This window comes from Lycium ferocissimum, chromosome 7 (genome assembly GCF_029784015.1).
Source record: "Lycium ferocissimum isolate CSIRO_LF1 chromosome 7, AGI_CSIRO_Lferr_CH_V1, whole genome shotgun sequence".
Classification (NCBI taxonomy): Eukaryota; Viridiplantae; Streptophyta; class Magnoliopsida; order Solanales; family Solanaceae; genus Lycium; species Lycium ferocissimum.
The window spans coordinates 26,837,791-26,981,969 of NC_081348.1; the positions used below are offsets into that span (position 1 = coordinate 26,837,791).

Genomic DNA, 144,179 nt, shown 5'->3' on the forward strand with positions numbered 1-144,179 from the left:
GTCGAAGAAGTATTGGAGAGAGGTGACTAGATAGGATATGGCGCAGTTCTAGCTTACCAAGGACATGACCTTAGATAGGAGGTTATGGAGGATACGGATTAGGATAGAAGGCTAGCAGGTAGTTGAGCGTTGTCTTACTTAGTCATAGCAGTATTTTTATAATTTGTTTGTCCTTCGATTTCTACTACTATTTGTTATTTTTTGTACTTGATTATCGTATTATTTTGTGGTAGTTACTGCTTTTTTGGTTTTCAGCCAACTTTTTTTTTCATGCTTTTTATAGTATTTTTCCATATCTTTTATATTGCTTTGAACTGCTTGTCCTTATTATGCCTAGGGACTACTGGAAACAGCCTCCTTACCTCCCAAGGTAGGGGTAAGATCTGCGTCCACTCTATCCTTCCCAGACCCCACTATGTGGGATTTCACTGGGTATGTTATTGTTGTTGTAGTGCGTTTTAAAGTGTGAGTCTGAATATATTGATCTGACCAATAAATTTTGAACGCCAAATAATTCGTATAAAAAAAGGTCGACTAATGGTACTAATTTTGTCCAACCACAAGGAAAATCTTGAATATTACTCCCTCCGTCTCAAAATATTTATCGTCCTTACTAAAAATATTTGTCTCAAAATATTTGTCGTTTTATTTAACCAAGACAAAATTAAGTAACTTTTTTCCATTTTACCCTTGTATTAATTAGCAACATTTAAGAGGTTCTCACTACTAATGGAGTAGATATTTATTGAGAAGAGATTACATGAAATATATTAAGAGGGTAAAATAGTCAAAATGCTACCCTTATAAATGCTCTCTTAAAAAGCTTGCAAATGAAAAATGTGACAAATATTTTGAGACGGGGGAGTAAAATTAAATATTAGGTTGGCGTGTGTCCTAACTAACCATATTGAAAGTTTGGAGTCTTGACATTTTCTCTCTAAATATTTGGTTTTATGCTTATATTTGAAATTTCTTGTTTACATGCATTTCACTTTCACGACCCAAAAACTCCGGAAAGTTCTGTTTCAACTAGATTTTCATTTGCGTGGAGACAAGGATGTATAAACAATTGCTTATGACATGTATGGTCATGAGTTCAAGGCTGGTACAAAAAAAGAAAAAAGTATGGTAGTTCTTATTATAGTCAGTTTGGTCAAATTTCTAGGAAACTTAAAGTGTTTGTTTTTAAAAAAAAAATATATTTATTTTAGAAAGCTAATGTATTTGGTCAAACTTTTGGAAAAAAATAATTTTGAGTAATAGTACAAGGGAAAAACTTGAAGAATAATTGCTCTTACCAAAGCAAAAACGTAAGTTGTTTTTAATTGTTCAAGACAAAATTACTTTTACAAAAAAAAAAAAAATGTAGTACTTACAAACTATTTCCATGGTTTGGGCAATAAATTACCTCATGCATTGTCAATAACAGAAACAGCATTATGACCAGTCTAACACACACACTCCCTCTCTCTCCTTTTATGACTTAATTTTCTTGTATTTTAATTAAAATAAATTTAAAATTTTAATCAAAATCTTCCCCAATGATCATTTCATATAATTTAAATTTTTATATTTTTTTGTTCATAATGTAACGCTCAAAAATATTTTTGGAAAGATTGCTCAGAAAATATATTAGCATACACAAACTGATTTATAGCTATCATATGAACCATTTAGCATACACAGACTGATTTTTAGCATACACAGACTGATTTATAGCCTGTCATATGAATCATTACTCCTTCCGTCTTAAATTATCTATCGTGGCTACTAAAAATAGTTATCTTAAATTATCAGTCATGGTTATTAAAAATAATCGTCCCAAATAGAAAATTTGAGAGAGAGAATATCTTTAGACTCTGATCTTGAAAATTGTGCTATTGTGCTCACCCATGAACAAAAGGGAGATTTGGAGATTTTCACTTGCTTTATTTTGATTATATATCTTTCTACACTAGTATTATCTTTTGCTAGCATTATTTAATTGTTATTATCAACAATCTCTCTCTCTCTATATATATAATATACATAGATATATATATACACACACACATGCCCGGTGATGTAGCATTTCTACAGCCATTATTAGCATTTCTCTTTTTTTATTAGAATTTTGGCTTTTTTCAATATTAAAAAGATAAAGAAGTGTCCCATCTGAAAAAAAAATCAAACCTCACTTCCTTTTTTGACAATGTGAAACCGCACCTTCCTCTTAATTACGGCCTCTTTTATCTTTTCCTATAGTTTTCGTTTTTTTCTAATTCTCACCGGTGAATAATCAAATTAAAACACACCGCTTGCAAAACTAAAAATTAAACTGCTTGCAAAATTAAAATATACCGCTTAGTTATTCACATAGAGGTTGACCGCTTTGTTTTGATTGCGGCACCCCTTATTGCGGGAGTTTCTGAAAGCATCGTGACAACAAATTGCGGGGTTCTAGAAACCTACAATACACAAAAATAATCCCCGCTTTTTAGGCCTTTTTTTGTAGTGAATAGGGATCAATTTCTATTTAATGCTTTTCTTTTAGTGTTGCACCCATATTCAAGAAATAAATCCACTTATGTTTCTCCCTATTTATTAGGGGGCTCGTATCCAAACTAAAATGTGCAAAGTTTAATTTTATAACCCGGCCCAAAGGCTAACACAAAAAAGAAGACAAAAATGGATGCAATATTATAGGGAACAAAACTTCTCTCTCTTGTTAACCTTTTTGACATTTTTTCTAAATTTGTCAGTGCATCTAATATAAGTGTTTTGATCGCCTCCATTCCCTTGCTTTTTGTTAATATACATTTTTGTCTGCAGAACTTCAATCACATCTTGCAAAATAGTAATATGATGACTCAACATGTCTGCAGATTCCTTGTCTTAAAATCCAGTAAAAGAGATTCTCTTCGAGCCAAATTTTGATCAGACACAAAGTTCATAACACCACCGGCAACAGGGTGAGTTCCCTGATCAGTGTCTGTATCAGCACTAAACTTTGATTAGTCTCTAGTGCTGATAGAGAGACTAATCAGGGAATTGACCTTGTTGTTGGTGGTATTATGAATTTTGAGTCTGGTCAAAATTTGGCTTGAAGAGAATCTTTTTTACGAGATTTGAAAATGAGGAATATGCAGAAATGTTGACTCACATATTACTAATTAGGAGGTGGCATGCATGTCCTCACCGATGATCGTCGCACATTTGATGGAGAGGGTGGCGGAGCGGAAAAATGGTGAGGCATAGGGCGGAGGGAAGGTGAGTAAAAAAGAAGTGTTTGAGAGGTGGGGAAAGGGGGTGTATTTTGGTGTTTGCCGATTAAAAGAAAGGTATTTGGGACCTATCTTTTAACTCTTTGATTAGAAGAAAGGAACTGGAGAAAAAAGTAGGATATTGCTAAATGAAAAACTACTACAATGGAAAACTTGGGAAATGTGTCTACTTTATATAGTGTAAAGATTTTTATATTACTAATAAAATTTTAATTATTATAGTAAGTTATATACTTTACTTTCCAAGTTCCCGAATTATGATTATTTAAATATTTATTTTTATCGTAAGTAATTTAATTTGATATTGTAAAATACAAGGAAAGAATATGATGAGATTGACAGACGTCATTCTTGAACAAGGATTTTAAGTCCAAATCAGAAGAACAAAAAGATTTCTAGTAAAAAAGTGTTTTCTCTTTAATAAGACCTAAATCGAATCACAATAAAGTGAAAATATGCATTTATGTCTTAAATTTGGATATTGTTTCATATAAGTAACTTACGACCTCTGCAAGTGAGTAATTTTGAAAAATCGGACTTCATTTAATATCTTTTTATAAAAGTATCCTCGACTTAAAATTTGTGAGAGAAAGCATTTTGAGCTAATTGTGCATTATGTTTATACACAATCGAATACTTAGGTAATTTTTTTTTGGTAGTGAAAATTCTCAATTTCTCATCTTCAAAGATTAAACAAATAATTTTAATGAAAATATTTTTATTTGTGATTTAAATATTTAATCAATTATTGATTCAATTTACATGCATAACGTGAAAATATATTTTATCCAATAAAGTTATAAACGCATTATTTCATCAGTTACTCAAGTATTTCACAGATCACTTAACTGGTACAAAAACTCATCCTAATTTTATGCTTTGTTAAGAAATTATCACAAAAGAAAGAGGAAAAGAGAAACACGTGGTGCCTTACTAATTTTCCTTTTTGCTTTTATTTTCACTTTAATTTCTTAGCATCTAGTCCTCTACAACTGAAGGCTAGTTTCATATTGTATTGTTAATTTTTATGATGAATACATTATTTGACCAGATTTTATTCGTTGCATAATGTCACGCATCAACAAAATAAATTTATAATATTATTTAAAAAAGTAGAATACAAAGTAAGGTATTATAAGAAAATGTATGATAAAGGATAAACTTGTTATAAAATAATATTAAAAGTACACGACACAAGAGATATAGCCAAAGATGTTGGGAGAGAGAGATATATTTTATTGCTCGCCTCAATTCATCAAATGGACCTCCTATTTATAGGAGGAAAATGGTGGCTAAAAACATGATAATAACTTGAAGGTCATGTAATGAACTTGGTGGCTAAGTAATTTCCTTGGTGACCAAGTATTCATGGTTTTCAAGTATATTAAATGGATATCCATCACTAATATTTACAACACTCCCCCTTGGATGTCGATTAATAGATGATGTGCCTCGTTAAAACCTTATTAGGAAAAATCCTGTGGGAAAAAGTCCTAATGAAGGAACAAGAGTACACATATCTAGTAATACGCTTTGAGAGTTGCCTCATTAAAAACCTCACCAAGAAAACCCAATGGGACAAAACTTTGCTTAAGAGAAAAAGAGTACAACACGTATTTCACTCCCCCTGACGAAGACCAAAATTCAGATGTCGGAGTCTTCACATTCCAATCTTGAATATCATCTTATTAAGAGTTGAAGTTGGCAAAGATTTAGTGAACAAATCTGCACGATTGTCACTCGAACGGATTTGTTGCACATCAATATCACCATTCTTGAAGATAATATACTCCAATCTTATATACCAACTTATCACATCTTGAGGTTGGCAGGGGATTTGTGATCAGATCTGTCAAATGATCATTTGACGAAGCGGTTGATGATGTCGCATCTTCATTCCTTGATAGAGTTGCATCGTCGCCATATATTGTTGCGATCACGCTAAGTACATTCTTGACTTACTTTTATAAACTATCGATGTTATCATTCTATGGTTTGCAGTATAATAACATGGTTTGACGTAATCCTTCATGTAAAGAGATAACATATTTGGACATGTCGATCATATGAATGTATATCCAAAACACTTGACTTTTAGGATAAACAAATTCATGCCATACTTTCGATGCAATTGATCTTATTTCAATATCTCCATATAGGTTTATATCATGCTCGTAGTTATAGCAAGATAATAAACATGAAAGATTTGACGGCCAATTCAATTTCTTATTTCAACCTTTCGGATAATGTACTACGCAAAAACTCTTGAAGGCTCGATGATATTGAAGCCAGATCAAATAATATTTGGATCAAAACACTAAACTATCTTAAAATGTCGATATCCTAAACTATACGAACCCATTACACACCTTAACATCTTAAAAGTGAATTTATCCAAAACACTTGCAAAAATAAAAAAATAATTAATAAATGTTGGCGCGTTTTATAAAAAATTATTTTTTTATTCCATTTTTTATTAAATAAATATTTTGTTATTCATGCCATCCTACTCCCTTTCTTATTGCATAACCATCATTGTTTCCAATGAGCTTCAATATTTTCCGGTGAACTTTCATTTTTTCCGATCTTCTTCATTTTTTCAATTTGCATCTAATCCCTATAAATAATAATGAGCTTAATATTTTAGTTTCATTTCAAATTTGCTCGTAATTATATAAAATAAAATGGGAAATATTAAGAAATTTGCATCAAATAAAATTGTTAAACAATAAGAGATATGGTAAAATTTGGCACGACATTACCTTCAAACGGTTTTTAACACAATGTTTTCAAATGGCATGAAGAAATTTTCGAAGACACTTCTTTCAACGAAGAAATTAATGTACTACTTCAAAAAAACTCTTCAAGGTGGAGCTCGAGGAAGAGGAGTGGGGGGGGGGGGGAGGGTGGGGGGAATTTGTGGGGGTTAATTTTTTTATTTTCAAGCCATCATGGTGGTGAAATGGGTGGTGGCAAATTTGGTGGTGGCGGATATGGTTGTGGTGAAATTGGTGGTGTGGGTGGTGGGTTTTGTAATATATAGAAGAAAAGGAAAAGAAAATAGTGCAAATTAAAAAGAAAAAAAGAAAAAGTACCGAAAAAATAAAATTTATATTTTTTTTTTTTTCCACGTGGCGACGTACGTGCACGCGTGTGGGACACCACACGCTATGAAAGTGGTATAAGACAAGGAATTAAATTCACTTTTAAAGACCATTTTTGATATCGGCCAGTTTAGGGGTGTTTTGATGTATTTTGCCTAATATGAAAGGTTCTGATTATCATAAAGAGACAAGGATAAACAAGACCATTTTTTTCCACAATGAATATTTTATTAAGGCGATTTCGGTACATCAACCTTGGATTCATTTAATCCGTTTAAGGATTATAAACCAGTTTCCCAAGAATTTGTATATGCTTCGGGCATTTTGAATCCTTCAAAAAATTCATATAAATTTTGTCAAGTAAGCCATATGTAATAACTCTATCATTATAAATTGTGACGGACTACGGATGTCCAATCCTTAGAAGATGCATCATTTATAAATTATTTACAAATAAGTCAAAGACGTAAGAGACGTAGAATTTGACATCTTATACTATATTGCGCGCTATATAGTATCGAAGATATCCCGATATATCGTTTTTGTATCGATTTTACGCAATTCGACATAACTTACCGAAATCTCATCACTTCATTATTTTTCGCTTCATAAGGTTTGTGAAGTGTTATGTAATACTTCTCAAGAAAGATGCATCCATTTCACATTTGCTCCTCCCTTTTCAAGGATTATTATATTCAAACCGATTGATCCTACTCGGTCAACATCGGGGACTGGGAGCTGCCGATGAAATATGAAATAGACAAATGCTTCCAAAGATTTGGGTGCCGATAGTACTTCACAACCTCACGTTTATTCCTTATGACATATCACCATTTTCTTTGGGAAAATCCATCTGTGTGCATCATGGTATATCCATTAATCATATACCGCACATCAAATCTATAAAGATGAAATATCTAGCCCCCCGACCCCGAACCAAATACGAGGGGATAATTTATCAAAATTTATTTGTAAGGTCGTTGTGCGTAATATATCATATCTCAGACCAACATCTGAAGCTCTGTTCTTATAAGCAATGGTTTAGTTATATCATGGAGGCATCTAATACCAAACTAGCTTAGATATAAACCAGCATTATGAAGATGAATTTTCTTGATTACATGTTCTAAAAATTGTGCTTCCATTCCGTTATAATCTATTTTAACCCAAGCTAAAGTAAGGACAACGCGAAATTCCTATTCGTTTTATTTTAAAGGCCACCTAATTAATTTAAGGTGAATTGCACCTAATTATTAAATTAAGGTAAAACTAACCTCCGTTAATATGCTTAACCGTATATGATTCTAGTGAAGGGTCTATATTATCCAAGTTAGGCACATCCATTAACTCATACTTTCGGACTTAAGATAAGTTAAAATAAAGCCAAATGAATGTGAAAATTTACTTAAAACATGAGTAGCTACCTTAAGCGATTGAGAAGAATGTGACTGTTGATTAAAGACTCAAAACCGCATGGCAAAATGACTTTGAAACTTTCAAGATTAACGGAAAAATAATAAGTTTAATACTTGACTTTAAAACATGGTTTACAACACTTGAAATGTAAGTCATTTGGTTCGGTCAACACAACCAAATAGTCCAGAAAATGCCTTTTAGCCAATTCAAAAATATTTGTTTTGCTTCTACTAAAGGTTTTGCTATTTAAAACTCTTAACTCGAGGCAAAGTACGACGCAACCAAATGAAGATTTCCCGATGCCCATATGTTAGTCCTAGGCTTGGTTCAAACACATAACCACAGTTAGGAAATTAAAGACCAATGCTAGTCACAAACAAGCTATCAGTTTATAAGAACAATAATTTAACCCCATCCCAACACTTTTAGTATTACTCCATTGTCCTTGTATAAACAAGAACGGGAACTCAAAATGGTACGGTTTGACAAAGAATGAGACGCCCATCCCCTGAGGTTCGTAGTGGTGAGTCTTAATTAAGACTCCATTTTAGCTCCCATGTGTACATGTAAAGAGACAAAGAAAAAGGAAAAAGGAATTAGAGAAATAATTTAATTCTCAAACATAAGAAAGCATTGAACTACGGCAATTTTGAATCAATATGAATTCTTAACTACGACATATGTATACTAACAGCGAGTACAGATGGGAGAAGAAACAAACATTAAGGCCATTTAAACATCTAAGTAACACATACTACTCTTGAAGATTTTCACACATAAATATGATTTTAACATGTAGAAAAAATATTTTGAAAGACTTGATTTCTAATAACATTTGCATCTACCAAGTACACATAATCTCTAAACCATAATGTCTACAATGACAAATTTTAAAACACGCTTTATAGTAAACTTTAAGCATGGGATCATATTTTATGTTTAAATAAAGTCGGGGGTCAATAAAGAAGCATCACAAATGTACACTAGACTTCATTTAGCATTTTAACTTGACATTCAAAACGTACAGGATATAACAAAGTTATACTAGCCATATTTTACATAGATATAGGCTTGATATTATTAGAATAATGCTTCTTAACAATACACCTCAAATAGGGGAACTAAGAATTAAAATAAATATCAAGGCAGGACCTCATTTAGATAAATACATCAAAATAAATTCCTAATACCATGACATCTAAAAAAATGACAGAAACACTCAGGAATTTCGTAGCTTACAGGTACATATTCAACTAAAAGGTATTTATAAACTAAACATGGTACTAATAAAAGAGAAATACAAGGCTGAATCAATCGGATTTAACACCTAAGATTCGGATTAGTAAAAACGATTTTGATAACATCCACAGACATAAAAGTGTTTAAGTAGTGGCTTCTTCACAAAATTATCACGAACTTGATTCATACTTCCCACTTTAGAAAACAGAAACTTCATTTAACCAAACTAACTGCTAATCACATTTTTAGATACTTGCTTCATAACATTTTGTTTATCTACAAATGACAACCATTGCATTCTTAAACAACACAGCAATTTCAAATAAAAGAGAGAAATAAAAAATAAAAATAAAAAAGACTAGATTTACCTTCCACGTGGGCAGTGACTGGGGCTTTGAGGTCCAAAATCCACTACTCCTCCACTTAACAAAATGAGAAAACTAGGACTTGAAAAAGAACTGAAGTTGACAGACAAAGGGTTTGAGGGATTTTTACGGCTACGCCAAACTTTTTCCTTTTCGGCTGGGGTATTAAGAGGAGTATTTATAGGCAAACATTAGGTTTTCGAATCTGAAATTTTAACACCACAAAGAGGTCACGAGCTTCCGATTCTGGCTCCAAAAGAGCCGTTTAAAAAAACCAATCTCTGAAAAATGCACGCTCTTCAAAAGTTTTTTTTGGCTTTTAGTTTGACCAAATCTTGTGACAGAGATGAGAGAGGAAGAATTTCACAAAAATGGAGCTGCAAGCTCTGGTCTAGGAGTGAGAGATTTGTTTTTGTTCATAAGGGGAAAGGGATGGGGGGTGGCTGCTGGAAAGGATAAAAAAAATTTGAACCTTTACTTGTTTCTAGGTTTTTGTTTTGCTGAAGAGAAAAAAAAAGTGTTTAAGAGGGCTTTTGTTTTGGGCTGGCTCAGAATTAATTTGGGTCAAGTTAATTGTCAAATGGGCTGAACATTAAAATTGGCTGAAATGTACACTTTTCCTCCCTCATCATTGGGCTTCCTCATCATATAAATATCATAATTATCATACACACTATATAACCAAATATAAATATTATACTCTAAAGCAATCATATAAAATATTAATGAAGTGATAGTAAAGTCAATTATAATGGTATTAATTAGCATAATGACTGTTATAGTAGTAATAATACCAAAAATAATACTAACATATAGTGGACGATAATTAATATAACTATACTAATAGTAATACTATTGTTTTGTTATTAATAAGAGTAATGATAATATTACTACCAATATAATAGTAGTAGTAAAATAGTAATAATCATAATAGGTAAAATATATTATTAATGACTAGGAATCTTAAAGAAATTAATTGGAGGAAAAGCGGGACAAAATTGGGTGTGAACTCAAATGAGCAAGCAATTTCGTAAATGTCAAAACTGCAGGTTGACAATAAATGCACATGTGATTGTCTCATCGATGCATCTATTTAGGACATCACATTGCTGGTGAACGGGCCCACATTCACCTATTATATTTTTCAAAATTTAGGGGATTCAATCCCAACATTAGCTGGTGTAATAAACTTATCATGAGAATAAGCAACATAAAAGAAATTTTGAAAAATCTTCTAGTTTTTCAATATATTTCGAATACTTGATTAGCACATCAGATTTAAATTAGGACAGCCAAAATTGTCTGGTCAACTGATAAAATTATCTGTAGCCGTAGACTTCAAGTTTACCATGACGAGTGCTATTTATTTTAATAAACTTCTAGTTTACTATTACATGAGATTGTATGTCAATAAACTTCTGGTTTATCGTAGTATGTGATCTCATTATGCTCGGGTAACATTTCACATGTGTATTTCTTACCCGTAGTAACTTGAAGATATTTAATATTCCAATCATTTGTAGTCTCAATATGATAACTATTTCTATTGTTAGTAAACTTCAGGTCTACTTCAGTGTTCCAATCGTACCAATTATGATCTAAGATTAATGGTATTATCATATATAACATCTTCAAGAGACTTCAATGTATTTATCATAATCAAATATTATTTGGACATTGCTAGTGTCATGATACTTGTAAATAAAATAATTAGCTCTTCTGGAGCCTTCGATCATTAATTTCTATTATCAAATATTTCTTAAATACTTTTGGTACCATGAAAGCAAATTTCGACACTACTGGTGTCACGAAATAAACATTGAATTCTAAACTTCAATATTTCAAACATCTCCTTCAGGGAGATTCATCATTAACTGAATATTTTGTATCTAAGCGTCAACCACATAATAATCACCTCCTTCGTAAAGAGATACATTAATTGTTATTTCCTTCAAGGAAATCAATAACAACTAACCATAATGTGTCAATGTGGTTATAGTAGAAACATTCTATTTTGCTTTCTTTTTTCTTAAAAAGATACTTTGATATGTTTCGACGTACGACAGGTACGTGTAGCAATGTCTGAATTTCATACCACAAAAAAATAACATGTACATTCCTTGTATTTTATCCCTTCAAGAGATAGGTAGTGGTATTTGTTCATTCACTTCCGGGAATGATACTTGATTATTTAAATATGCTTGAAATACGACATTCATCAATAGCTAGTTATTTTGCTCAAACACAAAAAGACATGGCTTCAAAATATTTCTCAGATATTTTACTAATTCTTTCTGCTTCAAGAGTAATGTTTCAGAGTTTTACTACTTCAAGAGTAAAGTTTCAAGTTTTACCACTTGGGGAGTAAAGTTTAAAGGTTTACTACTTCGGGAGTAAATTTCAACGTCTTACTGCTTCAGGAGTGAATTTAAAAATATTTACTAATTTAGGAGTAAATTTCAGAATTCTACTACTTCGGGAGTAAATTTTAGAGTTGTACTATTTCGGGAGTAGAATTAGAAGCCTTACTACTTCAGGAGTAAAATTCATAGTCTTACTACTTCTGGAGTAGAATTTAGAGTCTTACTATTTTGTAAGTAGAGCTCAATGTTCTACTACTTTGGGAGTAGAGTTCAAAGTTTGCTTCTCGAGGAGCAAATTTATGAGTTTAGTACAATATTCAGAATATTTCTTCTTAATTATTCTACCTCTTCTGACTTCTGGAGATGAATCATGATATTTTCACAATCAAATGCACGTTTATATTTATAGGCTTTACTACATATTATCACATTTACTTCAAGGAATGGATCTATATTTATAGCTTATATCAAAAGTTCTCATTCTTCATAAACGGAACACAATCATCTGAACATGCAAGCCTTAAGCATATCAAATTGTGATAGCTTGGAATTTCTTTTAAGATATTGCTACTCCAGGAGCAAATCAAGGCAGACATATTTAGTCCCAACAACAAGCCCATAAAACTATTACCACTTCTGGTGGTTGTAAATTTATTATGAACTCTGCTGGAGTTCAAGAAGAGTCATTAATTCATCTTACATAAAGCGCTTATCATGATGATAAAAATATCAAACCAAGAGCAACCAAAAAATCTCGGATTTCTTACCTGCAATATTGGCCACCTCGATCTAAATACCTTGGATGGTAATCTTGTGACCATACAACTCTCAAGCCCACTTAAATCCTTTGAAAGTAACCAAAATTTGCTTCTTTCTGAAATTGCTTTGAGAATTATAATCTCACCTTTGCTGCGGCAGATATATCAAAGATTCGAACCATTTTGCTATACACATGATCAAGATAGCAGAGTCTCGTGCTGATAACGTGTTATAAAATAATATTAAAAATACACGACACAAGAGATATAGCCAAAGATGTTGGGAGAGAGAGATATATATATTTTATTACTCACCTCAATTCATCAAATGGACCTCCTATTTATAGGAGGAAAATGGTGGCCAAAAGCATGATAATAGCTTGAAGGCTATTTAATGAACTTGGTGGCCAAGTAATTTCCTTGGTGACCAAGTATTCATGGTTTTCAAGTATATTAAATGGATATCCATCACTAATATTTATAACAAAACTATGATTATTAAATAATAAGTAAAATCAAAACGAAAAACAAATAACTTAAGGGCACGACCACCATAGTTTGTTCAAGACAAAGTTACTCTTACAAAAAAAAAAAATGTACTTACAAACTATCTCCATAGTTTGGACAATAAATTACCTCATGCATTGTCAATAACAGAAACATAACTATGACCCAAGTCTAACACACACACACACACACTCTCTCTCTCTGTTTTATGAGTTTATTTTCGTGTATTTTAATTAAAATAAATTTATAATTTTAATCAAAGTCTTTCCCAGTGATCATTTCATATAATTTAAATTTTTATATGTTTCTGTTCATAATCAAGGGCGGATTTAAAAAGGACAAGGGTGTTCACCCAAACACCCTCTGCAAAAAATTACGGTGTATATATAGGGTAAATTTTCTGTATTTATGTGCATATATTAACTTTTGAACACCCTGAATAAATTATATTTAGCTTCTTCTTTTTTCCTAACCCCCTGAATGAAAATTCTGGATCTACCATTGTTCATAATGCAACGCTCAAAAATACTTTTGGAAAGATTGCTCAGAAATATATTAGCATACACAGACTGATTTGTAGCTATCATATAAATCATTACTCCCTTTGTCTCAAATTATCTACCGTGATTACTAAAAATAATTGTCTCAAATTATGTGTCATGGTTACTAAAAATAGTTGGCTCAAAAAAGCGACAGATATCCGAGACGGAGGGAGTATCTTTAATCTTGGAAATTGTGCTATTGTGCTCACCCAAGAACAAAAGGGAGATCTAGAGATTCTGACTTACTTTATTCTGTGTCTATATATATATATATATATAGTGCCCAAACTGTGTGATATTTTAACTAAAGAAATATAATTTGTGTTAGTACAAGTGGCATAACAACAACCATATACCATTGTAGTCCCACAAGTGGATAGTTATATGAAAGTAAAATTTTCATTCCACTCCTTTAATATTTTAACTTCCATTTTGATGAAATTATTTAATTCAAATCAAATTTGGAACCGAAATTTGACATTATAACTTATGTATCCTAATTTTAAAGTTATTTAGTTCTAAATAAATAATCTATACATAGTTAATGAACTTTTTAAGACAAATACATAATTTAACTTATGAGCGGATGGAGGTCGCTCCTCTCTTAATTAGGGATTAGGGGTTCGAACATGGATATGGAAAAAAATCTTTATAGGCGCGATGCGGTGCGAATTATCTGGATTAATTGGGCTCAAATGCGGATATCGAGCACCAATCGAGAAAATCAAAGAACGTGAAAAATGAGGTAGGATCGATAGCTTTTGAAAAGTAGACTTTAAAAACAAAAACAAAAAAATTGACTTAAATAAATAAGATTAGGACCTAAAAGTAATTAATTAAAAAGTTTTAAAAAAATTGAAAATTATATACAAAAGTCCCCGAGTGTGTGAAAAGTAGACTTTAAAAACAAAAAACAAAAAAAATTGACTTAAATAAATAAGATTAGGACATAAAAGTAATTAATTAAAAAGTTTTTAAAAAATTGGGAAATTATTGTGAGGACTACAAAAGTCCTCACATATATATATATATATATATATATATATATATATATATATATATATATATTGTGTGTGTGTGTCGGTGATGTGGCATCAGTAGGTATTAGCATTTATCTTTTTATTAGAATTTTCCTTTTTCCAATTTTAAAGAGACAAACCTCACTTTCTTTTTTCACAATGTAAAACACCACCTTCCTCTTAACCACGGCTTCTTTTATCATTTCCTACATTTTTTTTTTGGTATTTTCCTCTAATTATCACCGGTGAATAATCAAAATACACTGCTTGCAAAACTAAAATACACTGCTTGTGAAATTAAAATATACCGCTTATTTATCACATAGAGGTTGACCGGTTAGTTTGAGGGAAGACTACGGTAAAAGGATGCCTGTCTGTTGATGGCTAGCTCGTAGATGCAAATATTGAACCTAGGTTTGTTGATGGATTTGGTCTTGTCGAACAGGTCCTTCGAACACAAAAGCCCGCTAGCCGAGCTGAACCGGTTAGTGATGAAGCAATTCCCACAAACTCAGAACAAAAGGATGTACTTGCTCCCTTCGCCAGCCATTACCGCTCATCCACCACTTTGTATGTTGAAATCCTATCTTTGTCTTTCTCGGCTATCTTTTGCGTGTTATTCCTTACGCCCTGAGAAAGAACCTCCACTTGGATTCATTTCAAGTCTCAAGTTCTTATTTATAATTCTCGTGTATGAAGTTTGAACGAGAGCTTTGATGCAATTCAAATTGAGAAGCAATAGTGACCGCATAATAAATGTCCGGAGGACAGAACAAAATCTTGAATTCCCGAGTTTCCTTGCGGCACCCCTTATTGTGGGAGCTTCTGAAACCGCCATGACAACAAATTGCGGGGGTTCTTGACCCTTGCAATATGAAAAAGTAACCCCCCGCTATTTTTTGTAATGAATATGAATCAATTTTCATTTAATGTTTTTTTTTTTTTTTAGTGGTGCATCCATATTAAAAAAAAAAAAAAAAAAGCAGCTTAAATCCGCTTATGTTTCTCCCTATTCAATTGGGAGCTTGTATCCAAAAATGAAATAAATTATGGACAAAGGACAATATGTGATAAACAATATGTGAAATAGGAAGTGCAAATAATATTACAATAAGCTGGGCAAATTAAAATAGTTTTTTTCTTTTGAGTGTATCGTGAATTCGTCATCGTGTAACTTACGACAATTATTAATAATATTTTGCTTTGTGCAAATTTATTTGAGTCCTTTGTTTCTTTATTCTCCTCGATAGCTTATCCTTTATACAATTTTATTTTAACTATTTATCGTTAATATTATAATGATTTTCTGGTAACATGGTTTTTATTGGGTTTTCTCTTCTTTTGCCTTTAGGTCAAGATTTATCTTGCTGCCCTACGTATTTTCACAAGCACCTTTCGTGGCTAACAACAATGCAGCTCCATAGATATCTTTTCTCTAATGTGCACTTTTCTTACAGATAGTCTCTGATCTTAATTGTACCATTTCTTTTGTCAGATTGATTGTACTAAGTATATTCGAGCCAAGCTAGAAATTAACACTTCTTCAATACCAACATTGAACAAGTGCTATTTATTCTTTCTATTTTTCTTGTAGTAGGTGGACATGATCCGGTTGAGATTTGAAAAAAAAAAAAAATAGAAGTTGAAATTGAAATTAAAAATGTGTTTAAACATAAAACTAAATTTGAAATTTCTGAGTGAAACTTGAAAACTCCTAAAAATTATTTTTCAAACTTAAAATTCCATGTATCAAGTTTCAAGTTGAAATAATAGTCCAATTTAAGAAACATACAATTATTTGATAACTCTAATCTCTATATATTATTTCAAATTTTGGGACCAAAATCTATGGACAGAGAGGGTCGTTACATTGAACAAGTGCAATCATCAAAATACATCTTCATGTACACTCTTATCACCGAATCATAGTATTTAATTAATGCAATCCGCACTCAGATATTTAAAAATTATTTTATCGACATGTGATCTCGCCAACAGGTAATGGCAACTGCGCAACGAATGACTCCCAATTATTTTTTCCATTTGGACTTCTAGTTTGTTTTGGAAAAAATATGCGAAGCCCAAATAAACTAAAAGTAAAATGTGCAAAGTTTAATGAGAAAATTATTGTGACATCCCAGCTTAGGAAAAAAGTCCCACATCGGCATAACACAGGAGAGGTGCTAGGTATATAAGTAATCATGCCTTACCTCCTAGTGACGCGTTTTAAAGCCGTGCGGGCCTAGGCCCAAAGCGGACAATATCACTAGTGGGTTGGGCTATTACAGATGGTATCAGAGCCACTCCTGTGTCAGCCTTGTCGATGGTGGGCCAGAGTTCAACTGAGTTTAGGCAAATCTCGGGTAGGCGGGGCAAACCTCAGTGCTGAGTCTAGAAAAATCCCATGCGGTGGGGCAAACCTCAGCGAGGACGCTGAGTCCATAAGAGGGGGTGTATGTGACACCCCATCTTAGGAAGAAAGTCCCACTTCGTACATGTCATCAACCCCGATCTCTCTTTAACCATTTTCTCTGCTTCATCTCTCTCTTTCTCCTCTCTCCCTCGTCTCTTTCTTTCTCTCCTTTTTCTTTCTCACCATAAGATCAAGTCTCTCTACGTTTTTTTTTTTACTGTCGATGGCCGGAATTCACAACTGACGTTTAAATATTGTACTATATGTTTCTTTTTTTCTATATATATATATATTGGAAGACATCTTAGATACTTGGGCGTTCATCTCTGTTTCTTTTTGGCATATGATTGTTAATTCATATTTGTAGCTATTAACTTCTTCTTCTTTTTTCTTTTTAATTTCAGCGAATAGCGATAAAAGAACATCAATTAATTGAATATTTTTCTGTAGAACGGGAAAACCTTTTCAATTTCACGTAATCATTTACCAATTATTTTAGATCTGGAAATCTATCTTAGGAAATAGATTGATGACAATTGAAATTGGTTCGAACCGATTCAAACAACTCGATAAATTGATGAAGATCACTTGGTTCACCATTAAGATCACTTGGTTCACCATTAATTTTATGTCAAACATAGTTATACATTGTTATTCATGATTATACAAAACATATACATAAGGGTGTATATGAAATGAATAATAATATATACAAGTGCATATACACACCATTTACATCATGTTATACATTGTCATTCGTGATTATACAAAATATATACATAATTCATACATTGCATATACAATGTATATATAATATATAAGGATGTATATGAAATGTATGAATGTGTATATGCACTATTATGTATCATATTATACAGATTTCAAAAATGAAAAATAAAAGAATGAATAGAGATCCATGGTAGCTCGAGAAAGAAGTTAAAAAAATAATATTAAAATAGATTTGGCTTCATTAAACTCGATATAAACATATATTGACTATTCTAGATGTAAAATTTTATTGGGTTATGGACATTGCAAACTGTTTGCTCTGAATGTACATATGTGTAAATATCCCAAGTTTAATTTGATAACCCAGCCCAAAGGCTAACACAAAAAAGATGCTATATTATAGGGAACAACTTTTCACTTTCTTATTAACCTTTCAAACATTTTTTCTAAATTTGTAAGTGCATCTAATGTAAATGTTTTATATTGATCGCCTCCGTTCCCTTGCTTTTTGTTAATATACATTTTTGTATGCAGAACTTCAATCACATCTTGCAAAATAGTAATATGATGAGTCAACATGTCTCTAATTTCCTTATTTCTAGATCCAGTAAAAAAGATTCTCTTCGAGCCAAATTTTGATTAGCCCCAAAGTTCATAACGCCACCAGCAACAAGTTCAGTTCGTCGATCAGTCTCTGTGTCAGCACCATAGACTAATCAAAGTTTGGTGCTGACATAGAGACTGATCAGGGAACTGAACTTGTTTGGGTGACGTTATGAACTTTGAGGCTAATCAAAATTTGTCTCGAAGAGAATTTTTTTTTTTTTACTGGATCTGAAAATAAGAAAATTGCAAACATGTTGACTCATCATATTACTAACCAGGAGGCTCGTACGTTGGCGCATGTGTTCTCATCGATGATCGTCTCCCATTTGTCGGAGGGTGTGGCAGAGCGAAAAAATGGTAAGGCATAGGACGGAGGGAAGGTGGTTGAAAGGCAGTGATTGGGAGGTGGAAAATAAGAGTGTATTATGGTGTTTGCGGATTAGAAAAAAGACATTTGAGACCTGTCTTCTAACTCTTTGGTTAGAAGAAAGGAACTGGAGAAAAAAGTCGAATACTGCTATAGGAAAAACTACTGCAATAGAAAACTTGGGAACTATGTCTACTTTATATAGTGTAAATAATTTCTATATAACTAAAAAGGATTTAATTATTATAGTAAGTTGTTTACCTTACTTTCCAAGTTCCCGAATTATGATTATTTAAATAACATCGTAAGTAATTTAATTTGATATTATAAAAGTATAAGGAAAGAATATGATGAGATTAATAGCCTTCATCAATGATTTTTAAACAAAGATTTCAAATCCGAATCACGAAAAGATTTTTAGTAAAATAGTGTTTTCCCTTTAATATGACCTGAATTGAACCACAATAAAGTGAAAACATGCACTTATATCTTAAATCTAGATACTGCTTTATATAAGTAACTTACGACCTCTGCAAGTGAGTAATTATGAAAACTAGACTTTATTTTAATATTTTTTTAATTAAAAGTATCTTTGACTTAAAATTTATGAGAGAAAACATTTTGAGCTAATTGTACATTTTTTTATACACAACGAAATATTTAAACCGATTTTTTGGTAATGAAAATTCTCAATTTCTCATCTTCATTGATTAAACAAATAATTCTAATGAAAATATTTTATTTGCGATTTAAATATTTAATCAATTATAGATTCCGTTTATATGCATAACGTGAAAATATATTTTATCCAATAAAGTTATAAAAGCATTATTACATCAATTTACTCAAGTCTTTCACAGATCACTTAACTAGTATTAAAACTCTCCTAATTTTATGCTCTGTCAAGAAATTATACATGAGAAGAAGGAAAAGAGAAACATGAGCCTTACTAATTTTATTTATTTATTTTTATTTTCACTTTAATTTCTTAGCATCCAGTCTCCAAAACTGAAGGTTGTTACACAGTTTCATATTGTATTACTCCTATATTGTGTTGTTAATTATTATGAGGTATATTCGTGCATTTCATTCAGATGAGTTGAACAATTCATCTGATTGTTTACATTTGGCAATTGTCTGCTCCTGGATTAAACATAAGAGCTCAATTGTGTCTTTCTTTGAATTGGTTCATTTGTTAGTGTCCACTTGAATACATTATTTGAATAGATTGTATTTGTTACATAACGTCACATATCAACAAAATAAACTTATAATAATATTAAAAAAATTAAACTATAGTGTAAAGTTATAATTAAAAAAAAAGGTAAAGTAAAAGATAAATTATGATTATTAAATAATAAGTAAGCTCAAAATGAAAAAAGAAAACTTAATGACGCGACCACCAAATTCATCAGTACATAAAATAGTAAGTACTCTTCCTCTGTATCAATTTATGTGATACACTTTCATGTTTAATCTTTCTAAAAAAAGAATGATACATTTTATTATGTAGAAATAATTTAATTTTAAACTTTCCCTTTTACCCTGAATGAAATGATTTACGTACCACACAAATATCTATGACTTGTTTTACACCACAAATTTCAAAATTCTGTCTTTCTTTTTTAAACTCCGTACATAGTCAAACTATAAACACATAAATCGGGACGGAGAGAGTACTTCCATTGTTACATAAGGATATGATATATTAAAGTAAGATCACTAAAGGATGCGGTGCAGCGGATTTCCCTTAACCAGAGGTTTGGGTTCGAGCCTTGAGTATGAAAAATTCTTGGTAGAGAGCACTTTCCTCCAAATGAAGCCTACGTGGCGCGAATCTGCATATAGTTGACAGCTTCAATGCGGATACCGAACACCGAGTGCAAAACCCAAAAAAAAAAAAATGGTTAACAATCAAAATAAATATCACAATACATTTATAATAACAATACAATTATGTTTTTTTTCCCCCACATACAATTGTATTTAAAATTAGAAAAACAGAAAAGGGCCAAATAAACCACCTTACTATTGAAAAAGGGTCAAATATACCCTTCGTAATACTATTGGATCAAATATACCCCTCCTTCATTAAAATTATCCAAGGTGCACATCTTTATCATACGTGGTACTGATATTTAATGAGGTGGATGTCACATAACATTACCACCTCATCACCCTTAACCCATTTTGCTCCTCCCCACTTCCACCACTAAATTCATTATTGTTCTCTCTCAGCTTTAGTCACCATTGAAGAATAATATAGTGCCAATGTTGACAGAGAGGAAGGAAATTTTATAGCCTGTTTGGCCAAGCTTATTTTTTCCCCAAAAGTACTTATTTTTTTTAATAAGTGCTTATTTTAAAAAAAGTGAGGTGTTTGACCAAGCTTTTGAGAGAAAATAAGTTCTTTTGAGGAGTAACAGAAGCAGTTTTTCAGAAGCTAAAAAAATAGCTTTTATCCAAAAATATTTTTTTGAAAAGTACTTTTGAGAAAAATACACTTAGAAGCACTTTTTAAAAGCTTATCCAAACACTAATTGCTGCACTTTTTAAATTAGTTGGCTAAACACAAAATATTTTTAAAAAATATTTTTTTAAAAAATATTTTTTAAAATAAGCTATTTTTATAAGCTTGGCCAAACAGGCTACTTACAGGGCATATATTTATTCTAATAGTATAACGGGTATATTTGAACGGAGGGGCATGTATTACCCTTTTCCAATACGTAAGAAAAATATGGTTAGATTTGTTTCCCTTAATTTTTGGCAGCCGAAATTATCTTAAAATGGCACATCTATTAAGAGCAGCGGTGATGTGGGCGCCGGTAAGTGTGGGTAACGGATTAACTTCAAAAGTAGAGTCAATAAGAGCAGTGGAGGAAATCCCCCCAAATGCAGTACGAAGAAAGATGGATACAACGTGGAGAGGAGGTTTCAGTCTTGGTGTGGATTTGGGCCTTGCTCGAACTGGCCTTGCCCTTAGTAAAGGCTTCAATTTTCGACCCTTAACGGTAACACCCAAATTTCATCCCCCAAACTTTGATACACGTACAAACTGAAACAACTTTGGACTTTTTTAGGTATTGGAGTTGAGAGGACAGAAACTTGAACTTCGAATCATTGATATTGCCCTAAAACAGGTACTCCCCTTTGTTTAACTCTTTATTTCCATTTTAGTTAAACACTCTACCCTCCTCACACCTCAATCACACTGGGTTGTTGTTATTGTTATCGAATACAAGAGTAATTTTGCTAGTTTTAAATATTTAGCTGTTTTTTTTGGCTATAAACTTTGTGCCCAATCAAATACCGCTAAACAAATTGGATTATTTTACTGGCTATGTTGATATTTTCAGACACAGCCTTTTAATGTTGAAAGCAGAAGTTTAAATTTTTATGGCAATTTATCAATTGGGTATTGATAATATGTGTGATTTTCTGAATATGGTTTTGTTTTTCTTTCATTTTACTTTTAGTTAAGAATTAAACTGATATCCCAGCATTTGGAAGTTTTTATGAGTGTGGTTTTGGTGGGAAGTGTTAAGAATTCATCACCAACTTAATGAATATCTAAGATATTTTTTGAAGAATCTAGAACAATTAAGGAGTTGTAGAGAATAGGGAGAAGCACTCTAGAATGATAATTCTAGAGTGATTCTAGAAAAAAATATTTAGGAATATTCTAGAAAAAGTTGTAAATATCTCTCTCACTAGATCATTCCATCTCCACCTATAAATAGAGGTGGTCATTTGAGTTGTAAGCAAGAGAAAGCAAGAAAGTTACAAGTGATAAGTGAGAAGTGTGAGAACTAGTAAGAAATAGTAGAGAGAAACAAAGAGAGTTGCTAGAGTGAGTGCAAGAAAAAAATTAGTGTAAGAAATTGTAAGACCGAAGCTGGTCCTTACTTTGAAATAATAAAATTCAAGTTGTGCCCGACTATTGTGCCCGACGATACTCAAAAGGAAGTTAGGAAGTGGATGAGTTTATAATTGGACTGATATCCCAACATTTTACATTTTAGCTTTTACTAGTATATGTACCTGCGCGATGCGCGGATTGTTTCATATAAAAAAAATATAAGATGTGTGAACTAAAGTAAAGAACCTAAAGCACTTCTTATTGAACAATATTTGCTACAGCAAAATTATTCATGATCTTTAAGACTACAAAATTAATATTTGCGAAAAGCTTGATTTTATCCACTAAAGAAAAACAAATACTAAAGTGTAGAAATTCACCAACAAATCATTTTCACTTCAAACTTCATCCTTCATGTTGAACAGGATTCTAAGTAGTTGCAATTGGATTATTCTTTTCACACCAACTCACATGAACTTGTCTGCTTTCTCTGCCTTGACTATTATTCCAGAAAGTTAACTATCTATCATAAGTAAATTTTCCCATGGATGATCATGGGCGGAGCCACCTTAGGCGAAGGGTGGTTAGGTGCACAACTTTGACGGAAAATTATGCGGTGTACAGAGGTTAAATGTTAGCTATTATGAGTATATGTATTTAATTTTGCACACCCTTAATACAAGTGAAAAAAATTTGCACATCCTTCACCAAATTTCTGGCTCCGCCACTGTGGATGATAGATGTGCATGGTGCAACAATAATTATCAACATGACCAAGCAAACTCTTTACTTACTAAAGAGCAAGCTTACATAAATTATTGAAGAAGCCAATTTAAAAGTTACGTAGGAACAATTACGGACAGCTCTTTTCCCTTACAATTATACTTAAGAATTTTCTTACACAACAAACAGCAGCATCTGGTTATGCACTTCATTATCCCTTCTTTTCATATCAAAGAGTTGGACAAGCATGGATCCCTTCTCTTTTATTTTTGTAATTAGAATGCTTGCCATTGAACATCCTTACTGCAAGGATGTAACTATTATCAACCAAAGTGATAAAAAGAACATGGTTATGCACTTCATGAGAACTGCAGTAATATTGTTGCCTTTCATAGACAGTGGCTGAAAGGGAGAAACTTGTTTCTAGAACGAAGTTTCCCAAGTCTAATTCCAGAATAAGAGAACAAAACTCATTTAAAAAAAAAAATAAATCAGAAAATAGGATATGTACGACAGAGAAGAAAGCTGAGAAAATTCGCACTGGTTATTTTTCTTAATTGGATGTCATAATGTCAATGAATTTTACACAGAAAATACTTTCTCACTCTGTACAACACAAGTTTGTTGTATATAGCTAAGAAAAGTTTATAAAGTTGAGCTATTTGTTTAAGAGTCTTACCAGCAGTCTTTTGAAGTGAAAAGGGACAAAGCTCATATAACACAGGCATCTTAATTTAAAGTTTAAATGTCAGAAAAGATCAGGATTTTCCTTCATTAAGGATTTACTGAAGTTTCTCTAGTGGTTACATGCACGTTGTAGTTATTTTTTCAATACCTGAGGAAGAACTAAAAACAGTTGTGAAAGTTAATTCCGAGTTGCATCACCAACTACATCCTCAACTCCATTAGGAATAACTTTAACATTAGTTTTTAGACCTGCAACTAAAATCCCAAGTCAGAGTTGGTGATATCTTTATGATGAATTCATATAGAAAATAATAACATATGGTAGTTGTGGCATCAGCTGCAATTGCATCTTCCACTATAATTTACCCTTAGGTCTTAATTGGAATCATAGCATTATTTCTGTAGCTAATGAAGAAACACATACACCAAAGAAAAAGAAAAAAGAGAGAGAGAGAGAGAGAGAGAGAAGAGAATAAATCCAAATAGAAAATCAGATCACAGATTGGGGAGGTTATGGAGGACTCAGATTAGGGTAGAAGGCTAGTAGGTAGTCGCAGTTTTGATATATAGTCTATTGTCATTTGATGCTTGCTACTATGTGTTGTTTCTTGTACTTCAATTATCTTATTTATCTGTGGTAGCTACTGCTTCCTTTTCTCAGACTGCTCTATCATGACTTGTTCGCTTTCTTTAGTTTCATTTTCATTTTGCTTTGAACTGCTTGTGCTTATCTGACCTTTTCTTATGTTTTCTCTTGAGCCGAGGGTCTTCCGGAAACAGCCTCCCTATCTTCCGAGATAGGGGTAAGGTCTGCGTACACTTTACCCTCCCCAGACCCCACATTGTGGGATTTCACTGGGTATGTTATTGTTGTTGTAAAGTCAGATCACAAGTAATCGTATATGCAACTGAAATATATTTTAACTTCCTAAATCGATGGTTGTAATCTGATTTCATCATCTAGCATCTAAATTGTCGCTCTACGCAATTATTAAAGTGAAATCCTCAACCAAAATTATTTAAAAGAAAAGATACTTAAAGTTGTGATACTTCTCTTCTGAATACCATGATTTCTATATGTTGTTGGAGTTGCGTGTTCTTCATTTCCTCATTCTTGAAGCCCACTGTTAAGGGATAGAACCAGCCACCTTCCTTCAGATGCATGCAACGCATTTGTTGTTCATGAACATTACTATTGCAAGTAGTTTTCAATTTTGTTAAGGTGATAGTCACAGCTTGGTTTATGCTAAAAGTGATACATTATATCCTACTTTTTTAGTGAAAGCAAAGTTGGACTGACAATATCAAACTGCAGTTGAACCGCATTCAACCAAATTATACACATTTTAAATGAATTTTTTGGACACAATCATAAATAACACACATTGTTCACTAATGTTGTCCAGTAGAAAAAAGTAATGTATGCAAAAACTTTGAGCAAAAAAAGAAGCAACCCAAAAAACTGGTGATTAGAAACAAAAGAAGTATAGCAAAAAATTACTAAAAGAACTTACCAACACAAACGGCTAAGGTGAATACCAGCGGAAGAAGGTGATGAAATATTGAGACTAAGAAAAGAAAATTAATACAGAAATGAAATTGAGAAAGAGGAGAGAAAGAATAAGTGGAGAGAGGAATAAGAATCGTAGAAACCAAAGAAAAGAATGGTAACTGACAATTGGGTCAGTTATCAAATTCTCAACGTGTGGAAACTAAAGAACACGATTAAAACTGTCCTATCTCTCTAAAAAATTAATTTCCTAAATTTTAGCAGTTTTATTTTGAGCAGTGCAGATAGCTTTAATTTTTCACTGAACGTGGTTGGAAGAGGTGAAATCGTGGGCATGGGATACTTATTTAACTGTTTTGCTGAGTAATTTGCTCAATTGTTATTTAACTGTTGCAGTTTTGTAATTTTTTAATTTTATATTGATTTTTGTGGTGATGACACTTGTCATCTTTTCCTTCTTTTGCCTCTCCTATTCTATGTAGATAGATTTTGTATTTTTAATTCCTTATTTTTATGGGGATGACACTTGTCATCATATCCTTGTTTTGCCTCTCCTATTATACATAGATAGATAGGAGATAATATGATTTGTTATGGATCAGTATATGAGTATTAGCTCATGTATTAAAAGTTTTCCTTTCTGAAATTCTTGTCCAATCAAATATGCCAGACAAATTGGAATGTTTAGTTGTCAAGATTAATATTTCCACACAGCTTCATTATGTTTAATGTAGAATGATTTAATTTTTATGGTAATTAATCAGCTGGTTTCAATGTGATTTATCTTGGATATGATTTAGTTATTCTTTCATTTTTTATTTTTATTTTTTTGTTAAGAATTAAATTGATAGTGCAGTAATTGGAGTTTTTCATGAGTGTGGTTTTGTTGGGAAGATAGGAAGTGGATGAGTTTATAATTGGACTGCCTTTGTCAAGTGATGGAAAGGAAACTCCACAATCTAACAAAGTTAGAAGTGTTGCTGGTAGGCTTGCTGTTCGAGCTGCTGAGAGGTACCAATTATTTAGCATTCTCAATCTGTTTTTACCTATCCAATCATCACGAAAAAAAAACAAAATTAAAAAAAAAATACTATTATTGTCATCACCTGTGACCTTATGGAAGTTCTGAAGATTATGCGTCAAGTTGCTTGAAAATGAATATTCAAGAAAATTCTTGTGGGGGTCTGATGGTTGAACTGTCAGAGACATGTTTTTTTATTATGCTTTACTAACCAAAACTGATCTGATAATTACACTCTAGGGCTACTAGTTGACTTACTATTTTCATAAACCTTTGAGCTAGTATGCTTTGGATTTATTTACCAATTTCTTTTTGATAAGTTGGTTTTACAAATTATTGACTCTAAATTCAACTCTGCACTTATCTATAGTTATTCTCTTGTGACATGTTTAAATTCATTTTGAAAGTGGTGAGGGACCTTGCCATGATCTGTGATCTTCTTTATCAATGCTGTCCTTTTAGGGGCTGGAGAGTATATCTGCAGGAAGAGTATGGGACAACAATTGAGGCCATGAGCTACATGGTTGATAGGTAACAGGTTTTCTAAACTTGTCCCTATATTATTACATGTGTTATGAGGAAGCAAGTAATTCTCTTTCATTGTATTTCAATTCGTTCTTATGCAAGTAAATATCTAGGATCACAAGGAGGAATCATGATCTCATTTTGGGAATGAATGAAGTTTGTCTACTTGTCTTGCTAATAAATTGATTGTCAAATGTATAAGAGAAGAGAAGGTATCTTTTAAACAGTCTGTTACTAGAAGTTATCCTAAAGTGGGAGAAACGTCTGTTAGTATTTAGATCTTTTCACCTTTTCACCCATTTGAAGCAAGACAAATTAACTAGTTAGGAGTTGGAATGAAGATCATGCCACGGTCCTTATCCAAAAAAATAAAAATAAATAAATAAATCATGCCACGGTCCTAATCCCAGTAGACAGAAAAAACTATGAGATTCTTTCTCATATGTACTGCTGAGAGGATGCAAGTAATCGATGGAATAGTTGAGGTGTGCAGAAATTAGCTGTAAAAAATGAAAAAGGACAAAAAGAACGCTTAAAGGTTAAACCTTTATGCTAATCTAACGGAAATATCTGTTGGTACTAGATTCACACCCCCTTTTTTATGGTCATTTAACCATTTATAATAAGATACAAATTCTTAGAATGTAAAAGCTTTTTTCTTGGTGACAATATAGGGCCATGATAGCATGCTAGTCCCACGGGGTTGATCAATTAATGCAGAATGAACTTGGATCAATTTATGATTAGATCTAACTTACCTCGGAGCTTGTATCGCCAATACAAGCAAATTCAGAAACATTAGCAACTAGCATGTGCCTTGTATTTGTTTTAATTGGTAACTAAAGTATGTTAGTGAAAGTTTGCACAAATAGGATGCTAGTGTGGTTCATGATGGGGCACATCAGACAAAGATACATATTTTTTGATATCATAATTTTATAAAAATTATTCCAAATGAACAGCATCAACATTTTTTAGGGGCCTCGGAAAATCTGCTCGTGAAGGGAAACAGGACGCCTATGCTGCTGCTGTATGTATTCAGTTCAACTCAGCGTCTTTTTTGTACTTCTCCCTTGCATGTTTTTCACGTAAGACTAAAAATAGACCAGGATTAAGAAATAAGCTTTATTGTATAATTGCAGATGGTGCTTGAGAGATACTTTTTAGAGTCAGGTCGAAGAATCGAGCTAGTGTTACCCAAGCAGTTGGATCTGCAGGAGAGGCTCAAGAAGGGATGTTCCAAGGATGCTGATTATTTTACAGATGAATCTGATTAGTTGATAATTTGCAACCCTTTCAGGAACCCCCAAGGATGCTGATTATTTTACAGATGAATCTGATTAGTTGATAATTTTGCAACCCTTTCAGGAACCCCCAACAACTTCCTAGTTGTAGGAAAGAAGGTTGAATGGATCATTACAGTGATTGTGATAGCTCTAAGCCACTTGAATAGTACTTATACCTTTAGAAGACATGGATGGTTTACCCTGTTATATATTTTAAAAATATCTTGCTCCTGTGAAGGTTGAATGGATCATTACAGTGACTGTGATAGCTCTAAGCCACTTGAATAGTACTTATACCTTTAGAAGACATGGATGGTTTACCCTGTTATATATTTTAAAAATATCTTGCTCCTGTATATAATGTTCGAGAGAAAAGCATTCATGTATCTTTGTCCGAGCAAAATAGGTTGTAAGTGTAAAGACATGAGCTGTGCTCAAACAATAAGATAAAACAATTTCATTGTAAGAGTCTCTTTGGGGGGTTACTGTCGTCCTCGTAGCTGTTGGAAAATAAATCCCTTCATAGCTCTCCATAGAATCTGCACACAAGTTCGATGAAGACGGGGCTTTTGAGATTCTTCCAACAGTATAACAATTCTTCCACATCTGCCAAATCCCTCATTTTCCCCTCTTCCACAACCATCTCCATCAGATAATTCTCAAAGCTCCTGCATGAGTCTTCCACATCATCGTGAACTAACACTTCTTTTTTAATTGCTGCACTCAATCTCACGTAAGCTGGGGTGAGGGGTGATGGAAATGGTGCTCTGTGATGTTCTACTTCTGAGAAACTCTTGAGCTCCATGACTTGGTCCTCCTCTCTCCCTCTTCTTCTTAGCAAACGGAAATCTGACTGAATCTGTGGACCTCGGTTTCTGGGGGTGCTTCTATCAGTCTCATGTACTGAACGTCGAAACTTGAGTCTTCTTATAAAGAGGGGCTTTCTGAGTCTAAACTTGAACAACCGTAGTATTTTCTTGCATGGATTGGAAAGCTTGCATTTTAAGGGACCAAAAGCTTTCACTTTCATTGTTGGAACCTTTATGGTTGGAGAAAGAGTGCGGATAAAGCAAAAAACTTGAAATAATTGTTGGAGGCTTATCTTTCTTTGTGGAGAGTTATGGCCTGTTGTTGATGTTCTGAGAAGAATGTTCGTTTGTTGAAAGGTTGGTGTGGTTGATGGTAGAAGGTACCCCCTTTTCTAAGGTGGCAAATGATGAGTTGTGGGCTACACGTTTCATATTGAACTAAAGGTGGTATGCATGAAAGAAATGTCTTCAACACTCTTGCTACATCTCTCCTATGGTTTTGTTAATAGCTTAACGTCACCTGCTATATTTGGTCGTTTATGAGCTAATAATTGTTTATATTAAAAGATATACCATATGAAATATTGGACCAGCACTTGATGGTGTACCCTGAAGTAAGACATCCAGGACTTCCCAGTATTTGAGGTTGAAAGATGAGTAAATAAAGTGAAAGTAGGACAAATGAGAGTACAATCTGGAGTAGCTGTACAATCTGGAGTAGCTGTTTTTTTTTCGTTTAAAAAAACAAAAACTTGTGAACGAATGAATATGACAAAATCTCAAACGCATCATTAAGGCAACATCAAATGATTAAAAAGATAACAGATTTCAGAAAGTTTGGAGTGGGTGAAATTCCTATAGATTAATAAGTCTACTCATAACGTGCCTATCAAATACCTGGAAAGACTAAACAAATTTACAGCTCTCGATCCGTATGATTGAATCATTAAAAATGAATAAATACGTGATAAGAAATCAACTAGGAAAATAAACTCAAGGCGAGTGAGAGACCAAACGGACATCACGAACGTGCACAGGTATAAGAAGAACATTGCTTACCTAGAAAGAATTAAAATATCTAGTTATTGTTTCATACGATTTATTTGAATGAGTGCTGTTATATAACAGATACCAGGGTATTGTTACATTATTTTCAATGAAGAGACGCAACAAAAATACAACTATGGCTATAGGTCAAACTAGTTGAGATTGATTTTGGACGCATTTCAGTCCAAAGAGAATATCAAGAGTTCATCTTTTTAAGCATAGAAAGCACCAGCTCAGCTTAATTGTTATCACCATAAATGGACAAAGGTATGAGTAAACTATCAAATTAATGTTAACATACAGAAATTCCTCTCGTTTTTTATCTTTCTTACTTTTGTAGACGATTACATTTTGGCCTCGATCTTCTTGCACAAATGAAGGATTCCTTCTTGCAACTGCATGGCCACAAAGTGAAACCACTTTAGAACACTTTCTGTGTGAGCATACTTCAACCAGCATCAGCCCCCCTAAGGTATCTTCAATACGAAGATGCTTAACCCATCAGGAGCAGCTAAAAGCTTACTTTTCCTATTGACTACGAGCCTGCTCAAAGCATTAGATGAACTCAGCTATCAGACATGACTTGTAATGGTGATTATACAGGGTCAAAGTTATCATTTGCCTAAGCCTGGGTGGGTAGAATTATCCGGTACCTGAGCTGGTGGAGGATAGCAGGTACTTGGTGAAACAGTTGAGGTGCGCGCAAGAAGGCCTAGCTACCACTGTTATCAAGAGGGCGCGGACACCACCATTTCTTCACATGGTATCAGAGCCAGACCCATCCCAACTCTTCGTTTACCTGATATTGGCTCCTCTACATGTCCATAGGGGGGTCTTAAGAGTCTCACATCGGTGTGGGATGGGGTTGTTTGCCTATGATCTTGAACAATCCTCACCTCCTTTTAGAGTTGAGTTAGGCCTAAGGTCCATTTCTTAACATGGAGGTTGAGTGAGAAATGGCATAGTGCGTCAGAATGTCCATTCAATTCTTGCAAGCATCCGATTAATGCATGAGAGTAGAAACATCTCAGAACCCAAGGACTGAGCAAGTAGAGTGCTATTTCACTCCAAATCTTATGAGCCATGATTCATCGACTAAAGAAGAAACAAAAAAGAATGTTAGAAAACAAAATAGAAACAAAACTTACTAGACTTTTCAAAAATCTCTTTTAAGTAGCAAATTTTGTCTCGTTAGATCTAGTAGTGCACAATTCGATACCACGATTCTAGTTGGTGAAAATCAAAATTGTAATGAGCGAAGAGTTTTCTAACTGTGGAATTACTTTAAGACGAACCAGGTAACAACAAATTGTCTCCAACATGTTAATGCGGTCATGCTACACTGACATGGTCGAGTTCAGACCATGCAAGATTATATTGAATGGAGGACCTCTTTAACTGTTCCTTGGTTCTGACGTCCAGTGGAAGTTGGTCCCATTTTTTAAAGGCAGAATCCTAATCTATATTTATAATACCAAACAATTTAATCACAATTTGCTAGAAGTCAGCAGCATAAATTTGAAAACCAAACCTGCAAATGCAAAAACTAAATATGCAAGCAACTGTAGGGCAAAAGAAGATCTTACCCAATCACGGTAGAAAGAACGGCAGTAGAATTTATGGCAACTCTGGTAGAGGCGGTTGCAAGTTGAGATTGACCTTTGAGTCTTTGATAGTGATAACAATAAGCTGATATCAAACAGATGCACACAAAGAACTGAGACTGAGTCTTTGATAGTTATAAAAGAAAACAAGAAGCTAATGGGAAACAGAAGGAAAGAAAAGGTTAAATCCATTCACTTTACAGTGAACGAGTACAACATCAAACAAAATACCATGTAATATTTACATTTATTACCTAACTTATGAAGGCCCAAACTTCAATGTTTAGCATAATGGCTTTGCTTGTCACTGGTTTTCATGGAGATGCTTTTCTGATAAAATAATCAAAAATATATTAAGAAAAGGTAAAATCTCCCGTATACAGGAAGAAACACACCTCTTTGATACTTTCATGGAGATAGTTACACAATAACTTAATAAATGAACATTCTTTTTAGAAGCATTTTTTCTTTTCTTACAACCTAGTCTTTATCAGTTTAAGAACTTTAACCCTATGCAAGAAATCATTTCAATCTAAGAGGATAGAAAAAGATACAAGAAGATATCATATTGAAAACTATACATGTATTTATTGTTGAGCAGAAGATAAGAGCTTAACATACCTTCAAGATGCAAAACTTCTGATACTAAGACACCTCAGAAACCACAATGCTCGGGATAATTCTTGGGAGCAGCTTAACTTGTGATGCTGTATTTGATTCATCGTTGTTAGGAAGAGAAGGTATCTCATTTTCCAAAGTAGAATAAGCATCTGCAAATGCCTACAGAAAGTAACTTTTATTAAAATAGTTATATGCAGCCAATATTCAATGATTATAATTTTTAATGAAAAGTCTAATTGGTTCAGTAGCAACTTCAGTCCCAAATAACAAATTGCAACTCAGGAACCAACTTCATCCATATGTCAAACAAGATGTAGCCAAACTTTAGAAATACCAAAAGTTTTTTTTTTTTTATGTTTTTTTTTTTGAGAGAATACCAAAAAGTTTGTTACTTCAGGCTATATATTACTAAATGAAAAGCAGCCACTCAATTTTAAAGAACAAAGTATTTTTAGCTGAACGTCACATATTTGAGGGCATAAGAGGAATTAATGCTTTGAATTTTAACTGACGTATGCTACCTTTTCAATAGAAGCATATCCCATGACATTTGAGAGACGTCCCAAGAACTTTCTGATTCAAGCTTTTACGTATGCAAATTACCCTCAAAGTAAAGGATGTATTGTGTCAATATTGAAACTTAAACAACTTGGTAGAATGGCGGAATAAAACAAACTAATAGAATGGCGCCACCAAGAGTGGAGCCCAATGCTTCGTTCTTGCATCAAAAGCTCCTACTTTAATCTACGGGTGATTGAGGGATATGTCTGATTAATTCGTTGACCAACACGTCCCCGACTCCCCCCTGCTAGCCAGCCTGGAAGGAATCCTTTGCTGCCTCTTAGGAGATTCAAATACGTTCAACACATAGGATATTTTATCCTATGATTTTTAAAAGCTAAGAAACCTTATGTATAACAAGTTTTCCATTTTTAACCGACCCGCAAGTTTTTCTAGTTCTACTAACATTGTGATGATGGATTTATATTTCGTGCTTATTATCCATATTTCACAACAAAAATATGTTCTTGAAAATTTGATGCAAAGCTTTCCAACTAACCTTGATGCATTGGTGTATGCGAAAGCAGTTCCGCCCCACATTATTGGTCGGGTACAGAGGATCATCAATGCAAATTGGATCAATGCTACGAAATAAGACCAGGGAATAAAAGGAAGGAAAATCATCCCAAAACAGAGCAAAATATTTGCAAGAAACAAAATCAGGAGGTTCAACAATATGCCACACCTGCACCCTCGTTCTCTATTTATGTACAGGCCGCTTCCCTGTATTGAGACACGTATTTGACGAGGATCAAACACATTCCTGGGGACAAAAAGAAGGCTTTACATCTGCAGTACCCTTTTTGCATCTTTTTCTTTTGAGGGAAGCATGGGTATCGTAGTCGTTTGGACTTTAATTTAAACTAAAAATGTGTGGCCGCTTGTCAGAAGGAAAACATTAGATGAAAGTTAATGAAGGGAATATGTCTTCAAACTGCTCAAACTCACCCAAAGAAGTAGAAAAAATCCATCAGGAGGCTCCCCAAGTTCTACAAAATAAGATCAATGAAAGTTACTCTCGGTAACTCTGATGCATCAAAAGAAAAAAATAAATGAAGCTTAGTTCTAATGAAATGAAACAAAATTAACTTCTTTGATAGAGGCACTGCAGCATTTAACAAGCTCATCAAGTATAAAATTGTAGGAGCACCCCTATCATATTGCTATGAAATTGGAAAGGCATGAGCCTCTGTGCAAGGCTATCCTATTAACCTGCACGGACCAATGCTGTACAAGCATTGAGCAGGAGGTTGGATTTTCAATCTTACGTTGAGTATACTAGCAGTCAAGTTCTACATCTTTTGAGAGAAAGATTGGGCTTGTTCATTCAGGTACGATGTCATGAATTATTTTATAGTTATGTAGGTAAGCCAACAGATAGGCTCTCATATATTCATATTTCTCTAACATCTAATTTCTAAAACGAGGCAAAAGAACTAATATGCAACGTCAGGAAAGAAATTTAAAATGAGACAAGCAGCTCAAAGATGATATAAACCTCCATGTAATAACTCAGAAAGGTAGTCCATTCCACAAGGCTCTCGCAGTGCATCAGACATGCATCTTAAGTTTCTGCTATTTGAACATATCTTCCCCAGATCCCAAAAGAGAAACCATGTTGCACCAAGACCAATCATTATCTCATGCTGACTGGTAGATAACATCTTTAAGTGTGATTTCGAGCCCTCCAGTTTCGGTAATGCCATTGAGTATTTTATTGAAGTTAAAAAGGTTAACCTCAAAAAAAAAAAAAAAAAAAAAAAAAAAGGTCAACCTCCTCACCTAAGCCCTCCTTTTTACCTTGCTACATGAGAAAAAAATGGAATTCACCCGCTCACTATGTCCAATAATTAATCTCTCACACTTATAACCCCCATATGAGAAACTCAGCTGGCTGGGTTGTCCTGCTGTTGAGAAATGACTCTTTTCGCTTCATTCTTCACTGTTGGTGTTTACGGATGATATACAAATGTCCCTATTTTTAATCCACCATTTAGATTTTGTCTCTATTTTGAAAGCCGTGCGAATATAGCCCTTGTGAAAAACCTTCCGGACAACGTCAGACTCGAGTCTAATGTTTGCTCATATATTGGTCACCCTTACAGACAAAACAGCTGTTGTCTAATGTTTGCAATAACATACAAATTTTAAACCATGGTCTAACGTTTTCTCATAAGATTTTCAGTTTGCTCAAAAAGGGATAACCGACGAAAATTTCACGGTGTTTACCCAGGGGTCTAACGTTTTCTCATAAGATTTTCAGTTTGCTCAAAAAGGGATAACCGACGAAAATTTCACGGTGTTTACCCAGGAAATCATCTTATGTTATATTGCAGGTTCTTCTATAGTGTGAAAGGTCCTATGAATGTTTTCATCACAATATGTGCAACCCAATAACAAAAATAATGGAGACATCATCACAATCTACATTGAACATTTCATGCTTACTGATGACACCATTAACAGCAAAAACAGGGGTCAATCGCCATAAAAAATTATAGGAAAAAAATAAAATAAGAAAGGGAAGAATTCGATCATACTTGGTCAATTGATCGACTGTGATGATGTTCATGCTGCAAAAACCGTGTGATCAATAGTACCTATTAAATGGTGAAGACATTTAAAAGACGTTCAAACACATTAACATAAAGAGAGAATGAAACCAAGGAAGCAAAACCCTAAGGTAAGAATGCCAAGAATTGGAAGACAACTGAATAAGTTTCACTATTTCACTTTTGCTTGAAACGAATGAGTGAAAAGTTTCACAGATAACAAGATTTAATATATAATGGCCACAATGCAGATATTTCCACTTCCCAACAAACCACAACATTTCTGTTCGAACTTGTGTTAAGACTCATACACCACTGTTTGCCCCTTAGTTATAAGGTGTTTGGAGACTCAAATGGTAGTCTAAGCCATAACATGTTTTCTCCAGCCTGACTGAAGGAACCCAGCTTTTACTTGATGCCTACTTGTTCTGGTCTTCTGCTAAAGACTGCTACAGAATTAAAAGGAGGAACTGATACGCAATGTGACCTCATTCAACAACTGAAAGATGATGAATCAAGATAGGGAACTCTAAGGAACTCCAGTCCGTATTTCATGCAATATAGTCTAGGTTCTAGAACTTCATCAAAATGCTAGTTAGCAAAAGTCCACTCTATCTCTAAATGGATAAATCAAAACTTCCACCCCGAATTTCTAATTACATGTAAATCAAGACAGGGACATTTAATCTTCACCAGTAGAAATAGAATGAACCAATGTGAGCATAAATATACCCTATGCTGGGTGGAATAGGAAAGGAAGAGAAAGGAGGGAAAATGTAGTAAAAATAAAGAGAAAGTCAAGGAGATTTGTCCTTTTTCCTATGCATGGTTTGGGTTTAAAACAAGAATGGAAAGGAAAATTGTTTAACTTTTTGTTGTCATTGACTAAAATTTTGGCAAAGAGGAAAATAGTACTCTCTTATTTTCATCCTTAATTGTTACAGTACCAAAGCAAGAGAGGAAAAAACTCTTTAAGCTGTCCCTTTCTTTCTCTTCCCTTCTCTAGCTTCCACGCAAAGCATAAAAGTAGCTGCCCAACCTCCATCCTTTGCTTGGTTTTGAGTTGAAACAAGAATGGAGAGTAAAATTGTAGGACTTTTTTGTCATTGATTAAAATTTTGGGTCAAGATGAAAATGATTCTCTTCTTTTCATTCCCTAATTTCTACAGCACCCAAGCAAGAGAAAGAGAACTCTTTAATCATCCATTTCTCCTCCTTTTCTCTGCTTTCTAAGCAAAGGAGTAACCGGAAAATCTCCTTCTTTGGCCTCAACTGCCCTCACTAATCCGCACATAATGGAGTGTCAAGAAGGGATTGAAGCAGCTTAGCAAAGAGGTCAGTGCAAGGAATGAGTAGAGGGCAGTTAAAAAAAATAGGTGCGCTGTATATTGACCATTCATGAATCATAACATTGGATACACTCCTATTACAGACATGTGTCCCGATCTCTTCAGCATCATCTCTTCCAAAGACGCTCTTATCTCAGATTTCTGAGAAGAGCATGGTTGGCTTATCACTTTCAAGAGGAACTCAAATGATTGGGAATTGGATAGATAACTAAGCCTTTTGAACTTACTCAGCAGCACTCCCCCAGCCTCTTCTTCATCTGATTGTGAGGTAAATCAAAGGGCACCTTCTCTTTAAAGTCATGCTACTCAATTTCTACTCAAGTTTCATCTCAGAACACTCCCTGGCCATGGAAATTCATATGGAAAGGCGTGGCTCCACTTAAGGTCAAAAGTTTCTCTCGGTTGGTGTCCAAAGAGGCACGTCTCACACAAAGCAACCTTCAAAGAAGAGGTATGCAGCTATGCAACAGCTGTGTACTATGTGAAGAGGACAACATCCATCGATTCCATTATTGTAAATTTACTGATATTTGGAACATTATGCTCAACATATTTGGCATTATTTGGTGTATGCCCAAAACAACCCTACAGTTTTTGCAAGGATGGCATAGAGCAGTATGGAAGAGTGATGTATTTAAGCATGACCAAAAGAACAAAGCTTGAATATCAAGTGAGAAACAAGTACATAGACATCGGAAACACTTTTATGTAACTGTAAGGATCATTGCTTCCTTCGTGTTAAGCAAAATACTTCCTTTCAAAGTTAAACTAAATACTCTAGGAAATATTTTGATGATAGGAAAGCTTACTAGACAATATGAACTTAAACCGCCTGAATATGACTGGTCAAGACTGCGATCAGCTAGGAACTGTTTTAGTACCAAAGCAAGAGGTGTGGCAGCAGGGAACTGTTCTGTGAGCTCTTTTACCTATCATCGACAAAGGAAACACGTGATAAGATAAATCTACACGCATAACCGATTGACAGGCTCGACATAACAAAATTTCAAAGTGATAAAGATTGGGAGAATATAGTTCTGAATTTGATCCCACAAGTATTCAGATGCAATCTCTCCAAGTCTTACCAGCTCTGTGGTCTGTAATCCTGTATGTGAAGGCGATTTGAAACTAATATCAAGTCGAACTGCTTTTACATCCTTCGCACATTCATTCACCTTAGACCACTGTGGTGAAGATGAGGAATCCGAACAAGTCGAATCAGCCTGAAAAGTATTGCTTTCTTCAACAGTCAACTGAGTTGGTTCAGCTTTTGGTGTTTGTAAATTTGACAGAGATGATGAAATGAGATCATGTGGAACTTCCACCACGAGCATTATAATTGGTATCTGTAAAAAAATGGAAGTAGCATAGCATGGAACAATGACTAAGGAGATCAAAGAACGACAAAAGGTATTTTTTTTGTGATAAAATAGAGAAGGCAAAAGGTAATATGGTTAACATAAAGAAGAACACTAAGCTGATGAGAACCCAGAAGGAAAAAGATTTTGGATTTCAGAGACATTACAGCAGTATTTTCCACGATCTTCAGAGAATCATTTTTTACCCACTCCTGGTTAGCCAGATATCTAGCTGCATGCTGCAAAGTGCTCTATGTCAGCAACAAGGAGCTCCATTTAGAATAAACGATATTTGAACCAAATTGGACAACCAAGGGTAAAACAAATACAATGTTTCTTGTCTGGTTCTGTGTTTTTTTTTTTTTTTTGAAAAAACAATACTCTGGCTGTCCCATTTTATGCAAAACACTTTTCTTTTAGTTTGTCCCAAAAAGAATGACACATCTCTCTTTTCTGAAACTATTTAATCTTAACATCCCTATTTCAACTTAATGTCTTGTTGGGACCCACATGATATAAAAGTTCTTACCGCCACTAATTTAAGAGGATAATTTTGGTATTATGCATATATTTGATTACATGTCAGAGTCTTTTTTTTTTTTTTTTTAAACATGAGAAAAAATAAAGAAGACTTTTGACATGACTCTTTACGCAGTCGGACACGCATAAAATGGGATGGAGTGAGTAACTTTTTCTGGCCATGAAAGGAAAATTAGTTAGTATAAGAATGAGATGGATCAACATAAAGCAAAATCGATAAATAGGATTTATATAGCAGATTGATTTGAAATTGAGGTATAATTGATTGACTCATTTTATTTTATTTGTTAGAAAGCGCTCCCAATTTACAAGTGAAAAAGTTGTGACTTTGATTCCCTTCAAATGGCACCAACCATCTATAACATGGAATCTCAGGATCAACAAAAATTTACAAAAAACAATAACACCCGACTTTGTACAAAATAGTTTGCGCTCCTTCAACGACGCTCTTATTTCTTTCTCCAGATAATCAATATATGAGGTAGAGGGTAGAGGGACTACTTTCCACGCTCTACTTTTCCTTCTCTTCCTTTTGAAAGCCACACTAGGTAGTGATCTTCTACCAAACTCTTGCACATATAAGTACGTACTTTTGAACCTCAGGTTTAGAATGAATCTACAAGACCCGGGGGGGGGGGGGTGGTTCCAAAACTTGGGGCAAGCACTCTACAAGCAGATCATATTGACTTCTACGCAAAATTCATCAAGGTGAGGGTTGAGGAGGGATGGTTAATTCACAATCAAATCATATTACCAGAAACTATTGGTGAGAGACGAGACAAGCCAAGCTTCCTACTCTTATCAGTATAGATCCCACGGAGCCCAGAAAGGTGTATTCTTTCGCATATATAGGAAATAGAATTTAAAAATCAGCAAGAAGATTGGTGTTGTATGAAAAGCTTTAAGTCAAGGAGGTGCTCTTTTTTTTTTTTTTTTTTTTTGTGGGGGTGGGGGTTGAGGAGTCATGAAGAAAATATTGGTTAATGATTAAAAAATCAGCGAAGAATGGTGTGTATGAAAAGCTTTAAGTTACAAAAAAATCATCACTTTCAAAGTAAACATAGCATTTCATCCTTCAATTATTAGAGAAGAATATTCCATGTAATCCTGGATACCTGAAGGCATGTTTCTTTGATCCCATTTCGCCCCTCTAAGATCCCAGCTTCTTTAATTGGTTCCTATGGGGAAAAAAAGAAAAGAATATAATGTGATCTCCTTTCTCCAAAACTCTTTTTTTCCCGTACCTAAAAGATATAACGTAAGCACATGTTAGCCAAGACATGCGTACCAGATTCCTCACAGGAGGAAGACAAACCACAAGATCCACATCACTTGATGGGAGTGACAACCCAGTAGCGTTTGAACCAAAAATGTTTGTACGAGATCTAGGCCATAATACTTGTAGAGAACGTGCAACGCGCTTTACAGCCCAATTAATGTAAGGCTTCCTGATCAGATTCTCAGAGGCGACCTTGAATATCATTATAGATAACCAACAATAAGCATCAGGTAATATCCAATTGTCTAAATTTTTTACCCTGAAAATCTAGTTAAATTACTGAAATAATACTGCAGAAGCTACTACTCTCTTGGGACTCCACCTGTTTGCAGAAGCTCTCAATTTCGTCATGAAGGCGACTATGGATCACTGAAAGACATGCCTTCTTTGCAGTAGAGTTCAGCGTTTCGGGAGGTTGAAGTGGGAACGCAACATCTGGCTGGAAAAGAAAAAGAAAGAACTAAAGTATAGTTTTTCACCCAAGCAGACAGAAACTTGTAAATAGAGGAGTTGCAAACGGGATTCTCAGATTTGAAATTTACATGTTCTTGATCGCGAGTTAACTGTGAAATAGCGATGAGGCGATCCTGCAGCAAAGCTCCAGGTAGAGGCTGTGTTAACTGATGGGCTGAGAGACTTTTACTCCTCCAAGCAGGCCAAACTACTTCACTACCATCCATGCGTATACAAGCTTCTTCAAAATTAATTCCATCATGGAACCAACCTTTGACACCCCACTGCCTGGGGCTGGAGCTACCAGACCGAACTGTTGGAAAACCTCTGTGCCTTCTAGAATCACCAACTGGAGAAGGAGGAGGTGGACGAGGGGCACGTGGAACGCAGAGGACCACAGGTGATGGAGGCCTCTTGATCCTAGGTTGCTCCCGCCTGCTGGGAGGAACACAAGGACTTTTATGATCATGACTGCGCTTAAAATCTGATCTCGATCTCTCCCTTGACATACTGGGAATGACAATGGGTCGTAGAATGGGGTATGGAAGTGAATCCACAGACTTTGCTTCAACATCACCAGACAAATTAGACAAAGATCCTGAAGCATTCTCTACCGTCACTAGATCTGCTGCCGATGAGGACTGCAGAACCTTGCTGCTAATCTCGCTTCCTGGTATAACATAACCAAGAGCCTGATGTCCTGAACCTAAAGGATCAAATGGCGAGCAAAAGGAAGCACCAGATGGAGAAGTCAAACCATTTGTACTGTAGGAAGAAGAGAAGGCAACCATATCATCAACCGCCCTATTCATGTCCGCTTCCCTCCATGCCCATGAGCTATCATCCGAGCTAAGAGAGGGAGGCCGTGAAAAATTAGTACTGAGTTCAGAAGGATTCCAATACATAACACCACCTCCAAAGTACTGATTATAGTCCACCCCGGAAACAGCATGTACCTCTAACTCTTCTTCAGACATCCAGTGATAATCATGGTCTTCACCCACGTCATGTGAATTTGAAAGATCGGAGAAGTCCATTACGTCACCAGAATATACCCTTTCATCCTCGGTACTCACCGCATTACAGTGCATGCTTTGGGCTGCTATATCCTGCTGGAAAGAAGTTCTCCTAGAGATAAACCCAGCATCATAATTGCATGTAACTGATGGAGCAGCTAGCCTATTGATACTGCGCACCATTGGGGGCCAATCTAAACTCATTGGCAAAGGTCCAGATATGATTCCAGAGCACCCTGTTTCAATTGAAGCATTTCTTACATGACGTACATTGCGTAGAAAAGAATGACGAAAATGACTTTTCCAGTTGTGACTGACATCAAGGTGCAATCTATCAGTAGCCGGTGGGAGATGTGAATCACCGCATGGAAGATGAACAGGAGCTACACTGGGCCACTCATACGAAACATAAGATTGAGAATTCATTGTCCCTGTACCATAAACATCAACACCTCCTTGCTCCTTTAAGGAGGTAAATTTTGTGTTGGGATCACTAACTTTAGTTTGTTTCTCAAGAAAACCTGATCTGTTGTTCAATTTTTTAAACTCCTTGCAGTTTGAATGAGTGGGTGCAGAGTCAATCACAGGCATTACAGAAGATACACCAGAACCGCCATCCCTATTGGTAGTTTCCACTGCAACAGCTACTGTTCCATTTCCAATCACCCCCTCTGAGAGCAAATGGTCTGTCAAACAAGGATTCCTGCAACCTTCAGGAGAACCAGCAGAGCCACAAACCCCACCGCTTCGACTCCGAATGCTCGCTTCCAGTTTACGTTTCTCATTGTCAATAGAAGAATCTTTTGATCCGCTTTGAACAACTGAATCTACAGTGACACAATCAGATCTTGGATCCCCATCTCGGGAGTTGACAGAAATAAAGGACTTCTGAGAATTTCTTTTCTGACATTTACCATCTTCCCCAGAAGTTATCAAGCTAGGATTTTTAATCTTGTTTCTTTCTTTCCTTTTCTTCCTTGTAGCACTTCTAACAGTTTGACTATCTGGTCCTTCACCATGTCCCTGCAGACAGACAGTCAGTTACAAACTATTTAAAACATAACTTGGATATCTGATCCATAGTAGAAAGATAATTACAACCATATCAATCAAAGATGGAAGACTCTCTTTATCAAGATCCTTCTGTTGTACTCTATTGACCGATCCACTAGGCAAACCACTATGTACATTATCACCACGAAGTTTATCGACCAAACCAGTAGACGAACTACTATGTACATCATCACCACACATGAATGTGTCTCCCTTATCCTGCATATATTTTGTAAAAGAAGGTAAATAACCACATGGTATAGATATCTTTCTTACTAAAAGGTATTTCTATGAGAAGTCTTCAAGATCAGAGTTGTACCTCAGTGCTTTTAACAACCCTTAAACCATCTGTAGTAGGTTTCGGCGAAGGATTTGATTTCTTCCCTTTACGGTTTTTCCCTTTTTTCTTACGATTAGAAGCACCAAGTATCTCCTTGTTTTGCTTTGGTAAGGAATTCAAGTTTTCGTCTTCTAGTAGCTCATACTTTGTACAGTCAAGAGAAATAATCATCAGTAACCCCCGTAATTTTCTTAATATACAATCAGAAAGAGTATTAACAGATTCTAATGAGCTAAAAAATAGATTTTCACAGTCAGGAGACTCGCAAACAGTACGTGGACATGACAACAGCACAGTGGAGATATCCTGAAGCATACACAAACTATCAAGTAACTGGTTTAATGAGTATGAAACTCCAAACACTGATGCATGAGACGTGCTCTGTGCAACTCTTGAATCTGACCCTCTGAGATTCACAAAGTTCCTTCGATTAGACAAAGTAGTGTTACCCCTCAGAGATTGTTCTAGCGTTGAACTGCAGAGCCAAGCTTTATCTGCTGAAACACCTCTTGCCCCCTTCAAAGTATCGGTAATCTGAAAGACATAATTGGAGATTGGGCAGCATAAGCCTGTGTCAAATTCTGACGTGCACCTGTAAACTACGCAGGAAGAATAGACGACTCTTCCAACAATCAGAAGCTTAAACAGCTGAACTGCTAACATCACAATCATTTGATTGACATTGTCAGGCAGGACAGGAATGCTATGAGAAACATACTAGGAGATATCATTAATGTAATTATTTGTGAAAAAATATGATTATGGGAAGTATATCAAACCAAAATCGAACAACTATCACTGTTATGTTATCTTAAATTACTTGCACCTATAACATACATGACCAGAAGCAAACATGCTAGGCTTTTGCTTTTTTTCTTTCTTCTTCTTCTTTTTTTTTTTTCTTTTTCTTTTTTGAGAGAGAGAGAGAAATGAAGCAAACATGCTGTTTTGAGGTAACAACAGGAAAGGATGGCATATTTGATATTTCTAGTGATCTGTAAGTTGTAAGGCTTTACTTGGGGGAAATTATAGTTTATCAGTGAAGAGGAAGTTTATCCGAAAGACCTTCAAATAAGCGCCACTAACCAAACACACATTCACTGACATGCTATGGCCACTGGAGTATTTTATTTTTTGAAAGAAGAGACAGAGAGAGAGAGATTATTTAAAAGGAATGCACATGCATAGGGTACATAAAAGATCGAAATCCGTTTTGGTTTGAATAGACTCATCTAATTGTAAAGCATGAGAACAAGAAAAGACAGTTTATACATATTAGTCTATTCTACGAAAATATGGAGAAGCATCTTAGTTAAGAAGTTGCATGATTTGATAGTTTAGTTAATTCCTCAGTCACAGATGCCTGCAGTTTATACTCTCTTTTGCTTTTCCAAATCAAAGAACCATCCTCAGCATTCTTTTAAATTTCCTTTTTTACATCTCAACTTTTTTTTTTTTTAACACAGAGATTAGCCTACTTGCAAATCCTAGCCACTTACTTTTCAGATAGATTCCTGAGGACTCTGAAACACATACTTTCTATTTAACAAGCTATTTACTATTCCACCATGTCTATGTCATTATCTCTTTCCTATTAGAGGCAAAGTTCAGCTTTTTTACATCCATGAATGGAAATGCCAACCCTTATTTAAAAAAAAAAAATGGAAATGCCATCACATACACAAATAGAAACATATTGTAATCTCATCGAATGAACTCGCCGCGCATTAAATACAACATTTTAGCATCAAAAGAACAGACAGAGACCAATTTGCTAAGCAAGATAAAAGCTCAACATAAAGGAAGTACCAGTGATTTCGCCGCCTTCCCTAAGCCAAGACGAATAATCTTTCCCCTTGTTGCCTCATCCAACTTTCCCCACCAATCAACACACCCTTTCTTCCTCCAAAACGCGTTAGCTCCAACACCTACAGCATTCACCTTATCTTTCAATTTCACACCTCTCTTTTTCCCACCATTATTATGATTCAACCACGCCAATCTTAACGCCACCTCCAACCTATTCGCAATAAAACCCTCAATACTATAATACCCCTTCTCTTTCAACCACCCTAATTCCACCCATTCTGAGCTCAACCCACTCTCTTCACCCCTTAAAAACCTCCCGTTCGATACACCATCCATTACACTCACAAAACCATCCACATTTCCTACAAAACCCTCACATACAGTTAAAGAATCAACAAATTCCAATAAACCACAAACCCCATTTTCCCCTTCCCCTTCTTTCGAGCTGAAAACCCGAACCGAGTCACGAACTCTCCGTTCGGACTCGTTAGACTCAGCAACTCGAGCTAATAACCCATGAGATTTCCTAAAACAAATGCTAGGAAGATCAGAACCATGTAAGGGCATATCAGGTAATATAAAAAAGAAACCATGACCGTTGGATTGGATTTTAGTAACCATTTGCAAAACAATTTGAAGGAAATTGGAGTGAACGATTGTGAGATGAGCTTGACGTTGAGGAATTGTAAGAGAAGTGAACCATTTGAGAATTGATAATCTAGGGTTAGCGTTAGGGTTAGAGTTAGGAAATGGGGTTTTTTGTGATGAATTGTAGAGAGATATGTGAGATGTGAGGGAATCAAAAAGCTGTTGTCTTGAAATGTTTGGGGGGAAAGGTGAATTGAAGTTTGATTTTTGCATTTTTGTTGTTGTTGTTGTGAATAGGTGATGTTTGTTTGTTTCAGGTGGTTGAAGTAGGAGTTGCAGAGGTGATCATGAACAAGACAGACGACACCAAAGCCGAAAATATTGCGGTGACTGTAAGACAGATTTTTCCTTATTTGTTTCCTTTTTTATATTGAAATTGAAAATGTAATGACCCGTTTGGTCATGAGAATTTTTCATTTTTTTTTGCGGAATTTTTTTGCACCTTATTTGAAATTTTAAAACAAGTTTTCTAAATATACAAAAGATTAGTATTTGTAAATATTGATAAATAAACTAGTATTTGCGAATACTAAAATATTAGTTATGGTCAAATAAAGAACACTTAATTTTGTTTTTTTCTTAATTTTGTTTTTTTCTTGATTGTGTGCGAGAGAAAACGTACAATTTAAACAAAAAGCTAATCAATGATAGTTAAAAAGTCAATGTAATTGAAAAAAAATTATGAAGTTAGTGATTAGGCCAATGTGTACTCCCTAGCTCGATTGATCTGTCAATCAAGAAAATAGATAGGCTCACACTATGTTGGAGTTGGCATTCACTTTCAAAATCTTCAGGTTATTACTTTTATGACTGAGTTAATTAATTATCCTTTTGATGACAAGGTAACTAAAAAAATAGAAAAATAATATCACTGTTATAAAATAATAAAGCAAAGAACAAGAATAATTGTAGAGAAAGAGAGAAGAGGGGAGAGTTCTTATTTCTCTTATAAGGGATGAAAACGATGAAGAGAACCCTCATTTATAGGAGAGAATTGACTTGGTGCCACAAACCTAAGCAAATCCTAAAATTTCTCCTAAAGATAGACATCACAATATTATAATAATATTTATAACACTCCCATGATGTCTATTTCGATAGATAATATCTCTCATTAAAACCTTACTAGAAAAAACCCACGTGTGGAAAAATTCTAGTGAAAGAAAAAGAGTAGATATTTCTAATAATACGCTATTTGGTTCGCCTCATTAAAACCTTACAAGGAAAAACCGGTGGGACAAACCTTGAAAGGAAAAAGTCTATTAACTGTAATCAATCCAAAAACTCCCCCTGAATCTCACATCTTCACTGAGAGTTGCAAATTGCTATAGACTTGGTTGTTGGTATAGACTTAATGAATAAATCACGGTCATATTAACGCTCGAACAAATCTCTTGCACGTTGATATCACCATTCTTCCGAAGCTCGTGTGTGAAGAACAACTTTGACGAAGCATGACTTGTGCTTTTATGAATCTCTCTTTAGTTGGGCTATGTATCTTTACTGCGCGTCTTGAGTCTTTGGATAGAGTTACATTGGTATATGATATTATTGAAATCATGCAAGTGTATTCCCGACTTGCTTTATAAATAGATGCTATCTTTATATGATTTGATTGTCATGTAGATCAACATCATATGACTATAATCCTTATAGTCGTAGCAAAATATATAAATGCATCAATTGCATAAAGATATGGCACTTCGAGGACGAAAGAATTCGCAAGTTTCATTTCAACTTCTTTTAACAAATAATATACTCTTTTGAGAACTCTTGCAGTTTCAATAATATTGATAATCAACTTTTTAACAATATAATGATTTTGATTTTCACAAAGACGTAAGGATAAATAGTGTCATTTGTGACCTTAGTCGTAAAATATTCATTAAGGTGATAAAATCGCGTTCACCTTGCTTAATTCATATAAGAATTATGAACAAATTTCTACAACATGTATATGCTTCAGGCATTTGAAATTCTTCAGGAATTTTCATATAATTTTGTCAAGTAATTCATATAGGCTGTGACAACATCTATTTCTATTTAAATATGTGACATCTTCTGGTGTCTGGATAACAGGTCCAATAACCTTTACGCTTACCAAGATGCGTCATTTCACTTGATAATAATTTCTGTGTTAGCATGCTTTAATAGACGTAGAATTTAGATCCTCACAATCTTTTACAATATTGCGCTATATTGTACCAAAGATATCATCGATTATATATCATTTGTATCGGTTCGCAATGTGACATAACTTATTGAGATCTCTTCACTTTCATTATTTTTAGTACCTAAACCTCACGAGGTTTCATGAAGTAAGTTATGTCGTAGGCTCTTCAAGAGCACATTGCCTCCTTATAATGATCATCGATCATTTGCTCACTCTTTCTTTTTCCATGATTATTGCGTTTGGAACCGATTAGTCTACCACACTTCATGTATGCTATAGACTACTGTCCTTCGTGGACATGAATTTAATAGGAGCATTTTGTGAAGTTAGAAATTAATTTGGGTCGGCAGAATGCTTCTAACATTCCGAGTAGAATTATCTTTTGAATAGGATCATACTAATGATATATAATTTATCACATATTCCTCGGTTTATTCTCTCCCCTTATGTTAGAAAAACTAGCATACACCCCATTTTCTTTAGGGAATCCATCTTTATGCATCATGGTAGATTAATCGTATACCACATATAAAAAAGCGTTAGATGGAAATATCGTGTTCTAACCCCGAACCAATTGTGAGGGGAAAATTTATCATAATTTAGCACATGAAGCATTGTTCTATAAGCAATGGTTTAGCTTTTTTATCGGAGGCATTCAATGCCAAACCAACTTGGATATAAACTAGCATTCACAAGATGAATTATCTTGATTACATAATCTGAAAATTACGCTCTCAACTCAATCATTTTTGAGCAAGTAACTTTGCATATGTCAAGGCAGTTGACAATAAAACGCACATGTGACTGCCTTATCGACGCATCTATTTAAGACATCACATAACATGTGAACGGGCCCCATATTCACCTTTTCTATATTTTCTTAATTTGGGAAATTCAATCCCAACATTAGCCACAAGATAATCCACTTATCACGAGAACAAGCAACAAAATAAATTTCGAAGAATCTTTCTCCATTCTTCAATATATGTCGAATATTCAATCTCGTACATCCATTTGAATCGGCGGCCAAATTGCTCATGTAACCGATAAAATTATCTATACTAGTGTAAACTTCAGTTTACCATGCCATGTGCTATTTGTTTTAGTAAACTTCGATTTACCATGACACTCGAATACTTTTTCGCATCGATAAACTTCTCGGTTACCGTGATACGTGATTTCATCACGCTTATATCGTAGTACACTTTATATGAATAAGGCATGTAACCTTTCACATAGATATTTCATGCCCACAATGATTTAGAAGATATTTAATCCTCCCATCATTTATAGCCTTCACTATGATAGTTATTTTACTCGTAAGAACTTCGGCTTACTTACAACTTGTGTTTCATCATAACAACTTCATAATATTATAATATGGAAGGAATGTCATAATAGAGGTAAGCCCTTCGGGAGCCTTTAATTTATTCTCCATAATCACACATTGTTTGGACAGTACCTAGTGCCATGATCTTCTAGATAAATAGTTTGCTCTTCTGGAGCCCTTAATTGATTTTGTACTATCAAATATTACCTTCACATCGTTGGTGTCATGACAAAAAAAAAAAAAACGTTGTAACCAAATGAATATTATAATGACATTCCTAAATTCATACATGACAAACGAACATTAAGTTACAGTCTTTGGTACTTTTATCATCAACTTATATGGTAAATGTCTCCTTCGGTGAGAATACCCACTAACATCCGAATATTTTTTATCAAAGTGACAACCACATAGTTATTTCTTTCTTCGGGAAAGTTTTTGTATTTTAATTGTTATTTCCTTCCGGAAAAATCAAGAAGTAAACATAATATATAATGTGGTTCTCGTAGAAAGTATTCCACAAAATTTTGTATCCTTTTGCCTTGCAGGAATACACAATAAAAGTATCCAAGATGATTAACGCACGACAGTACTGCAACAATGACCTTCATACCACAAAATAACATTTATATCCTTTGTTATTTTATCTCTTGGAGAGGTGTGTTGTATTCCTTCATTCACTTCGGAATGAAACTTGGGTCATTTAGATGAGCTTTTTACATAGTTTTCAATAGCTCATTATTTCTCTCAACCACAAGAAACACCGCTTCAATATATTTCTCAAAAATTTTCTACTTGTCAAAAGTTATCCTAATACTTCTAGACCATCAAAATACAAATAGAACTATTCAACACTTTAAGAAAATTGCAGCAAATTAAATATAAACATTTCCTTCGTTAGTTTGCCACCTTAAATAAGAGAGTTTGTCCCTTTAAAAATTTAAAGTAGAAGTAGGTGGTGGCTATATTCTATAAGTTTGTTAACGTAAAGAAAGATCACACATGGCATTAGAAAGTAGCCCAAGACATCGATCTCTTATAGTATCCACAAATTATAAACATATTTAAACTAAATTCACTCGTGAACTTATATATGCACACAATATCATGGACATCACCAACATGTAAACTTAAAAATCTACAGATCTATTATGTGGATTTTAATCATATATAGTTCACCATCTTCGGATCGCATTATAGAATTAAATAGAGATTAAACTCTAAAATAAAACCGAAGCTTCCAGAAAAATAAAAAATAAAAAAAACCTTTACATACATTATAAAGTCACAATGATTTTGGGAAAAAAACTCATTATTTTACTACCAGAGTAAAGTCCAAACTTCATACTGAGCAAATTTCTGAGTTTATTTGCTACTTCGGGAATAAAACATAGAATATTTAGAATATTTTTTCTTCAATTATTCTACCTCTTCTGGAGGTGACTCATGATAGCTTCACAACCAATCGCACGTCCTTATTTATAATCTTTACTAAATATCATCACATTCACTTCGGGAATGGATCTGTATTTATAACATTTGTCAAAAATTCTCATTCTTCGAGAACGTAATATAATCATTTGAACGTGCCTTAACCATATCATATTTATGATAGCTTAGCACCTCTTTAAAAATGTTGCTACTTCGGAGCAAATCGACATATGCATACAATATAGATGACTTATCCTCAATATAATCACAATAAGACTATTAAAATATTACCACTTCGGGTGGTTATAAGCATAATTTAGTCTTAAATGTACTATGACTGTTTCACCACTTCAGGTGGTTAACATGAATTTTTTCATAGTGAGCCTCCAAAAATAATTGAAAACAAAAAATAGATAATGATTTAATAAATTGACGAAAGGATAAATCAGATGAAAATATTGCAGCAATAAATGTGGTTCTTTTCAAAATTTCTTAACATAAAGGAACGTATCCTTCATAACCTAAGATTCTTGTATTAGTGTGACAAACTTTTATCATCGTACTTTGCACAATAATTATGTGTGTAAAAAGAACGCGCACAAAAAGGAATCAAGCTATGCATATCCAATAATCCATATTTAATTAATACGTCAGACCATCCATAGATCTATATGTTGAAATCAAGTTTTGCTTTAAAATTATTTTGTGTGGCCGCGTGAAATTAAATCTAGAATACAACTATATCAAATAAACTTTGATTCACAAGAACTATCCACGAGATAGAGAATAATTTGATATCACCGTTAAAATGGCTTAAAGTAAACTTACCTTTGATCTTTTCATAATATTTGTCCGAGATGTTAGAGTCTCGTGCTGATAACGTGTTATAAAATAATAAAGCAAAGAACAAGAATAATTGTAGAGAAAGAGAGAAGAGGGGAGAGTTCTTATTTCTCTTATAAGGGATGAAATACAATGAAGAGAACCTCTCTATTTATAGGAGAGAATTGACTTGGTGCCAAAGTCACAAACCCTAGCAAACCCTAAAATTTCTCCTAAAGATAGACATCACAATATTATAATAATATTTATAACAATCACAATTATTTTATGTTAATGAAATTTAGATTTTGTAGTATATATTAGTTGTAGTACATGACAAATTTTAGAACATTTGAACTAAATGGAAATGTGATAGAATTCGGATTGAGGGAATCGGTAAGCGCAAACAAGTTGACATTCCAGGAGGCTTGTATTTTTGTAAGTTCTTTCTTCCTCATACTTCTGGTATGGGGAAAGATTTACCAAGTAAAATGCAATGCCTTATTTTTATATTGGAAAAGAAAATAGCGCTTTGAAATTTTACTTTGCACTAAGTGAAAATTTTCGACAACAGTAGTAGGTTTCTTGCATGTAAGATGTGTACAAAGATAACACAAGCAACATTCATGAAGTTGATGTCAAATCTCAATAGTGTGTGAATAACCAAAAGGCAACTACATAACCCCATTTTATAAAGTCTGTGACTAGTGTGATTATACTGCGCCATGACGTATCTGTTCATGGATTTCTGCTGCCATTTGTCACAAAGTAGTTGATGCTTATTAAGTATGGTATCTGCGATTATCCACCAATGGAAATGCTTAGGTGAAGACAGTTCATGGATTTTCACGTCTCAGACCTATGTTAGTCATATGGTTTTGCTGTCAGTTTGATCACATCCCTACAATGCGTGCCTCTATATGAGATGCTTCTTGTTTCATTATAGCAGCTGCAATGAACCACCATGGTTAAAGAAAAAGAGAGAATGAGTTGCACTCGCCGATACAGCCTAGCGGTTAATGAAGTATGTAAAAACCCATTAGTATAAATCCCTACACATAAAAAAACACTTGCTGAATTTCCCATACCCCCGCATTGATGAGCAGTGTTCTTCGATATATGTGTACCAGTAGAATGTTTGTGTTGGGTACAAGTTAATTCGGACACCACCGTTACCAAAAAGGAAAAATAACAGAAAAATGACTCAATTTGAAAGATGTGTTGTCTGTAAGGTTATGAACAGGGCGAAAATGCAAGTGACTTCTAATGAATGCAGATGCTGATGACATGAAACCATAATTCAACGTCCCAAAATCAATAGCAAAACAAGAAATGCTAGACTTCACGCCCCAAAGACGAATCCAAAACCATCAAATAAAATCTAATGGTTGGCTTAAATAGTTCAAAATGTTCTTAGATCCGCATTTATGTCAAGAGTAAGGAAAAGGAATGAACGCCACCACTGCACCTACATTCTTCGAAAAGCTGTCCACTTTTTCCAAAAGAGAAAGTTTAACCACATATAGAAACCCTCTTGCGATCTTGCCTACCACTTCATTAGTTATTGAAGAATTAGAGACTCTAGTTTACCAATTTCCCATCTAATCCAGAATGGGCAGCGCAATCTGATGACACTACTTCACTGTTTGAAACTGAAACAGCTGCATTCACTGCTCCTGATGTAGAAGGCACACCCCCGCTAGCAGCAAACCTCAATGGTTCTTCAACAGACATAACTTTTCTCTCAACTTCTAAGTTCACATTTTCATTTTTATTATCAGTGTTCTCTTCTGGTTGAGACACAGTATTCTGTAGAACCGGAAGTTCAGAATTTCTGCCATCCTCCGCAGCGGCATTCTCTGATACTGAACCTTGTACTTGGGAACCTTGGCGGTCCTGAGTCAATAAATCTGAAGGTGGAGGAAATGCCGAAGTGGCTGCTGCTCCAATAGCTAATAATTGATCTTGAGGGATAGCAGAAAGGGCTTGTTGAGTAAACGCCGAAGTTGCTCCTGCTCCAATGGCTAATAATTGATCTTGAGGGATAGCAGAAAGGGCTTGTTGAGTCAAAATCCCCAGTATTTCATGAAGACCTTGAGGAGCGACGCAAGTTGATGCACCAGTATTCGGTTGGCATAATGCCTGAAGTGCTGGGTAAAGAGCCTGCAAGGCCGGGTATAATGCTTGGAGAGCAGCTTGTCCAACCATTTGTTGTTGGCCTTGGAAGTCCTTAACATTTGAAAGGTGTTTCTTTCCTGCCAGGTGGCTTTGGAAAACAACCACTGATTCACACTTTACATTACACAGTTCACATATTAAAGGAACCATTTTTTGGGGCTTAGGGGGTACCACAGAAGGTTTTCTTGAGCCATTCTGCAACTTCATCAATTTACCACCTCGCCCACCACCTCTTAGACTGCGCTTGACTCCACGCCCTTGACCTTGAACATGATCCACAGGAGCTGTCTCTTCAACCTTTTGTTTCCCGGTTATACTACCATCGCCTTCTATAACAGCGGGAGGTGGAAACTTCTCCTGGGGCTGCAGCTGTCCATCTCCAGTTACAGTCTCAGAAGGCAAATGCCCCAGCGGCAGCTGCCCAGATCCCTCAACTGCAGGCTGGTAAGAAACCGTTGGCGTTGTCTGGTGACCATGCGCTCCATCCATCCGCTGGTTCAGTTTCTGTCGCTCTTCATAGGCTTTAAGGTTCTTTTTATGTTTCTTTCCATTCTTATGCTGTTCAAGAACTTCAGGCGTGTTGCATTCAACCTTACAGATTTCGCACGAAACCATACGTGGAGGTGGCCCGACAGAAGCTGAATTACCTGGGACAGATGATGGAGGTTTAACTTTGGACGGGCCTCCTTGGATCTGTGATGCTCCTTGAAAACCTTTTGGTTGTGCACCACCAAGATGGCCTTGGCCACCTCCTCTATAGGGCTTGCCAACCCTTTTACCTTTACCTCTATATGGAGATTGTACAATCTGCAGAATGCATGTTCAAAGATTTATCTTCACATCAATGGATTAGCTGGAGAGCTCAATGCTGATATTAAGTTAAACAGTTAATTTCTACACCAAAAGAACGTTTCATCATCTTAAATAAGACAACACAGAAAAATTAGACGAAAGCAAATTGGCACGCATGAATTTATATGAGCAGCAGAAGACATGAAGTAACTCAGGGGAGAAGTTGGCAAAACAAATAAAATGAATCAGTATTTCAGAGGGCAGGCTCCTCCATGATGTAAAACCAACTAATACAAGAGGATTATTGGAACAGAAAAGAAGTCTACAACAGTAGCAAGTATAAATTCATAGGCACCACAAGAAAATAATTGACTGACCCGATCATGAGACTGACCACAGAGACATCATGTCTAGGTGGTAAACGCTTGACATAGTGCTTTGGACAAGCAACGAGAATTGTCCCCACCCCTTTCGCAGCACCCCAGAAGAAAATGAACAAAAGCGAATTACCAATGCAGAGATACTGTTGGACCAACTTGCAGTTAGGAATTTAATATAGCCAGAAGTGTTTCTGATCACTACTGAGAAAGCAACAGAACAAGAGAAGCAGAAAACAGAATCCAGAACCCAAATGCTAGCCACCTCTTACAAGATAATTTCACCAAGATAAAGGACGGCGAGCAACATTTTCTTTCATTTTGTTTAACTTTCCTATAATATATAGTATGCAGATCATATTCCAGAGCCATCTCTAGCATCAATTAAAAACATAAAGCTACATAGAGAAGCAACTCTTTATCAGAATAATCTTTCAAATTTCACCCCACAAACTGTCTGCTCTGCGAACAGGATGTGGAAGAGTACTATATCTCCAGATTGCATTATGATACGAGATCCAAAAGGGTAAGTTCTTGAACATATCAAATGTAAATCGCTTAAATGCCTAAAAGCTGTTATCATACTTCCCCTGCCATACTAAACACCTCTGCTAATTCGTGCGGAAGTCCCTAAAACAAAGTCACAAATCAAAGAAAATGAAATTCAATCGACTTTAGCTTCTGAAACTATATCTAACATAGGCAGCATTCATTCATCTTTTTGCGACAAATGCTTCATCAATGTAAACCAAGCCTACGTATCCCTAATTCTGACAATGCTTCATCAATGTAAACCAAGCCTATTTGTTCCTAAATGTAGGCACATTCGCCACTTGAACCAGAATATGAAGATCAATTCATCAAAATAAGAAAGAATGATTAGAAGAATATCAAAACCTACTGGGAAAAGAAAATGAAAACCCACTATGACCAACAATCTCATTCAGGGAAGCTTTCTCAATGTAAAGAAGTTGGAAACCTCCATAAGGATCACTCATGAAGATTAAACCAATTCAATTCTAGTCCTCACTTAATGAATAAAGTTGATATAACTCCATCAGTGTTTTTTTATTATTGATTAAAAATGTAACTCCATCAGGATTTATAGATGTCTCACTATAATATGTCTTCAGGATCATGTACACTCAGACAAACTGGCAATGGCTTAAACATTTAGTTAAATGAATGTAATGCATTGGAAGATACAAACAATGCAAAAACTACGAACAGAAAATCAGCCAATCAGCCATATTAATATTACAGAAAATGTGAGATTAAATATCTTAATCCGGTGATCATTTGAAGAAGAAACACATGCAAAGAGACAACACGAATAATGCTAGCAACCCAGCAACACATTGGTGACGAAGGCACTTGGAGGTTTATGGCAAGAGGCAACCAAACCAAAATATAGGCCATGTTACATGCCCTCAAGGCAGGCACCCAATATAGGTACAAATCTCATCATCAAGTAAATCTTAGGATTCATGAATATGAACAGAAGTACGAGGAACAATTTGCTAGGATACGGCTCATAAATGTGTAAGTGTAATACATATGACAGTTACATAACAATTATTTCATCAAAAAAAATACATATGACAGTTACATGCGATCGTTTCAGTAAAGGTTATGTTTGATGACGTGGCACTGATGACATGAAATAGTGTGACACTGAGGAGTGATGACTAGATAGTGACATGTCGCTTGGATGTCGACTTGGCACTAACAAGGCGCTGGTTGAAGAGCAATGTTTCACTGAATGACTAGGTAGCGAAAGCGATAACTGAGTATTGCCTGGAGAGTGAGTTGCTGACCAGGAACTCACTTGCCATTGGAAGGCAATGTGGAGCTCAAGAACGCTCTGGCTGGAACTGGATGATGACGTGGCACTGACTAGACAGTGACACATTGTTGGCAGCAAAGTAACACTTGCCATTAGAGAACTGACTTGACAGGTCAGTTGAACGATGAATGGAAGACGTGGTAAGCACTGCTGAAACAGTGTCCAAAATAGTGGTAAAAGGAGAATGAAAAAGCCGACAATGCCGAAAACATCATTGCAAAGAAGAGTAGTGCCTCTAGAACAGTCACCGGAAGAGACAAGACTTATAAAATTATGTAAGAAGGAAAATCATTGGCAATGTGGGCAACCTTAAGGTAGAAGCTACTTAGAATTTCCCAAAATCGCAGAAACTCTGATACCATATTGAATTGTGTTGGCCATTTCTTTTCAAAGCTTAAGTTATAAGGAACTGTCATTTACTTAATTATATCTCTAACACGTCCATTACGTCTGGGTAAGAATTTGCTTTCATGGGCTAAGCACACGGAATTTTTTCACAAAGGGTGATAGTGAGACTCTGACCCAATACTTTTGCTTGCTCTAATACCATGAAAATAATAGAACAGAAAAGAGAACTCGTACAGAATTGGCTATGAGCTATATACAAGAGTATCCTCATATAGATGTTTAGACTACTAGAAGTAGGAGGAGTTAACACTACATTAAACGACAATTTTAGATTAGACATGAAACAGGAGAAGTAATTATTACATGAGAAAAATACCTAACTACCAAGATTCCTAACTATGACACGACCATTAAGAGTATATTATATTACTAACCTTTAAATACTCTTAGTCTCTTACCATTAATTTTCCTTAATTTTTAATAGGTATGAATACCATACTGATCTCTTTAAGTTTTTTTTTTTTTTTTTTTTTTTTTTTTGGGACAGAAATAAGGTATTGCATTAAGGGAAAAGCACTAAGCCAGTGCGACAAAAAGTAGTTACAAGTTGTGCAATTCTCCAATCAAATCTAACAAGGTAACTGAATCCTGTACAACAACTAGTTTGCACCAAAAGGCTAGCAACAAAATAGCTCTAAACTCAAGGCTAAGAATATTTCTCGGTTTGCTTTAAGAAATTCTGTTGTTTCTTTCTATACCCACAGTCCCACCAAATTGCCAAACTTTTAGGAGACTTTTTGTGTAGTCCGACTCTGTTCCAACATGTAAGAAGCTGATCTCTTTAAGTGTTTAGGTATTAAACCGTATTAACACCCACCCCATGTCGGGTCAATACTGGAAAGTGGGAGGAAGTGAATATTCAGTCTAACATAAAATCTAGATAATTGGAAAATGAAAGAGTTACTTTTACCTGCAAGAATGCCCTCAATCCTCTTAAAATTTTACTTTAACTAACATTAACGCATAAGCATTTCAGTATCAAATATGTTCACAAAATAATATTTCGATTTCAAGTAAATCAGAATTCAGCAGATATTAACCAGGTCTACCTTAAACATGAAGAACAGATCATTTGACCATTTAAAGTGGTGGACCAAAGTAAAACATGATTTTGAATAACCATGTTTGACTTTGTAACGAAAATATATGGAGGCCATATTTTATCAATTTCCTTGGAATAGAAAGAGAGAGAAAAAATGCTAAGAAAGTGAAAAGCCACCAATGCAACTTCCTGTGTTATATAATATACGGGTAACTATTTCTTTTTAATGGAAAAAACAATAACACCAACAACTACGCCTCTCTAGACAAGTTGTGGTCGACTATATGAATCCTCACCGAAAATGTCGCTCCATTAAAGCTCATCACATGCCAATATTAAACAAAATAAAAATGATAATAAAATAGAAAACATATACATCTCTTGTAGAACTAAAAACTTCTAGAAAGCATAGGACCAAAAGTAAACGTACTAACATGACTAAACTATATTCCTCACTAATTAATACCACCTATATAAATCTTTTTCTTCAATTTTGTCCTATTTTTTTGCTAAACCTACATGGATTCCAAGAGATTGTAGATGTTTCAAGGTAACTTATCTTTATGTGATTTAGGCCTACATCGACCCTTTTAAAAACTTCACTTACCGTGATTTTACACCTATGTAACGATGCATCTAGAGGTCGGCGTAAGACATGATCAAACCATCTCAGGTGACCTCTTATTTTAACCTCAATGTGTGATACTTCTATCTCCTGTCGAATGTCGATATTTTTAATCTTGCGTGATCTCGTATGACCATACATCCATCTTAGCATCCACAGAGATGTTACACTCGTCTTGTGGATGTATTGAACTTTAGCAGCCCAACATTCACTCACATATGCATTGATGTGTCTTATAATTTATTTTTATTTTTTTGATAATGGTAAGGAATTGTATTAGAAAAGGTCAGCAAAGGATCCATGGGTAATTGATGTGTCTTATAATTGTTCTAAAGAACTTAACTTTCACTTTAGGACATAGATTTTGGGACTACTTTATTTATTTTTATTTTTTGAGGTAAAGGTAACTTTGTATTCACACAAAAAACTCATCATTCAATAGTGATGAGGTGGGATCTTACAACCCACAGTGGGCAGATGTTATCTCCAAAAAATAAAACTTTACAGTTGCCCTATGAAATCAACAAAAGTTTCTACTTCCCCCCACCATATCCTGTTTGCACCAAATGTAAAGTAGGCTGAGACACTTCATCTTGATCTTCTGAATGTTGTTGCTAGTTCCATCATAACATCTTGCATTCCTTTCTTTCCATAAAGTCCACCAAATGCATGCTGGGATGCTCTTCCACCAGTCTTCCTTAGCCCCGCTTCTTCAAATTCATTTCCAGCTGTTCAACAATCCAGAAGTGGTCTTGGGCATAACCCAACTCACCCCAAGTATACACAAGAACATGTTCCACAGATTTACAGCTGTTTTTGCATTTGACCATTGACCTCTGCTTCTTGGTGACATAAAACACCTTGAGCAAATCTGTAAAGCTTCATGAGTTAAACAAGCTCTTCTGACCACTAGCCATGTAAAACATGATAATTTATGAGGGACTTTGACCTTCCAAATTAACTTCCAAGGCCAAACTACTGTCAGTGACTGATTGTTGTTTATATTCCAGTAGCAGGATTTCACAGTGAATTCTTCCTTGCTATGCAGCTTCCAAATTTGCCTGTCAGGTCCATTTGAGATGCCCTGGAAGGAATTTGAAGTCTGGAGCAGACTTGCAACTCTATCTACCTCCCAGTCATTCAAGGCCCTTCTGAAAATCAGGTTCCATCCTTGATTGCTCCACATTTGAGAAACATTGAAATTTTTTTTGAAGGCTTGTGATGTATAAATCTGGGAAGAGAACTCTCAGCTTGTTATCTCCTAACCATTGTTCATTCCAAAAATCTGTTTTCAAACCATTTCTCACTTTGATGTGCATGTTGTCATTGAGTAGAGGCCACAGTCTTCTGATTGTTTTCCACACACAACATCCAAACGTTCCATCAACTTCCTCCGCCAACGGTTCAAAAGCCCATATTTTGTACAATGAACCTTTTCCACAGAGCCATATCTTCATTGCAAAATCTCCATAGCCACTTCTGCAAGAGACAAGTGTTATGTAAACTGAGATTCTTTATGCCCAAACCTCCTTGATGTTTGTTAAGGGTCACCACATCCCACTTCACCAGATCATAGCCTTTTTTCTCCTTGTTGCCATGCCAGAGGAAAATCCTTCTCAATTGATTAAACTTCTTTTCAATGCTCTTTGGTATAGGAAATAAACTCATCATATATGTGGGGAGCCCATCCATTACTGATTTTATAAGTGTCAGTCTTCCCCCCAGGGATAAATACTGACTCTTCCATCTTGCTAGCTTTTTTTCACATCTCTCCAGTACTTCACTCCAAATTTCCAATTCCTTGTTCTTGGCACCCAAAGGCATGCCAAGGTATTTTGTAGGCAGGAAAGCTACTTGGCAGCCTAGGTTCTCAGATAACTCTTGCATATCACCAACTTGGTTTACAGAGAACTCTTATGCCAGTTAACATGTAATCCAGAGATGCCCTAAAAAATGGTAAGAATTCCCCTTAGATGTCTAATTTGTAAGACCTCTGCTTCACAAAAAAAAAAAAAAACTAAAGAGTCATCTGCATACAACAGATGTCTCACTTCCATAGCATTGCCCCTATTTGTCTGAGCACAGATGCCATTCATCCATCCATTTGCATTTGCTTTTCTGAACATGTGGTTAAGCCCCTCCATGGCTAATATGAAAAGAAACGGGGACAAAGGATCCCCTAGTCTCAACCCTCTTTGAGATTGGAAGAAACCTTCAGTGTTTCCATTGATGATAAGGGAGAATTTGACACTAGATATGCAGAATTTGATCCAGTTAACCCATTTGTTACCAAAACCCATGTCTCTAAGAATTTTAAGAAGGTAATCCCAATTTACATGGTCATAGGCCTTCTCAATATCAAGTTTACAAAGAATTCCTGGTGTATTCTGTCTCACCCTAGAGTCCACCAGTTCATTGGCCAATAAAGCTGCATCTAAGATCTGTCTACCCTTCAAGACAGCCATCTGGTGAAAATCCACCAATTGGCCCACAACAGTCTGCAACCTCCCAGTGATTAGCTTGGAGATGATTTCGTACAAACCACCAATTAAACTTATTGGTCTGAAATCTTTTAGCTCCTCTGCACCATACTTCTTGGGAATTAAAGCTATAAAAGTAGCATTGAAAGATTTCTCAAAGAATTCAGTTTGACGGAAGTTCTGAATGGTCTGCATCAATTCTTCGTTCAGAGTATCCCAGCAAGCCTTAAATAAGCTCATAGTGAAACCATCCGGGCCAGGTGCTTTGTCACCATCACAATGTGAAACACCTCTGTTTCTGTAAAAGGTCTTTGTAACCAATCATTCTCTTCCTGGGAGATTTTAGGATAGTCTACAAACTCAAAAGAGAGCCTCTAATCCTCAGTTTCTGAATAAAGCTTCTAGTAGAACTCTATCATTGCCATCTTGATCTTTGTTGGTTCTTTAATCTCCCCCAACTACCAATAGTATTGTATCTTCTATGGCCTGTTGCCATTCTCTGAAAAAATCTAGTGTTATTGTCTCCCTGTTTGAGCCATTGAACCCTAGATTTTTGCCTCCAACTACTTTCCTCAATCTTAGCCAACTCCTCCATTTCAACTAGTATTGTTGCTCTTATTAATAATACATCTTCAGTCAGTTCTCTTTGGTCTTGTGCCAACTCAATCTCAGCCAGCTCATTGAGAAGACTATTCTTCTTAATAGCTAGCTCTCCAAAAGTTGTTTTGCTCCATTCTTTAAGCTTTTTTTTCAACATTTAGCTTCACATAAAATTTGTAATCTGGACACCCTTCTACCAGAAAACCATTCCACCAGCTATGGATCAGATCATTGAAACCTTCCACCTTTAGCCACCAGTTTTCAAACTTAAAATAGGATCTCTGCTGTTCCCAGTTCCCACATTCTAGCAAAATAGGGCTGTGATCAGATACTACTCTAGGCAATATCTTCTGTCTATTATTATTAAAAGTTTCCTCCCATTCCATGGAGTAGAGGAACCTATCCAATTTAGTTGCACTGTGGTGATTGGCTCCCCTAAACCATGACAACCTCCCTCCTTTCAAGTGAGGATCATGCAAATCCAAATCATCTATCCAACTGGAGAAATCAGTCATGACATTTGTAACTCTGCTGCATCCTCTTCTTTCCACCATGAACCTGACTATATTGAAGTCTCCACAGGTGACCCAAGGTCCTTCACAAAGTTCTCTAGTTGCTGCAATTTCTTCCCAGCATTCCAATTTCTCACTTCTGGTATGAGAGGCATAGACCCCAGTGAGATACCAAATGAAAGAATTATGTAATGATTCAAACTTATAAGAAATGGAATATTTCCCTGTTTCCATAAGACTGCCGGACCAGACCCTACTATCCCACATAAGTAATATCCCTCCACTACTGCCAATAGCTTCAATGAATCCACACCTCATCCACCTGCAAGGCCATAATTGTTTTGCAATGACCTCCACATCCTTATTCACCTTTGTTTCTTGAAAGCAATAAACATCTACCTTCCACTTTTGCAATGAACTCTTAACAAGGCTTCTGTTGGATATCTTGTTAAGTCCCCTAACATTCCATGTAATTAGTTTTACATTCATTTGAAGGCCAGAGTAAGGGCTCTCCCACCACCTCTCCATTCAAACTGGATTGCAAATTTTTCAACTCATTTTTCCCAATTCCTCTGTTTCTAGGAGTTGAGATCAGTGTTATCAAAGGCGCGCTTAAGCCCTGAAGCGAGGCTCAAAACATGTTGAGCCCTTCGCCTCGCTTTATGTGCGCTTCAGTGTCATCATCAAGGCTCTAAGACATACTTTTCCTTGCCAAAGAGCCTCTCTTGGAGAGGTGACACTAGATGATTGATATTTCACTTTATCGTAATATTTTTACAATTTCTTTGTCCATATATTTGTTATTCATGCTTATTATTATCAATCTTGGACTAAACATTTATATATTTGTACTTTTGCACCATTGCGCTTTTTTTTCATTTGCGCTTAAAGCCCCAACAGACCTTAGGGCTTTTTTGCGCTTTTCGCTTTTGATAACACTGGTTGAGATTACTCTTTCTTGACTCTCCTTCTCCATTGCAGCCTTCCTTGCATCAAGCTTCATGAGCAGAGCTTGAGTTTTCTCCTTGAGGCCCTCAAGATATACTCCATAAATGCTGCTTATATCCAATATGTTTTCACCTACCCAATTGAAAGCTTTGGTTTCATTACTTTCCTGATTTTTTGGAATCTGTTAGCTACTGGTTCAGCATTATGGATCTACTGAATCTGCATGTTAATATCTTCTACTTGTCGGTCGTGGGTTTCTGTGCAGTCTTCTTTCTCCTCAACTTGAATGATTTCGACCCTTTCTCCATGGCTTTGTTCTGTTTCCGCTATTTTCAGAGTGTTTTCCTCTCTCAATTGAAGTTCTGATGAGAGTTTGGAGCTTGTAACTATCGAAGAAGCTTCCCAGTCATTGTACGCCTCTAGGAATTTTGTTGATAGTGATTTAATTCCTTTCAGTCCTTTTAAGAGGTCCACATGCTCATCACGTGCCTCTTCGGGTAGTTTAAGAGACTTAACAGGTGGGCTTTTTGAAGTTTGGCCCATTGAAAATTTTGGGCTTCGGTCCTGTGTTATTTTCGGAGCAGAGGCCCCCAGACCCAATTGACCTTTAAAAATTTTCCCTGGATTTTCACGTGCCTCTGCAGTTTCACGTGATTTCTCCCCTGTTTTCTCTGCTGCCAGACTGAATAAACAGCCTTCCACCTCTTTACCCTTTGGTTTAAAACTTTGTGACTGCTGGCTAAAGATTTTTTAATTTCTTTCTTCTCCAGTGACCACCTTTACCAGAGTCTTGGCCCAGATCTGCACAGTGTAGCAAAAGTCACCATCATCAATACTCACTTCCTTGGGTATGCTGGTTCCGTCACCTCTGATTTTAATTCTCGCCCATTTGAGATGGTTACGTAATTGTGTTTCCTCTTTCGTCCTACCTAACCTCAACAATGGTCTCCAATGGCTCGAAAGACCTTCTGAGACCAGAAGTGTACTGGTAAGCCTACAATTCTGACCCAAGTTGAACTGGGCTATTTTTCTCCCCCATTGCACCTATCATCGGATTCCACCATTGTAGTTTGATTGGACGATTCTTCCAGGCCCAGTCCCCTATAATTACTTGCTCCGCCGTAACCCTAGAAGTGAACTCAAAGAGGAAATAACCATTTCCCATCTCATAAATGTTCAATCCATGTGCTTGTTTCCATAGGCTGCTGGACCATCTCCTGACTTCTGATAGGGTTGGTGTGTCACTAGTTTTGGTCTCGAAAAAAACCACCAAGCTCCTCTTTAAAACTTCACTTTTTGTTGTTGAAAAATCATTAATGCATAATCTTTCAACCCTCTTTAATGTGCATTCTGCATTTGTCTCCTTGTCCTCCCTACTTGCCCATTTAATGCTCTTGACTGCTTCAGCATAAGGAATTTTGTTGTCAACTAGCCTGCACTCCTCTAGCTTGCTCAACTATTAATGAATCTACCAACTTTGTCTGCGATAAACACCCAACCTGAGTTAAACGTCAGTTCAGGAATAATTATAACTGACCTCTTTCTGCCCCTCACATTGATCAGACTGATGTATCTTCCATATTTGTTAAAATTTCTGGCGCCAAACACTTCTGAGAAGTTATCTTTCTTCTTCCATCTTTTAAACAGATTCCCCCTCGTCTTGGAAGCTTCTCGCGAGATCTGAATGATCCATTCCATTGTCTTCTTGTTGAAGGATGTTCTCGTGATCGAGTTTCTGCTTCTTTCAGTCCAGTCATACTATTCTCCTGCCGTTCCTGTGGTTTTTGTAACGCCATAGGACTTGAAAACTGTCGCAAAGTAAATGGTATCTTCCATCGTTAGCTTTGTCGAGAGGGAAAGAAAAGAGAGAGAGAGAAAAGAAAGAAACAGAGAGGAACAGAGAGGTTGATTCTGGTGATCAGAAGGATCACCGGAGAGAGAAGTGAGAGACCTAAGGTGATTTTAGGTCATTTTCTCGACAAACGTGCCTGGGAGCTAGACTATCATGTTTTTATATAGCAATTAGCACTAATTCCAGTGAATAAATTTTGGGACTACTTGAAAGAGGATTTTGAGTAACATTTAATCAATTTGGGAAGAAAAAAAGGACCAATCAAAATTAGTGGTCAAAAAATTTGACTAGTGGAAAACTGTCATATTGGAGGAGTTGCAGCCTATTAACTGCTAAATAGATGAAAAGAGGTTAAATCATCTAGTAAATGTTGCATCAACTTTTCAATAACATAGATAAAGTTAGCTTACATTAATTTGATATACATTTTCTTCGAAATGGTAGGTAAGGAGTTTATTAAATAAACAGCCAAACAGTAAGGTGATGTTTGTCAATTACATAGTCTGATCTCCTACATAAAAACAAAACGAAGGGACCCCATCAATGCAAAACATCTGTTCCCTGTAGTGAGTTAATGAACTCTAACATACTGTCTTCATCCTTCACAGCATATAGGTTATACCAAATAGCCAAAAAAACATCTGTACTTTTTCAATTGTACAGGATAATCAAACTTCTCTCTGTTTCAGATTTAAAGGTGGAAACGATACGAGAGTGCTTGATATTAGGCATGAGTAAAATTTACTTGTGGTTTGGAAGATCCAGGGCTTAACCTAATGGAAATCTCCTCTTACTCTTTCAGAAGTGATCTAACTAGTGGTGAGAATCACACAACAATACATGAAGCACCCACCAGAATGGTGAGATGGAAGGAGGAAATACCAAAGGAATAAAGAAAAAGAGTACTTCTCTCGAACTAGAGAGATCTTGTACCATATCAAACACCAGTAAAATCTTCAGGAAATCCCAACTCTTGTGACTAAGCATTTCTGCAAAGGAGAAAAGCAACTTTAAGTGGAAAGATAGTTATCCATGCTAAATTGAGCCATGATATCAGGCTGTTTGAGCTTGGTCTGATTGACACTGTAACAATCCGCAAGCTGGTATTAGCTCGAGTGCAAACTTGAGCCAATTCCATGATATGTAGTTGAAGCTCAAGCTCACCTTATCAGCTTGCCTAGTGTGACAGGCTGTTTGCTCAGCTAATTATATCCTTTAAAGATGCCGATTTAGAGTCTTTGAGAGGAAACTGTTGTTTCTCAATCAAGAGATAACTTTTACCCATTTCCTAAACAAAGCTCGTATAAAGCAGGGGAAATACAGTAGAGATCTTGTATAATTAGCTGAGCAGAACAGAGACGGCACACTTGCTCACACTCCGCTTCTTCTGGCAGGAAGCTTAGCCTTGTTATCAATTTCAAATGTACCAAGCTCAAGCAGTTCAGTCAAATAATCAGTGTGTTTTAATTTGTAAGCATATAGCTAGTGCTATGAAGGTATAAGTAAACAATGCAGGCAAAAATGCTCAGAGAATCATAGTATAGTTTATATTAGATGCTATGTTTCACAAAAAAGTAATAACATAACGAACTTCACAAAGATATAAAGGAAAATACACATATAGATTTCTTCCCTTCGGTTCCTTGTCCTTTGATATACTTTCAACAAGTAAAATACTCAGGTCATCCCAAGACTGCCCGCACCCGGTGTTTGTACCCAACCATACAATCATGGCATATGTCATCTATCCAAATTTTATTCTTCACAATGATTGATCAATACATCAATTTGTGACTAGTGCACCTTTAGAGTTTAATTAATACACCCTCCATCCCAATTGAAGTGTCTTCCTTTCCTTTTTGGTCCGTCCCAAAAAGAGTGCCTCTTTCTATATTTGGTAAGTATTTGATTTCAACATCCTACGTGGCATGTTTAAGACCACAAGATTTGAAGGGAATTGGTCCGCATTACACATTCCTTTAGTTTTAGACCACATGATTCAAAAGTCTCGTCTTCTTAAAATTTGTGCCTAGTCAAACTAAGACACTTAAATTGGGACAAAGGGAGTAAGTTTTTAATATATTATTTTAAAGGTCACTACAGAAATCCAAACAACAAACACTTCAAGATTAAAAAAAATAATCTAAAATCATCCAAATCAAATATACCCAGATAGCATTTCAACAATATCTACACTACCACAGCTCTCAAAGACCCAAAAAAAAAATGAATTTCATACCGCAGGTGTATGGGACACATTGATCATTGTTACATTAGCAACCTCTCCGTAGTTAATTCCTTGTTATCGTTGTTAAGTATAATACAAATACTGGGGTTGCTTCTCTGTGGTATCCATCTAACATTTTATTCTTAACAACGATTGATTAATACATCAATTTGTCACTATCATTCTCCCTTTTAAACAAACACTTCAAGAACTCAAATTCCCGGTCACCTAGAAAGCTACTGATGTTTGGCCTAAAATGCATATAATCAGCCATTATTTGCCTCACATTTTAGTACTTGTATCATCGTCTAAGCATAAATTATATACCCACCTCTAGAAATTTAAAATCATCCAAATCAAATATACCGACATTGCATTCTAACAATATCTACACTACCACAGCTCAAATACCCAAAAAAACTTAATTTCATACCGCAGGTGTGTGCGAAACATTGGGCATTGTTACATTAGCAACCTCCCCATAGTTAATTCCTTCTTGTTGTTGTTGTTGAGGATAATACAAATACTGAGGTTGTTGCTCCTTTTAGAGTTTAATTAATAAGTTTTTAACATCATTTTGAAGGTCATTACTTAAATCCAAAGCAAACTCCCGGTCACCTATAACACTTCCCACCTCAAAAAAAAATTCTAAAATAATCCCAATCAAATGTACCCAGATTGCATTCTAACAATATCTACACGACCACAGTACAAAGATGAAAAAACAATTTACTTTCATACCGCAGGTGTATGGGACACATGGGGCATTGTTACATTAGCAACCTCCCCATAATTAACTCCTTGTTGTTGTTGTTGTTGAGGGTAATACGCATACTGGCGTTGCTGTTGTGTAGCATAAGGATCCGAAACGGGTGTAATTGGAACCCCAGGTGGGTGAATTGAAGTGGGTTCAGGCTGGTATTGATAGGCATTTGAATAATAGTCTTGAGGATAGTATGATGAGTATTGGTACTGTTGTTGATTGTAATCTTGATGATATGCAGCATAGTAAGAAGCCTGTGTTGATTGATCATATGGTTGGACTTGAGATGGGTCAGTAGATTGAAGTGCCCCTTGTTGAGTATATGTTGATGGATCGTATGGTTGGATTTGAGAAGAAGGGTCAGTTGATTGAGATGGGGCTTGTTGTTGTGGGTTGTATTGGTATTGAGGATATGTTGATGATGATGGATCATATGCTTGTTGGATTTGAGAAGAAGGATCAGTGGATTGAGATGCAACCTGATGGTATTGAGCGGAGTAATCCATGGAATGAATTTCTTCAAATTACGTTTCACTTCTTGTTTGTACAATGCACATTATTAGTTTGTAAAATTATATAGGGTTTTCGGGCAATGGGATGTCGTTTCCACCCTTTTTGGCATTTCTCTTTCTTTTCTTTTCTTTTTTGAAAAAGAAAATTGCAATTATCTACTTCAACGTATTTTCTTATGAATTTCCACTTAGGTATGCTAATTTATTAGAGAAAGTTAGGGAAAGTTAATTGATGTATGTTATGAGGAAGTTTAGTATATGAAATTAAATTTTATTAATATCATAGTTATAAATTTATTGTTATTGTGATTCGAGGTACCAATTAGGTATTATCGAATTAAGACCGTTTATTTTTTTCTCTTTTCGCGCATGAGTGTACCCATGATTCATGAATAGTGAAGAGGAAGATAGAGAGAGAAAAGGAAAAGGCGGAATGATAGAAAAGGAACAAAGTTTAACTTGAAATCTTGCACTTAAGTGTTCTAAGAAGAGGTAGAGAAGGAGAAGGGAGAATGTACCGGTAAATCTGTGATTTCATTGATTCCACTAAAACAGTCTTGAAGTTGCAATATTGTATGTTGTATCTTTTGAATTTCTAATGTGCAATGCGTAGGATATTAAATGTACGGCCTGGAATTTCAAGTTCGTGGATACTCAAACAAGTACCTTAAATAAATATGTTGATCTATTCTCAACTACGAGCCATGGCGTGAAAGAGAGAAGAACCATTCTTCTTAAGAGAAGGAATCATCACTTTACTTTGAGATGGAAGAAGAAGCAATTTCGTGACTCGTGATTTTTATGAAAAACTAGGTCCAAAAATAAGCCAATACAATTAAAAGAATTCTCAAAAAATAAAAAGTTTGGTTTCCCCCGGAAATGATGGAATAAGCTTATCTTCCTCTTAGCTACTACGAGCTCACAGGGAGCTGGAATGAACTTGGTTAGTTGGGACTAAGAAGGGATAGGATTTGATTAGCGCGCTTTCTGCCTGTCCTTTTCTTACTCTGTCGATGGTATGGCGGTATATAAGGCATACCCCTTAAAACTTACAAGTAAACCAGATATAAAGATGGCGACTAGGGCTGCTGTTTCCACTCTTATCATATTTATATAATTTCAAGACCCAATGAATCTATGATAGGATCGTTTAATTTACGACGAAAAAAAAAGAGGTAATTTTTAAATAACAAAAATAAGTTCATCATATTTTTCTCATAATTACTTTATACAAAGAATAAATCTTGTGGATTATTGAATATTATTCAACATAAGGACACAATCAAATAAACCGAAAAGAAATCCTTATGAAAGCATTATTGTTTCAAAGTGAATTCATCCCTTAATGTGGCGCTTTTAAGCATCCCTTAGTCTTTGTTATTATAACCCAATACATTAGATTTTGGGAGAGAAGAAAGAAATGGTTTAGCAAGCAATTTTTCCCCATATTTAGTTTATACTATAATATACTTCATCATTAATAGTAATACTACAAGCTGCCTTCGTTAATGCTTTGCCGCCGTAATGTTGCACGTCCTGAGCAGATTGCTTGAGTTTTGATCATGCAAGTAGCTCATAATAGCGCTGGGCTTCTAAGGAGCATATCTAGCAAAGGATCAACGTCAAAGGAGATGATCACTTTGGGAGATATTGCATTGTATAGTCAAATAGTACCAAAACAATTTCGTAAAAACTCAGCTTAAACCCAAAGCAATTTCGTAGAACATAACCCCTATTAACTAGCTATTGCTGGGTCGCTGTGTATATGAGTCGAGAAATCCATATAATTGTGATGTCATGACCATGATCAATCTCCTATTCTAAATCACGAATGGGTGAAATTTACAAAAGAATCATTGGAACATGCATGTGATTCAAAGATGAAATAAAGTAGACAATTGCGACAAGAAATTAATATAATCATCTATTTGCCTTTATAGGTCGTAGATTTGCAGAATTAATCCTTGTATATTGATTAAAAAACCTCAAGATATTAATCTACGTACGGAAATTGAAACTTTAAAATTTTAATAGCTCATATTAAAAATGTGAGCGAATACAAGTCATAAATTTGGTATTCGTAAAGTCTCGTTGAAGTTCACTATCGACTTTAATTAAAAAAAAAAAAAAGTTAAATTTACTTAATTGCAAATGATATGTTGCCAACTGAACCAACTATAAGTAGGACTGTAGGAGTGTGAAACGCCTTTATTTTTAGTTGCTGACTAAATTTGGGCTAATGAATGGCGAGTAATGTGGTGGACTTTAATTTATAGGTTGGGATCATCTGTATAGTGGTGGTCCAGAACTAACTAAGAATTTTCAAACACTATTTGAGTGGGCAATTTTTATTGACAATTGTCATATTCTCATCTTGTAAAAATTCCATGCCAAAAAAGGGTAAACTAGATGAGCTAAACGCATCCTAGCAACATACTCCGTTGGTCTTACAATAAGTGTCGCTTTAGCAAAAAAAAAAAAAAAAATATTGTCCCGAAATAAGTGTCGCTTTAGGAATTCAAAACAAAAAATAGTAATTGCTTCCAATTATACCCTTATATTAAAAAACTACTTCTTCTTAATAGTGCTCAATTTTTTAAAGAAACATCTAATAAATAAGAGTAACTTCGTAAACTACACCTTGTATTTATTGTTTTTCTTAATGGGCTTGAAATGAGTTAGAACGACACTTATTTTTTGATGGAGGGAGTATTAAATTACATTTATCTTTCCCATCTCCCAAAATTTTAATTTCTCAAAGCATAAGAAACTTGATAATCACTTTATGAAGTACTACTAAGTATTAAGGAAGAATATAATATTGGTGAACACAGGGGCATGGAATCATGGTCTTTTTGGAGCGTGAAGTTGAGTAAATGCACATGAAATTTTTGAAAAAGAATACTCGAATTGGAGCCCCATTTACATAAATTCCAAACGTAGCCCAAAAGAAGGAAATAAAAGAGAATCAACTATGTAGTCTGTTGAAATATGCAAACCAAAGAGGCAAACTTAATCGGATAAGCTGTTGATGGTACAAATACAACGTATTGCTGTCTAAGTTAATTACTGCTTTACTAGCTAAACTAAGTATCTTTTAATATTTCAACTCCATCGCTTACTTTCCTCTAGAGCCTGTTTGGGTTGGATTATTACAGTTATAGTGTTTGGGTAAGATAAAAAATGATTTTAAGTACATGTTTTTAAGTCAAAATAACAAAAATAAGCAAAAAAACATAAGTTAGGAATTCAACACAGACTCTTATAATCTTATTCTCGATCTCTTACCCACACGCTGATGAAAAATGGGTCTATTGGTCTTGTAGCTAATTTATCTTTAATTTTATGTCTTTTTTGTCAGAAATTTTTACAAGGTTATTTTCTTCTATTTAAATAATAAAAGAAAATATTTTCTTGACAACAGGTTGCAATTAATTGAAGATTATACAGTTGAATTGTTTACAAAATTCTTTTGGAGAGTCATCTTTTGAATATTAGATGTCGGTATACTGCAATAAGTTATATAGCATACAATACAAGTCAACTAACTATTTTGGTAATTAAGGCAACTATTTTAGTTTTTTTTTTTTCCAACTATTTAAGTTCATTATTAACTAGTGAGGATGACTATTTCAACTTCAAGGGATGCCAATCAAAACGAAATCACAGGTATCATGGGACTCCCATGATGGGAGGATGAGATTTTTTTACCCTTATTAGATGTGAATCTTGAAAATAATAAATTTATGATAGAAAAAGCTTTATGCACTTTATTTACGCCTAAATTTAGATTAATCTAACCATTAAATTGCGAATTCTTTGAACAGTTAAACAAAGAGTCCTCAGAATATTAGATTTTAGGTCACGCGTCCAGCAGTGAATTTTTTTGCTAGTCATTTACCAAAATTATTGAGATCATTTTTCCATTATACAAAAGTCAACGTCGTCTCTTAGAAAAGAATTATAATTAAGAGCTACTTATATTGTGTTCCAAAAGTGGGAATTGGGTGGAACTCTCCAATCTTCCATTCTTCTAGTTGACAAAGAGAGACAGAAAAACCGTGGAAATTTAATGTGTTGAAAATTTTGTTGTGATGCAACACTAATAAAACTTCAAAAGACCACTACAACGAGAGATAGAGAGACTGTAAAGTCACCTCAGAAGACCATGAATTTAAATTATATTAGCAATGTAATTTAACGTATTATAATAAATTATTTACCTTGTTTTTTATACTAATAATTCCAATTAGTAGGAGCAGTTATGACAATTATTTTTATCAAAATCTTTAATTATTTTTTAGGTAGTTTGATAATGTAAAAATTATGTTACACTTCAAGTTTAGAAGTTAAACTCCATAGGAAACTAGCCGAGCTAATCCATTACAAATGAATTATAACTGCCACATCATTAAATATGTATCGCAGATTATATTTTCGGCTAAAATGACTATGGAGACAAATTATCCAAAGTTGAGTGACTATAGAGGCCACTTACCCAAAAATTGAGTGACTTTTGGAAGACAAAACAACGTTGAGTGACTATAGAGGTCACTTACCCAAAGTTGAGTGACTTTTGGAATACAAAACAAAGTTGAGTGACTATGGTGGCCATTTACCTAAAGTTGAGTGATCATATGAGCTTCTAACTACCTCAAATCTGGAGTAACAATACCAACTTGACATATATAACACATGTTCAATAATTAAATGATGAAACTATTAACAATTATGTAAATTTCAAAATATTTACAAGTAAAGCAACAGGATTAAAACTGATCATTTCAAGTAACGGAACATTAAATGTGCTTAATCGGATATCATAAAGAATAAAATTAGAATTCATCAATAATGGCGAGACCAAAAGTGGTATTACCACAAACAAATTAAAGGACCTGGTCAACAAAGAGAAATTCAAGGTTATACATTTTCTTGATGGACAAAAACCGCATACGTGATATATGGTTTGGAAGTTGCTAAGAAATATAAAGTCAGTATAAGTAGGCGTTTGGCCAACCCATGGTTTGAAACCATGGTTTCAAACCATCGTTTGGACATAAGTTTGGAACCATGGTTTGAAACCATAGTTTCAACTCCCTAATCATCCAAAAAGGCATGATTTGGGGTTTGAAACCATGGTTTCAACTTTTTAAAATATAAAATTTAACCCAAAAGTTTATATTTTGTAAAAAAAGACCCATAAGTTGGTAGATATTTTTAACAATTAACCCCATCAATCATTTACCAATCTCATTAACTTCCACCAACCTTTATTTATGTCTACCAACCTTTAATTTATGTGGGAAGATTATATTAAAGAGTAGTTACATTACTATTCATGTTAAATTTTTGTTTTTATTGAACTAAAGTTTGATTAATTGATGTTGCATTTTTTAGAAAGGCCTTATAGTAGTGTATTAATTTTGTTATAAACTATGATTTGCTCATTTGGTAAGATTATATAAGAATTGAGAATGTTTTGATAGTTTTCACAATTTGTGGGGTTTTTATGTCTATAAGAAAAAATACAACTTAAAATGTTCAAATTGTATGTCCAACCATGGTTTCAAACCATGTCCAAACGAGGCCTAAGTGATTCAAACATTGTGGTTCTTGTCAAAATTGTGTGGATTCATGACGGGTATTTTCATCTCTTCTGCCTTTTTGTTTGAATAATAATATATGTGGTAATTTAAGTGCCGCCATCACAGATTGGAATTTGAACTGTACATTTGACTACGCTCCAAGTAATGAGAAAATTTATAGTACTAAATTCATGATGACTGTCGTGAAGTTATAGTCCTCCTTACAACTTTGAAGAGACAATAAAGCTGTATGCCAAATAAACATCACAATATTGACTCACACATTTTGAAGTTGCATGCTAGCAAAATTAGGGTCAATTCTTTTTTCCAAAACCTTGACAAAAGGAAGGAAAAAAGCAGAGCCCACCAATATATATACCAAAATTTAAGAATATGAAAAAGCGCACTCACTCTCATAGAAGAGGACCGACACACCGACTAATGACAAGCCACAACTATGAAGGCCAAACCCATGCCAACCATTAGGAAGGACAGCCGAGCTAATCTTAATTATATTGTTCTTAGTCAGATTCACTTCTATAAATTAACAGTAAATAATTATGTAATATTAGATCACTTAAAATATAAATAAATATACTTTTGATAAATAGAATGTTGTTGCAATAAATTACACCGATAATATAGAAAAATAATACACACAACAAATGTATATAAGTTAAATCCTTCTTAATAGATGTCGGCTTATGGAGTCGAGATTTTCACTAGGGACATTCAAGATATAAAGAAGTACTGAGAAGCTAAAAGGATTCAACATGTATTATTTATATATGCATAAAAATTTAATTTTGATAAACATAAAAAAATATTTGATCTTATATATACAGTATTCGGATGAACCCTCCCTCCTCCCGTAGCTACTTAAGAATGCATTTGTGCGAGTCTTGATTAGATGACCATCTGTAGATAAACAAAGGTTTAGTTTTGGTTGAACACCCATTAAAAGAGACAAAGAGTTGTCCTTGACGATGACTTAACCACTTTTGAATGTGAAGCCAAGAATCTATTGATTCTTAGTGGAAAATTCACTTCCAAGAAAGAAAAGAAGAGAAAAAACATAAGCAATCCATTTGGTTCACCAATTAACCTTTTTTGGTTACTATCATAGTGCAACTCTTTAATGCTCTTTTGCTTTGTGAAAACGTTGTTATTAATTCATGTACTTGTTGCTTTATTTACTACTTAAAACTTTTTTTGGACAAGTTTCTTATTAAAAAATTGATTTATTTTAGTCGTGGTTTCATGATTCATCTATCTAAAAGTATGAGAAGATGGAAACATAATCATATTAATTTTCTTAGCAATCCTCACAAAATTCATGTGTGTTACATCAATTTTACTACATATACGTTGAAGTTTGGTTCTGTTTTATTAGGTGCTATAACATGATTAGAAACAAATTTGACAGTGGGATTGTGATGGAGGTTATAGTGGTGGGAGTTGACTTTTGTTTACAACCAGAAGCATAAAAGAATGGACTAAAGGAAAAAAGAATGAGACACAAAGGACATTGTGTGCAAGTTGGATGTTTTTTTTCTCTCAAAAAGTTATGGTAATAATTTAGTTAAAATCTCCAGAAAATCAACCACCTTCCAATGATCGTAACGAATTACTTACTAATTTTCTTTTTCAAGTGACTCGTGGCACTCAAATCATTAAGATTCAAACATTCAATCGACGTGGTTTATGTTTATCAGAAAAGGTCAAATTCAATTATGCAGTGAACAATGAGAATATTATTTTTCTGTGTGTGAGAAGAATAAATAATGTAATTTGGATTTCTAACGAGATTTTGAAAGCCGGACCCAAGAGTCTTCAATCTAACTTTTCCTAGCCTTTTTTAAAAAGCATAAAAAATAAAAATAAAAATAAAAATAAAAAATTTTGTACTTGGACATGCTACTTCTGATCCAAACACAAAAATCACGATTTTGAGACACTACACATAATCCGACATGACACTATGACTGTCGATGTGATCTGATCTAAACCACAACTCAAATGAAAGAAGAGATTCAAATATTAGAATAATAGTGCTCTTTTCTATCTTTGAGGTAACGTTGTTGCGGTAAGTAAAAAATATTTATCCTTGCACTAGATAAATTAGTGCAATATTGTATGTTACATATATATATTTTTAAACGTGATTAAATAATATGTATTTATAATGATTAAATTATTAGATTTGATATAACTATTGAGCGAGGGTAAGTATTTTCTATTAGTTTCCTTACTCTAACAATGTTACGATCGACATGTAAAAATATGACAGCCATGACCTAAACACTCCCCAAAAGGCACCTTCATTTGCTCCCATCTGTTAAATGGGCAAACCTGAATTTAAACCTTAGGAACAGACTAATGGCCGTGCTTTCTTCTATGAATTATAAAATTGAAACCACCACATTTGTTGTTATAGAAATTAGAAACCCCATTCAAATGACAGCCAAACCATGATTTTTATTTATTTATATCCCATGCTTATACCAAAATATAATAATTTATCAAAATTATTGATAAGAAAAGGTGAAAATATGTACTAATTAAGTGTGGTTAATCGAAAAAAGTTTTTATAAAAACAGTCATATATTTGTTAGGTTAAAGTAAATACCCGGACTTAAGTTTGTTCAACGAACCATTATGACCTCATCTCCCAGACTCCAACAATTAAATATTCTTAAGATTTTAATAATGCAAGAACAATTTTAATATTAGTACCCAAAATAAGTTACACTTGTCACAAGTACATTCATTAAAATCTTAGTTATTCAGTTTCTACAAGAGCTATTCAGTTACTTCTTGCAAAAGAAAAAAATCCTTAATGTCCATTAATGAGACTATTTTAGTAACTACTATACTTAATATGACACTTTATTCTTCATACAACTTTAGCTTATCTTTTGATGTTTAATGCGGGGTAATTAGAATTTGTTCTATAAAACTAGAAATATTTATTTATGAAAAAGAAATGGCGAACGCACACAATTGAAAAGGTTTTTGTCCAACAAATAAAAGGAACCCTGGTCCATTTATTATGTTCTCATGAATGTGACATAACAAAACTCTACACATTAAAATATCCTTGTAATTTCTCTCAGTAGAACCTGCATGAACCAGATACTTTGGGTCATGCCAAACCAAACAAGCAATATTCTTTCAGTAAAACAATGGTGATTTTGCCAACTTTCTCTTTCTCCTTTTTCACGTGTAATTCCTTTATTAAGGAAATGGGTACTTCAATCAAAATTTAACGAGACACTAAACTAGAGTTTAGTTCTGTAACGTTAGAGGCGGAGCTAGAATTTTGAACTTTATGGATCCTAAATTCTTGGATAGCTACATCAGGTGTTAGATAATTGAGTTCTGAATTTAATTTCTGTAAATTTTTAAGACGAATATAAAGTTTGGACTAAAGCAATTGATTCTAATGAAAATGTCTAACCTTCTAGCTCAACCCATGTTACTATATGTCGATAGTATAAAAGAGCTTTTTGCACAATTAAATAACTGTCCATAATAGATGAAATTGATAATGTCGAATATAAGACAAGTTATATGTTATAATAGGTTAAGGACCCGTTTGGCCATAAAAATTATTCACTTTTTTCGGAATAATTCTTCACTTTATTTAAAAATCAGTGTTTGGCCATGAAGTTATTGGAAAACATCTTATAACTTGTTTTCCAACTCACTTTTCACTTTCAAAGTTGTGTTTAGTACATTTAAACATTAACATCATCCTAAATATCCTTTGCAAGAAGTGTCACCGAACACAACTCTATTTTTAACTCCAACTCCATAATTCCAAATAAAGTAAAAAGATTTAGAATCTATGGCCAAACGCCTACTAAATACTACTAACATTGATAATTCTAAAAACACTTGTGAGGATAATATAGTCAAAGAAACAAACTTGAGGTCCTTTGAGTCGAATGTGAACCATTGGCTATTCTGAAAAAGTATTTCAGATCTGTAAGGTTCTAACTATTGAGTATGAGACAAGTGTTGGAAAGTCAGACGGTGACACAGAGAAGAATGAACAAATGGATTTATAAGAGAGAGACACAGGAGAGGAAGAAAAACATAGAATTAGTTGCTGCTTCTCCTAGTACTAACACACAGCTGGAATTTTAATTTAAAGTAAGTATAAATTTTTAAGTAATTTAATACCATGTTTTTATGAAAATACAAAAAAATAGAAATTGAAGAAAAGAAAAAGAGAGAGAAAAGGGGTTGTCTTGCATTCAACAGGTGGAACATTATTTAGGCCATTAGCAGCAATACAAACAGGCCCCATTAACTACAGTAGCTGCTGTTTTTAATTTTAAAAGTCCACATTGTTGATAAGCTAAAACAAATGTGAAAATGAATATATGAATTTAAAGTCATTAACTAAACTGGAGAAAGTGATCTGATATTCTCCTCTATCAGTAAATGTTGTAAAATTAGCTGTTACATTTTACATTAACAGAACACTCTCAACAGTAAATATGGATTACAGTCAAAACTATTGAATTGAGTAAAAGCTAATGGAAAATCAACCCCAATTTTCCCAGGAAAATTTCACTTGGATCCATAATCCTTTCCTACATAGCCTCTGAAAATTAACCAAAATAAAAAAAGAATAAAACTTTACCTCTGATTTTTGTTGGGGTTGACAAATTCAACATCAGAAATAGCAGAAACTTCAACTTGGCTAATAATTTCATCATCATCTTCCATTGGAGGTGGAAGATTAAGATCTATTAAACTGGTTCCACCAGTTCTTGAAAATTCTATTTTTGCAGCAACAGGAACACTAACATTTGTTGCTGCAACACCAATAACATGTGTTCTTTTATGTCCACCTAAAGCTTGTCCTGATGAAAAAACTCTGTAACAAACAGGACATTCATGTATCTTCTCTTCAACTACTACATTTCCACTTTCCACCACTTCATTGTTATTATTAACACTTGCAACTTTAATCTTCTTGTGACTTGCTCTATGTCCCCCTAATGCTTGATAAGACTTGAAAACTTTGTTACATGTTTCACATATATACTTACCTCTCCCCTTAGTCTTTGTAATTATTTTAACTTGTTCTCCAGAATCCTCTGAATTATCCTCTTCTTCATCAGAGTAGTCATCAACTTCTTGTTTAGTAATCCATTTATCTCTAGATAACATCATTAAGCAATGTGCAACATCTTCTTCAGGTGAAGTCTCTGAGATTGAACTAACTGGCTCAGGTTCAACCAGTGATGAGTAGTCTGTTATCTTCACAAAATTGAGTTTTCTTGATTTTCTTACCCTTTTGGATCTTTTAGAACGAGTTGGATTTTTTGATGATTCAGTCTCACTTTCTTTATCTGGAAGAACAACAACTGAGTCATCAGCAGCACCTTCACAAGAATTCAAGATTTTACCTTTTTCTTCTTCAGACAACCATGAAGATGATGGAATTGAGTCTGTTTCATCGCTGATTTGCTGATTAATCTGTTTCTCTTGTTCTTGCTCTTGTTGTTGTGTGTGTAAATTCATCATGTGAGATCTCATATGCCCACCTAAAGCTCTTCCATTAGCAAACTTCCTTGAACACAACTTACATGTCTTGTGTTTCTCCATCACACACAAACTAACTTCAAAGAAATTTCAACTTTTTTTTGTTCACTTTGTGTGTGTGTGTGTGTGTGTTTTGTGGAGAGTGGAGGCTTATAAAGGAGTAGGTAACAAGCATTCCTCCACAAAGTGATATATACAAATGGAAGTACTTTTAAAGACTGACCATAAAAAATCTGATTTTTGATATTTGTTAAATTGGATTTGGATTCATTCTGGAGTAAATTAGTTTTACTTAAAACGGCAAAAGGTAATTAATAACGAGGAAAAAAGAGAAAAGTTCAATTAAAGCGTATGCATGAAGGCAGAGAGAGTGAATGGGAAGGACATGTAACATGCGATTTTTGCATTTATTTCCATCCCATCTCTACATTTCCTAAATAGCCCTTTAATCTTTTTTTTTTTTTCGTATTTGGTTTTTTTTTTTTTTCCAAATGAAAATTTATAACAATTTATTTTTATTAACAGAAAATAACCCATTAATTTATAGTCCAAAAGTGATTTACTTTCTCTGTTCCAGTTTGTGTGGCATAGTTCGCAGGGTCAAACTGACTAATTTTCGATTGAATTCGAACATAGCATCTTCAAGTTTTCTTTTTTAAAAAAATAAATTTTATTTAAAAACTACATAAAAATTACTACAAGTCACTATAGTTAATAGTTCAAAAATATTAAGAATTATATATATTATTATCGAACAATTTAATATTATAGTGTAAAAGATTTATACCGATAGCGTATAAAACTTAAATTCATGGAAAGAAGACGATATGTGACCTGCTAAAAGTTGGCTAAATTACACCAAGAGTGTAAATTTCAGTGTAAATTTCTTTTACTAATTACTAGTTGATAACTTAAAGTCATGTACTTCTCATATGAGTGGACAAGATGGGAACAAGATAGGAGGTTAACTAGAATAAATTTGGTTTAACCTTTACTTAAATCAGTCAAGAAAACTGTTGAGTTGTAACGACGGATCAATAATAAATTACTATGTGGACCAAAAGGGCCCTTTCTGTTTGTAAAGGGAGCTTTACGGATTAATCTAACAAGCTATTAGCAAACTAAAAATTGATAGACCAATAAGAATTCTGGTATGTGAACTCCATTTTTTGTTTTCCTTTTTCTATTGATGCAGCAGTGATTATTCTTTTCTAGAATGGATTTTAAGACATATATCATACTCTCTATTTTCTTAATCTATTTATTATTATCAATTGTCTGAAAGAATATTTGTCAAGACTCCAAGGGACCATATTAACTATGTAGAAAATAAAAGTAAAAAATATTTGAAGGGACAAGATTATTGAAAAAGAGATAATAATTCCAATAGAAGGGCTACGAAAAAGGGAGGATTTTTGGCATGGAACTAGCTGGACATACAGAAAGTGTGGCAGCTTATTTAATTCAACTTGTATATTTAGTTAGAAGGGGAATAATTAATGTTGTGATTAATAAAGAGTTGCTATTTGAGAAAAAAAAAATTGAAGCCCTTTAATTAAGGATCTTGGGTTGAATAGTCTAATGGGGAATGAATGGTGAGGAACTAACTTCTTGTCCCCTTTCCATTAAGAAAGGAGTTTCTAAGGGAAATATGTGGCGTTTCATTAGGGCAAAATAATGGACCTAGTCTTGTATATTTGGTTTTTTCCCCCATTTCAACACGCTTAATTTTCAATTAGTTACAGTAAGGGTCTATTTGGTACGAAGGAAAATGTTTTCTTAGAAGAAGTTTTTCAGGAAAATAAGTGGGTGTTTTTATTTATTTTCTTGTATTCGGTACGTTAGCAAAAAATATTATTTTAAAAACATTTATATATGATCTAGACAAATGCTATAAGGTGGTGGGGGTGGGAGGATGAGTTGGGTTGGTGGGAGTTAGGGGTGGAGTGAAGATGAGGTGAGTTCGAGGGGTGGGAGGAGACAATTGATGTGTAATGCCACTGGTGGGACTTGTGTTTCCTACTTCGAAAGTAATTTTCCTCATTTTTAAAGAATTTATTTTTCTAAAAAATATATTTTTTTAAAATTTTTGACCGACCGAACATGAGAAATTAAAAAATATCTTTCTAAATATGTTTTCCTAGATACCGAACACACCCTGAATGTAATTATGTTTTTGTTGATCATTCACCGTTCTCTTTGCCCTCTTTTTAAACTTACGTTTGGTGCTTTCCATGAAGATGGCTTCATAGAGTTTGTTTGAGAAGGGGCCCTCATCCAAAGAAAATCTTTTAACAAAAACGAGGCTATAAATCGCAGAATTTTTTTGTTAGGGGGTGAAGTTATCACCACATAAACCTAGTGGGTCTTTGTTTCAAAGGCAACTCCAAAAATTCCTCTGAGGTTTATGCTTGTTGCACTTGTGTCTCTTGTGGCTAGGGGTGTACAAAGGAAACCGACATACCGCACCAAACTGATAATCCGAATCAAACCGGGAAAAAAATCTGGATTCGTGGTTTGGTTTGATTTTGTTTGGTTTTAAAAGAAAAAACCCGACCACTCTTGGTTTGGTTTGGTTTTAGCTAAAAAAAAGTCAAATCGAAACCAACCCGACATTACAAGTATAAAATTTCAAAGAAATTTTATACATAAAAGTATTTATTTATAATGTAATTTATAAATATTTGTTAAACTTTTTCATAGTTTTTTGTCTTTACATATTATTTCAAGCTTGAAATTAGAATTTTGAATGGTCCAATAAGTTTTATAAATTTATGATATTAGTAACTCAAATAAAACCCAACAAATATCAAATCAATGCTAATGCTAACAAAAAAATTTCAATTCTAACACTAGAAATGATAGTACTGTTGGATATCTATTCTTAGTTTACATTGGTTTAGAGAGTGAAAATAAATAACATAATTTTACTTTTTTCTTTAATATTTAGTCACGTAATTAATACTTATTAGCCGTACTTATTTTAGCATGACTTAGTACTTTTATTTTCTGTATGCCTTATAAATTAGCCGTATTTATTATAGCATGACTTAGTACTTTTAGATTATGATCATTTTATTTTATGCGATTTCATTACTTTTTTTGTTGAATATTTTAGTACAATGTCATCTCTCATTTAACATTTTATGTTATTTTTTTAAAAAATATCTTAATTAGATAGTCGTATCTTACTAGAACTAAAGAAATATTTGAAGTACAAGTTATATATATTTGTAGAAGGCTTTACCTGGAAAAAAAACCCGAAAAACCCGAGCAACCTGAAAAAACCGAGAAAATCCGAGGTTGAAAAACCCGACTTTTATTGGTTTGGTTTGGTTTGGTTTGGTTTGGTTTATAGATTTAAAAATTCGATGCAATTGGTTTGGTTTGATATTTGAAAAATCCGAACCAACCCAGTCCATGTACACCCCTACTTGTGGCCTCGAATATTACAATTAACTATTTAAGTCATAATTGACTATTCAAGTCACTTATGCCATCCCTCATTTTTTGCCATCCCTCATTTTTTTTTCTTTTAAGCATTTAGTACTTGAAATATATTGATACTTTAAAAGTGTGTTAATTTTGAAAATATTCTTTTGTCCAATGTAGTCCAAGAAAATGGATTTTTGAAAAATAATAGTTTCGGTCTGATCTAATAATTTAAAAAAAAATGCTTTGTTAGCATTACAGAAGCAGTTTGTGTTTAAACATCTTTCCAAAAGTGTTTCTAGAGATGTAAAGACCCACTTTGTAATTAATATATTTAAATTGATAATATTAAAATATTTATTATTAGATATTTTAGTTTTATTTTTCAATTTCAATTAATTGAAAGATAAAAATAAGACCATTAAATAGAGATAAGAGGAGCATGTTTACAAGACATTGGCTGTAGTGTGTTATCGACAATGCATGAGGTTAGTTTTGTTATATTGTTTGGATAATTTGGTGAATATGATTTTTTTTTGAAAATTAAAAATAACTTCTGCTTCTGAGAAGAGTTACTCTTTCTATTTTTTTTCTGTGTAACCAATAGAAGAAAAGAAGCTTCAACTACTGTTTAAATTTATTTATTTTTCCCCGAAAGTTGGCAAGTATCTCAACTCTCCAAAATAATTTTTTTTAATAAGCATTTTTTGTTTCTTAGAAGTTTCTCAAAGTAAGTTAGGTTCTTCATTTTCTGATTTCAACCGGACATCTTTAGTTAAGGATGGAGAAATTTCATTCACCCGCCACACCCTTTGGCAGTTATCATGTAATATTATAACGTGCCATGTTTTAAAAATCTGAACGTGTCTTAATTTCACTTCATACTTGCCAAGCCTAATTACATACACGTTCTAACTAAATTCACCCAAATAGAAAACTATTTTTGAACCTAATCAACTAAAACAAATGGAGTTTATACGTATCACTAGTGTAAACATTTTTTTAAACTATTACGTCACTCTATCGGTAAATTTTCTTAAAAATTGGGATTAGTAATCTTAAAAATAAAATAAATTATCTGTGATAACATATAAAGATGATCAGATTTAATTTGAAAGAAAAAAAAATATGCCACTTAGCGGCTATGTCGAAAAATTAAGGTGGGACATGTGGATTTAACAAAGTACGGGTAAATATGTTTTTTTTTTCCAGAGTACAAAGGCAAATATATTGAAAAAGTATAATGCATTACAAATATAACTTTATTTGTGAGAGTACAAGGACAAATCTGACAATTTTCCGTTATAATAATTACAATGCACATAACTTAAATTCAAAAAAAAAAAAAAAAAAAAAAAGTGCAAGGCTTTTAGAGTGGAAAAGCAAGGTCTATACACTAATCCAAAGGTAAAACCAAGTGAAAAAAGTAATCTCATGCTAAACTTTACTCCAAAAAAAGTTGCAAGTGAAGTAAAAAAAGAGCAAAGCTCTCGGTAAAGGAAAAACGAAGTCATGAATGCAGTGGCCTGTGCTACTCTGCTAAAGTTGTAGAATGTGTAGTTTTGCATGTTTATTGGACAGTCTGATTGGGGAAAAATATTAGTCTGGTTGTACTTTTTGGGCTGATTTCTCGAATAGGAACAAAATTATGATATTTGTACTATTGATCTGTTATATATCAAGTCATGTCACTGGATAAAAAGAGTAAAATTTTCTTCATAGGAATTTCACGAGTAACACAAAAAAAGAATCAAGAATTACACAAAGTTTTGGAGTTCAAAGTTTTGGAGTTCTAACTTCTAAGGGGGGAAAAATCTTAAAATCTTTTAAAGCAAATTGAACTTTAAAATCCAAAAGAAGGGCATGGCAAAAAAGTTGTTAATTTCGTCGCTCAATTTTCACTTTATTGCACTAGATTATTTTTTTGTAACAATGATTTCAACTTTGTCCAAAGTATCGCGGAAGTTACTATACTATTTTTTGAAACAAAAAAGTTGCTCAACTTTGCCTAAATATCACATAAACCCACGCGGAGGAAACAAAAGAGTCATTTTATGATATTTATTAAAAGTTCGGTGATTTTTTTGTAACAACAGCTAATTTAGTGATACGGAAAAGTTGAATAAATTTTTTGTTACAAAATTAATTAGTGACGTTGGTGCAATAAAATTTTAGTGAGCACCGTGAAATTATCCAACAAAAAGGAATATTGTATGGAGTCCAATTTGTGTAACAGTTGCATGTTTTTCTTTATTGTTCAATAAACAAATGTCATTTTTGTAATAATGAGGGTCACTTTTTACTTTGTGAAAATTCCAGTAAAGGACTCTCATTTTGACTGTTGAATTTCAGGTAAACAGAGTTTAATTTCTTTCGTCCTGTTCAAAATGTGAAGGAGTTATTTCTCCTAACATAAAATGTAAAGGGGAGTTTACTCTATAGTTAAGGTTGTTAATTACAAATGCCTAACCTTCTTGTATGATGTATCTGCAAATTTATGAGGATCACCTTCATTTTTCAGTTCACAGAGTTGTTGATTATTCAAATTTAAGGGTGAACTCTTTTTTACGTGCAAATATGCATACATCATTGGCAAAGTTTAAGATGAATTAACTAATTAGGAGTTCGATTAGTAGTACTCATCATAGTCTATTGTTTCACCAATTAAGTTAAAAGCTTTTGGCTCAACCTAAGAATAAGGCAGCTTTACTTTTACACATACGTACTAATTTGATACACCATTGTTATCGTATGAAGCACCAAGATGAATTAAGGATAGTAACTAGCAGAGCAATAGAAATAATGGTAAAGTAGTATTAATTCCTTGTTCATGCTATTGTATTGTGTAATTGTACTGTTTGTTTGCTAAAAATGAATTGAAACCGATGTGATTTTATCAATTCCTCTAAAATAAAGGATAAGGCAAAAACTTTACGAAAGGATTTTATGTTATATGGTTCGTCTGCATCATCTATTTTTCTTTACAAGTCATTAGCGTAAATGAAACAATATGCATATATATTTCAATTTACAAGTCATTAATACATAATGGTAAGAGAAAGAAACCTCCATAACTGGAGAAATGCTTACACGCATCGTTAGTAGTGTGTGAGTTGATCCTGTCACTTTTTAGGTATGGCATTAATTTTAGCCACCGGAGGTTGTAGCTTTTGTTGTTGCGGGTTTAACTGAGTCCAATATTTATTCACAAGTATATATATGAAAAATAATAAATATTTTTTGGAATAAGGATTATAATATTAACAAAATATTAAATTCTGAACACGTAATCATGTGACTAACACTTCGTGAGAGAAATTGTTAATTAATTTATAAAATCTTCCCTTGCTAGGGAAATGAAAATATTTAGTTATCAACATATACCGCTGATGGGATAAAATAAGGTCTCAAAATCAGCTCCTTGACACGCTGGATAGATGTTCTAACAACTCTTTGGCATAATAAGGATGTTATGGGATGCATCATCAACTATACAGATAAAAAGTCAAAAGGTATGTAATTAATTAATGCTTTTATAATGCCTCCATCAACTAAGAACAATATTAGATGACTTACTCTAAACATACTTAATCAATACGTTGCAACCACATCTGCTTTAAAAGCAAAATAAAAAGTAGAGAGAACGACACTTGATATTCATGACTTTGAAAAATCAAATCATGTACGACAATAAGGAATAGCATACATAAAAATAAGATAATTGAATCTGAAACTATTACTTATATTACGTTTTTGAGGCCTTAACCTTGCCACTGGATTTGAATTATTTGACAATTACCAGATTAAGCGAGCCTAATTTCCCTGATGATTATTCAACTTTCAATTTCTTTTTGAATAATTATAAAATCTAATTTTTAGGTGTCACTTCAGCTTCGCATTAAGCTGGTAAAGTCTCAGTGTCGTGATATGCACTTTTGTCTATTATCGTTATTGTACGTAGAAAGTGCGCTTCTTTGAAATGTTACTAATTACACTATATATTAGGGATCGTTGTGTTCGAAGACAAGTTATGTTGGGATTAGTAATATTGTGATTAATGGTGATGTTATTTTTTATTGACTGTTTGGTTAATTTGGTGTATTAAAAATAACATGTGTTGCATAATTTCTAAATAGTATTGAATAGGGTGTATAAGTAAAAGAATAGTATTTGTATTGTTAAATGTCATGATTTACTATGTATAAGAATAGTACTGAATATAAGTAATATTGGTATTAGCTAGTTATATATCCTAGATTTAAATTTGCAACCAAACATTCTATTAAAATTTTATACCAACATTATTCTACCTAATATATCCTACCAAATGAGCCCTTAGAGTAGTCGAATATTTGAGTCTATAAAAACAAAACAATACATATTTTGGGAAAATCTTTTAGTACTAAACTTTTCATTGGAGCAAAGTCTGAAACTGATCAGATACAGATGTTGATACTTTTTCTTCTCTTTTATTTGAGTGGACAAGATCTGAATTCTGTAGCACTATTGGAAGTAAGCATGCATTAAGAAGATTCTACAAGAAGATAAAAAGGAGTCCAAACTGTCATTCTTTGTGAATAGTGCTCTTATATATCCTCAAAGTAGTAAAAGGGGCTTTAGCCTTTAGGGGGGAAAATCCCTTCATCATTCTAAAGGAAGTTCTTAGATGGGTTTAATCTAAGGCAAGAAATTAATGAGTTAATTTTGTTCTTCAGCAAATTACTTTCTCCTCATTTAGCTAGGCTGGGTGATTTGCTAGATCTCATGCTTCTTGACTTGTTTCTTAATCTTACCGGAGTGTATGACTTTTGAAAAAACAAAGGAGTAGTTAATTATTATTTTTATAAAACAAAAAAGTGACTTTACTAATTAAATTCATCAAAGTTGAGTGATCGTTTGAAAAATTAACTCAATGTTCTTACGACTTTTCAATTATTGAGACGACTACCAAATACCATGTGAAAATTCTAAACGCTTAACATAATAACAAATTCATATATCATATTTTCTTAGGAAATAAAAATTATAAATGGTAACACCTAAAGTTGGTTAACTCCAAAGCCCACTTGATCGTTGGCTGATCTTGTTGATTACCATTCGCTCTGATTCGGGTTTAGATTTAAAATAAATATAAATAAATAATGTCTCATCTATAACAATTTAAATTTGGAATAATAACATTTTCAGTCCTTTTGTTATTGATAAATTCTAATTTGATCCTTATGACGTTTGACGAAATACTCTTAACATTTGATTAATTGAGATGTATGTTTTTAGTATCCCTTTCATGTATGAAGTATATATATCTTTTGTTTGGACTATTTTAGGACTATATTTCCGTCAAAATATAAAGGTAACAACACCAACTTATCATAACACATAAGTAATTAGGTAGTGAAACTGTTTGTAATTATGTAAATTGCTGAATATTGCAAAGGGATCAAAATTGTACACTTCAATTAATTGATGGTTAAATGTGCTTGTTCGAATATTACAAAAACCAAAATCATAATTTATCACTAATTGAGGAAACAAAAGTGCTAATAACCCTAAAGTGTTAGATGAAATGATTTACATTTATCAAATTAATAGCTATGGTATTGAAGTAGATAATGGTTCTTGATTCCACTTTGATGAATAAATTAATATGTACTGGCTAGCACTTTAATTAAGTGCTTTGAGTTTAGTTGAGAAAGCAAATCAAGTAGTAGTAGTTGTTAAGCGACTTAAATGTTAACCAGCAACAGATTTACGTGTTGACAAGAAGTGGCATTTGCGAGGAAATTGGTATGCTTTTGGTTTTTCTTTGCTTGAGCTAATTACCTAAGTAGTTTCAAGGTCAACAGTTTGTCGGCATCATGTCCTTCTACATTAATTTGTGCACTATATAAGATAACAAATTTGCATATACATCCATACTTACTCATTTCATATGTGTGTCTATATATTTCACATGTAATTTATATATTTTTAAATCATTGAATTTTTTTTCAAGATACAGTTTAAATAGAAAGGCTGTCTTTTCTCCTAAGATGATATACACACACAGCCTAAATTTCTTCTCGGAATTCACTACTATCCTTTACATACATGCGGATGAAAAATGATAACATTAAACTTAAAATTAAACCAAAAAAAAAAAAAAAAAAAAAAAAGGAAAATAAAATGATTGAATACTCTTTAACAAACGGTGAGTGAACCAGTAATACATAGGCGGATTCAAGATTTTTAATTATGAGTTCTGAACCACAATCTTTTTGGTTTACCGGGTATTAAATATATTATTTGTGTATATTAAGTGATTTTTTAAATATATGTAAATACGAGTTTGGCCAAAACTATTGGTCTGTCGATCCCGTAATTAACTTGCACTGGCGCCACTTGCGATGACACATGGATGCAAAATTTCCATATCAAAATGTTAGGAAAAAGCGTAGAAACTAGAAACTAGGGGTATTATCACGTATAGTATTGAGTATTGACCACAAAAAGCAAAAGAGGAAAAAGAAAGTTTCTTCATCCCTTAAAGACTGGTGGACTTGTCTTTCTAGTCTGGTCAACCACCAGCCTAATTGATGTGCAATTTGCTACTTACACTTAAAAGATATATTTGGGGGATACAAATTGAACTAAGAATATTGTACAACAAGTTTGCACATGCAGCAAATGACTTCGACCTATAAAAGTTTCTTATCCTTTCAGCTGATTAAACTATATTCTAAACCGACAAGATATTGTAAAAAAATTTAGAAGGAAGAAAAAATATAATTCTCGAGGCCTGTAGAATTGCCAGTAAACTATCATCAAAATCTTCTAACAATAGTAGGGTAGAAGCTACGTATACCCTAATTAATGTTCTTTTCTGTACAGCGGTTGAACTTTCTCTACAAGGCATTTAAGTATGAGTTCAAAGTTATATGCCTTGAAGAAATGTTTATGCTATCAGTGCAATTTAATTGGCTATAGTAGGCTATCACTTAGTTTTTCAAATTACCATTTCAGGCTTGATAGGAAGAGTCGTTGTTACATGCCAACTTAATCTGATAGTGCTACATGCCAACTTAATCTAATAGTGCAAAAATTCTTCACATCTTCCGTACATATAGATTATATAATAAACCCATAAGAGTTTAAGACTAAGTAAAAAGCCATTCAAATTTTAAAGGGACGGTGAGAAGCTAAAATAAAAAGAACTAATTAACACATCAATGAAGATATGTTGATTAAGAAAGTTGTCATGATCAGCTAGCTTGAATACTTGAAAACTATGAATAATTGAATTTACAACGAAAAAATAGAATTCAAAATGCAAGGAACAAAGTTAAAATAATGTATATACTGTATTTTCACTAAAAATAATGGGTGTGTATAAGTTTTTTTTTTTTTTTTTTTTTTTTTTTTTTTTTTGGTGTGTGTGTGTGGATATTTTAATTACAATATGTGCATAGAAATATATACCCGTGACTGTGCGGAAGGAGAAAAGAGAATGAAAGAAAAAAAAAACAGTTTATGAGTCAGCACCAACCTTTGTTGTTGGACCAATACCGACTTGTAACCATTGTGAAGGATCAACGGAACTAGTATTGATATCCTTTAGGTCACTTAGTTTTGCTAACTTAAACTTATTATCTGCTTCTTCATCATCTTCTACATAAATTTGTGTTGCATTATCTTGATGGACATTGTTGTTCGCTTTGTTTTTGTCAGCATTGTTATTGTTGTTTTTGTTGTTGTCATTGTTATCGTGATTCTTGTTGTTGTCATCCTCATTTTCTTTGTGGGGTTGCTCGTAATTGTTGTGGTAAATAACATCAGTTTCCGTTTCTTTTTTCTCATGATCACTAATACTCCATGGATGCAAGTGTATATCTGTGGAGACCTCAAAGGGATTAATTATATTCCAAGGGTCTTGCCTTGTACTTGACATGTCTTCATTTGGTGGAATGTTAAGATCCAATGGATCTTGTTTCTCTAAGGTTGATAATTCATTAATTTGCTCAAGGGCATTGTGAAAATGAAATTTTGCAGGGAAGATAGATGAATCTTGAGAATTGGAAGTGAGCCAATGGCACCTTTTGTGGCCACCCAAAGCTTGTCCTGTCGAGAAAACTCTATGGCATATTGAACATTCATGGACTTTTGATTTTCTTCTTGAAGCTCCTGATAATGAGGACCCTTGTTCAAATTGGTAGTAAGATGATGATTTTGAACCTTTAAAGGAATTATCTTCATGTGTAATCACATCATTACGATCATCTAATTGATCTTGTTTGGCTGCATAACATCCTTTAACCTTCTTGTGACTTGCCCTATGTCCACCTAGGGCTTGGTGGGAATTGAATACTTTCTTGCATGCTTTGCATTCAAACAATCCTTTGGAAGCCCCTTTAGCCTTGTCCGAAGGTAAGAAGACGAAGTCACTTTTTCTACGATGATGGAGATCTCTGTCTCGGTTGACGAGGCCGGGAGTACTAAGGTAGGTCATTATCGGATTCCGCCTCTCCTCCTCCTTACTAGCCGAGGCGCATGACTCCTCTGGCTCAATGGTTGATGGGTCTACCCTTGCATTGGCTAAATCTATAAGCCATTTTGCAAGAAGAAGATCTTCTTGCTCACTATAAGCTGAACTAAAAGTTCCAACCTTAGTCCGCAAGGACCTTTTCCTTTTAGACCAACCATAACCTTTTCTTCCACCAACATTATATTCCTCACCATCTGAACCAGGTGATGATACAAAGGACTGATCATCAGCATCATCCGAGCCACAATATTTTCCATGTTCAAGAAAAGATTTCCATGACAAGAATTCTTTGCCACAATTCTCACATGTCCTAGTGCTCTTTAGCCTATTAGGGTTTGCTCTTAATTGGTACATCCTCTTAAGATCACTTCCTCCAGGATTGTCTTCCCAATCACTAGCTTCATCATCATCATCATCATCCATATTTGCTCTCTCATCTCCAATGCCATGAGCTCTCATATGCCCACCTAGAGCTCTCCCGCACATAAAACCCTTCTTGCAAACTTTACAATAATGCTTAAAATTGGGCTTTTGTTCTTCATCGACACAAGCCATGACTATAACAAATAAAAGAAAAAGCTTAATACTAGTTAATTTAGTCAACTATGTGTAAGAAAAAAGACAACAAAGAACAAAGTGAGAGTGAATTATTATGAGGATAATATGCATGAATCAAGAAACAAAAAGAGTTGCATGGTTTGTTGCTATTGTAGTAGAAGTTGTTGTGGGCTTGTAGGGTGAAAAGAAACTTAGTCCTAGTTTTTAGTTAGAGCCAATGGTTTAATTTGTTTGTGTGAGGAGAGGAAAATAGGAGTTCGAGTGGGAGTGAGGGAGTGAAGGTGACAAGTGGAGGGAAGGGAAAGGAAGCCCAATAAGATTTTTTTTAATTGGTTGGTTATATTTGTTATTTTAACCGCACAAACAATTGCTATTGAGACTCAAATAGTTTGGTTTTCGTTTTTAGAATTTAAGTTATATGCGCAAAGTAAAAGTTTATGTTATTGTAGTTTAATTTAGAATTCAAGTTATGAACACCAATGACGTAAAAAAAGTTTACACTAAATTTGTTATATAAAGTGACATAATGCTTAAAAGTTACAACTTACAATTAGAGATTGAATGGTATTTATAGGATTTTCTTGGGAGCATTTAGTATCTATAGGATATCGTAGAATAGAATAAAGGTAAGACATAGATTTCGGGAAACAAGGAGGAACAAGTCTTATGAATTGACTAAAATCATGTTGTTTTCTTACGTCTTATTTAGAGAAAAGAAAAGAAGAAAAGAAGAAGATGAATTCTCACAAATTTTCATAACTTCAGGGATTGTGGGAGGATATTATGAATACTTGAGGAATCGTGGGCCAATATTGTGATGCATCAAGCCATTTTTTGCGCGGATTGTCTTTCAAAGGCACTGGTCTTTAATTTTTGCCCTTTGCTTAAAAAAGTGACAAAAATGTCCCACGAGGTTAAGGTTTGAACTCCATTCGATCAAAAAGCGTAAAAATTTGCAAGGCAGAGTTTATCTCTCTTCCTTATAAGGTAGAGTTTCATGCAAACTCTGCCTTAAGGGTAGAGTTGCTACCTTTAGGCAAACTCTGCCTTGCGATTTTTTTTTTAATTTTTGACTGAGTGGGGATTCGAACCCGAAATCCAAGAGTTTTTAGGCAAAAGGCAAAAATTAAAGACCAGTTTGAAGGTCAAAAATTAAAGACCACCCCCGAATAAGGATAATCGTGCAAATTGCTCGCATCAAGCGGGTCTATGATGTACAAGTTCAAGGCCCAAAAGAAAATATAATGGGGCTTAGAATCTCAACTTTGCATTTCTTCCCTCTTCCCCCAATTATAAGGGCTGATTTAGGCAAATGTCACTGTTTTAGGTCACAATTTAGAAAGTGGTGTAAATATAATCCTTGGTAATTATCATTCTGAACTCGAGCCTAATGTTTGCTCATATATCGCTCTACCTTATGAAGAAAATTTTGAATTGTCGTCTAACGTTTGCTATAACTTACAAATTTTAGAAGGTGGTGTAACGTTTTTTTCATAAAACTTTCAATTTGCTCAAAAAGATATCTTTAACCCATATTACACAAGGTCCATATATTGCAAAAGAAAGAAAAATAATCCATTTACTAAACCACTGTCCCAAAATGGGACAAACACAAAAATTTCTGAATTATAAGTGAAAATGTTTTCTTTCTAAATAAGTATCCCTTTTTTTTTCTTCTAATTTTGCATGTGGATCGCACATTAAATGGTAACAAGAAAAGACACAAGTAAGACTTCAATAATAAAAGTACGCGAAAATAATAATCTTAAAACCATAAGTTTTTATTCAATTCCAAAAGGGAAACGTTCAAGATCATTTTTGTGACAATGATACAAACTTTAATTATTTTTCTTTCATTCATTTTATTATCTAACTTGAATGGAGTTTTATTTTTTGCGTTTAAATTTAGCACTACACGAATTAAAAATTGACAGTGGAATTGTAGGTTACTCCAGGCTTCCAGCCAACTGGAATAACCTTAAAAGCAGTAATTTTCTTGTTGGACCCTGTTGTGAGCCTCACTGAGTATGGTGCTTTTTGTACAGTAGGGTTAATATTGCTACTCCATGTTGCCCCAAATACATGATTCGTTTTTATCGCTCGAGTAGATCCTGTTGGTAGAAACTCCACTATACTAAGATCACCATCTCCATTTTCAAACTCTACATTTACTGACAAGAAATTCGGGTTTGAACCGAGGTCCACCTTGAACGCTATGTTTTTGTTCTAGTAGTGACATGGTACCCTGCAACAATAATTAATTAACCGTCTCTAGTAAGTGATATGTTATAACAGGTTAATCAACACTAATTTTAATGTAAATATTGGGTACCTTTGCTAAGAAATCGCGACATTTCTGATGTTACGTAACGCAGCAGCTTGACCGGGCTTGGCCAGAGCTCCCATGGCAGTTCCACTTAAATCAAAATGAACAGCACCTGTACAACCAGGGCAATCATTTGTAATGTTAACGGTCACTGGTTTTCCTGAGCAAGGCGCTAGATTACATTTCACCTATATAATTTCACGAGGTACAAGTCACATGAGTATATAACATTGACATTAGCTCAATTTATCGACGGATTAATCACTATTAGAAGAAAACACGAATTTCCGACGGACGTCTCGTTGGAAAATGGCTCGTCAGGAAGGTAATGTTTCCGACAAACCAATTTCCAACAGATTTGTAAGAAATCTTCGCTAGAAATCAGCAATTCACTCACATATACTGACAGTGTAACTATATTCTTTCTTTCACTATATATATTAATGCATTTTAATAAGTTGTAACATGTTAACCTACGTTTTATCTTATTAATTTCACTTATTATGGACAAATAAATTACAAAAAGTTATATTTAGTTATGAAACTAGCTCATCAATATAAAAAAGAACTAAATTTTGGGCAAGAAAAGAATATAGTATGGACCTGGTAGCAAGCTCCGCAGCCTAAGCCACTCCTGAAGAGAGGACCATTACCAGCAGATACAAAAGAATTATAAGGGGGTTCTGATACAGCTTTTGTATATCCACAACCTCCTCCATCTTGCATATATGACAAAATGAAAATCAATTAATTGTATGTTTTTGGTCAACATAAAAAAGCAACTACAAAACAAACCAATGTTTAATGTAATCAATTAAAGAAAACAATATTGTCAAATGCATATTAACTATTAAGAGTTTTACTATATATATATATATATAGCACCTCTAATATTCTAGTAATGTCTTTATTATTTTCTTGTATTTTTTCACTAAAATTTATGACTAAATCTACTAATGTGTTCAATTTGTTTTCTTCACTATGTAATATATGGTCTAAATTCTTTGAAATTACGCTTTATAATACTATGATCTTTTAATGCTCTATATTTCTTTTAAGGTATATTCTTAAGTCTAAGTATTCTAGATTTTTTAATGTATCTATTTTTCTAGCTTTATTTATTACGCTAACGGAATCTTTATTTTCCAAACTTTCTTCTGGTACTCTATACTAGTTGTAAGTCTTTCTATATCTTCTCTTATACCTTGTAATTCCCACGTTATAGCAGAGATTGTCTCTTCGTTAATCTGACTTTATTGTTTATTAGTGATGATAATGTTTCTGAATTTATTATTTCTAACTATGCACTTAAGGCTTTTTCGACTTGTCTATATTCTCGTCTTTTCTCTATATCTCTATATAAATACCAATGATTGATAGCTATTTGTCTAACAAAGGGTAGTGTTCTCATACAATTAATATGGTCTAAATCACTTTTGGTTCTTTGAGGTCTTTCTAGATTTTATATATCCTAGTAACTTATATTCTAATCCTGATATTATATCTATTAATTCTTGTAGTTTTAACTGGTTTTCTTTGGTACTACTTAATTTAATATAGTCTGGGTATAGGTTATTTAATTCTTGTTTGACTTCTAAATAATGATCTTGCATCTATTAACCTAAAGGCATAAACTTTACTTTTTGTTCTAGCTGTCTAATATAGTCTTCAGTTCTAAATATCTCGTCGTTGGTAAAATGAATTTCCCAAAGGAGATTATTTCGAAAACTTAATACTGCTGTATTATTATTCAGTTCTTCTTTATAAGCTGTGTCTAAATAGTTAATATGTTCAGTAAGGAACTTTCTTGAGCTTCTAAGGTTTACTAGTCTTTTTCGAGTAATGTAGATCATGCGATAGTGAAAACTTATATGTTTAGCAAAACGGTGTTGTCTCATTAACTCTTGTCTAACAGTAGGTACAGGTGCTTGCTTTCTTCTTCTAGCAGAAAAAGGTCTTCTCATATAGTCTTAGATGGGTCTTAGGTTCCAAAAATCTTCTCGCTCGATACCAAACTTAAAAGGGGGTAGTAAATTTTTCAATAAGTTCTTTGATAAGAAAAGTTCACGGGACAAAGCAGGAAATTAATGTTGTTTTCAAATAAATTTTTAACAATCCTACTCGGTACTTCCTCACTCCTATATTTCTTCTTATCATGTAGTTATATTTCTAATTAATTTTCTGTCTATCTCCCAAAATTTTCCTTTTTTTTTTTTTTTTTTTTTTTTTAATGCGGACTCTGTCCAGTCACGAATCTTGTTATACTGTTCATCTCTTTTTAATCTAGACTCTGTCCGGTCACGAATCTTGTTATACTGTTCATCTCTTTCTCTTAACCTTTGTTCTTAATAACAGTCTTCTTTAACCACACCCCGGTAACTACGGCCAACATTGTCCTTTATCATTTGGATATTAAAACGGCCTCTTTAAAACCTAGGAATTTACAGGTTAATCCATCGAGGTTATTAAGAAGTTAAGAGAATAACCACATACTAAGAATAACAAATTCATGATGACAAGGAAATTACTTGAACATATAATCACAAAACAATTTACATAATAGGGAGATTAGTACAGAAAACATAGTAAATAAACTTACACGGTTTGAAGAAGGAGAGAGGTTTTCCTTTCGGGGAACCCCAAAAACTATTTCACACTAGGGGGTAGGTATTAAAAACTTAATACTATTTTACCATAGGAGTTTATATTACAAAGGTTTTTGGTAGGCAAAAGTTGAAGCATTTGATGAAAAGGGAATATGGAAGTTTTCTAGAGAGAGGTGGTTGGTGCTCTTGTTCGTGATGTCTTTGCTTCTCCACAAATGCTGATATTTATAGGCGTCTGGCGGACTTTAACTCCGAATTTCAAAATGTTGAAGAATCTTTTGAGTCCAGCCGGGTGCTCTTCGGGCCCTATCGTCACGTGAACTTTTTCAAAAGAAAACTTTATTTACTTGTCCGTTAGCCGATCGTCCATTTCTCGTGGTTGCTTTATTAAAGCTACTTTTAATAAAGCTCTCTTTTTCGCAAATGTCTTCTAGCCGTTGCTTTTGTTCAACGAATCTTTCAGTCTTTTGTCTTATCATAACTATTTCCCCCACTACTTCTGTCTGATTGTTTCATATATATATATATATATTTTTATTTTTTTTTAATTTTTTTTAATTTTTTTTTACTTTTTATGTGTCTAAATTATGTAGTGCAATAGAATCAAAACTCATTCCCGAATCGTCGTCGTTTGGGTCTTGTGAATCTTGACATGCACTATTCTGGAAATTTACCATATCTCCTTCTTGAACTATGGGTGGTGACATCCTTGGACTTGGAGATAATTCAGACTAGGGTTCTTGATTATATGCTTGTCTTGTTTGCTTTTGTTTGGAAAAATCTTTCCAAAGTCTCTTTAACTATACTTTCTATGTTGTCATTTTTTTTCTTTTTTGCAAGTATGCTTTTCTTGGTAGAAGTAGCTCCTTGCGTCAGTGTCTTTGGTAGTCTTCGTCTTGTCTGAAGGGATGAACATCCCTCATCTTCACTTTTTGGCAAAGTGACAACCATCAACGGATTTGATGAGTCTTTACCGACTACCGTTTGAGCCGGACTAGCTGTATCTTTACCCGATACAGTGGTTCTAACTGCATTCATTGGGGAATGCACACTCGTCTCATCCATTTTTGTCTGAGATGTAGAACTCTGAGATTGCACTAATTCGAACTTAACCGCTGGTAGTCTTTGTTCTAACGATCTTGCTTGTTCCAAGAGTTTCATTTTTTCTTGGATGAGTGTCTCTTGCCGGTTAAGTCTTCGACGGTCTCAGTCATAGTAGAGCAGTGATCGAAAAAAATCACCTTGTCTGTGTGTTTTTGTATATTGTACTGAGGGGTTCTATCTGGATTTTTTTGTCTGAGAGCTGGAGAAATATAGTAGTTTGGACCCAACACTCTTCTAGCATAGTCTAATGCCTCAATGAAATCATTAAAGCCTTTAAAAAGAGGTTTTATTATATCTTTAATAGAATCTAAAACTTCTATCCGGAGTGGAAAATACCATTAGTTCTACCATGGATTACAACATAAAATTTAAATTTCTTATCTAGATTTTTGTCTGTAAAATACTGACAAAGTGCATTTAGAGTGGCAACAAAATGACTAGAGTCTTTTTTGTTATGTGATATTCACAAATTGTCTACTAAACATGTCTGTTGTTTGTCTATTACATATTCTTGTAATACCTTAAAAGTTAAATTAGACGGCGGAAAAAATACTAAATTATTAGTTCCAAAATGTATTCTTTCTAAGGCGTTTTTGTCTAATGCAGATGTAGATCTAAAATGAAGGTTACCAGTACCTTTTGTTTGTAAGTGTCTTGGGTTGAGGCTATGGCTTTTCCCTTGTCTGCTGTCTGAGAACTTGATGGTCTCATGCTGTTCAAATAGAAAATCAGTTAGATGTGATTTTTAATCTACTTAATTGGTCTGATAGGTTATTATCTTTTCCTTTTTATATGTTCGAATGTCAAATTATAATTTGAAATAGTATCCATAAAGTTTAACCATCTTCGTCTACTGCTACTTTTATCATTAATTTTTTGATAGAATTTGACTATAGCTTCACAGTCTGTTCTTACCAATATTTCTGGTTTATTTAGTATATATAGTCTAAAACTATTTAAGCCATATATTACAGCTAAAATTTCGGCGTCTATACTACTCATATTTCCTTTTTCTCGGTACTTACCACTTTGATAAGCACATATCTTTTCTTCACTTTTATTGCTATATTTATTTGGTTTTGCCTTTAATCTTGCTCCCCATCATTCGAAGCTTCCATCTGTTTCTATATATATATATATATATATATGTAGTACTTAGCATAATTAATTACCAGATCCTGCTCCATTTGGAGGGCCGTAAAATGTTGCTATTGCTGGTTTGAAACCATCAGCTAAAGAAGCATTGAGAGATTTAACATGTGCACAGGTGCAATATTGAAACAAACATAGAGCTACAAAAGTGAAAATGAAAGGGACACTAAAACCCATATTTCTTGATTTAATTACTAGAATGAACAAAAATATCTTTTTCTAATTTTGCTTGTTGAAACTCTATGTTACCGGTGCTCCTTTTATAGTGGATAAAACTATAACTCTTACCAAATAATTAATAAGGAATATGATATCTAAAAGATTTTATTAGTGATATTTCATTAATTATACGAAAACTAATTACTATCAAATAAGTATAGCTCTTGATTGATATACTCATATACGGTAAGTACTTTTTTTTTTTTTAAATTTCCCGAGGTTGAGTCACTGGTAGTTGCATATTATTATTGGAAAGGCGGGGGGACTAGACCTTACCCCTAATATACAACGGTGATGTAGCCAATCAACACAAAAAAAAAAGGCGGGATCAACATCATCTGCATTCCAAATTGATCGGTGATCTTTATAAGGCTAGCTAACAAAAAAATTGGCTTTGTCATACCTTAATCTCACTGTTGAGGCGATTGTCTTTTGTCCAAAATGAACATCCCAACGACTCCTCTGGCGAGATGATTTTCCTCTTGAATAGTCATAGGCTCAACCAACGTAGTAGTAAGCTTTGCAAATAGTCCGCCACTCTATTAGCTTCTCTATGCTTGGATGGTTGATGGTCACTTGTTTGCCTTTAATGAGTGTCAAATATCCTCAATAATAGGCTTCAACTTGAGGTTCTTTGGCATTGTTTTGTGACAGCGAGATTTGTTACAAGCATTGAGTCTAGTTCAAGGATGCATTTGTTGATATTTCTTTCTTTTATCCTTTATCCGACATACTTTGCGGCCATGGCCTCGGCCACGTTATAGCTCTCGCATTGTATTTGGACGAAAGCGAAAGAAGCTACCATTTTGATCCCGACCCCACACCTCCAATCTGCTTTCAGGGCCATCGCTTCTATGTAACTTCCATCCGTATTAATTTTGATCCATCCTTCATATGGCAATGTCCACTTCACTATTTTGCAGATGGTTCTTGGTCTTAATTGCTCAATCTCTGTACATATAAAAGGCCATCTCCAATCCATCTTGTGGCTCGGGAATGTTTTGTCCATAGACGCTTTCATATTCCAAAGTACATTACTCGCTTCGATTCCTCTAGCGTGAATATTAGTCGATTGCCATATCTGCATTTGCACCTTGCCTTCCACATTTCCCAGCAAACTAAGATTGGAATCACTTGGATAATCATCTTGTGAATTGCATTTTTGGTCTCCGTTTGCCACCATTCTTGAAGGAAAATTTTTCCTGGCTTTCTTGATGTCGGATACCCAAAGGATGTCCAAAGTAGGACCGACCTCTTAGCTATCTCGCCATCAAAGAAGAAATGTTGAATTGTTTCTAGAGCTGGTACTGCACAACATAAGCAATTAGTCGGCATATTTTCTACAAACCTGCACACAAAGATGTTAGCAAAAGGCAGTCTATTTTTAATCATTCTCAAGAGAGTAAATGAAATTTTAAAAGGGATATTTTTATGCCAAACTCTACCGATAAGCCGATCAATCGGGTTGTGGTCTCTAATTTCATTCCACGCTTCTTTGTTCGCGAAATTTCCATCGGGAGTAGTCTTCAAGTGAGGTAATCTTCTTTGTTAGGATCCCCTATGTTGATACTTATAATAAGCCGGGCAAATCAGTTGGGCAAAAAAGTTGGGCTGAGGCTTTCCATATCCAGGTTTGGTCCCTATATAAACTCCTTCACGGCCAGTCCTGGTTGAATCTGACATCACGGACGCCATTTGGCAATATTCCCAATACCGTCCCGCTGTCCCACCAAAAACTACTTTCACCATACGGATATTCGTATCATGTTCGGTTCTGCTTTGATTCTGCTCTTGGTTAAAGATTTCCAAATATGGGAATTACGTAAGCCCATCTTTTACTGACAGGGTGAGCTCTAATACAATATTTGGCTTTCATGAATTTAGCCCATAAGGAATCTTGACACCGAATCTCCACCACCTCTTTTAAATTGCAGTATCACAAATGTCCTTCATCTTTCTAACCCCTATTCCCCCTTCCTCCCAGAGAGCATAGATTTTCCCGGAGCTCCGGTGGTAATTATTTTTACCGTTTGACGAGCCCCAAAAAATCGCACAAAATGCTTTTTCCCATCCGGTAGATAACACCTTTGGGGGGTGAGAAGCGATGAGGGTATAAACGGGTAAAAGATTGCAGGACATGCTTAATGAGAACAATTTTAGCCCCAAAAGATAACATCTTGCTTTGCCAAACGTTGAGCCTTTCGATGATCTTAGAAAGGAGCTTTTCAAAAATATTCCCCTTTTTTGGCTCCCAAATAAATTGGGCATCCCAAATAATCAAAGGGGAATTGCTTATCCATGAATCCAGTAGCATCCCTGATTTTATTGATCCTCGAAGGGCCAGTTCCAGGGGCTGTCAGAAAAAAACACTTGTTGCAGTTCATTTTTTGCCCCGAGCTCTTCTCATACCGATGAATCTGTTTCATAATAATTTTGATAGACTTGGTATTACCACTGGAGAAGATAACAATGTCATCTGCATAAGATAAATGGTTAATAAGTGGCCCTGTGTCTGACATGGAAAAAGGTAAAAAAAACTTATTATGATTAAGATTATTAAAGTACTAGCCAAAACTTAAAGACTAATAATAAAAAGAGAGGGTGAAAGGATCTCCTTGTTTAAGTCCTTGAGAGGAGGAGAAGAAGCCATTTCTTGTGCCATTGATGATGATAGAATACATATCCCGGATAGTACTCCCATAATCATGTTGGTTACCTTTTCGAGAGAACCCGAATTTGTGAAGAACAGCTATTAAGAAGGTCCATGACATCCTGTCATAAGCTTTAGCCATGTCTAACTTGAGAACCACATTGCCACCTTTATTCTTGCATTTGATGTTATGAACAATTTCTTGAGCCAGTTGAATGTTTTCTGTAATAAGCCTTCCTTTTAGAAAACCACTTTGGTTTTCAGAAATCATAAGAGGAAGCAAAGGATTCAACCTTCTAGCAATAATCTTGGTAACAATTTTGCTAGAAAAGTTACTGAGGCTAATTGGCCTGAAGTCAGCAAAGTTAGACGGACATTCTACTTTTGGGATTAATGCAAGAAGAGTATGTGAAAAGAATTTAGTCAGTTTTCCTCCAAGAAAGAAAAACTGAACAAATTCTACCACATCATCCTTAATTATATCCCAGCAGCATTGGTAGAACTTTCGAGAATAACCATCGGGCCGACAACTGCCGGCACTCATGTTAAAAATGACTCGTTTAATCTCATCTTCTTGAGGGCAACTAATCATAAAATTATTATCATCTTCGCGTCGTTTTAGGGATGCACTAGAATGTCCAGGTCTAACTTGGCTCGATGGAGGTTGAAAGCACATTGAAAGTGTTTGATAGCCACTTTCGCAATCTTCTCATCTCCGGATACCATCGTCGCCCCTATTATTCATTATTCTCATTGATTGAGTCTTCTTTTGTCCCTAATGACCGAATGAAAATACTTAGTGTTGCTGTCCCCCTCCTCAAACCACCTCACTTGCGATTTCTGTTTAAGAATGCTGTCCTGCTTGTTCAACCAATAGATATACTCGGCATGCCCTTTATTAAGGTCTTCTCTACTATCATCTGTTCTCAACTCCATATCCTTGTCTTCCAGATATTGCATCCTGTCTTCCCACATTTCAGTGTTTTCATGAACATCACCTATTCCTTCCCTTGACCACTTAGAGAGTTTTTTTCCCAATCTTTTAAGCTTCTGTTGAAATTTCCACATGGGGTTGCCATGAATATGCAACCTCCAATCCGCAGATATTATCTCCCAAGTCTTCATGAGATGTCCGTAAATTTAGAAACTTGAAATATTTTGCCTTGCTAACGTCTCTTGATCGTTTTTACTTGTGAAAAGCAAAGGCCTATGATCAGATCCAGCCCTTGGGAGGTGCTTCACCGTGTTGGAATTGTAATTTTGGGCCCATTGGTCGTTCACAAAAACTCTGTCTAACCTCTTCCATATCCTCAAGCTTGGGATCCAATTATTGCACCATGTGTAATTAGAGCCAATATATCCAATATCCATCATTCCACACGAGTCCATGCATTCAGCAAAGTCATAACTTTCGGCATTTCTATGAGGTAATCCTCCAATCTTTTCTTCAGGATGGAGGATTACATTAAAATCCCCACCTACGCACCAAGGTTGATTAATAACCCTATTGAGAGTTTCCGGCTACTCCATAAATCCATTCTTTAGAAACGGTACATAGCATATACGGCGATTACAAACAAATCCCGACAATTTTGATTTTTTTTTTAACTTTTAAAGTCATTTCTTGGACATGATTTTGAATAACACTAACATCACATCCATCTCTCCAAAAACACCATATTTTGCCATTGATGTTGGAGATGCAGTGGTTGAAACCCAAGAATCTTTTGTAACCCTCAATTTTATTCTTTGTTTACCAAAGGTTCTGAAATAGCAACCATATCAGTCTTGTGTTTATTAACCATTCTCTTGAGTCTGTGAATGGCCTTTCTTGATCGAACTCCTCGAATGTTCCAGATGATTGCACTGATCATTGGAAACTTAAAGTTTGGATTTTTTGTTCTTTCCCCCTCTGCCCGAGGGTGAAGATTTCTGTTTGTTGGATTTGCTGCTTTTGTTGTTCTTCTTGTTTTTGTTTTTGTCCCCTTTATTTGAGGACATGTCACTTTCCTGCTGCTGGTGGATTTCTTGCTCGAGACTTTTGTGCTCCACTCCTTGCTTATCTATCATGTTGTTTTGGCTGTTAGCCGAAGCCTCATCTTCCGTGTTGCTTTCATTGCTTTGCTTGCTTGTGTTTTCACTTGTTTTGCTTGCAATCCACATATCCATGCCTATATCAGGGGGGATGCTCTTGCTAGCCCCTTTTTTGATCTTATTACCTTTGTCATATCCTCTTATTTTACTTCTGCTTCTTCTTTCTGGTGAAATGCCAATTCTACCACAAACTTCCCTTAAGTGTTGTTGAGCATCACTTTCTTCCTGGGACTGCTGATCTTTTTCTTTTTCTTTCCATTCTTCTTGCTTGTTGTTACTAGTATTTTCTTCCTCGTTGATGCCTATCTTCTCTTGGCCATTGTAGTAGTCTAACATGTTGTCATTTAAATCAACTACCAAATCAATTCGGGGTGATTTTTAATATTAGAAGGAAGGCTAGAAGATGCGATGCGACGACTTGAATGAAAATTTGTTTCTTATATTTTCGCAAGATTTCTTTTTGCATATCGAATTCCTCAATATCGATATCGTGTACTTACATTCCGGTCATTCTCCAGATTTTGATACCCATCTTTCTCCGCATTTCTAGTGTCAATTTCCTTCACCGTAGTCTTCTTCTACCTTTCTGTTCCATTGGCTCGTTGATCTTCTCTTCTGACCACAATCCCCGTTGTTCCCTTCTTTTATGCAATCATTTTTCATACTGATTTTCACTTTTCTTCTCTTTTTTGGCATCCTCTTTTTTTTCCTCTGTTTGATCTTGCTCAGCCTTTCTTTAAGCACAGATACAGATTTTTGCTCATTTTCTTGTCTGGTTTGTTCCTTTTCTTTGTTTTTCCCGTTATGAACATTCTTTTCCAGATTTATCTCCTCTTTTTGCTGTATTTCTTCTTGCTCATTTTGTTGTCTCTGATTCATAACTTTCTTTTTGCCTTTCTCATGCTCATTATTCATACTGTTGTCTGTGCCCTCAACTTTCTGGTCTTCCATCTGACCTTGAACCGTGCTTATATCATTGTCGTTTTTGGCACTTGGTTCCCCTACTTCAATCACAGTATTGTTCTTCTCAGTTTTGTTTTCTTCATCAGCCTTTTTTTGTTCCACCCTTCTACATTGGACAATAGAATGTCCCAATATCTTACAAAATCTGCAGTACTTCGGTACATTTTCATACTCCAACTTCTGGTAGAATCCCTTCAGAGGACAATTATTCTCTTCTATTCCAACAAAAATAGAGGTCACTTTTGGCTTCGTAAGGTCCACCTCTAGTCTAACCTTCGCCATGCTCGGTCTAGTTCTGTGATCAGTGGCAAAGTCTACTGTAAGAGGCAATCCAGCGGGTTCGACTATCTGCTTCACATAATACCAAGAATGGCAGTGATAGGGAAGCTCCGGTAACAACACCCAAACTGGGACGATAGGGGAATCTTCATCAGGTTTGAAATTGGGAGACCATTTTTCAAACCACATCACTTGTCCCTCAATCTCTACAGACCTTCTATACCAAACACTCTTAAAGTCTTCCTCTTTCGAGAAGTCGAGAAAGACTGTGCGATAATTAAACACACCAATTCTACAAGTACCATTCACGGTGATTTTTTCAGCAAATTTTGAGCGAATTTTATCTAGTTGTGGTCGGGTTTTAATGAATTTACCTACCAGCGTGAACTTGCATTCCTCCGCCATCACTTCATAGTAGTCCTTAGCTTTAAACAAGACCGCAGGAACTCCATTGTGGGTGGCGGTCCGAGCTCTGACGCTCGGATTCCCAAATCTATTATTGCTAGGGCTTGGAATGGCTGGGTTTCGAATTGCCATAGCATAGTTGGCGATTTCTTTTTTTTTTTTTCAAGCAATGTAGTCGTATTCTCTTGGGCATGGTTTTGTTCTACCAGACGCGCCGTTTCCGGCACCTCCGGCGTCCCCATCGGGACGGAGCGTGAGGCTCAGTCGCGGAGCAGGGGATTTTGACCGTTTGAGTCTAACGGGCTTATGGAATTGTACGGAGAGCTTTTTTGATAGTTAACTAAAGTTAGCACTTCTTTTTTTTATACGGTCAGTACTTAAAGAGCTCTTTTACAAAATTACTACACAGAGAAGATCTTGCAAATTCACAAAATCACCGGCATGTGGGTTCATTGAGGAACAATATAAGTACTTGATATTTCACATGAAAACGTTAACACTCTTTCACTGGCCAATATTAGTTGATATATTTTTGTCTATCCTACCATAAGATCTTGAGATACTCTTCAAATCCTAATATTCTATAAATTCAACTAGTCAATAAACATGATATTTACTTGATAACCAAATTATAAAAGTAGACGCATGCACATAATAGCCCGCATCTATCTCACTCAATGCTACAGTTAATTGGGTGTGTTAAGGCAATCAAAAAAAAAATATACGCAAAATTATTCATTTAAAAAAATATTCACTTCATATACTCAATTATAGCCCGCAATTGATTTAGCTTTAATTTGCTTTTGGGAGATCAAATGAAACTTGATTATTTTCTTCTAGATATATAGCTACATAAATAATATAATCGATAATATCCGTACGTTAACTAAAGTTGCACAACAAACTCGGATCCAATTCATTTTCACTAGAAACTAAAACTATAATAACCCTTCCACTGATCTATGTTCAGGCACAAATTTTCTTGGATCGTCCAATAGTTGTAAAGTATGAGCACAAATGATAGATTATGCACAAAAAAGAGTAATACTTAATTAACTATGTGTTTGAAATTGTAAGGGTTCAATTTGTTTGCACTTGAAGATCTTAATTTTAATTATTCAGATTTCAGTCGCTATAAATTCAATTCGTTTGTTCTTAGTTCTGAATCTTAATCATTCAAATCTTAATTAACCAGTAAGTGCATATGTCTTTTTTAATTTTTATGTTCCAACTACTTAATAAGCCTAAATAGATCTAAACGATTAAGAGCTCTAACAAAGTCTTAATACCATTAAGATGTATATTAAAAATTTACTAGAAAAATGGCATTTCGTCAATCCATCCATTCATGATTCACCACTACGTACCGCCATCGTCTACTATTATCAACTACGTACCCCTACCACCGCCCAATAGCAACTACCACTATCTCAGTCACAACCTCCAGTCCACCACAACTGTCAATCACTACAATTAACCGTCACTATCACTATTCATCATTTACAATCATCACTACCGACCACCAATCACTACCGACAATCACTGCCATAGATTATCGACCACTACCATTAGCTATCACTAGCATCAACTACAACTATTACCTACCGGCTACCACCGCCAACTACCACCATCAATTACTAATGCCTAGCTATTACCCAAAAACAGGGGGTGAATTTATGTATTAAATTTAGGGCACTTGAACCCGTGGTCTCTCCGTAAATTAGGTATTTTATGTATATATTTTCTAAAAATGGTATAATATTATCTGCTGGGACCCATGCTACAAAAGAGACTAAATGGTGCACTTGGTCGAAAGGTGAGTTATTTACCTAGAGGATAGAGATCAATTCCCACTCAATACATTTTTCCTTCTTTTTTAGCGGTGCATCCATGTTCTAGTAATCCTAGATTCGCCCCTGCCTACAAAACCACCATTAGCCAACACCCAAAACCACCATTGCTAGTCACCACCACCATCAACGCCACATGATTTTTAAAAAATATTTTGTTGATATAGTATTGGATTAATTTAGTATGTAATTATCTAAACTTTATATTTATTATTTTTTAAATAAAAATAAATTTTATACATTCAGATATTGGAAAAACGAACAGTCCTAATTATTTAATATTCAGACTTAATACAACATCTTAAATCGTTGTGTATTTAGATTCAGACATTTAAATCTTAATCCTAAATCGTATTGCACATCTTAATATCTAGATGTGTATTCAAATGTTTTACTATTAATAAAACTGAATGAGCGTCGGAAATTTTAACATTTCCTGTTTTAATTGAGAATATGGAATTTTTGTCCGGATCTAATTGAGAATATGGAATATTAACTCGTGAAAAAGTACGGAACTAGTGACGAAAAACTTTCATTTTTTTGCGCGGATTGCCCTTCTTTTGGGGTGGTCTTTAAATTTCGCCCCTCAAATTTGTGGTCTTTAAATTTTAGCCCCTCATATTTAAGAAATAGTTACTTTTTAATGGAAAAAATAAAATTTGAAAAAGTTTCTTAGTGAATACATGAATATTTTTAAAATTTACTAGAGCATAAAATAAAAAATAATTTAATAAATTAGATCGGAGAGCGTTATAGCTACTTCTAATACATAATTAGTGGTAATAACTACCTTTTTATTTTGCGGATACGATAATAACTAAATACTTTTCTAATTTAACTATTATAGCTAGAATTTTTTTCCTCAAGACACACCTAAAAATTAGTTATGCCTCAATCCCATATCCCCTTTTAATGGTAACAATATAACTTAAAAATTATTCTCCATAAGGCATAACTTTACCTTTATGACTTCTTCCTCCTTATAAGGCAAAAGTTTAAGTTCCATTCTCTTAAGGAAAAGTTCGTTGTATCGGGCATTTTTTTTTTTATGTCTTTGGGGCATACTTTTTAGTTATGTCTTTGGGCGTGAAATACTTTTTAGTTAAGGCATAACTAAAAGTTTACCTTGAAAAGAGAAAAAAAAAATAATAATAATAATAAAAAAATATATATATATATATATATATATATATATATATATATATATATATATATATATATATTTTGTAAGTTTTTCTATATATTTATGTAAACATAACTTAATTCCATGAGGCATAGCAAAATTTAAACTTTGCCTTATAAGGCTATAATTTTAGTTATGCCTTAAGGAAAACTTCCCATCAAATACTTTTAGTTATGTTTTATGGGGCACACTTTTAGTTAAGGCATTACTAAAAGTTTAAAATAAAAGTTAAAAAAAAATATATATATATATATATATGCTATCAAATACATGGTAAAAATAAAAAACGAAATCAATATTGAAAGTTAAACATAACTAAATACGGGGATGGGTGATGCAAATTTAAACAAATACATGAAATTTTTTAAAATTTTGAGTTTGATTGGAAACGTCAAATACATTGGGTTTTTATCAAATAAGGCAAAATTTAAAAAAAAAATCAATGAAAATTTAAATACACCCCAAAAGAATTGATCGTGTTTGTTTTGTCCAAAAATGTTTTTGTAAGGTGTTGAAGATTAACTTTAAAGTTTTACTTGGGCAGTTGGACGATGCCACGTTAAACCCATTCCATTGTGTTACTGGGTTCTTAAGACATATTGGTAAAAAATGGAGGTTAGCCCGTTAAAGTTTAGCCGCGGTTTGAAATATTTAAGAAATAGTTACTTTTTAATGGAAAAATAAAATTTGAAAAAGTTTCTTAGTTAAACTATGGAATAGTTTTAAAAATTTACTAGAGTTTGAACATTTATCAATTCAAACTCTAATAATTTATTACTATTAAGTTCGAGAACCTAGAGTTTTGAACTGCACATTTCAACAACAGAATTTTTTTATGGAGTTTGAACCTAGAGTTTTGATTTACGCTTTCTGAATTATGTAAAAGAATAACTTCCATTCATACTTGTCTAGTTTCCCCATCTTGTGAAAACATTTTCAGATTTAAGGAAACCAAATATAAGAAGATTAATACAATAGTAGTAACTTTTTTCAGACACCATTCCAAACACATAAAATTATCATTATATAACTTAAACATTGTAGTAACATTGTCCTGAATTAATAATATCCAGTACTAGTACTCATAAGGTACTAATTTAGGAACAGGGCGTAAAACCATAACAAGGGGCGTGGTATCAATATTAAAAATACACAACAACCCCGTTTTTCTTGTGTCTTCTACTTTATTCTACTAGCCATCCTAATTACTTCTTGACCACAACATAAAGTCTACCAAATTGACTTGCTGTGCAGCAATTGTTAAATATTAAGCTGCTAGACTTTAAAATTGACAACTGATCGATAAGTTTTTCCGGGCTGCCAACCAGATGGAATAACGCCGTTAGCCACCACAGTCTGGCCAGATTCTCCTGTAAGTTTGAGAGAAAATGGTGCCACTAAGGAGGAGCCGGTATCGAGCTTCCAAACTGCACCCCATGACTGTTGCATGGGTTGCCATGTATCTGAATCCAATGCCTGCTTCAGGTCAACTCTGTTTAGGTCTCCGTCCCCGTCTTCGTACTCTATTAGAGCCGCAAAATAGTTGGAATTTGAACCTGAGTCTACGTGAAATGTCAATTTAACTCCTGGATAGTTGCACTTCACTCTGTTACACATACAATTTAAAAAGATCAACTTTTCATAATTTCGAGGTATCCCATGATAAATGATAAAGAATTAGTGTCACTCGATCATTATCACAATGTCTGTAAGCTTTTCTGATGTGTACATTATTTTTGGAAGTTTATATATGATTGCATGGGAAGGTTAGTTTGTATATATGTTTACCTTTTGTATTGAATCTGGAGAACTCCAGCATTACGCAATTGATCAGCTTGTCCAGAAACAGCCATAGCTCCAAAAGAAGTGCCACTCAAATCAAAATGAGCTGATTCTGATAGACAAGGTCCGCCTGGACACTCATCTGTTATTACCACCGTCACTGGCTTTCCTGAGCATGCTTTATTTCCCGTGCACTTTACCTGCATATCACATATTAAATTATATAGAAAATATGTGTATATAACTTAAATCCTAGGAATTAATAAATTAGATTTTCACACCTGAAAACAAGCTCCACAGCCCTTGCCTGATTTGTATAGAGAAGGGCCAGCAGCAGCTATTAGGGAGGAGAATGGTGGCTGATCTACGGCATTTGTGTACCCACAAGCTCCACCTTTAATTTGTACAAAAAGAAAATTTTATCATTAAAATCAATAATATAAAATGATGTGTACCATTTAATTAATGCACCAATATTTTCTTTTATTTTTCGTACTTACTAAGACATATTTATAGGCTAACAAGAAAGATTTAGCGTGCCTAAATAGCTAGTGTGCTTACCATCACTTCCAGCACCATCAGGGCTTCCATACCAAGTAGCTCCGGCAGGTGACCAGTCGGAATCTGACTGAACTTCTGATACATTGAGACGTTTAGGGTTGAAGCAAGAACAAGAAATGGTCAGAAGAGAGAAAAGGGTAAAATATGTGAACACAGTAAAAGGGCTCAGAGCCATAAGTGTACTACTCATTATCAAGAATTGAAAACAAAGTCTTCTCAATCAAACTAAATTGTATTAGCTTTACTGGTCGTGTTGGAATGAGTTGAATGTGCTAAAGGCCTCTATTTATAGATAAACGTAGAAAGTATGTGTTCATTTACAGTCTATTTTATTATAATTATTTTTTGTATCTTAATTAGGGTATATATATTTAACAGTGATTCCCACCATTGACCATTGTAAGTAAAAGGCCATGTGGCAGTTTCTTTTTAATATCTTCCTAAATTAGCTCTCAACAGAATATTAAAGCAGATTCTGTTGCATTCGCCTGAAAAGGGTCAAATTAGTATTCGGTGCGAATTTATGGAAATTAGAGAATTTTTAATGTATATATTGTAATTTCTCTAGTAAGGATGCGTGATCCCTTAAAGACTGGAGTCTTTCAACTTTGTAACTAACTAGATCACATCAGGATTTCAGAATCTCCTTGCAAAATAATCGCTCCTTTTAATGTGTGACATAGTCACATAGAGATAGAGATATGCTGAAACTGGAACGGTACGGTATGTTGTAACAACAACAACATACCCAGTGTAATTTCATAAGTGGACGCAGATTTTATTTCTACCTTTGTGGAGTGGAGAGGTTGTTTCTGATAGACCCTCGGCTCAAAAGAGATGTAGTCAATGCAGAATTACAAGGAACAGTACGGTAGTGTTGTATGGAAGAAAAAAAATACACTAAATCCATCAAGTTAGTAACACGTGTAAGTTATTTGTATAAACTTTTATCACCTTTTTTTAAAAAAAAAAAATTATCACTTAACTACAGTTAGTTAAGTACTCCGTAATTATCTAAGTACAACCAAGTTTTCTTGGGAAGAACTTTCATATTGTGTTATATGTTGTTTATAACATTATCTTGCTATAGCAACCAAAATAAATTTGGACAAACGACGCCTCTGACTACTGTAATTTCGAAATATCAGAATAAGCACTTTATTAAGATTAATAACTACTCCTATGTAATATGGTTCATTATCCAGAAAAAGCAATTTTCAAATTATAAAACAACTCATTTATGAGTTTTCACCTTCCTTTTATATTGTTTTTTCACAATTAAATTCCCCTAACATATTCATTTTGTAAACATGAGTATAAAACAATTCATTTGTGAAGGGATAAAATAGGAATATTAGTATAATTTTGATTACGTAATTGATCTTTGACAAACACCACCTTTAGACCACTCTTTAGAGAGTATGTATGCTATCTTGTTGGATCAGAAAGGAAAAAAAATTCAGTACATACGACACCCTTTGGGTTTGATGGAAATTGATCTTAATTATAGTATTAGATAAAGGATTGACATATGTAATTGTATATGTATATTGTAACTTTCCCATCAAATGAAATTGGTTTCTGATTCTGCCTGAGAAATAGTCCTTTTGTTTCCGACTTTCCGCTCTTGTCCAATCGAGGAAGAAAAATAGACAAGCTGCCTTGTTTTTGTTATAGAAAATTCAATAGCATTTTGGCCTTTTCAATTGATCCATATGTATGAGTCATACTCACACTCTTCAGATTCTTTGTACAAACCAATTATGCTGCTGCTTGCCTAAGCATATAATTGACATCACTAGTGTGTTTGGCAGAAATCAACTAATGCAATCATATTATGTTATGTCTAATTTGCTCCTTCACAAATAGCCGTTCTTTTATGCACTACTAAAAAAACTGGAATTTCCGACCTCAAAAAACCGACCTCATTTGAGGTCGGAAAAAAACCGACCTCATGAGGTCGGTAAAATCGTAATATTTATTTTTCAATTTTTTTAAAAATAAACCGACCTCATGAGGTCGGTAATATTGTACCAAAATTTCAAAAAATAAAGTACCGTCCTCTCTAGGTCAGAAATTCATTTGATGCAAAATATTATAATTTTATTTTTAATTAAAAAGAATACCGACCTCACGAGGTCGGTTTATTAAAAATAAATTAAAATTATTTTTAATAAACCGACCTCGTGAGGTCGGTATTCTTTTAAATTAAAAATAAAATTAAAAAATAATATACATACCGACCTCATGAGGTCGGTATAATTTGTCAAAAAACATAAAATAGAGACCCTTTTAATTTATGATCTTTCCCCTTTCTCTCTCTTTTCCTCTCACCTTCTCTCTCCCCCTCTCTCTCTAACCCTAATAACAAGTACACAAGTCGGTCACCGGTGGCCAAAGTGACGCTCGCCGCCGTCGGCCATTCGTCGCCGTCCCGTGCCTTTTTCCCTTTCTCTCTCTTTTTGATCCGACGTTTTCTCTCCCCCTCTCTCTAACCCTAATAACGCCGCCTCGCTAGTCACCGTCGCCACCTTCCGGTCACCGTCGCCGCCGTATTGCAGTTGCAAATGCCGCCGGCCTATCTGTCAATTTGAGGTATGCTTTCTTTGTTTTCTTAGATTAAATTGTGCTAGTATGCTACTACCAAAAACACGGCCTTTAGCCACGGTTTTAACTAACAAAAAATATAACCTTACCTACGATGTAACAACCGTGGCTACAATTTCGTGGGAAAATGAGGCGGGTAATACAATTTCACTCCCTCCCTTTTTTTTTTTCTTTCCCCCCATTTATTTTCCTATTTTGGTTTTTAGTTTTCCTCTCTCCACAAAATCTGTCCAAAAGTTCACTCCTTCACCCCAATTCCAAAAATCCACTACTTCACCCCAATTCCAAAAATTTGACTGCTTCGAATAGTAGCAAAAAATGGTAGAATCACTTCTTTCAGGTAACAAAATTCTGCTACTCAAGGTTTTTAAGTCAATTTTTTTGTTCAATCTTCAATGGTTCCTTTTTAGGGTTTACGTTTGTGCAAAATCTTGGAAGTATTTAGGGAAAGGAACAATTTTGGAACAAAAAATTCCCTGTGCATGAAGAAATTTGATGTTTTATTATCTTATTGTTCATAAGAGTCATGAATGAAGAAATTTTGTGTTAAATGGGTTATCTGAAATTTTGTGTTAAATAGGTCAGTGATTTCTCCTTTTCTTTTCGGTCCTGAAAATTTGAAATGTGTTCAGTTCAATTCTTATAGCTTTGAAGATTAAAAATTTGAACTTGTATGAGCTTTAGGCTAAAGTTCCTTTTTTTCAATCCTTAAGTTGGGGAAGGCTTCATCCTAGAATGCATCTAAATGTAAGTGAAATTCCTAATCCTTCTTGCAAATGTTTTTAGCATCAAAACAACTAGATAGCTATTGATTTCTTAGCCCATCAAGGTACCATATGATTTCTATTTTGCACTTCTTTATTTGTCTCTTATTTTGGCTTAAAATTATAGGTGAGGATTATTGGCAAGAGAGGATTTGTACTCTGTTAACTTGTCTGATCCATTGATTCAGTTTTTCTTTGGTAACAAGAGTAGGAAGAAAATTGAACGAGATCTAAGCTATGTCTGATTGGATGAGAATAGCTGTAGCTTGCGCATTTTTAAGAATCTCTTCTTTATCTATTTTTGTAGTGGTTTCCTTAGAGCAGATAACAATAACAAGATAGGTGAAACAGAAACTTGAAAGGCTGAAAGGGGAACCATCGTTTATCCCTTATAGATGGGATTGGGTGGGATACCCAAAGGAATTATCCCACCAACCAAATATGGGATAATTCCAATCCCATGGGACTAATAATCCCATCCCATCCTACCAAATGACCCCTTACCGTGAAAGTAGCTTCCGTTTAGATACAAATGTGGGATAGTACGCATCGAACCGAATCCCGTATATTCTTTTACCTTAGTAAGATCTTTGAAGAGCTGGTGTTTCTCATTCTCCCAGGTAATACTTACAATGTTAACACAATTGGAGCTAGAGAGGTCCAATACTTGCATTTACTCCCACAGATGAAAGTGTAACATGCACTTTAAACTTCCACCGGGTTAGTTAAAGTTAATTTAGCATGATTAAGTGCAATGGAGTTGGCAGATCTTTATAGTTTGGAGAGAAAGTTTACTTTCAATTGCTCCCACTTTTGGGTTTGATTTTGAGCATTCTTTGGTGAGGATTAAACCTGCAAGACTAGAATTTTGCTAATATTAAGAACTAGAAAGACACATAAAGTGGTTAGCTACCTCTTTTTGATGTTTTTATTGTGGCTTCAAATTTTTACAATATGTCATGACCTTAACAACTGATTGCGGACTTCTCTCGCATTGCTAGCTATGAAAGATGTTGTGATTGCTACTATTCCGAAGAAGTGAGCAATCGATTTTTGTTTCTATGAACAATCATATGCTCTCACAAATTTATATTGTATCTAATGCTATACACTTCATGAATATTAGCTCTCGAGATCAAAGATGGGCGATATATTTGACATACCAAGTGTAGCAAACAACACCGGATCGCAAGTTGTGCACTTGACAAACCATTTGCAAACTTTGAAGGTGAGTTCCATATTCAGCTATTATAAGGACAATGGTTCTTTTATGTGGTCTTTTGTGCATATTACATCGAAAGACTACGCACGGATGTAAGTTATGTGTAAATTTCCGACTTCCTTCTTCTATTCCGGATTGACATTGGTTGTTCTATGTCATGTTTTGATGGTTTTCTAAGGATTTAGAATTTAGAAACACGGATATATCATGAAATAATTCGTCAAGAACTTTGGTCCGGGTAAAATGAGAATGATGATGAAGATAGTGAGTATAACAGGAGTTGTTATGCAATTCTCTTCAGCCAGGGTGATTTTTTTTTTGTACAACATTGAATTACAATTTTACCTGAGCAAAATTCATCTCTAAGAAACTGACACGATAAATGAACCACATTATACTCTTCGTCTTTGGATTCGATAGTGGTAGTGTCATCTTCTCGCATTTTGTGGTGATCTTCTACCATGAATATGCTATGAAAGGAGTTCATGAAAGGTATTACATAATATTGCGATTTGAGGCCACAACTGCCATACGGATCCGAATTTCCCAAAATCGTTTATGTTGTGAATTTGGTATTGATTTCTTTAATTTCTTTTGTGCTTTAGAAAAACCCAATCTTTCTTTTTCTAGAACTCGGTGACTAATATAAGCGTTGGGCCTATGCTTCTTATTTTTCTTTAATAAGAAAGAAACATTAGTAGTAATCGTCAGCAGTTACGGCTTTACTTGACTTGGAATAAATAATCATGCACCGCCCAAATTCCGGCTTATAGTTTTAGGTTAATTCACCATGATGTTGTACTTAAAAAAAAAAAATCACTTTTGTTCAAATTTATGATTCTTTTTTTTTCGGATCTTAGACTTCTGGGTTACCTTCTGAATGCTTGGAAATATTAAAGGATGTTGTTCATGTTTCTTGTGGCCTCTGGTTGATGGTTATCAAATTTTTTTGCAGATTTTTCCATGTCTGATAGTCAGAAAGAACATGTGGCATCCATTGTGCGCTTTGTGCCGGACTTGAGTCTTGAGGCGAGAAGGTTTGCCATGAATTATCCGATAGGCAATTTTGGATGATCTATTTCGTTTTATTGCTTCCAAGGTGAATGGGAATGACTTGGAGCCGTTGTCAACCCCGAGGCAAATTTCTCTCGATAAGTTAATATATCAAATGACGTTTTGCCCCATGCATTCTTTATAAATATGTGAGCAGACAATGATCAAGTATCAAATATTTGTTTAACTATGGAGAGAGTTGTTGTTGTTGCATCTTACCATATCTCTTTACCAATGATTCTTTTTTTCAAAGTAATCTTGTTTGTGAAGTAGGACTTTGTGTAATCCTTGAAATAGAGAAACCGTATACCTAAGATTGTACCTTTCGATTAAATAACATAAAATACTCATTTTACGCGGTGTTCAAATTAGTATATGTCTAAAGCTTCGATAAGGGTGCCGGTTGTTGTTGAGTCACACTCTTAGAGCTTTTGGATTTGCCGAAAGGTGGAAACATGTGATATGGATATTGACATCAAATAGTTGTTATTCAATCAGCATAAATTGGATCTAGGATTGGCTTATTTTAACTCATCAAGAAGGCGGAGACTGTGATTCCTTATCACCCTCTTTGTTTGTTATGTGTGCAAAATTATTGTCTAGATTGTTAAACCAATTACCTCAAAATATTGATGTGTTGCAGATAAAATGGGTTCTCTTGGGGTTGTAGACTCTTTTATAACCAACCTTAATTTTGTGGAGAAGGTGATAGCTATTTTTTTTCTGGGGAAAGTCATATGGTAAAATGAAACATCACTGGTTTTCCTGGAAGCCGTTGCATTGGCTTTAGGTTTTTTACATAATATGTATCTTATCTTTGCTGTTAAGGTTTGTTGAAATAGGACCTAAACCAGGTAGAGTTAAACTAAATTACTTCATGAAAAATGCTAGATGGCAAGTTGGCAACTACAAGACTTTCAGAATGAATTGCCTACACATTATTAAAAATTAAAAGAATCAAACCTGGAGATGTCAGCAGATTAAGTTGTCTGGAAACCTTCAACAAACAGAAACTTCTCTTGTAAAGTTGGTGCACTTATACATATTTCACTTACACTGACTTGAATATGAGTCGGCCTTGTAAAAAGAAGAAGGAAAGTAACCAAGGAACCAGGGGGAAGGCGGAACTTCTTAACTGCTGAGCTACTAAAGATTGTGTGCTCTTATTACTTGGCGGTGCATTATGTCGAATAGATTTTAAAGCTTAATTTGGAGTATATTTAGTCCCAAAAGTAATGTGTTCCGTTTAGGTTTATATTTACCATAATGTCTTCGGAACTTAAGTGTGCTGGAATTCTGAGTCAACTTGCACATTGCTCTCCCCATTCCAAGTATGTTTCGCAGGTGATTCTTAATAAATATTTTGAATAATCGATCTTCGAATCGGTGGGTCGATGTGATGAAGATGAAAGAGCTATTCATGAGGAGGTCATCAATAAAGTTCGTCAACGACGCTCGGTGTTTCGCGCAAGGTGAAGCTCTTTTCTATGTATGATCTTTTGTTCGGATGTTCTAGGAGTGTGCTCTCGAGTTGCTTTCATAGTGCAAACCTAACTTAAAGGACGGGTATTATATGGATACGTAATACGATATGTTTAGATCTTGGTAATTTCGAAATTATTGACTTTTAGTGCCAGATACTCCCTCGAAATTCTCGTTATGGAGTGAGGTGCCTCTTTGTTTACCAATTTTAGGTGCGGTACAACTTTCAAAATCGGAACATAGAGATATGCAATAGACATTGTTTCATTTCCGTTAAACCTCAAACCTCTACTCGTGAAGAACACGTGGGTGTTAGTGTAAAAGTGGTTTAATATCTCGTAGTCTCTTATTCTTTACCTCGTATGTGTGTGTGACTTCATTTTATCTTTTTTTTTCTTTGGTACAAATGTCCAAATCGTAGCCGGAGTGTGTCGAGTCCTTGTGTGGTCTCTGCCTATTAACCGGAAAGATACCCTTCAAAGTAGTATAACCATCCGAGGGCACTATAATATTTTTTTTTTTTGGTTGCAATTCTTTTTGGTTTTCAAATAAGAATCTTTGCAAGAACCGAATATACGGATGTGGCGAGACGTGGATTTGCAAATGGTCCAACACACGAAACCAAAGGACGTGGAAAATCTTATCGACCGAAAGTCCCCTTGAGTGAGTTGTAAATACCGATGTTTAGACTATAAAATTGATGATACGTTGAGAAGTATCCCCGAGTAGAAAGATTAGTGCCATAAGACAAGTATTTTGTTTGACACCGAACAAGCATGTTTATATTTTGGGGAAGTGACACGGGCATGGTGTAGTCCCACTATTTAGCTGTTCGAAGTTCCGCCTTGCCTATTTGGTGGAGAGGTCACCTTCTAGCTATTTGATATGATGTTATAAGAACCCTTCTCGAATATGATTTTGTTTTTATAATTTGCGTGGTGATTAAATGTGTTCATTTGAATTTTGTTTCTATCTATTGCGGGAGAAGATGATATTGATCCCACACCTTCAAAAGGAAGGAGAAACAAGGTTTGTCCTTGTTCACTCTTCCTTTTTGTGGATCTATCCCACTTTACCTCTTTCGGGAATATGTCTACTCGATAAATCATCCGTCCGGACATAGTGACACAAGATGTATTATCATCTTGGAATAGGAAGATGTGTAGCTATGAGCCCCGTTGTAATTTTTTTATTTTGAACATATTGCCCCCATTCATCAAATGGAAAGGACAGCACCTTTAGATGAAGAAAGATAAAACGGTTTTATATTCTCAATACATGACCTTATTGATATTCTTATATTCGGATTCCGAGTGTAAATCTCGGATGATTTTTAAATAGCTTAAGGAGCAGGAGCCTTTCTCCTCCTTTTGGATTGGGTACTCATAATTTGCAAAGTTTTAAGATTTGCGTATTTGTTGTATTTTGTTGGGTAGTTCTAAGAAGACGAGGGGAAGGGGAAGAGGCCGGGAAAGGGAGGAATCGATACTTTAAGAGTATTGGTTTGGGATTCAAGACTCTCGCGAGGCTACCGTAGGTTAATATTCTCATTTCCTATATTTATATGCTCAATTACTCTATTTCATTTGTTTATTTATATTAGCTTTCGTAGTTAGTATAAAGGAATATAGTCTTCTATGTATCCGATTGGTGCTTAAGTGCGCAACCTCGGTTGTTTTCCGCCTCTTGTGCGGCCAATTAAAGCATCATTGATAGGTTCCATAGCTTGATTCAATAGAGTTCCAATAGGCAATGCTCTTGCACCATGATGTGATAATACCTATCCCTAAAAGGAATTCATGACTTAAGTGTTTTTCTAGTTATGTTTCGGGACCCCCTTGATTTGCGTTATTGAATATGTGTTGGATCGGTACCGCTCATTGTTTCATTTGTGAAAGCAAGTTAAATTAAAACTAGGTTAACAACTTAATATATGCTTTTTCTTTTCTTGATAGGAGAGTGATGTGTTTGGAGTTTTATTTGACTATGGCCTCTTGATTAGACACGACTAATGAAAGTGATCGATTTGTTGTTGACAACATAAGTGCACGATTAGAGGAGTCATTGAATTCCTTGCGTTGACAACACTCTACAGTTGCCTCTCCAGAATCGCACACTGTTATTTGTCTCCTGCTTTGATTGTTGTTCATTTGTTGTCATTGATCATCATTGGCATAGTAGCCACGATACCATGCACCAAGCCATTGTTGCCCACATTTTGATTATTTCTCTGCTTACTATTACCTTGAAGCGCCACTTGAAAGCATTATTATAAACCAACTTACAACCTTTTTTGAATTTTTCAACATTACTAGTTCTTTGTTGTCCTCTAAATCTTCTTCAAATTGATCACGGAGTTGACACCCATTGTTTATGAACGGTGATTACTCTTTTCTCGAGTGATGAACACAAAAAAAAAAAAGGTTCCTCAAGTTGATTTAGCTAGTGGTGCGGATGATGATGGGACTCACGTGTCAAACACACAAAGGCATGTTTGAATGTTAATGTGGTGGTGGATTTGTGGATTTGCGAGGGGTAAGTAGTCTAATATGTTGTAGACTAACTTAGTGTAGACTAGTTTAATGTTTTGTGGATGTTTACAAATGTTGAAGTAGTTTAATGTTGTTTTGATGTTTGCGAAGGTTGAAGTAGCTTAATTAATGTCTCTTTGTGAATGTTTAATTGATGTTTTATTCAACTTTGAAGTAGTTTCGAATTGAATGTGATGTTTTGGTGGTTGTAATATATGTGTTGTAATAGTAGCTTATTGTTTTACGTATTTATAAGCAGTTTGGTGTATTGTTGGCGACTATTTATTTGGTTTTAGTTAGTAAAATTATTTTCATTTTGACGAAGCGAGCCTGGAATAACGACTATGTGCTACAATTTTTTTTCCGAGAATACCGACCTCAAAAGTCGGTTTAAAAATTTTTCCCGAAATTAAAATTACCAACCTCGTAAAGGTCGGTTTTAAAAATTCTCCGTGAATTGCAAATTACCGACCTCGTGAGGTCGGTTTTTTCTAAAAATTTTCGGTGCAAATGCACCGACCTCGTAGGGTCGGTTTTCCAAACATATGTCAATGAGGTCGGTTTAAAAATTTTCTCCACAAATTCTAAATTACCGACCTCGTATGAGGTCGGTTTTGCGTAAACATATGTCAATTACCGACCTCGTGAGGTCGGTTTTCCTCCGCAAAATTTTTCCAAATTTTAAATTACCGACCTCGTGAGGTCGGGTTTTGGCAAAATAGGACGACGAGAAATCTCTTACAATATATATATATTATATATATATATATATATATATATATATATATATATATATATATATATATATATATAACTTACCGACCTCGAGGCTTAAACTAATATCATTATATTATTAATATAATTTGAGGTCGGTACTTTATATAAATAATAGCGGGCGGAAAAATATTACCGACTCCTCATGAGGCCGGTTTTGCGACCTCATGAGGTCGGTAATTCCGACCCGCTCTTTTCCGACCTTCAACCGAGGTCGGTTTTTTGCCCAAAACCGACCTCATGAGGTCGGTAATTGACCTTTTTTGAGGTCGGAAAATCCAGTTTTTTTAGTAGTGATGATTCCTCAAAAAGAAAAGAGAATACATTAGGGGGAAATTATAAAGGTAAGGGGGTGTTTTGCAAATAAAAAATGATACTCCTATGATGATGCAAAAAGCTCAATTCTTTTGAAACATGATGAACCAAACAGTTCACTTAAAAACTTTCAACTTTTGCTGAAGCGCATAAGTTTTATAATTTTCTGGAGATAACTGTTAACTTCTTAATTTTTGTAGAATAATATTGTCATTATGTAACTCTATCTAGGTAAGCTTCGAAAACATATACACTTCGAGATCACCGAGTTTCTCGGGAATCGAGGGGTCGAAATCTAATCGGTCCTCACCATACTTTATGCACTTGTTAATAAGAGGTTAAGTGTTTACCGGTGGTTGCGCTTAACCGGTATTCAAAAGGGAGAGGACACACACCATTCGGTGGTGAGCGAAAGATGAGTAAATGCCGATTCCGGTATCTCAGAGGCGGCGGCATCGAGTATACACCGGTACTCGCCTTCCCGTAAACGATCTTTATCGGAATCGGGTAATAAGTTGAATTTGTAAGTGAGGTATAAGATATGTGGATAACTTTAATCTATTTTGTGTTTGTGAGAAATACTTATGGATTTCTTCTTTTAATACGTGTATATGAATATATATATCAATACGTTGAGTGAATATGTTGCTATAGAAGATTAGCTAATGATGATAAAGAATAAGCTAAAACACACAAAAATCCACTGATTCGGACTAAAGAGAGAGAGAAATGATGCTTTAATATATTTTTTTTTTTGCTATTACAATGTTCTAGATCTTGGGAAACCGACAAGTTAAAAGTAGGGAAATGCCCCCTATTTATAGTTTTTGCCACCGTGGGCCTTGTATACGACATAAAAGCGCCTTTAAAATAAAGTAAACCTAAAAGGATAAGGTTGGGCCGTACGGTCGCACCCCGTACGGTCGTCGGTACAATGTGTGAACGATGTTGACGCGTGGCGATTTTATAACCGACTAACCGGACTAACGCCACGATAACTCGGTCGTGCGAAACCGGACCAACAGCCACGATCGACTCGGTCATGGAGAAATCGGACTAACGCCACGATCAACTCGGTCGTGGAGAAATCGGGGGGGGCTATGATGCCGAATTTGGTCGGAGATGTCGGACAGAAACGAGGGTTTTTCACTTTCGTAGGCCGGCCGGCGGTGCAATTATCCTTCTAAGGGGCGATTTCCGGTGACCATACTGTCTCTTTTTATCTCCCGGCCCCAGGGGTCCCATCGGTCTTGCAAATATCGATTTTTATCGTATACGGATAGTCCCTACACTTTTCGGACCGTAATTTACCGGAGTAACGGGAAGTGGATGAGTTCACGAAACCGGTGGTTTATGCCCGTTCTTATATTTTCATTTTGGCGGGACGATTCGTCACGTCCTTTTGCCATCGGCCGCGTGTCTCGCCGAAACGACCAACTTTGGTAACGTCGTAACGCGCGTCGTTTCAAATGCGTCTCATTAATTGTGGGACACGTGGCATCCCCGGTTGGGTGGGACACACTGTCTCGGTTCGGTTCCCGTGCTATATAAGACGCTCGACCTCTCGTTTCTCGTTTACTTCCTTCGCCCCTCTTCTTCTCCACTTCTAATCATCTTCATCTCGTATTTCTTTATTGATTTCAACCGTTTTCTCCCCTCAATTCGTTGTTTACATTGTGTGTAAGAAAACCAACTTTTACCTTTTTCATTTTCTTTGTTTTTCGATTGAAAGTCTTTCTTTGTTTCTTCTCACTTTGCCATTTCGAATTTTTCTTTCAACTGCTGCTTCACCCTTTCTTGTTTTTAACTTGTTCCTTCTTCCTTATCGAATCCACCGGACCTCCTTTTTTTGTTACCTAATTCAAATGTCTGCCAACACCGAAACCACCTCCCAGGATGTTCCCTCGGTTTCTTCTCAAGGAGCCGAGCCGGCTTCTCAACCCAAGGGAAAAACGTCGTTGAGCCCGATGCTTTAGACATAGTACTATCCAAACCCAACTACGACAAAGAATTTGAAGTCGGAAGCCTTCTTTGGTTGCGGACGAGAGGGTACGATGTAAGGCGATATCCCCGTCCGTACCACAGGGATAAACTTGATCGGTCCGGGCGATCCGGATGGGATGGCCGTCGGTGCAAGTGTTCGACCCGGGCACGACGAATCTATCGCCGACCATATGGAAGGCTTAGTACGTTTACACTATCCCTGTTGCTCGGCTCGACCCCCGTCGATCCGGTTATTTTTGGAGATGTGCGGACGTATAACGTAACCACCCACCCCGGATTGGTCGGTAATATGAGAGGGTTGTGCCTGCACCTCATTGGCCAAAGATGCAAAAAAAAATTCACGATGACTCGTTTAATCGTTTATATTCCCAAAGGCGATTAGGGGTGTGATAAAGCTTGCCAAGTGACGGCCGGAACCGTCTTTTCGAAGATGGATGAAGACGGCCGGGGGTTGGTTAGAGCGCTTTGTCGGGTGAGAATGGCCGGACATTATTCGGTGATTATATGCCACTGGGAGGAAGTGGACGATAACTTAGTAAGTTTCTCGATTCTCCTTGATAATTATTCGAATGTTTTGTCACTTGTATTCACGTTATTCCCCACTTTTCTCTTTTTATCATCCATGGCATGGATACCCGGTATCCGAACATGAATGAGTGGGTTGGAGCACTCCTCGGTCAACACACCCGTAGAGCTAACATGGGGGAATCTGTCGCGTGGACGATGGGTTGCCCAAAATCACGGTAATACTATATTTGAATTGGGATATAATGTATCCTTATCCTTTTTCCTTTCCTTTCTATAACCTCTTCGGTATTTAGGTTTACCCAGGCTCGGTGGAGCCCGGGCCCAGGAGACGACGGCCGAGCAAGCTTGCTTGCTCCGATTTGATTCGGCGGGGTCGTCCCGTATTATTCTTCTTTTGTAATAAAGGCGGAGAAAGCCCTCGGACAAAGGGCAGAAACCGAGGAAAAGGGCAAGGAGCGTTGTTCGGACTCTAATAGATGAAGCGAAGCCCGACTTAATTATCCGAAGGGTCAGTGTGGCCCCCTCCATCGAGTCTATTCCAGAGGAAAAAGTCACCTTTCCGCCATTTTCTTCAGCCGGGAAAAAAGACCTTAAAGCTCTTCTTCTGCGCACGAGTGGGGGGAGAAATCCTTTATCTGGCTCTACAGGTCGATTGAATATGTTGACATTTCGGGTGATGCTTAACCCAAGGAGATTCTATGAAAGGACTAGGAGATACGGGCTTGACTCGGCTGGGGGCGAACAAGAAGAGCGGCCGTACTTGACATCGGGGCTCGGTGGATGCTCGCATGGTCGGCTGCCGCTACGGACTCCAGTTATGACATCAAGGGCACCTGCTCCCACCGAGGGTTGTTGGTCTTCGCCGCCTCTCTGCTCCTGCTCGGGGTCGGACAACCTCGATGATATGTTCTTGGAAACCCCTCTTGACCGGAAAAGGCTGGGTTTTCGGACGTCTCCCTGTCTCGAGCCACGAGGGGCGGTAACCGGTCCGCGGCGGGTGCAAGGAGAGCACGGTGAGCATCTTCCCCGGCTCGAGTGTGGAACCTAGGAGGACAAGAAGATTGGCGCGATTACGAGTCACGGGAGGCGTGACTTTTGTCGTCGGTGGGAGCAAGCTATACGGGGCCCACAAATGCCTCGGACTCGGATAAAAGAAGAAAAGATGGCGAGTCTCGTGCGAAGGCATGCACACGGAGCGATCGAGTAAGCTTATCGACCTATCCTTGCATAATTCAATGTGAATCTTGGTTTCTCGTTTAAATTCTCGTTTCTTTTACGAGTGTGGTGCTCGTCGATAAGACGCCTTCATCGAGGTGCTCGACGAAAAGGTTGACGACCTTAGAGGCCAGCTGGATGCCCAGGATCGGGAAACGGAGAAGTTCCAACACCTTTTGCAAGTGAAGGAGGATGAATTGCCAGCGGTTATACTTACCTTGACCGCCGAGCTCGACGCGGCGAAGGCCGAAAACCTTTGGTTAAAGGATGAGGTGGCCGGGATGGTCGAGAAGAAGCCGAGGCAGAAGCGGAGAAGGGTCGCCTTAGCCAAGATGCTCGTTTTCTTTGAGACTTGGTGAGCTCGAAACCTTTATCTCTCGGCCGGGGGAGCTTGACTCGGTCAAGTGCGATGCGGTGAATATGGCCGAGGCATCGGCTGGCTTGAATGCGAGAGTGCTAAGTATAAGGAGAGAATGAGGGTGTTCGAGCGAAAAAGGAGGGACGGGGTTCGGATATGCGACGGTGAAAAATAGAACTCGAGGAGACGGCGGGGGCTAATGACGCTACCCGAAAGCGAGCTCGGTCGGCCACTCGATTCCGAAAAAGAATCCTCGATGAAGAGAGATGAATTAGTGGCCAAGCGGCGAGGTTGCGGCCGATTTGGCGAAGCCCTAAGGGTGTGGAGGGCTGCGAGGCTCGTTCCACGATTGCGGTGGAGTATGAACGGTGGAAGTCTCGGAGGGCCACCGCCGAAGCAAGCGGCGTGGCTTTGCGGATCTCCGGCCCCCGATACTCGAAGGCTAAAGGACGAGGAAGAAGCCAAGAGAGCCTCGATGCGACTCGAAGACTCCGGCGGACGATGTCCAAGACATTACGGATCCGGCCACGCCGGATAGACCGGGGCTTTGTATTTAGCCTTTATTTTGTCTTTTGCCTTTTTGGCTTGATTTTTGTTTTTTTTTTGTTTTTCAACTTTGTAGGAATTTCGGTGTAAAAACCTACGTATATGAAATGTGCATTTTTCTTGTTGACTTCTTTATTCTTTTGCTTGAATGCTTGTTATGACTTTTTTAAATTGTCTTGTTATAAGGACAAGTAGAGACTTCGGAGTCATTTTTTCGGACTATGCTTTTGTATATTGGCTTTTTCTTCGTCCGGTACGTTTTTGTCGGGAATTTGATCGAGTGGTTTGCCGTGGGACTTATTTATGCTTTGTGAATTCGGACGTCTCCCGAATCACGTTAGGCATTTTTAGGGCGATATTTTTTTAACTATTCACTTATCATAGCTTAGGTTCGGACACACAATCACACAATTTCGATGTAGCAGTCCCCGTTTCGAGGGTGTTAAAGATTTTGGCTCGGTTCAACATGACCTTGTTGCCTTTGTCGAATTTCGGCGTAGTGCTTGGAGTAGGGTATATGAATAAAGCGATGCCGAAAATTCGGCGGTAATCACCGGGGTAGGGTTCTTTAACAAGAAGACATATCCGAAATGCAATAATCCAAATTTTCAATAATCTTTGTATTGGAAATATTTGTACATACATGATATGAGGACTATGTCCGTTGCCTTCTGTTTTTGCCGTAGAAAATACTAAGTGGACACGATTCGTTCTGATCGTTTGGTCCTTACATCAAAACCTAATACGGAAAGGTCGATTTTGGTTTTGCCACGTAGCAAATACTAAGTGGACACGATTCATTCTGATCGTTTGGTCCTTACATCGAAACCTAATAAAGAAGGTCCGGTTTTCGAGGACCCAACGACGTTCTGTTTTGTTGAGCTCCTCCGTTTTCGACCAACCAAGGTAAACCTCGATGTGGGTATGTCAATTTTTTGAAAAGTGCTTATTAGAAATTATGCAAGATCGGGTAGCGTTATCAAGTCCCCGTTCGTAGGGGTATGGCCCTTAGTTTTCGGGCATTTGTCCTCGTCTTAATCTAGTAACACGTTGTACTTGTTGCCTTATTAAAAACCTTGTCGGAAAACCCATTTTGGGACAAAATAGCACTAAGAAAAAGAGTGCAACATGTGTTTTCAGACCTAACACCTAACTTTATCCGGTACTCGACTTCCTGAAAAAAAAGAAAAGGTTAATAAATAAACACAAGTGTCCATTCCTTAGCAGTAGTATCTCTTCAAATGAGCCACATTCCGGTTATTGCGCAACGGTTGCCCGTCCATGGATTCCGAGCCGTACGATCCTTTGCCGGGTACCTCGGTTATCTTGTACGGCCGCTTCCCGGTTCGGACCCGAGTTTTCATCGTTGGGATTCTTGGTATTCAAAGTAACTTTCCGAAGCACCAAGTCCCCAACTTAGAAATGTCAAAAATTGGTCCTCCGGTTGTGGTACCTTTCCATTCTGCGCTTACGAAGGCGACAATGCGGACCAACGCGTTTTTGCGAGTTCGTCCGACGAGGGTCGAGTTTTACGGCCGTGGCCTCCGTTTGACCCGCCGATGGTGTGCTGAATCGGAGACTCGGTTACGCTGTGACTTCTACGGAATGAGGGCTTCGGCCCGTAGACCGATGAGAAGGTGTTTCTCCCGTGCTTGATTTCGATGTGGTTCGTAAGCCCACGATACCTCCGGTAGAACTTCCTCGGTGATGCTTTGATGTTTCAAGTCTTTTCCTCAGCTTTTGAATTATTGTTTTATTCGTGGATTTTGCCTGTTCGTTCGTACACGGGTGATACGGAGTTGATACGATTTTCTTAATCTTCAACCCTTTGAGGAAATCATTGACTTTGCCGCCAACGAACTGAGGACCGTTATCACAAGTTATCTCGGCCAGGATGCCGAAACGACAAATAATGTGGTCCCATATGAAGTCGATAACTTCCTTTTCTCTAATCTTTTCGAAGGCACTGCGCTTCGATCCGTTTTGGAGAAATAGTCGGTCATAAACAAAATAAAACGGGCCTTACACGGTGCCCATGGCAATGGACCAACGATGTCCATTCCCCCGTTTCATGAAGGGCAGAAGTGATATCCGAGTGCGACGACTCCCGAGGCTAATGAATCATCGGGGCATGTCTTTAACACCCGTCACATTTTCGGACAAAATTCTTCGAATCTTCCTCCATCCGGTTCCATTAGTAATCGGCTCTAATAATTTTTTGGACTAAGGCTTCAGCACCGGATTGATTGCCGCAGGTCCCCTCGTGTACTTCTCTCATCACATACTCGATTTCTCCGGGACCCAAACACTTGGCCAGAGGTCCGAAGAAAGACCGTCGATACAATTGACCGTCTACCAAGCAGAACCGCGCTACTTTTGTTCTTAGTGACCGTGATTCTTTCGGGTCACTCGGGACCTTTCCATCTTGAAAGTAGTCGATGTATTTGTTGCGCCAATCCCAAGTTAAACCCATTGTGTTTATTTCAGCATGCCCGTTTTCTATCGCTGAATTCATCAAGTGCACCATAGTCCGGGGTTGATTTCTTCCCCTTCGGCCCCGGAGATCCCAAAATGCGATCGGCCATTTGCTCCCTGGGTACATTTGCATGGTCCGTTTCTTTCGCCGATGCGATGTCGGTTGATTTTTTCCGAGATACCTTTGCATCGTTCGTCCTTAACCTCGAAGACACCATTCACCGGTTAACGACCAAAGAGAGTCGCGTTTTGCTTCAATTATTTCGGCCCTCGTACCGAGGCTAATTCCAAACAACGATCATGGCCTCATACTCGGCTTCATTGTTAGTCAATTTAATAGTTGTAATGGATTGTCGAATGGCATCCCCGGCAGGAGTTCTGAGGACGATTCTTAGCCCAAAACCTCTGAGGTTCGAGGCCCCGTCCGTGTGTAACGACCAAATACCCGAAGCCTTTCCCGAGGTTAATAGAAGTTCTTTCTTAACCTCGGGGACCATAGCCGGGGTGAAGTCTGCCACAAAATCGGCCAAGATTTGGGACTTGATAGCCGTCCGAGGTTTGTATTTGATATCATATCCGCTAATCTCTACGGCCCATTTAGTTGTCTACCCGATAATTAGGTTTATGTATGATGTTCTTTAGAGGGTAAGTAGTCACTACACGTATCGGATGGCATTGAAAGTAAGACTTGAGCTTTCTAGAAGCACTTACCGATGCCAATGCCAACTTTTCTAGGTGGGGATAACGGGTCTCCGTATCCCCTAAAGTTCTACTCACATAATATATAGGGAATTGCGTACCTGATTCTTCTCGGACCAAAACACCACTTACTGCTACCTCGGATACGACAAGGTAGAGAAAAAGCTGCTCGTCCGCTTTCGATGTGTGCAGTAGAGGCGGGCTGGACAAGTATCTTTTCAATTCCTATAAGGCCTTTTGGCATTCCGGTGTCCAGGTGAAGTCATTCTTCTTTCTCAATAAGGAGAAGAAACGGTGACTCTTGTCCCAGGGATCTCGATATGAACCGACTCGGCCGCTATCCTTCGGTGAGCCTCTGCACTCCTTTGACGTTATTTACCACCTCGATGTCCTCGATGGCTTTGATCTTGTCGGGTTGATTTCAATTCCCCGGTTAGACACCATGAAACCCGGGAACTTGCCGCCAGGACACCGAAAGCGCATTTCTCTGGGTTGAGCTTCATATTATATTTGCGGAGTACATCGAAAGTTTCCTGCAAATGTTTTAAATGGTCCTCTGCTTCTAGGGACTTGACAACCATGTCATCAATATAAACCCCTATTGTTTTCCCGATCTGTTCTTCGAACATTCCATTAACTAGGCGTTGGTAAGTTGCGCGGCATTTTTTAATCTAAGGGCATGACATTGTAACGATAAGTCCCATCCGAGGTAATAAAGAATGTTTTCTCTTGATCCTCCGAGTGCGTCGGATTTGGTTATACCGAAGTAAGTATCGAGAAAACTTAACATCTCATGTCCGGCCGTCGCGTCGATCATTCTATCGATGTGAGGCATCGAAAATGAATCCTTCGGACATCTTTGTTTAGATCCTTATAATCAACGCACATTCGAAATTTATTACCTTTTTCGGCACCGCCATTACGTTGTGACCAATTCGGGTATTTTACCTCCCGAATAAAGCCTATTTTCAAAAGCTTTATTACCTCATCCTTTACGAAGGCGCGCTTTGGTTCTGCCATAGGCTTCCACTTCTGCTTCACCGAGGGAAATCTCCCGTCGAGGCTGAGCTTGTGAGTTGTTACTTCCGGTGGCACACCTGTTATATCTATATGGGACCATGCGAAACAATCGGCATTAGTTTGAAGAAATTTAATTAGCATTCCCTGAGCTCTGAGGTTAACCCCGTGCCCAGGTATACCTTTTTATCCGGTAGATATTCAAATAAGATGACTTGCTCCGACTCTCTCTTGTATACTTTGGTTCTCAGATATTCAAATAAGATGACTTCTCCCGACTCGCTCAGTTGTCGAACCGATTATGTTTGTAGACTTGGACTCTTTCTTTTTAATCCGATTTTTTGGGAAGGGGTGATGCTTCCTCGACGCGAACATTTCCGAATGATGGGGTACACCGAAATCATCCGTCTATGTATCGGGTCCAAGCATTATACTTCGTATCTCCTTCGATTACATAGAACATGGTTTCTTTGAATAGTGTCCGTAAGAAGAAATCTCCCCGTCTGGTTTCACTACTTCATATTGAACCGTCGAGCACTTATGGCCGAGACAAGATCTCGAGGTATTGACGGCTACGGTTGTACGTTTAACTTGTGATTTAAAAATAAGAATATCCTTGTGCGGTTGAATGATGCCTTTGTCTCATTCTTTGAAAGTGATTGGTGCCGACGCTTCCGTACAATGGAAACCTTTATTGTTTAAATGACGGACCTCGACTTGATTAGTCGCTCGGTTCGTTTGACTCCCCCCTTGTAGTGGGAGAATTGGCCGGACCAACCTCGATTTTTTTCGCATGTTACGTTCGAGGTTTCGGGATCTCTCAATGGTCTCGGAATGAGTATGGAACCGATATCGAAGTTGTTTTTATCCTTGGCGGGTCTCTGTTGGTAGCGGTCTTCTAAATGACTCGGATCGTAATTTTTCTCGATCTCTCGAGATTTTTCGACTTTTGTTCATAAGTACGATATCTTTCCCGGGGAAGTTTGAGTATCGTAATTTTTCTCGATCTCTCGACACGAATCTTTGATTCGACACATTATGGACATCCGCCCAAGTCACAGCCTAGTATTCCAGCAAGTTTTCCTTTAGTTTGAACGAGGCCGTCGAGCTCCGAGGATTGAGTCCTTTGGTAAAAGCTTGCGCAGCCCATTCCTCCGGAACCGAAGGGAGCTCCATCCGTTCCCTTTGGAATCGGTTGACAAATTCACGCAATAACTCATCATCCCTTTGGGCTATGCGAAAAATATCCGCCTTATGGGCCTGCACCTTTTTGGCACCGGCATGAGCTTTTATGAACGCATCCGCGAACATTTTGAAAGAAGTGATTGAATGCTCGGGTAGATGGTCGTACCAAGTCAATGCTCCCTTCGACAGAGTTCCCCAAACTTTTTCAACAACACGGATTCAATTTCTTCCTCTTCAACATCATTGCCTTTTATGGCACAGGTGTATGAAGTCACGTGTTCCGAGGGTCCGTTGTGTCGTCATATTTCGGATATCCGCATCTTGAACCTCTTCGGGATCAATTTCGGAGCCGCACTCGGAGGAAAAGGCCTCTGAATGTACCTCTTCGAATCCGGTCCTTTCAGAATAGGCGGAGCCCCCGGGATCTGGTCCACCCGAGAGTTATATGTTTCCACCCTCTTCTCAGTCGAGTCTACCCGCTTCGCTAATGTTTCGAGCATTCTCAGAACTTCGGTGGATGAACCAGCTCCGGACCTATTGCTCTCGACCATCCGTGTTTCGTCCCTTCTGGGTTCGGCCATACCTTTCGCCTTCTCCGGGGCCGCTTTATCATTTTTGCTTTGTAGCTGGGCTATTGTGACTCCTTGTTCGCGAATAGCGTTCTCGTTCCGTAACATTTCAAAAATTAAACGTAAGTTAATATCATCCGGGGTATCAGGCACTTTCCGGCCTTGTGACCGGGTCAAAGTAATTGAATTGTGAATATTTAAGGGATCGGTAGCGGGCGGGGCGGCATTCTCCTGGTTCACGGTGTTTTTCCGGTTGAGGCCCTCCCTCGAATCAACGGGGTTTGTGTCAATGGGATCTCTTTGGTAATCCCCGTTGCCCACTGTTCTCATTTTCGGCCACAATCTCATTATTGTTAACGTGACCAGATTGTCCACTGCTTGCCATTTGGTCCGTTTTCTCAGAGACGAACAAAAGATTTTTTCAGTCTTAATGGGTAGGAGATAGAAACCAAGATCAAAGACCACTATTATCCTAGCCCCACGGTGGGCGCCAAACTGTTTACCCCGGAATCGGGTAATAAGTTGAATTTGTAAGTGAGGTATAGGATATGTGGATAACTTTAATCTATTTTGTGTTTGTGAGAAATACTTATGGATTTACGTGCTTTTAATACGTGTATATGAATACATATATCAATGCATTGAGTGAATATGTTGCTATAGAAGATTAGGCTAATGGTGATAAAAGAATAAGCTAAAACCACACAAAAATCCACTGATTCGGACTAAAAAGAGAGAGAGAGAAATGATGCTTTAATATTTTTTTTTGCTATTACAATGTTCTAGATCTTAAGAAGCCAACCCTTAAAAGTAGGGAAATGCCCCCTATTTATAGTTTTTCCCTATGGGCCTTGTATACAACATAAAGCCCCTTTAAAATAAAGTAAACCCTAAAAGGATAAGGTTGGGCCGTACGGTCTGACACCCGTACGGTCGTCGGTACAATGTGACAGAACGATGTTGACGCGTGGCGATTTTATAACTGACTAACCGGACTAACGGCCACGATCAACTCGGTCATGCTGAAACCGGACCAACGGCCACAATCAACTCGGTCATGGAGAAATCGGACTAACGGTCACGATCAACTCGGTCATGGAGAAATCGGACTGGCTATGATGCCGAGTTTGGTCCGGAGATGTCGGACCAAACAGGTTTGCTTCACTTTCCCTAAGTCAGTCGCAGCCGGTGCAATTCCATCAGTTCTAAGGGCAGACTCAGTGACCATTCCTGTCTCTTTTTATCTCCGGCCCCCGGTCCCATCGGTCTTGCAAATATCCGATTTTTACCGTATACAGATACGACAATGGAAGATCATTAGACATAATAGCCCTCATTACAGGAACAAGGGATATGGAACTAACTAAGGAACTTAACATGTGACAGGAGACAGGAAAAAAGTCCTTAGTCACTCCACGGACGAAGAACCGCTTAGCAAACTCCAAAGCACCAACTGACGATACTAACAATTTCTCTAACGAAAATGGAACATTCAGTGGCGAAATTAGCTCGCGATAAGGCTCAGCCACCCGCTCATCTAGATGTGCTCCAAGTCCTTGGGCAGTTGAACAGAATCCAACCACTCCGGAATGGATGGTACAAAATCCTCCAGCTTTTCATACTTTTGGAGAACTTCCAGCTATCAAGGAGACGAAAAGCTATGTGAAGTAAAAGAAGAAAAGGTCGCCGATTGCTACTAAGAGCCTAACAGATCTTTTTCAAATGTGGGTTAAAAAACCACTTGTGTAGGTTGGGGTTGAGAATTGGGGCCGCGCCCTACCCTGTTGGCCTAAGCCTCGCTGGTGTCACACTTCGATAAAGAGAAGCTAAGATTGTGTTAAGTTAACGAAATCAGCGAAAAATAGTCTAACCACGATTCATAATATTTCCTCACTATGTAACTTGATATTATAGGAGACAAGGAGTATAGCTGACATAAATTAATATACGATATTTACGCTATGTAACACCTAAAACATTTTTTTCATTAGAATCTTAATTACTTATTGCAATACAAATATCTCACAGGATTCAAACTAAATGCAACAGAATGGTTTAAGCTTAGATCATACCAACAATATATATACACACACTCGGAGACACATATGTGAGAAGATGAAGGCCTGCTCTATATTGCATTAATTAAAGTCCACATAAAGTTTGGCACAAGGTATTGTTCATCCAAAAGTTAGCAATATATGATCCCTATACAATAAAGTCATTCCTATATATCTTATAGGTCTTTCCACTAATTTAGAATAAAATTCCCGTCAAAAAATTTCCATGTCATGACCTAGCTTAGCGCGCTAGTTCTCAAATTCTTTCTGAAATGATGCAAGGAAATAAGAAGTTTGAATATGAAAGAAATTTGTTGTGGCCAGTTTTTTATATCACATTAATAAAATTGTATTATGTTTATTTTATATCGTACTTTTTACGTATCAGTTAACATAGAGTAATTACATATATTCTTACTTTAACTTAATAATTTAATTTCTATCATTTATGCATTGGTTGGTACAAACATTATGTTCGAATAGCCTTATATAAACTTGCATAATACTAGTAGGATTGAAAAAAATTGTTCGCACTCTGTGCTTGCGCCAAGCAAATTAAGAAAATATACAACATATGATACATGCTTGTACCATTTAACCATGTATAAGTTAATTATTATCATTTTAATTTGTGAGTTTTATGGTTAGATTGTCTATATTTTGAGTGACACTACATCCTAGTAAATATTTTCGATAATGACACCTCACCATCAGTGGGCCGAAATTATTCCATTTCTAAGAGCTAGGATCATATCCAAAGAGATTTTTTCCAAAATTTCTGCCGCCGACATGAAGAAAAAAGAATTTTCACTCATGGGACAACATAAACCCATACATCAAGGAGATTAATTTAACTTGGTTGAAAGTTTTGTCAAAGAGGCATTGGAAATTAGGGAAGGTGATAGTCTAACAGAAGGAAAGAGGCGTTAAATTAGCCGTTAATGGTGGTTATAGGCCGTTATCTGTTGAATCTGACGGTTACGCTTTTGGAATTATTCAAAACTACCCACGTGACTGTCGCACTCGATATCCGGAATACGTGGCGAAGATTTGGAGTTATTCAACTTTTTACCCCATAATTTCGTCAAAGATTTAAATTTCCTCTATATCCATGTTTGACGTTGCTGCAATCTGATGGTTTGCCTTTTAATATTTTAATTTTACAACTCACTTCACTTATTTTATTCACTGTGATAATGAATTTTGTCTATACATAATTCTTTATTTAAGAGTCGTTTTGACATAAGAATTTTTTTTCAAAACATTAGTTGGTTATATATTACTTTCTTTCTCCTAATTTATATGATACTTTTCGCATCAACAGATTCAAATTACAAGTACTTTGAATAACATTTTAATGTGTGTTTTTTCATAAAATTAATATGAGAAAAGTTGGAGAAAAGGACATAAATGGTCCCTAAACTACGAGGGTTGGTTAAAAATAGTCCCTAATATTCATCGAACTTTGTTTGTTAGACTTGACGAGAATTATAAAAAAAAAAAAAAAAAAAAAAAAAGAAAAAAAATTAGCGAGAACTCACATTTAGAGGTACACATTACTAAAGAAAAGACCAAATATCTCGGGACAAAAACGACGGACGTCGTATCGATTATAAGGAAAACCGAGGAAAAACCTATAGACTTGATAATGTTAGAAAAATAGGGTCTCGAAACACAAAGATCAACGAACTCTGTCAATTAAAACTGACTGAGTCAATCGGCTAAGTAAAATACACTAGACTCATTTTTACTGAAAACCCGGTATAAAAATAAATACTTCCATCGTAATGATTCTTTTAAAAAAAAAAAAAATAGTTTCCGCGCATTTTTCCTCGAAAATAACCGACCGACGTCCGTTGGTTTTCATAAAAAACAATAAAAGATTTAAAAATAGTGTCCCTCGATTTTATCCATCGATTTCCGTCCATTATTTTTTCGCTTGTTTCTAGTAGTTTCTGCTATTTCTAATTTACTTACGTCGGTTTTGTACCAAGGTATTTGGACTTTTCTTTATTAATGTGTACCTCTAGATGTGAGTTTTTGCTAATTTTTTCCTTTTTTTTTTTCATAGTTTTCATCAAATCTAACAAACAGAGTTCGATATATATTTTATCGGAGACTAAAAGTATTAACTTTTGGCGAACTTAAAGGACCAAAACTATTAAGGGCATACTTAAGGGACTATTTTTAACTAACCCTCATAGTTAAGGGACCATTTTGGTTAACTTGTGGCAAACTTAAAGGACCAAAACATATAGTACTCAAAAAGTTGCAACTTATAGTACTTTTCATGTAATTTTCAAATATGCAGTTAATCAAATCCAATTTAGCTTCAAAGTTTTAGTCAAATTGACTCTCAAAAAATGAAAAGTATCGCATAAATTAGGATAGAGAAAATTGATAGATTCTATGGTTCATTTTTGAGAATGAGATTTTTCAAGTTTGAAAAATTAGTTTTGACCAATTTTTCAATTGAAATCTTTTCCCGCTCACAAAACTTTAATTTTTCTTCAAGCGAAACACATGTCCGGACACAATTTCGAATTTCAAATATCATTTTTCAATTATAACCTCAAAAACTTTTTTCAAATTTCAACCAAATCTATGTCCAAAAGCCTACGAAAACTTAACAAATTACATAACATTTAAAAGTCTATTTCACATTCTATAGCCAATGCTAAGTACAATATATTCCATCCCGTATAGCACTTGAATATCTCGTCAGAACTCAATAATTTCGACATAAAATATATTTATGTATAAAAATATACTCCTACTAATATTGAAAAAAATAGAAGGTCTGAAACCACAATTTTAAAGATACAATAATTTCAAAGTTATTTTTTTTTAAAGATTGAGCATATAAAATTTAAATGGAAAAAGGGCCAAATATACACCTGTACTATCGGAAAAGGGCCAATATACCCCTCGTTATACTTTGGGTTCAAATATATCCCTGCCGTTATACTATTGGTTCAAATATACCCTTCCTCCGTTAAAGTTATCCAAGGTGGACATTCAATCTTACATGACACTAACATTTGATGAGGTGGATGCCACGTGGCATATCACCTCACCACCCTAACCCATTTTACCCCTTTCCTCTATTTGTTCTTCCACCACTAAAATTTCCTTCCCTTCCACCAACATTGGAGATCGCGGGAAACTTTTTTAAAGACACGGAACACCTGCTCTCCACCACTGCCGCTGTTATTTGACATTGTTGCTGTAAACCAAAAACTTACTACGCTACATCGGGTTATCAATGGAGTCAAATATCATGTACAATCAAATTTTAAATGCAATAAGATTCAGGAGCTCGAACAAACTAATTGAATTATGATAGCAGGTGATTGAAGACAAAGGAAATTATCTTACTATTCCACTAATAGATGGTGAATGGGGGAGTGACATCCTTAAATTCAGTTAAGACGATTTTAGTAAAAGGTGCTTCCACAATAGAAATTTAACCTTGATATCACAATTATGTAATCTGGTTTCTTATAAAATAATATCAATTAAATTGAGATCATGGACTTGAAACAAATTTCGTAGTTAAGCCCGAATGTCTGTGGAAGAAGACTGTCAATACTAACGGGTCACACTATATACCATCAATGAACCCCCAGACATAGAGGTGGTGATGGTGACAGTAATGGTGGTGGAAGGGGAGGAGATGGTAGTGGTGGAAGAAAAGGGGAAGAAAGGGCTAAATGGGTTGGGGCGGTGAAGTGGCATGCTATGTGGCATCCATCTCACCGAGTTGCCAGTGACACATCAGATCTAGTGTCCACCTTGGACAATTTTAATGGAGGAGGGGTATATTCGGACCAAAAGTATAACGACAGGGGTATATTTGAACCGAAAATATAACGAGGGGTACATTTGGCCCTTTTTCGATAGTATAGGGGTATACTTGGCCCTTTGCCGAAATTTAAGTCATGAGTTACATGACATCGAGAAAAAAGAGGATGTAACAATGGATTTGACCTAAATGGTAGGAAAAGAAAGCCATGTATTAATGTCGAAATATTTGGATAAAACCAGACAATTAATGTTTTTTTTTTCCAATGGCAACGGGAAAAGGGGTTTTCCTGAAATGTCAACTATTATGAAAAAATGTCGGTAGTTCTCCTGTAATCACTGACTAATTCAACTTAACTATTTTAACTTTTGACCTTTTGAAAACCTAAACAATACTATTACTCCTGATACTGAGTGAGTTATTGATTATCTCGAATGATGTTAATTAAAGAGTGTTAAGTTGAATTAATCGGGAGGGATATCATGGTAGCAGAGGATTAAATGCACGTCAAGTTCCTGTTATGTGGTACAGCATGTGTTTGCAAAATGCAAAAATGCGTATACAGGAGTTAGCTATTCTTATCAATTGTGTTTTCATCCGATTAATTAGCTAGGCTAACCTAATTAGTATCGAGAGCAGCTCCCACGAATGTCAGGTCAAGCTATACTTTTTCAACTGGATAGTTGCTATTTGTCCCCTATAAAGGATCTAGTAATTAATTTAATTAGTATAATATTTCATCTATAATTATGTTAATTAATCTATTGATATAGTTTCATAGAGTGAAGGAGCTCTTTAATTTCCATCAAAATCTCATCAGCTAATGGTAAATATTGTTTAACAAAACGAAGAATATTTGATTTATTACAATAAACTTCGATTTAATTGGCGATGAGCCTGAAATTAATAATAGCTTAAAATTGCAATAAAGTTACATGTTAAACAATTATCAACTTGTAGGTGAAGTGTAAGGTATGATTCTTGTTTCCCTGTGAATACCTATTTGAACATGGATGACATACCTATGATCGAATTATGAAGTAAGGTTATCAATCTTTTGGTGCTAGCTTTGGCTCGAGAATATGTTAAACTTAATGCTACACAATTTAAGAAAGAAAAAGAAGTGATTAAAGTCTAAGTAGATTAAGAAGGGCAAGAAAGCACGTGGTTGTCACTGTTAAAAGTCACTATCATTGATAATAAAAATGTTCAAGTGAGACAAAAGGAAAGATTGTGCGCATTAGATTTGGGATCAGAAAACAAAAGAATTTGTCACATTCCAGACAAAATGCTGACTAGGTTAAATTTTTGCCTCATGGACTTTTTCTTCGCAAGCTCTTTTTTTTTCTTTTTTTCTTTTTTTTCTTTTCCTTTTTGTCTGCATGTCTCTTTTTTTTTTTTTTTTTTTTTTTTTTGGGGTGCGGGGGCGGGGGGGCGGGGGGTGGATGAGGTGAATTTTGTAAGGCTAGTTATGTTACGTTAGCTTTCGTCCATAAAGATTAAGCATTATATTAAGCTTTTCGAAAACTATTTTCAATTGCTTTTAAGTTCTCCGAATCTTAACGTCATGAAATCGGCGTAAAGTTGCAATGTTATGCCTAAGGTAAATAATAGATATGAACTAGCTATTTGTTGAATTAAGGTCACGTAGCCGATTCAAGTACTTTAAACCGATCAAGCATAGTTGATTGATTGATCCATTAAGGATATAAAAATTAACAAGCATAAGTTCTAATCTACGGAAACAGTTAAAACTGTTCACTTAGAAATGAGCTTTCATGTACTTACTCCAGTTTTTAAGCCAACTTTATTAACCTCTTTGGTACAACACTCCGCAAGGCAAGTGGCATTATTGTGAAAATTAGCGTGTTAATTAAATTGTGGTTAAGTGATCACCAGCCGTGATTATTCAAACGCAAGCAATTATTCAGTGAAACTTCGTTAATTATTGTAGGAAATTGCTGAGTTCAAAAGAAGTTTAGTTAATATGTAAAACCAAAGGAATTAACAAGAGGAGAAAACTCATATATCTACGGCCTAGGCATCTAGTTTGCAGCCGATGTAGCCCAATATATCATCGGTGTATAGATAATGTATATTTTATGTATAGTTATACGGCTCACGCATCTAGTTTGCAGCTAATGTAGCCCAGTATATCATCAGTGTATACATAATGTAAATGTTCTATATATCTATATAAAAACACTAAATATACTTGATATATATAATGTATATGCTTGTATAATCATGTATAAACACAAAAAACCAAGACGACGTTACGGGCAGCTGCATAAAGAGCGGAATCCGCTGTTCGTGATGGTGACTACAGCTACCTTCACCGCTGCTCTGGGCATCACTAACCTATCCAAAGTAAATACGCGGATGCAGATCAATATATAGTTGTTTTACTAATCAAGAAATTTATACCAAAAGAGGAAAAAGGAAATGGGAAAAGAAAAGAGAGTTTGCAAGAAGACGTACACCAAAACTACACAATAAATATAACAAGCAAACAAACTATAAATCTTTGTGTTAAGTTGCCTTATTATTTTTGTGATTGTTTCTCTGTAAACTTTTTCTTGTCGGTGTGACGACGTATTACAACATTGTTTAAAGCATACAAGTTGGCAAGCGACGGTTGTAAAAGAATGAGAAACTAGACGATTAATAGCAAGCAAGCAAGCAGGGCATTGATTGAGTTACACGGGCAATTATTAAAGAGTGTGGCCACATTTGGTAAGTTAGATCACCAAATGGTACGTGCCGTAATTATCTCATTAACTATGCACAATTAAATGGTCCCTAGAAGAGTAACAGAAGGGGTCAACTCTATGCTCGTGTTCTTCTAGCCCAAGTAGTTGGGCCAAATTGATTCACAGTTATGGGCCACTAAATCTCTGATCATAGGCTGAAGGCATAGACCCAAAATGTTTAGTTGGTCCAAGGAGTTGGTCAACGATTGTGGCTTTGGGATGGTTACTTGCAAATATTCTAGTCTAGAACTACAAATCATTTTGGAGTTTTAAGTTGTGTGCATTGATGGTATGGAACTTTTACATCATCTTGTTAAGTTGACCCGGTAACTATTTATTGTAAGGTTGATATGATAACATGGAAAATAGAGTAATAACTTAGAGTACTGCGATCAATCAAATTAAGCTGATAGTGTAAAAGTTCAACTATAATTCCTTTTGGGTATTAATTTGAAAATAAAATGTGTTCGGGCCAATGAGGAGAGACGTGAACCAGAGGATTCCGACAGCAACCGTAATCTTGCTTAAATTTCATTAATTGTATTTGTGCTTTTTTTGTGTCACATTGTGTGAACTATCCCTGCATAATTAGTCTATGACTCAAGCGATCTTTTAATTTTAGTATTCATTTGTGGGTTCACTTAAAAGTATCAACAGCATGAACTAACAAACTATATGAACATGTCCAAAAGAAAGCAATTTAGAGGTTCGTTTCAGGTCCATGTTGCAAAACTAGGAGAAATTTCACAGGAAAAGACAAAAAAAAAAAAAAGAAGTTTTGTGTAGGCATTTTCTAGCACGAATGTATCGAATATGATTAATTAATTTAATAAATTATGCCAATTCCAGAACATCAAAAGACAAATCCTTTTCAATTGTTTTCCTAGTCTTCTTCCCACAACTCCACAAGTTAACAACAAAATGGAGAAAACATACCAGACTTCGAAATCTCCTTTAGCTCTCCTTTTATTTCAGAAAAGACAAAATCTTGAAGCTACTTAGAAGTTTCCTCACACTTAGTCAAGCTTAAATATTTATTCTTTAGAATTCAAGAGCATATTTTGCATGCTAACTGCCAAAAGAGAATTAGTATTGAATCACAATTAACCTAAACAAATATAGCAATTAGGTGAGCAGAGAAGGGTGACAAGCTGAGTTGGTTTTGGAATAAAATAGAAAGTTGAAACTGTTTAAGTGTACATAAGAGTTAAGACATGAACTAATTAGTGGTCGGGAGATGGATACCATGTTGTATTTGTATCAAACAACAATCGCCAAACTCATTCCAATCAGTTGTGAAGACGAATATCATTAGTATATTTAAATCTTTTTAAAAGGAATTAGTGTATGCCCTCTCATTTCATTTGATGACAGGTGTAACGTTGTGTGGATAGCGAAATTTTATTAATTTTAAATCCATACAAGAAATTCGGATTATATTCAAAATATATTAGTCCAAATAATTAAATTATGGGCTAATATAATTGAGTTAATTATTTAGGTCCAATAAATATGGATTTAAGTTGAGGAGTTCAAATGCATTGGGCTAGTCCATTAATTTGGGCTATAAATAATGAGTTCACTTTGCTAAGCCCAAGATGTCATCTTCCACGGGCGAGTGGTGTCGCGTGTCGAAATGACGTGGCGCGCGAGTCAAATAAAGGCTTTATAGGGTCATGCTACGTGTCAAAATGATGCAGCATGCCTAGTCAAATCAAAGGCCAATGAATATGCACCATGTGTACAAGTAACATGTTCCGGCCAATCAAATATCGGCATGTCAGCTTAATTCTGATTGGTCGAAAGAAGTCTGTCCTTATCACAACTCCTCCATCCTACAACTATAAATAGGGGTCTCATAATTCAGAAAAGGGACAGAAATTCTAACAAGAAGCCAGGGAGAGCTCGTGGATCAAACACCGCGATTTCTCTGTTTTAAAGCATTCAAGCACTCAAGTATTTCTCTAGAAGTTCTAGAGATCCAGACGAAGATTCAAGACCAAGCTCAAAAGCCCTTGAATTCAAGTACAAGTCAAAATTAAATCCATCAAGATCAAGCTCAAAAGCCCTTGAATTTACTATAGAAAAGGCGAATCAGAGGAATCATAGAGATTGTAACACTCATATTCTGAAATCAAATACAAAAGTTGTTGCGATATTTTCCTGTCTTGATTATTATTTTCTCGACGCGAATTTTATCGTCAAACACATTGATCCATATATTAATAGGTTTGAAAATTTGCTGATCAGGTCATTAGTCCAGCTGCATAGGTAAAGGTCCACTTATGTAAGCTCGTTTTTTCTAGTACTTATCCATTCATACGGCTTTATTATATTTATAGGGCGGATATACCCATTGCTCCCAGCGGTATTATCGGTACTTATCCATTCATACTATAGTAATTTATTCATATATTTACTTTTTCAAATGTTAACATCGCTTAAGAGAAATATTGCATATGCCAGACATATATGCAAAGGAGATTTATATTCAAAGTCGAATCTACGGAGAGTTAATTCCGTGTAATGGTATATGTTCGTTTTTTAGTAATGGACTCATCCGTTGTAGTATTTATATCCACTCTAATTCTTGAAAGATTTCAATTACGCAAATCCTAGTGAACGGTCTAATCTAAAGATCATGTAAGCTTGTTGGTTGTTAGGCTGTTCCAAAAAGAGAAAATTTAGAGGCAGAACAGTAACGGGGCTAAGATTTTGACTAAATGGATTCAAACAATTAAAAAGTAAATATGCACAAGGAAGTTAAATCGATTCAACATCTATTATGTATACAGAAAAATAATTTAATCTTACATATACAGTGTAATTTTTTATTTTTTTTAAAAAGGGTTAGAATGAATACTTGTGCTCCTAAGTTCGTCCCTACAAAGAGGCCTCAATTTTTAGCGTCCTCTAGTTCTGCCCCCGGCAGAGGGGCCTAACTTTCTATGTTTGTCAATATATGTATTAGGGGTTTTAAAAAGGATAGGTCTTTGTCATTGGAAGATCTGATATCAGTATCTTGATTAACATTTTGGTATGTATAACTAACTACTTAAGTATCATCCATGAAAATTAAGATTATTATGTTTTTTTTTTCTCACCCGGTGTTCGATCGGTACCCGA

General features: G+C 35.4%; 7 protein-coding genes across 25 annotated transcripts; 1 reads left to right on the forward strand and 6 right to left on the reverse strand.

Moving 5' to 3' along the window:
• Positions 1-21,462: 21,462 nt before the first annotated feature.
• On the forward strand, positions 21,463-28,775 carry LOC132064086 (uncharacterized). 6 transcript variants are annotated; one of them, XR_009416498.1, is made up of 8 exons: positions 21,466-21,705; positions 21,775-21,834; positions 26,372-26,484; positions 26,957-27,025; positions 27,998-28,049; positions 28,162-28,303; positions 28,372-28,422; positions 28,544-28,775. XR_009416498.1 is itself a non-coding variant. In XM_059456948.1 (7 exons), the coding sequence occupies exons 1-7, from the start codon at positions 21,481-21,483 to the stop codon at positions 28,365-28,367; spliced, it is 657 nt and encodes a 218-aa protein (XP_059312931.1). In that variant the 5' UTR covers positions 21,463-21,480; the 3' UTR covers positions 28,368-28,539. The 6 variants fall into 6 exon arrangements, 3 of the variants coding, with proteins under 3 accessions (XP_059312931.1, XP_059312933.1, XP_059312932.1); XR_009416496.1 differs by having other exon boundaries at positions 28,162-28,295; positions 28,364-28,422; XM_059456948.1 differs by lacking the exon at positions 28,544-28,775 and having other exon boundaries at positions 21,463-21,705; positions 28,162-28,295; positions 28,364-28,539.
• Positions 28,776-28,825: 50 nt separating this feature from the next.
• On the reverse strand, positions 28,826-29,798 carry LOC132064087 (transcription repressor OFP17-like). The gene has a single exon (XM_059456951.1). It carries the CDS (start codon positions 29,333-29,335, stop codon positions 28,826-28,828), a length of 510 nt encoding a protein of 169 aa, XP_059312934.1. The 5' UTR covers positions 29,336-29,798.
• A 354-nt stretch (positions 29,799-30,152) lies between these two features.
• LOC132064088 (uncharacterized) lies at positions 30,153-45,612 on the reverse strand. Of its 10 annotated transcripts, none has more exons than XM_059456960.1 (20): positions 44,697-45,612; positions 42,867-43,031; positions 42,593-42,766; positions 40,568-42,517; positions 40,348-40,464; positions 40,035-40,217; positions 39,862-39,924; positions 38,374-38,445; positions 37,934-38,194; positions 37,658-37,777; positions 35,488-35,547; positions 33,896-33,936; positions 33,633-33,710; positions 33,447-33,531; positions 32,387-32,545; positions 32,020-32,095; positions 31,748-31,850; positions 31,434-31,621; positions 30,815-31,256; positions 30,153-30,704 (listed from the first exon to the last, which is right to left on the reverse strand). In XM_059456960.1, exons 1-15 carry the CDS (start codon positions 45,555-45,557, stop codon positions 32,411-32,413), a joined length of 4,365 nt encoding a protein of 1,454 aa, XP_059312943.1. In that variant the 5' UTR covers positions 45,558-45,612; the 3' UTR covers positions 30,153-30,704; positions 30,815-31,256; positions 31,434-31,621; positions 31,748-31,850; positions 32,020-32,095; positions 32,387-32,410. The 10 variants fall into 10 exon arrangements, with proteins under 10 accessions (XP_059312943.1, XP_059312942.1, XP_059312937.1 ...); XM_059456959.1 differs by having other exon boundaries at positions 42,596-42,766; positions 42,867-43,421; XM_059456954.1 differs by having other exon boundaries at positions 31,434-31,616; positions 42,867-43,421.
• Positions 45,613-52,418: 6,806 nt separating this feature from the next.
• LOC132064090 (uncharacterized) lies at positions 52,419-68,318 on the reverse strand. Of its 5 annotated transcripts, none has more exons than XM_059456965.1 (3): positions 67,729-67,876; positions 65,694-65,749; positions 52,419-54,085 (listed from the first exon to the last, which is right to left on the reverse strand). In XM_059456965.1, the coding sequence occupies exons 2-3, from the start codon at positions 65,745-65,747 to the stop codon at positions 52,682-52,684; spliced, it is 1,458 nt and encodes a 485-aa protein (XP_059312948.1). In that variant the 5' UTR covers positions 65,748-65,749; positions 67,729-67,876; the 3' UTR covers positions 52,419-52,681. The 5 variants fall into 5 exon arrangements, with proteins under 5 accessions (XP_059312948.1, XP_059312947.1, XP_059312946.1 ...); XM_059456964.1 differs by having other exon boundaries at positions 65,643-65,749; XM_059456963.1 differs by lacking the exon at positions 65,694-65,749 and having other exon boundaries at positions 67,729-68,318.
• Positions 68,319-78,272: 9,954 nt separating this feature from the next.
• LOC132064091 (zinc finger protein ZAT9-like) lies at positions 78,273-79,918 on the reverse strand. The gene has a single exon (XM_059456968.1). It carries the CDS (start codon positions 79,470-79,472, stop codon positions 78,498-78,500), a length of 975 nt encoding a protein of 324 aa, XP_059312951.1. The 5' UTR covers positions 79,473-79,918; the 3' UTR covers positions 78,273-78,497.
• A 10,261-nt stretch (positions 79,919-90,179) lies between these two features.
• Positions 90,180-92,028, reverse strand: LOC132062647 (zinc finger protein ZAT4-like). The gene has a single exon (XM_059455179.1). The coding sequence runs from the start codon at positions 91,915-91,917 to the stop codon at positions 90,349-90,351; it is 1,569 nt and encodes a 522-aa protein (XP_059311162.1). The 5' UTR covers positions 91,918-92,028; the 3' UTR covers positions 90,180-90,348.
• A 17,728-nt stretch (positions 92,029-109,756) lies between these two features.
• Positions 109,757-111,341, reverse strand: LOC132062648 (expansin-B15-like). Its single transcript, XM_059455180.1, has 4 exons — positions 111,095-111,341; positions 110,815-110,927; positions 110,540-110,733; positions 109,757-110,357 (listed from the first exon to the last, which is right to left on the reverse strand). Exons 1-4 carry the CDS (start codon positions 111,282-111,284, stop codon positions 110,027-110,029), a joined length of 828 nt encoding a protein of 275 aa, XP_059311163.1. The 5' UTR covers positions 111,285-111,341; the 3' UTR covers positions 109,757-110,026.
• Between the last annotated feature and the right edge of the window lie 32,838 nt (positions 111,342-144,179).

Excerpts from the sequence above, each read along its gene's own strand:
- LOC132064087 (XM_059456951.1), bottom strand. The coding sequence starts at position 29,335 with ATGAAAGTGAAAGCTTTTGGTCCCTTAAAATGCAAGCTTTCCAATCCA.
- LOC132064090 (XM_059456963.1), bottom strand. The coding sequence starts at position 68,256 with ATGGATTACTCCGCTCAATACCATCAGGTTGCATCTCAATCCACTGAT. Across the intron at positions 54,086-67,728 it reads ATGTGTCCCATACACCTGCG|ATTGTACAATCTCCATATAG; the intron begins GTATGAAAGTAA and ends TGCATTCTGCAG.
- LOC132064088 (XM_059456957.1), bottom strand. The coding sequence starts at position 45,557 with ATGCAAAAATCAAACTTCAATTCACCTTTCCCCCCAAACATTTCAAGA. Across the intron at positions 37,778-37,933 it reads GATTACAGACCACAGAGCTG|GTAAAAGAGCTCACAGAACA; the intron begins GTAAGACTTGGA and ends TGTCGATGATAG. Across the intron at positions 33,532-33,632 it reads AATAGAGAACGAGGGTGCAG|CATTGATCCAATTTGCATTG; the intron begins GTGTGGCATATT and ends CTTATTTCGTAG.
- LOC132062647 (XM_059455179.1), bottom strand. The coding sequence starts at position 91,917 with ATGGCTTGTGTCGATGAAGAACAAAAGCCCAATTTTAAGCATTATTGT.
- LOC132064086 (XM_059456948.1), top strand. The coding sequence starts at position 21,481 with ATGGCACATCTATTAAGAGCAGCGGTGATGTGGGCGCCGGTAAGTGTG. Across the intron at positions 27,026-27,997 it reads ATGAGCTACATGGTTGATAG|GGGCCTCGGAAAATCTGCTC; the intron begins GTAACAGGTTTT and ends AACATTTTTTAG. Across the intron at positions 28,050-28,161 it reads AGGACGCCTATGCTGCTGCT|ATGGTGCTTGAGAGATACTT; the intron begins GTATGTATTCAG and ends GTATAATTGCAG.
- LOC132064091 (XM_059456968.1), bottom strand. The coding sequence starts at position 79,472 with ATGGAGAAACACAAGACATGTAAGTTGTGTTCAAGGAAGTTTGCTAAT.
- LOC132062648 (XM_059455180.1), bottom strand. The coding sequence starts at position 111,284 with ATGAGTAGTACACTTATGGCTCTGAGCCCTTTTACTGTGTTCACATAT. Across the intron at positions 110,734-110,814 it reads GCTGTGGAGCTTGTTTTCAG|GTAAAGTGCACGGGAAATAA; the intron begins GTGTGAAAATCT and ends TGTGATATGCAG. Across the intron at positions 110,358-110,539 it reads CTCCAGATTCAATACAAAAG|AGTGAAGTGCAACTATCCAG; the intron begins GTAAACATATAT and ends TATGTGTAACAG.